We start from the raw sequence: 142,983 nt of genomic DNA on the forward strand, positions 1-142,983 counted from the left end.
GAAGGGGTCTCATTCCCTCTCTTGGCTTGTCCTCACTTAAACCAAGTCCTAGGTTGGACACCAAATGAATAAAATCAGTACTGGGTTTGAGGCTTGGAGGAAATGAGCATTTCCATCATATAGAAGATACATTTACTGTAATATCATCAAACCGGTTGCCATTGAGTCAACTCTGACTTGTGGCCATCCCATGCATGTTAAAGTAGAACTATGCTCCGTAGAGTTTTCAATGGCTGTGACCTTTTGGAAGTAGATTGCCAGGACTTTTTTTCTGAGTTGCTTCTAGAGGGATTTGAACTGCCAACCAAATGCTGGTTAGCAGCCAAGCATTTTAATCATTTGCACCACTCAGGGACTCCAGAAAAGCATTACAAAGGACATAAGATTGGGGGGATTTTCAATGCTTGTTGTTTCTCCAAATCTTCTGGTTTCCTCAAAGGCAATGTGCTGGGTGGGTAAAATCCTACCAGGCACAAGAAACCCCATCTAGGGGTTACCAAATTTCTTATACCCCAATATATCACCCTGAACCCCCAGAATAGTGGACCTAGCATAGTTGTGAATATGGTCTTAAGCAATCTTCACCATCTTGATCTGACATCCAGGTTATGGATACGTTTTCTTACCATACCATTAGCGCCATCATGCTACACAAGTTATATAAAACCAAGACTTCACACATGCACAATCCCATTGTAGCCATGTAATAATGGCCAGTACCCAGTATGATGGTATGTGGAATGGTTATTTCCTGTGCCTCAAAGCCTCGGAGGAACTGAGTCCAAGAGGCCTTGCCAAGAGATTCCTTGATGTTCCATGGAATGCTTCCCAAGAGGGTACAAAGGAGGCTCTTGATAACCAGGTAGAGAAGACAACCTAGGTGTATATGTCAGTCAGTTCTCTCCCCCCACCACCCCAGAGCTTGTTCAGTGGGCTTGTGAATAAAGCAGCCACACTGGCAGAGATAGAGATTAAGCCTGGGGCCAATAACAAGGACTCCTGGATCTGCAAGGCTGGTCTGGCTACCATTACTCTTAAGTGTGCCAACAGAGAACATGCCAGCCCTAGTGGCCAATCTGAGCCCTGATACGGTGCCATTACCTGGAGAAATGAACCAGCTACCTGGTGACAGGTACATTGGACCCCTTCCAGCATGAAGGAGGAAGTGGTTTACCCTCACTGGAATAGACTTTCTGGATTTGGATTCTCTTTCTTTGCCTGCCATGCTTCTACCAGCACTAGTATCCATGGAGCTGCAGAATTCCTCAGTCACAGTTACTATATCTCATAGAACAGTGCTTCTAGCAAAGACTTCCTTTTCATTCATTCATTTATTCCTTCATTCAAAAATGTTTATTAAATACCTACTGTATGCCAGACACTGGAAACGAACAAAACAAAGATTCCTTCCCTCAGCGAGCTTACATTCACGGCAAAGACAGTAAATACAATAAATTATATAAAATGATATAAATAATCAACTAACAACAATGACAATATAAATTTAATTATACGGAATGATAAATGGAGAAAAGTCCTATGGAAAAAAAAATAGAGTAGGGTAAGGGGAATTGGGAGTACAAGGTTGAAATTTTAACAAGGGTGGTTTGTGTAGGCCTCTGAGAAGTTACACTTCTGCAAAAACTTGAATGAGGTTGTTTTTGGCTGTTTTTGTTGGGTGCCGGGGAGTCTATTCTGACTCAAAGAAGCTCCATATGACCGAGCAGAACTGTCCTATGAGATTTCCTTGGCTGTAATCTTTACAGGAGCAGATCACCAGGTCTTTTCTCAGATGGAGCCACTGGGTGCACTCAAACCGCCAACTTTCAGGTTAGCAGCCCAGCACTTAACCAGGGCCCCTTGAGGAGAGTTAACTACGCAGATAACAGGGAAGAGTGTTACAGTGAAAGAAATAAGGCAGAGGGCTGTTATCCATGGAATTCACCAGTCAGATCATGTTCTCCATCACACCAAAGCAGCTGGACGTACAGAAAGATGGGATGACCTAATGATGTTACAGCATCAATTTGGAGATAAATCTTTGCAGAATGCCATCCATGTGGTGGAAACCCTAGTGGCATAGTGGTTAAGAGTTTGGCTGCTAACCCAAAGGTCGGCAGTTCAAATCCACCAGGCGCTCCTTGGAAACCCTATGGGGCAGTTCTACTCTGTTCTATAGAGTTGCTATGAGTCAGTGATGGCAACGGGTTTGGGTTTTTTCTTTTTAACATATATATATATATATATATATATATATATATATGCTGTAAACCAGCAACTGACATATGGTGCTTTTTCTCCCATAGGCAGAAAAGATGGACTACAGCAACCAAAGGGTATCAAAGGTTTATTGTCACTAAACATAGTGATTGTGGTAGATTGAATTCTTCCTGTTCTTGTTAGGTGCTGTTCAGTTGATTCCAACTCATGGTGACCCCATGTGACACAGTAGAACTGCCCATAGGATTATCTTGGCTGTAATCTTTATGGAAGCAGACCACCAATTCTTTTTCCCGTGGAGCCACTGGATGGGTTCAAACCTCCAATCTTTTGGCTGGCAGCCAAGCATTTCACCATTTTGCCACAGCTCCTCCCTATTCTTCGCCCCTCCCTGTATCCACACTTACGGAACTTTGCAGTTCCTTCCGCTAGAGGTAGCGTGGACTTGTCTTTCCCTTGACTTTGGGCTTGGCACCTGACTTGTTTTGCATAATGATATGTTAACAGACATGATAAAAACAGAGACTTGCAAAGTGCCTGCACTTCTGTCATCACTATAAGAACATGCTCCAGGCAGCCCGCTGGTCCAAGGAGGTCCAGCCGGGATCAGCAGAACCCCATCTGACCTGTGCATATGGGAGTGAGAACAAGTGGTGGTTGCTGTAAGCCTTTGAGCTTTGAGATGGCTTGTTACGCAGCATCACTGGGGCAACGGCTAACTGATTCCAACCCTTGCCATCAAGCCGATTCCAGCTCATGTGTCAGAGTGGAACTGCACTCCATAGAATTTTCAATGGCTGTGTTCTTTATGGAAGGAGATCACCGGGACTTTTTCCCGAGGTGCTGCTGGGTGGATTTGAACTGCCAACCTTTTGATTAGTAATCGAGTACAAACCCTTTGCACCACCCAGAAAACTGATACAATGGCTCTCTTAAATGTATATGTCTCATTCTTGTGTCTCAGAGTTCTTTAGGTTCAATGTTTTGGAAGCCAGGAAAGGAACACTTCCACCAAGGGACATAGTAAAACCAAAAACCCGTCGCCACCAAGTCAATTCCGACTCACAGTGACCCTGTAGTACAGAGTAGAACTGTCGCAGAGGATTTCCAAGGAGCAGCTGTTGGATTCAAACGTCGACCTTTTGGTTAGCAGCCAAACACTTAACCACTGCCACCAGGGCTCCAAGGGATATCATAAAGGTTAATTTAAGGAAGCTGATGCTTCCACCTGGCATTTTGGGGGCCTGATAGCACTGAGTAAAAAGACAAGAAAAGTCATCTCTCACCTGCTCTGTTGCAGTATCCTCAAACTACTCTCCTCTTAGGGTGTCCATATTGCCCTGTAGGGTCTATTCTCAGCATAGCAGCCAGAAGATCCTTTCCAAACAAGCCAGATCATGTCATCCCTCTGCTCAAACCCCTCCAATTTTTCCCAAATTCACTCGGAATGAAAGGCAAAGTCCTTACAATGAATGACCCACAAGGGCACCTGTGCCCACACCACCTCTCTGACTTATCTTCCCTCAGGCTTCTCACCACTCATTCATTCCAGCCACGTCAGACTCCTCAACCATCCAGCACACACACACACACACACACACACACACACACACCTCCCTGATGTCAAATACCCGGCACCTAGGACAGAACACATAGTAGAATCAAGTCAGTTCTGACTCATGGCAACCCCGTGTGCTACAGAGTAGAACTGCTCCATAGGGTCTTCTTGGTTGTAGTCTTTACAGAAGCAGATTGCCAGGCCTTTCTTCTGCAATATCGCTGTGTGGGTTCAAACTGTCCACCTAGTAGGTGCTCAGTAGGTATTTATTGAATGGTGATGCTATTTCTCAGGCAGGATTATCCCTTCTCTGATAGGTCTGTCTTTAGAACTCCATTTTTAAGCTCCAGTTCACTCTTCTGTAACTTTCTACTACCCCTCCAACTGCAAGCCTGCACTTCCCTGCAGAAGAGATGCTTCCACGTACTGTTACCACACACGGTCCTCTGGGCTGGGGAGAGGGGTTGGAGGCATCAGCAAAGCAGTTTGCTGTTTGAGACAGGAGGAGGAGGTATGTGCAGGAAGAACCCTGCCCTGAGCTCTAGAGGGGCAGCTGGGCTGAGCGGGTCTCAGAGGGACTGTGAGGGTGACAGTCCCATCTGGAGCCACCTGTTCGCCAAGATTCCTGAGCCCTGGGAGCCATCCTCCTAGCACAAAGCTAACTATGGCTGTCCTCTGGCTACAGAATGGGCAACCCGTCAAGACCTGGAAGAAGGGAGGAAGGAACCAGTCTAGAGGCCCCCTCCTTTCTCCCTCTTCTCCCCCCTTAACCAAGGATCTTCGTAAGTCCCAGCCTATAGCAGCCACATAGTGGCAAAAATCGATCAGAGAAATGTCCTTGGCCATGGGTTTTCTCATCCATCCCACCCACCCCTCAACTCTCTCTTTCACGGCTAATTCTTCCTATTCATTACTGGGATTCTTAGTAGCTTCTACCCCTGGTTCTCTCCACCTCATCTACCCCAGGAGGGCCCTGAGCTGAGACCCCCTGAGAGTCCCAACTTCCCTTAAGGTGCTGGTGGAGGACCTGAGGTTCCATTTCCCTCAGGCCCCTACTCAGGGTGCCCCCGTGCAGTCTTCTCACTCAAACAAAACCTCAACCACCAGGTTGCATTTCCTGAGTTAAACCAGAGATAGCAAGCTTGCCTGCCAACTCCAATCAATGGGTGGCTGCTAGCAGCTTCCCGGAGCCTACTTTAAGGATTCTGTGACCACGTATAGGCTCGTGGGAAGGAGCAAGATGACTGATAGCAATGTCTGGCACTGGTGTTGGTCGAAGGAATGAGGGCGCATTCATTTGCCATCTGGAGTTGGGTTTTGCCTTGCCCCGGCCTCTCTTTCACAATGCAAACCTAGGGCAGGAGAGGGGAGAATGGAGGGAATGGTAGTCACACATTTAGTCCCTAGCAATTCTATCCCACCCAACATCAGATGCCTTTGTTCTGCCTAAAAGTGTTGGGGAGGCCTGATACAGACAGGGATAGAAATCGGAAAGGAAAAGCTCAGAGAAAAATCATACTGCCCTCTATCACCAAGGGGCAGCCTTACACACTAAGCACTCCCACAACAACCCAAGAGACTCGTTCACCGTGTGTCCCCAGGGGGTGGGTAGAGAAGCCCTCCACTCTTACCCGGCCCCTGGCATGGGCATGGACCCCTCAAGAGGATGAGAAAGATAAGGCTGGCCAGACACTGAGCCAGGCTTTTCTATGTGTCCAGGCCCTTTCACTCAAGTTGCCCAGATCTCTACGGTCCATGATGGGTGAAGCAGGGAAGAACATAAAGGCTGTTCCTGGTGGACCAGAATCACTGCTATTACTTCCTTCCTCTTCCTCCTGTCTCCCCTGCTCCAAAGGCTAAGCCCTTGCTCCAGGGACTAGAATGAGAAATTACTGCAGTAGAACAGGTATGTTGTTGTTGTCAGTTCCAACTCATAGCGATCCTATAGGATACAGCAGAACTGCCCCACTGGGTCTTGAAGGAGCGACTGGTGGATTCAAACTGCCAAACTTTTCATTAACAGCTGAGCTCTTAACCACTACAGCAGCAGAACAGCATAGGCTTCTGGTATTGGATGACCCAGGTTCAAATCTAGGCTTTCAAAAGATTGAAAACAACCTAAATAATTGACAATACAAGTGTACCATGATTAAATGAATTGTGGTACATCTGAACAGTGGAATACTATACAGCCATAAGAAAGAATGATGAAATCTTTATAGATTAATGTGAAGTGGTAGGAGTAGTAGCATCAGAACCTGTCTAATTTCAGGGGGCATAACGCTAACCATCATCAGCACAAAGCTGATTCCCATGAGTGGAGGTCAGACATACCTCTACTCTCCAGCCTTTTTACCAATTCTGGCACGAGTTGTCTCTCTTTCTTTCTTCTCTCTTATTTCTTCCTGCGGCTTCTCTTCCTGCTTCTATCTGTCTGCAAAACTTCTGTGGGTTGCCACAAACTTTTCATCAGTTTTAAGGTATGGCCCTCCCATCAGGACTATGAACTGATTAATCCTCTCTGGGTAGGCCGCAGACACTTCATTTGCATTGTCTATTGACCAATCCCTGAAAGGTACATACCGATGCAGCCCAGCACCAGACAAGAAGTATCAAACCAAGTTGTTTGCCGCTTACCCAGAAAATGTCAATCAACCTGGACAAAAGTAACAAAACCTCTGGGGTAGAAAACTAGGGCAAAAGTAACTCCTCAGCATTTAGAGGGAAAAGCTCTCAAGCTATTTTTCCAAAGAACCAAGGCAAAAGGCCACATAAAGGAACTCATTTCACCACAATTAATATGGACCGATCTCCAAGATAAATTAAGTGAAAAAAGCAAGGTACAAAAAGTATGTATAGTATGCTACCATTCATGTAAAAAGGGGGATAGATGAGAATTTTATACCTATATCTCTCTAGATAGAAGGCTAGATGACAGAGAGGGGTAGGAAGAGGGCTAGAGGTAAGAAAAGGGGGAAGGATGCAGATATGGAGAGTGGCAGAAAAGGAGAGAGGGAGACATAGATGGGGAGAGAGTGAAGTGGAAAGAAGACGAGAGAGGAATAGAGAGGAACTACAGAGAATGCAATATAGAGAGAGAGGGACAGAGAATGCAGAGAAGGGGGATAGAAAGAGAGGTAAAGAGGGGACAGACAGAGGATAGAAAGCTAGAAATGCAGAGAGGGGAAACAGGAAGAGAGAAAGAGGTGAGGCTAGAGGGAGGAAAGGGATAGAGATGGAGCCGTATCTCTGAAAGAATGCACAGGGAACTGAGGACATAGGTTTCTTCCATGGAAAAGAACTGAGCGGGGACGGAGCGGGGTGATGGTAGAGGGTGGAGACAGGGAGTCAAGGGTGAAAGACACTTTTCATTGTATATCCTTTTTTTAACCTTTTGAATTTTGATCCATATGTATATATTATTTATACAAAATAAAAGTTGCAGTTAAAAAAAAGGACCTGGTTTTGCCCCCTTCTTTCTGTGTGGCTGCAGGCATGGGACTTAACAGAGTACCCGTGTAGTCAGAACATAGGACTATTGTCAACTAAACCACACCCAATGTTGATTCCAACTCATAGCGACCCCAAGTGTTACAGAGTAGAACTGCTTTATAGGGTTTTCTTGGCTGTAATCTTTATGGAAGCAGATCTCCAGGCCTTTCTTTCATGGAGCCGCTGGGTAAATTTGAAACCTTTAGTTTAGCAGCAGATCACAAATTGCTTGCACCACCCAGGCTCCTTCCTGAGGGCCCAGGAGACCTCATAAGCAAGTCTCCCAGGACTGTGTCTGACACATAGAACACGTTGAATCACTGGAAGCTGCTGCTATTATCAGAAAACCCAGCAATGAATCTGAGAGCCCTTGGAAGTGTTCCGTCACTTCTCTGAGCCTCTATTTTCTCATCCAATCCACTGGGAGAATGACCATACCCACAGGCTTGGTGCCAGGATTCACCTGGGAAAGTGCCCTGAATTAATGTTCCTTGATTCCGAGGTGGTTCTTCCCTGGACTGGGTGCACGGAAGATTTTGCCGGCCCCCTCCCACCCACCCACCTCAAACCAGGGCCAGCGAAGACAGGAACAGAGTGACAAGAATGGATGCCACGCCCTACCAGTGCTAGGAGTGGTCACTTTATTGGTTGGAAAAGGAAGAAGCTGTGGTCAACCCAGGGGGGGTGCAGAGGCCAGAAACTGGGGAGGCTGGAGCAGATGCTGGGCCAAGCGAAGACGTCCCGTCTCCAACTCCACAGGCTGGTAGTGGCTGGAGCTGGAGAAAGAAAATCATAATCATAACACCAACAACAATATCCATGGTAATTGACAAGAGTACATGCAGCCTAAATTGGACCTCCCCCACCCAGAACAAAGCTCACCTCCTTGAGACCCTGGGGGTCTGGTGGCATTTACCTGCAGGTGGTAGACTCACCCCTTCTATGCCAGAACATCCCCCAGAACACACCTGGGCACATTGTGTTTCCAAATGACTTCTCTCGTGGCCTTCCTGAGGAGTCACGGGCATCTATCTCCCCAAGAATCCCTCTACCCCAAGGAAGTTCCACCATCCCTCCATTCCTTAAGTGAAGCTGTAATTAGTTAATCAAATAGATCTTATTTACCTCCATTTTATAAGCAAAGCAACTCTGTATGCCTCAGAGAAGTGAAAAGGCTAGCTGAATGCCACAGCTGAAATTTGAACCCAGGTCTTCCTGACCACAAAGCCCATCCATGCTGTGCTGTTAGCAGTCATGGCGGCAAGAGTTGCATCATTGGAGAGCTCTGAGCCCCAGGGGACCATGGTCCCCTCTTAGACTGCAATCCTGAGGCCTTGGGCACATCCCTCTGTCTCTGGGCCCCAGTTGTCTCAACTGTGCAGTACTGGACTCCATCATTGAGCTCCAATTCTTCACTGAGACCTTGTCAAAGGTAACACATGAGTAGCAGTGGAGTTTCAATGAAAGGGCGCTTTCAGGTTCTGGCTCATCCTATTCCTCTGTTAAATCTTGTCTTTGTTTTCCAGATTCCCTGGAATCTGGGCTTGGACAAATTCACTCTGGGGGGCCTCACACACAAAAATTCCTGTTTCCTTTGACCTTCTTGTTATACACAAAACATTTCTGCTTACACTCAGCTTTAATCTATGTACATGCTCAAATGTTCTAAGTTGACATTCAATAGACCCTCCACTTCTTCTGATAAGCCTGAATTTTAATTGCTCCATCTACCTTGTCTTTTGCTTGACTTGGTAGTATGATAAAATAATCAGACGTAACTTCAAAGAATACGAAAAAAAGAAAAAAAGATGGTTTGCTCTTTTTTTTCCCTTATTTCTGTTCTCAGTATAAACCCCTAGCCTGCCTTTGTTTGGGGAAATACATTTCCTAGTTACAGAGATGGTGCTACCGTTTCCGTGGATCTATAAACCAATTAAACTTCAAATTGTAACATCGCTCAGATTTTCTTTTTCTACAGCCTAAAACAGCCTCCCCAGCGCACTTCACCAGACCACCTCCCTTTTACTCATCCTTGAGGAGTGGCTCAGAGTCACCCCTCTGGGAAGCCGTCCTTGCTTGCCCGTTCCCAGCCCTTACCACCCCTGCCTGGGTGGGGTTTTCCTTCTTGTTCCCACAACACCCTGCACAGCACTGACTATAGGGGCTGCGGGTGTCTGTTCACACATCTGTCCATCTGTCTGTCTCCGCAGCCAGGCTGCAAGCTCCGTGATGCGGGGCCTCGATCATCTTCCCATCCCAGTTCCGTGCAGTGCTGCCTCCCACCCCCACCATAGGCAGACTCAGCACATGCTGTGGTGTTTTCTTTCTTCTTTACTTCCTTACCCTTTCTTTATGATTTGTTGTTGTTGTTCGTTGCTATCAAGTCGAGTCCAACTCATGGCGGCCCCATGTGTGCAGAACAGAACTGCTTCATAGGGTTTTCAAGGCTGTGACCTTTCGGAACCAGATCTCCAGGCCTGTCGCCTGAGGTGCCTCTAGGTAGGTTCAAATCACCCATCTTTTGGCTAGTAGTGGAGCGCTTAACTGTCTGCACCACCCAGGGATTCCCTACTTTATGACTTAATATTGCTTTATTTTTTATCAAATATAGAGGGAAGGCGGGCTTCGAAGTCTTATCTTTTCAGGGCCCAGAGGACTAGAGTTCTGAATTTCGCCCTGGCCTGCCACGGATTAAGTGCTCACACACACACACACACACACACACACACACATACACACACACACTTCAAATATACATTTGAAAAAGGACAAGTATTTTATGATCTCACTTACTTGAAATATCTAGAATAAGAAAATGGAGAGAGACCAAGGTTTTTAGCTGTTATCAGGGGCAGCACAGAGGGGAAAAGGGGACTCACTGTTTAGAAAGCAGTGAGTTTCTGTTCATGGTGGCGGGAAATTTCACCATGATACTTGGTGATGGCTGCCACTATGATTAATGTAATTGATATCACTAAATTATACACTTGAAAACCATTGAATTGGAAAAACGGTGACGCAGTGTTGAAGAGTTATGGCTGTGAAATAAAAGGTCACCAGTTCAAATCCACCTACCGCTCCTTAGAAACTGTACGGGGCAGTTCTACTCTGACCTATAGGGTCGCTATAGTCAGAATCGACTAGACAGTAATGGATTTGGCTTTTTGGTTTGTTTCTATATTTACAACAACAACAAAATATACATTTGGTGAACTGAACTGAAGTTAACTGGCCTCTACCATGTTCACCCTGAAAATCCAAGCTTATTGGTGAAAGTAAAGATCACCTCTTTTCAGGCCTCCCCTTGGCCAGACAATGAACTCCTCCCTGCCTGACCCCTGCAGCCACTGTCCCCTCTCCTAGGACACAGCTGCTGTCCTCCAGCTCCCGACATATTTTAGTGCTTGGTGAACAAACACAGAAGTAAACTGCTTTCTCTCACAGCCAACCTCCTCAGCCAGTATCGCCCCATATATCTTCACACAGGGTTGCTATGAGTCAGAATCAGCTCCATGGCTACAGGTTTGGTTTTGGTTTTTGTTTTTTACCTTCGTGTATATTCCAAATCCAACCACCTACTTCCCTCGAGTCCATCCTGGCCCTTTATTTTCACCTGGCCTCTCACAGGAGTCTTCTAACGAGTCTCCCTGCTTTGGCCCCTGCCCTTCTACAGTCTCTCCTCCACACGGCAGCCACAGCAGTCCTTTCAAAATGCATTTGGATCATGTCTCTCTCTGAAGGCTCAATGTTGATCTTAGGGCCGAGGTCAAAGCCCGTACAATGGCCTATAGAGCCCCACATGACCTGCCCCACTCATCCCTTACCTCTCCGACCCTCTCCCCTTCCTCACTGGCTCTGGCCACCCTAGCTGCCTCAGGGCCTTTGCACCTGCTGCTCCCTCTGCCTATGATACTCTCCCCAGAGGCCCCTCCCCCCCATGGCTCCCTCCCTCACCTTCTTCAAGTCTTTGTCCAAATGCCACCTTCTTGGTGGGGTCTTCACTGACAGCCCTATTTAAAAACTACAACACTGCTCTTTATCCCCCTCCCCCTGCCCACAGTACTGCTTATCTCCTTCTATGGTGAAATGAGTTCCTTTATGTGGCCTTTTGCCTTGGTTCTTTGGAAAAACAGCTTGAGAGATTTTCTCCCTAAGCTCTGAGGTGTTACTTTTGCCCTAGTTTTCTACCTGCAGAGGGTCTGTTACTTTGCCAGGTTGATTGACATTTCCTGGGTAAGCTGTAAACAACTCAGTTTGGTAGTTTTTGTCTAGTCTTCACCTGGACTGTGCACTGTAATTGGTATACACTTTGCAGGGATTGGTCAATAGACTATGCAAGTGAGGTGACTTGTAGCCTACCGTGCAAATGAAATGTCTATGGCCTACCTAGAGGGGATTAGTCAGTTTGAAGCCCCCACTGGGAGGGGGCCATGCCTTGAAATTGACGGAGTTGTATGTATAAGCAGCCGACCCCACAGAGGTTTGAGGGGCAAACAGAAAGAAGCAGAAGAAAGAAGAGAAGCAGAGAGAAAGGAAGCAAGGAACCTCCTAAAAGAGCTGTAACACAGGTCAAGGACTATAACACTGAAGGCAGTGTGAGAGGCCCAGAAGGGGCTCGGCAGCAAAGCTGGTGGCAACAGATGGCAGGGCCAAGAGGACCTGAAAGAGCTGTCCTGCACTGAAGGGCGACTTTGCCTACGTGCTTCCTGACCTGATCCTGATTCCTGAATTGCAGCCCGATCCCGAGTTGTACCCTGTTCCTTAATAAACCACTTAACTGTAAGTACGGTCTGTGAGTTCTGTGAGGCCATTGCAACGGATTATTCAACCCAGAAGAGAAGCAGAGAGTGCCGTGGAAGGATGGCAGGTGTCAGAATTGGTAAGAAGGTTGCAGAGTAGAGGTATGTCTGACTTCCACCTCATGGGAATCAGCTTTATGGTGATGGTAATTCTCATCATTTCCCCTCACGAAGGTAGTCAGGGTCTGGCATTACTTTGGATACTGTTACTACTACTGTGGCCATCTTACACCTGCTCTGCTTTATTTTTCTCCATGGCATGTGTCTCCTGCCAACAGAACTTATTTAGGTATTTATTTTGTTTATTGTCCATTTCCTCTCACTAGAATACAAACCCCACCAGACAGAAATGTCTGATTTGCATGCATGGGGCAGCCCCAGCACCTAGTGAAGCGCCTGGCACATGACCTCTCCCTGACAGAGGCTCAGTAAATCTTTGTGGACTGAACGAAAGTAAGCAAATGGACAAATAAGCGAGCAACAATATGTTTGCCCAGGTCTCTCTTCTTAGCCTCCAGTCGCACCTCAGCAGAGATGGGCTCCTCCTCCCACCCACCTACCTCAGAAGTGGGGTGTGGCACAGTACGCATTCCCACAGCCGTTGAGGCAGCATTTCTTCTGGCCTGGGCACTGGCTGTCCACCTGGCACAGGTCGTGGCAGAAGCCAAGCGGGAGGAAGCCGGAGCTCAGCTGGGGACAGGACCCTGGCTTTTCTGATAGAAAAAGAGAGTAAAACAAAGTGGGCAATGGGGAAGCAAGGAGATGTGCCCTTCTCCTCAGCCCCTTGCCCTGGTTTCACAAACAGTAGAGCTAACTACCTGAGATGGTCTCAGGGGGCATAGGGAGACTACCTGCAAACCCCTCCTCCTGCTCCCAGACAGTTCTGGAATCCTAGAACCTCAGTTTGAGTCCTAGCTCTGCTGGTTCCTAACTTCATGACCTAGGGCAAGAAATCTCTCTGCGCCTCAGCGTCTTTAGGTTACATGGGATCAGTGCTGTCCACATCATGGGGTTGTTGCAAAAGCAATAGAGGCAGACATCCTTCTCTCTGAAAGACCAAGCTACTCTGTAATAGTAATAATAATAATGAGTGATTACAACGGCTAACACTTAATTAGCCCCTGCTAGGCCTACTACCTGTCTGTCAGTTTGTTGTACTGTGGTGGGGTGGCTTGTGTGTTGCTGTGATGCTGGAAGCTAAGCCACCAGTATTTCAAATACCAGCAGGGTCACCCACGGTAGACAGGTTTCAGCAGAGCTTCTGGACTAAGACAGACCAGGAAGAAAGTCCTGGCAATCTATGCCCAAAAATTAGCCAACAAAAACCTTATAGATCACAAAGAACATTGTCCAACTTGCTTGCTTTGGACACATCATCAGGAGGATTGATCTCTAGAAGATACGATGTTTGATGAAATAGAAGGTCAACGAGGGCATGGGTGACCCTCGGGAGGATGGATTGGCACAGTAGCTACAACAATGAACTTGTACATGCCGGTGATTTTGAGGATGACACAGGACCTGGCAACATTTCGTTCTGTTGTACATAAGGTCATCATGAGTCACAGTCGATTCAACAGCAACAAACAACAACAACCAGTTGGGCATTATTCTAAGCACCTGACATATTAATTAAGCCTTGTAATGGAGCCAAGGTGGCGAAGTGGTTAAGACTCAGTTGCTAACCAAAAGGTCAGCAGTTCGAATCCACCAGCTGCTCCTTGGAAACCCTGTGGGGCAGACCTCCTCTATCCTATAGGGTTGCTATGAGTCGGAATCAACTTGATGGCAATGGGTTTGGTTCTTTTGGGTTGGTTTAAGCCTCATAATAATCCTACAAAGGGGAGGGGAGTACCGTTCATTTTTCCTCATGTTAACAGACGAGAAAATTGAGGCACAGAGAAGTTAAATAACTTGCCAAAGGTCATACAGGTTAGAGGCAGCATTTGAAGCCCAGGAAATCTGGCTCCAGACTCAATGGGGTAACCACTATGCCCTACAATAAACTGTAAAGTGCAGCACACATGTGAGTGGTTACACACAGGCAATTCCTTTACTCACTCCCCAGCACTCATTCACAGGTACAATTGCCCAGCACCATGGTCCCCATACACACTCGTCTATGAGCAGGCACAATCATACCTTCTTTAATTAACGCACACGAACAGCTAACACTGCAGCGATGTGCCTTTGACAAAGCCCTTTGTGTAAACCCATTCTCTTCTTTAATGCTCACATCAGCTATCTCCTTTTCAGGGAAGATTTCTAACCCCCTTCACGTCACAAAAACCAAAAACCAAACCCAGTGCCATCAAATCGATTCTGACTCATAGCGACCCTATAGGACAGAGTAGAACTGCCCCATAGAGTTTCCAAGGAGCACCTGGCGGATTTGAACTGCCAACCCTTTGGTTAGCAGCCATAGCACTTAACCACTACACCATCAGGGTTTCCCTTCATGTCACAGATGAAGAAAATAAGGCACAGATAGGTGAAGAGACTACCCAACACCACACTGCAGCTCAGAAGTAAAACCAAGGCCTGAGACCCAGCCTTCTTAATGTCCATTCCAACAGGGTGATTTTTACATAGCTGATCCCATTCCACCTTCAATCATCACATGTACACACACACACACACACACACACACACACACACCACGATCTACTTCCTAGGGCAGGGAGAGGGGAGTCAGTCTCTCTTCCCAGAAGTCTCAGGGGCAGCTCCAGCTAAACATAAAACACAGGCACTAGACCGGGTGATTAGCTCTGGAGGGCAAAAGTGGCTGACTTTCCGACACAAAGAAATCCATTCCCTTGAAAAGCGCAGTAACTCCCAATACCAAGTTGCCCTGGGAGAAAACAGAATAGGGAGCCGGTTATTGACAACACAAGCCCCTGTGTATAGGATAAAAAAAAAAAAAAAAAAGTGTATAGGATATCTAGTCCTTAATAATACACTTTATATGTAATATTTCATTTAGCCCTCACGCCTGCTCTGTAAAGTTTGGGATTATCATGTCCATTTACAGATGAGAAAGCAGAAGCCCAAAGAGGTAAAGAGACTCACTCAGGATAACACAATTAGGAAACGGCAGAATTAAGATTCAAACCTCCGGGCTCCCTGCCTGGCTCAGGAGGCCATCTTGCCCTGTCCCTATTCTTGCCTCAGTCTGTCTGTCTAATTCAAGGATACAAGCTCTTCACCCACCTAACAGCAACGGCTGCATGGGCCAGTCCTCCCTCCACATAGGTGTCTGTTGTTAGCTGCTGCTGACACATGCACAAAGGAAGGCAATGCTGACAATGTTGTGGATCACATATTTCAGATTATTGGCTGATTTTCAGAACCAGATCAGGCCTTTCTCCCTAGTGCACGTTCGTCTGAAAGCTCCACTGAAAACTGTTCAGCGTCATAGCAACACACGAGCCTCCGGTGACAGACAAGGGGTGGCTGCACGTAAGGTGCATTCGCTGGGAATCAAACCCCAGTCACCCTAGGACGAGAGAACCACCCTGAACTACCACTGCCGCAGCATGAGTGTCTGGGCTCCTTGGTTACAAAGCTTCCCAGCCCTGCTGGCCTCTTTAGGGCAGTAACAGAAAACGCCATAGGGGCTATATTCGGGGTAAAGACCAGGAGTTACAGTACCTTGGTACCCCAGGTCACATCCCTGTATCTAACCCGTAGTTTTTCCCTCTGTAAAAGGAGAAGCTGGGATTCGGGCTATCTAGGGCCACTTCCTGCTCTGATGGGAGTCCCCAGGGCACTGTGGGGACTTTCGCTCGTAAGTATCTTTCATGGAGCACCCACGCTTTCAGCTACTTTACCAGTCTCGCTCATTCCTCAGCGTGGAAGGCATGGTTTTAAAGATGCGGAAGGGGACTGGACCACTCAAGAAAGAGACCTGACTTTCTTCAAACCGAACAGGCAGTTAAGTGGAAGAGGCAGAAGTTGAACCTGGTCACTAGGACTCAGGCCGAGCCACTGGTAGCGGAGTAACCTGGGGCTACACCCTTGCCCCTCGGTCGCTCACGTCCCCACCTTAAAGACGAGCTGGTCGCTCTCCTAACGCTGTAAAGTCTCCTTCCTCTTGGACAGAGGAATCTGGGGAGTCCTACCAGGCCAGGCGCTCCAAGGCCTCCACCCGGGGAGGGGGGGCCTCTGGGACTCCGCGAGGGATGAGCGCCCCAGGCCCCGGGCCAGCTCTGAGCCCGCTCAGCTTCCCTGCAGGTTCCCGCGGCCCTGTCCCTGGCGCCCGGGACAATGTCCAGCTGAGCGCGCCCGGAAGCCTGTCACGCACCAGGGACTCAAAAGCCGGTGTAGGGGCCTCCTCCCCTCCGGCTGCGCTTCAGCGACGCCTTTGTCTCGCCCCGGGTCAGGCGCGGGAGGGGACTGCGAGTCTGGCTACATCGCCTCGACTCTCCCACGGGTCCGTGGGCCGGGTGCGCCCCTCTTCCCGGAACCCGGGCGGCCCGCTCCCTCCCAGCCCCCGGCCCTCTCCGCGCTGGTCGCCGCGGGGTTACCATTGGGGAGAACGCAGACGGCGACGCAGCCCGCCCGGCAGCACTTGAGGTTGTCGGCGCAGTCTCTGTCCGAGACGCACTCCTCGGTGCAGTTCAGGTCGCCTTGGAGCTCGGGGCACACGCCCGCTTTCTGTGTTTCTGTGCAGCGGGAAAGGTCGGAGGGGGACAGCGGGACAGAGAGCTGTGAGGCCGGAGCCACAGAGGATGCCCACCTGCCCTGAGGGCCTCAAATCTCCAACTCCAAAGGATCCTCAGTCTCGGGCCCTCGGGGCTCGCCAGGAGGCCCCACTTCCAGGCCACGGGTTACTAAGAACCTTTAGCGTATCTCAGAGTGCAGGAGTTCCTTAACTCCTGACCTCAGAGCCCTCAGATCTCAGCCCCGTAGGGGACCCCACAAACCTGAGAATCCCCGAGCTTCCGATATTTAGACAGAAGACCCTCCCTTCCTGCAGTAGTCTCCCCCTTCACCAGAGCCCCGCCCCATATTTCGGCCTTCGGTGGTCTCCCACCTCCCGTCTACACTGGCTCCCACACCCCAATCTGCAAGTGTCACCACCTTTAGGTGCCAGGGACCTGCCCAAATTACAGCCTTCTTGGGTTTCTGCACTTCCGTCCCCGGGACTCCCACTTCTCCAGCCCAGGAGAGGTTACGCCGCCGCCAGCTCTGTCCTGCGCTCCTGGCTCGGCCCTCTGGGCGCCGGGCCGCTCCCCGCCCCACTCACCTGTGTCACTGCGGACTGGGGGCAGGCCAAGCAGCAGCAAGCCCAGTAGGAGGGCGGCGGCGAGTGGGCCAAGGCGGCTGGCAGGCATGGTGCTCACCGGGCGGGGTGCAGGTGCAAGCCTCCCAGCGCGGGGGGATTTAACCACTGGCTCCGATCGGCGGGGGGGGGGCGGGGGGGGCGGGGGGGGCGGGGCCGCGCCGACGGGATAAAGGGCTCAAGGGGCTGGCGGGCCAGCTGCCACCTCAGGCCATTTCACAATCCCCCGGCATTAGGTATCACTCTTGGCCCCTGTGGGAACCAGGAACCTAAGCAACTTCCAGGCGTGGCACAGCTCGGCCAGCTGCAGCCGGACACTTGTCCACCCCTCCCTGCCTTTCTCCCTCCTGGGACCTGAGGGCAGAGCAGCGGGAGGCGCGAGCACCAGCCCAGGACTCCTGGGTTTCAGTTCCAAGGCTCTGGCATCTCCTGGTAATGCCCTAGGGTGGAGGGAAGAAGAGAAAGGGCAGGGCCTCCAGGGAGGCAGTAGAGCCTTGGGATTAAGAGGTTGGATTTGGGGTCACCCAGATCAGAGAGCAAATCACCAATTAGGGATTAGTGAGGGCAGCCTGGTGGAGCACTGTAGAGCACATAGTAGGGGCTACAGAAATAGCAGTTGTTGTATTAAAATGGAAGACAGCTACCTGGCCGACCAGCTGGAAAAGAACCATATCTGTGCCCATTCCAAAGAAAAGTGACCCAACAGAATGTGGAAATTATTGAACAATATCATTAATATCACACACAAGTAAAATTTTACCGAATGTCATTCAAAAGCAGTTGCAGCAGTACAACACAGAAATCAGAAGAGGTTGTGGAACAAGGAATGTCATTGCTGATTTAAGATGGATCTTGGCTGAAAGCAGAAAGATGTTTAAAAAAACCTGTGTTTTATTGACCATGTGAAAGCATTCGACTGTGTGGATCACAACTAATTACAAATAACATTGCAAAGAATGAGAATTCCAGAACACTTAATTGAGTTCATGAAGAACCTGTACATAGACCAAAAGGCAGTTGTTCAAACAGAACAAGGGGATACTGTGTGGTTTAAAGTCAGGAAAGGTGTGCGTCAGGGTTGTATCGTTTTACCATGCTTATTCAGTCTGTATGCTGAGCAAGTAATTCGAGAAGCCGGACTATATAAAAAAGAACCTGGCATCGGGATTGAAAGTTGTCATGGATTGAATTATGTCCCCCCAAAGATGTGTGTTATCAATTTGGCTGGGCCATGACTCCCAGTATTGTGTGGTTGTCCTCCATTTTGTGATTGTAATTTTATGTTAAAGAGGATTGTAACATCCTTACTAATGTCATATCCCTGATCCAATGTAAAGGGATTTTCCCTGGGGTGTGGCCTGTATCACCTTTTGTCTTACAAGAGATAAAAGAAAAGGGAAGCAAGCAGAGAGTTGGGACCTCATACCACCAAGAAAGCAGTGCCAGGAGCAGAAGCTGAAGAGTCAAGGAACACAAGAAGCTGAGCTGCTTCAGTCTCAAAAGGTATGGCCATGACCTCAGGGGTTTCACAGGTTGGAGCTATAGCCTCTGGTGTTTCTAAGGGTGGAGTCACCACTCAGATGGTGCCTAAAGCCCAGGGAGCAGAGTGCTGTCCCAGTGGGTCTGGAATGTGGAGCTGAAGCCCGTGGCCGAGGGGCCCACACTCAGAATCTGGAGAATGAGGCCAATACCTAGAGTCTGGAGGGCAGGACCATTGTGTAAATTGTCTCAGAGAACAGAGGATTATTTTCAAAGCCTTGAGGGCTAATGTAGTGTTTTCTGCTGACTTGCTTGGTGCCTGTTATTCCTTTTTTTCCTCCAGTTTCTCCCATTTGTAATGAAAATGTCTAACTTGTGCATGCTCTACTATTGTATCTTTGGAAGCAGATAATTTATATTCTAGATTTCACAGATAAAGAGGAATTTTTGGATTTTGGACTTGGAGTTCCAAGACTTTTGCTATGATATGATAGGATGAATATGTTTTGCATGTTGCAAGAATGTGATTTTGAGGGGGGGCAAAGAGTGGAGTGTCATAGATTGAATTATGTCCCCCCAAAAATGTATGTATCAACTTGGCTGGGCCATGATCCCCAGTATTGTGTGGCTGTCCTCCATTTTGTGAGTGTAATTTTATGTTAAAGAAGATTAGGGTAGGATTGTAACACCCTTACAAAGGTCACATCCCTGATCCAATATAAAGGGAGTTTTCCTGGGGTGTGGCCAGTACTACCCTTTATTTTACAAGAGATAAAAGGAACGGGAAGCAAGCAGAGAGTTGGGGACCTCATACCACCAAGAAAAAGTGCCGGGAGCAAAGCACTTTCTTTGGACCCAGGGTCCCTGCTCAGAGAAGCTCCTAGTCCAGGGGAAGATCGATGAGGGCAGACAGAGACAGAAAGCCTTCCCCAGGAGCTGATGCCCCGAATTTGGATTTTAGCCTACTTTACTGTGAAGAAATAAATTTCTCTTTGTTAAAGCCATCCACTTGTGGTATTTCTGTTATAGCAGCATTAGATGACTAACACAAAAATCATTAGCAACCTGCAATATGCAGATGGCACAACCTTGCTTGCTGAAAGCAAAGAGGACTTGAAGCACTTGCTGATGAAGATCAAAGACTTTAGTATGGATTATACAGCCTTCAGTATGGATTATACCTCAGTATAAAGGAAACAAAAATCCTCACTCCACCAGACTGAGTCCAGTACAACTAGATGGTGCCCAGCTACCACCACTGACTGCTCTGACAGGGATCACAATAGAGGGTCCTGGACAGAGCTAGAGAGAAATGTAGAACAAAATTCTAACTTATAAAAAAAGACCAGACTTACTAGCCTGACAGAGACTGGAGAAACCCTGAGAGTATAGCCCCTGGACACCCTTTTGGCTCATTGAGGAAGTCACTCATGAGGTTCACCCTTTGGCCAAAGATTAGACAGGTCCATAAAACAAAAGGAAACTAAAGGAACCCATCAACCCGGGGACAAGGACTAGAAGGCAAGAAGGGACAGGAAAGCTGGTAATAGGGAACCCAAGGTTGAGAAGGGAGAGTGTTGACATGTTGTGGGGTTGTTAACCAATGTCATAAAACAATATGTGTACTAACTGTTTAATGAGAAGCTAGTTTATTCCAAAGTATAATTAAAAAAAAAGAAAACAAAACAAAAATCCTCACAACTGGACTGAAGTTCTGAAGGAATTCATTTTACTTGGATCCACAACCAAATGAAACTACTGGAACTAATAGAAAGATTCAGCAGAGTAGCACAATACAAGATAAATATACAAAAATCAGTTGGATTCCTACACACCAATAAAGAGAATAATGAAACGGAAATCAGGAAAACAATACCATTTATAATAGCCCCTAAAAAAATAAAATACGTAGAAATCAATCTAACCAGGCATGTAAAAGACCTATACAAAGAAAACTACAAAACACCACTGCAAGAAGCCAAAAAAGATCTACATAAATGGAAAAACATACCATGCTCATGGATAGGCAGACTCAACGTTGCGAAAATGACTATTCTACCCAAATACAATGCAATCCAATCTAAATACAAACAACATTCTTTAAAGAGATGGAAAAACTAATCATTAACTTTATATGGAAAGGGAAGAAGCCCCGGATAAGTAAAAAACAAACTAAACCAAACCCAGTGCCTTTGAGTTGATTCCAACTCATAGTGACCCTATAGGACAGAGTAGAACTGCCCCATAGAGTTTCCAAGGAGCACCTGGCAGATTCGAACTGCCACCCCTTTGGTTAGCAGCCATAGCCATAAAACACTATTGAAAAAGAAAAATAAAGTAAGAGGACGCACACTACCTGACCTCAGAACGTACTGTACAGCTACGGTAGACAAAACAGCCTGGTACTGGTACAATGACAGATACACTGACCAATGGAACAGAACTGAGAATCCATCCACCTACGGTCACCTGATCTTTGACAAAGGCCCAAAGTCCATCACATGGGGGAAAGAGAGTCTTTTTAACAAATGGTACTGGCAAAACAGGATCTGTAAAAAAATGAAACAGGACCCATACCACACATCATATACAAAAACTAATTCAAAATGGACCAAAGACCTAAATACGAAGCCAAAAACTATAAAGTTCATAGAAGAAAAAATAGGATCAACACTAGAGGCCATAATACCTGGCATTAACAGGATACAAACTATCTTAGTCATCTAGTGTTGCTATGACAGGAATACCACAAATGGATGGCTTTAACAAAGAGAAGTTTATTCTCTCACTGTCTAGTGGGCTACAAGTCCAAATTCAGGGTGTCAGCTCCAGGGGAAGGCTTTCTGTGTCAGCTCTGCAGGAAGGTCCTTGTCCATCAGTCTTCCCTTGGTCTGGGAGCCTCCCAGCACAGGAACCTCTGGTCCAAAGGACACGCTCTGCTCCTGGCACTGCTTTCTTGGTGGTATGAGATCCCCAAGTCTCTCTGCTCGCTTCTCTCTTTTATATCTCAAAAGAAATTGGCTTAAGACACTACCTAATCTTACAGACCTCATCAATATAACTGCTGCTAATCTATTTTATTACATCATAGTGATCGAATTTACAACATATAAGGAAATCACATCAGAAGATAAAATGGCAGACAATCATACAAGGGAATCATGACCTAGCCAAGTTGAAAGATATTTTGGAGGACACAATTCAATCCATGACACAAATCATAACCAACAACACACAAACTCCAGAAGATAAGCTAGATAACTGGGATCATCTAAAAATTAAACACACTCATCAAAAGATTTCACCAAAAGAGTAAAAAGAGAACCTACAGACTGGGAAAAAAATTTTGGCTATTACGAATCAGACAAAGCTCTGATCTCTAAAATCTACAAGAAAATCTAACACCTCTACAACAAAAACACAATACAGTTAAAAAATGGGCAAAGGAAATGAACAGACACTTCACCAAAGAAGACTTTCAAGCAGCCAACAGACACGTGATGAAATGCTCGTGATCACTAGCCATTAGAGAAATGCAAATTAAAACCACAACGAGATACCATCTCACCCCAGCATTACTGGAAGGAATAAAAAAAACAGGAAATAACAAATGTTGGAGAGGCTGCGGGAGATTGGAACTTTTACGCACTGTTGGTGGGAATGCAAAGTGATACAACCATTTTGAAAAATGATATGGTGCTTCCTTAGAAAGCCAGATATAGAAATACCATATGATCCAGCAATCCCGCTCCTAGAAATATAGCCTAGAGAAGTAAGAGCCATCATACGAATAGACGTATGCGCACCCATATTCATGGCAGCATTGTTCACAAGAGCAAAAAGATGGAAACAACCTAGATGCCTGTCTTAGTCATCTAGTGCTGCCATAACAGAAATACCACAAGTGGATGGCTTTAACAAAGAGAAATTTATTTTCTCACAGTCTAATAGGTTACAAGTCCAAATTCAGGGTGTCGGCTCCAGGGGAATGCTTTCTTTCTCTGTCGGCTCTGGAAGAAGGTCCTTGTCGTCAATCTTTCCCTGGTTGAGGAGCTTCTCAGGCACAGGGACCCCGTGTCCAAAGGATGCGCTCTGCTCCTGGTGCTGCTTTCTTGGTGGTATGAGGTCCCCAACTCTCTGCTAGCTTCCCTTTCCTTTTATCTCCTGAGAGATAAAAGGTGGTGCAGGCCACACCCCAGGGAAACTCCCTTTACATTGGATCAGGGAGGTGACCTGGGTAAGGGTGGTGTTACAATCCCACCCTAATCCTCCTTAACATAAAATTACAATCACAAAATGGATGACAACCACAGAATACTGGGAATCATGGCCTAACCAAGTTAACACATATTTTTGGGGGACACAATTCAATCCATGGCAATGCCCATCAACAGATGAATGGATAAACAAACTGTGGTACATACACACGTTGGAGTATTACGCAACAATAAAGAACAATGATGAATCTGAGAAGCATCTCATAACATGGATGAATCTGGAGGGCAGTATGCTGAGCGAAATAAGTCAATCACAAAAAGACAACTATTGTATGAGACCACTACTGTAAAAACTCTTGAGAAGGTTTACACACAAAAACAAACAATCTTTGATGATTACGTGGGAGGTGAGGGGTGAGGATGGAAAAGCACTAAATAGACAAGTGGTAACTTGGTGAAAGGTAAGACAGTACACAATACTGGGGAAGCCAGCACAACTTGTATATGGCAAGGTCATGGAAACTCCATAGACACATCCAAACCCCCTGAGGGACCGAATTGCTGGGTTGAGGGCTGTGGGGACCATGGTCTCAAGGACATCTAGCTCAGTTGGCATGACCCAGTTTATAAAGAAAATGTTCCACATTCTACTTTGGTGAGTAGCATGTGGGGTCTTAAAAGCCTGTGAGTGGCCACCTAAGATACTCCAATGGTCTCACCCTTTCAGAAGCAAGGGAGAATGAAGGAAACTAAAAATACAAGGGAAAGATTAGTCCAAAGGACTAAGAGACCACATCTACCACTGCCTCCACTAGACGGAGTCCAGTACAACTAGATGGTGTCTGACTACCATGACCGACTGCTGTGACAGGGATGAAAATAGAGGGTCCCAGACAGCTGGAGGAAAATGTAGAACAAAATTCTAACTCACAAAAAAAGACCAGACTTACTGGTCTGACAGAGACTGGAGAAACCCCTAGAGTATGGCCCCCAGACACCCTTTTAGCTCAGTAATGAAGTCACTCCTGAGGTTTGCCCTTAGGCAAAGATTAGACAGCCCCATAAAACAAAACTAGACTAAAGAGGCAGACCATCCCAGGGGCAAGGACTAAAAGGTAGGAGGGAACAGGAAAGCTGGTAAAAGGGAACCCAAGGTTGAGAAAAGAGAGTGTTGACATATTGTGGGGTTGTTAAACAATGTCATAAAATAATATGTATACTAAGTGTTTAATGAGAAGCTAGTTTGTTCTGTAAACCCTCATCTAAAGTACAATTAAAAAAGAAACGACATATTCCATTGGGCAAATCTGCTGCAAAAGACCTCTTCATGTGTTAAAAAGCAAAGCTGTCACCTTGAGGACTAAGGTATTTTCAATTGTCTCATATACAAGTGAAAACTGGACAATGAATAAGGAAGACGAAAGAAGAATTGATGCTTTGAATTATGGTGTTGGCAGAGAATATTGAATATACCATAGACTGCCAGAAGAACAAACCTATCTTGAAGTACAGCCAGGGTGCTCCTTAGAAACAAGGATGGCAAGACTTTGTCTCATGTACTTTTTTTTACTTTGGACATGTTATCAGGAGGGACCAGTCCCTTGAGAAGGACATCATGCTTGGCAAAGGAGAGGGTCAGGAAAAAAAAAAGAGGGAGACCCTCACTAAGGTGGATTGACACACAGCAGCTGCAACAATGGACTGAAAATAGCAATGATTATGAGGATGGCACAGGACCAGGCAGTGTTCCATTCTGTTGTACACGGGGTTGCTACGAGTCAGAACCCACTTGACGGTACCTAACAATAACAACATTTTAACACGAACCTATTTGACAGAAGAAACTGAGGCCTGTGGAGGTGAAAGAACTATTAACCAGTCTAGAGCCACTCTGGATGTGGTTCTCTCTCCCTCTCTTTTCTACACCAACTGTCTATCATGGCTGACTGCATGTCGGACAGTAGGCTCATTGTCACGTGGAATCTTCTCAGAAAACCTATGAAGAGAAAATTATTGCTGTCATCAGCTGTATATGACAGATGAACAAGATGTGCAGAGAGGTTTAGACCCTTGCCCAGGGTCCCATGCAAAACCGTGGAGACAAGGTTTTGAACCCAGGTCTTCTTCCCTCCATGTCCTTGTTTTTCCCATTCCATCACAACAAACATTTGATAGGTGTCTACTATGTGACAGTATAGGGGAAGACACTTGGTGCAGAAAAATGAATCCAAAACGAGCCTTCCTGCATGGGCCTGGGGGTGATGGGTCTGAGTTTGACTTCCCTGTTCTGATCTGTCAGTTTGTCATCAATAATAATGATAATATAAGAATTCAGTGAGAACATGAATGAAACATTCCTGCTGTTATTGAGAGCTAGGTCCTCACTGATTGACGTAGGGGGCAGATTGCCAGGTCTTTCTCCTGAGGAGCCCCTGGGTAGGTTGGTACTGCCAACCTTTTGAATTTAGCAGTGTTTTGCCACCAGGGATCCTTGATGAGTACATACCATCCACGAATGGCGTCTACTGTTACTTAGGAAACTGATGAGTATATAGAGCTTTAGAATTCAAGCCCAAACAGGGCTACTCAGGGAGTTAGACAAGAGATGCCTTCAAGAGTTCTTCCTGCTCCAATAATCTGAGGTTTTATAAGCCTCAAGAGGTCTTTGCAGCTGGAGGTAGAGGGGGTTGGGGACAGTGACCATTTGGATGGCAAAGGAGTAGGGCTCAGTGATGTGGGTTTGTCCAGGCTTTGTCCCCACAGATGGAAGCTGGTGAAAGAATGAAGAAACTGGGAAGGCCCCTCCCAACTTCCCATGCCCAGCTTGGGGCCTGGAGACATGCCATTGTTGGGAGGGGCTAGGGCTGTTTGCTCTGAGCTCAAAGAACAGTCAATAGCAATGAGGGCAGGAGCCAGGTAGGGGCACAGCCCTGGGTAGGCTCCTGAGGCCCAGTCTAGGGCACGCAGAGGACACTTAGGCAGACAGTTGGTTTTAGCCTGTGGACCCAGCTGTCTACTGCACATTCGGCCCCAAGCATTGCTGCCCACAGCTTTCTTCCGGGACTGTCTAACCACCCAACACTGTCCCCGGCAACCTGCCCAGCCTCACCCCCTCCAGCCATTCACGGGCTCCTCTGATGATTAACTTGATTTTACAGGAATGCAGATTAGCCTGAGGCTAGGGGGGAGGGGGTAGAAAAATGGAGAAGAAAAATTCATTAGTCAATGGCATCCGTGCCCTTGGCATGCAAAAGATCTTTAGCTTTTGTGTTTTTCAGGCCCTGTGCTAGGTACATTCATGTATTTTATCTACTATATAAGTAAAAAAGGCAGAGGTTTAGAACCAGGTACATCCAGGCCCATATCAGGGCTCTTCCTGTGTGACTCAGAGCAGGACTTCACTTTTTGGACCCCCATCTTCCTCCTCCATAAAATGAGTGTCACAGTGCCTTGTAAGATCGTTGTAAAGATGAAAGAGAAAAGCCTAGCCAGAGGTTGCACATCTGGCCAGAACACATATATTGTTAGCCCACGCAGTACATTTTAAAATTTTAAATGAGTTACCAAGACTTAAAAGTGGAACATTTCACATATAAATAAATTTCTAGCTTCTCTTGGAAGAAGTAAGAGATCTGGCCACAAGAGCCTGCAGTCCTCCTTTGCTGTGGTTGTGTGCTGTTGGCTTGATTCCGGCTCGCAGCGACCCCATGTGACAGAGCAGAACTGCCCCATACGATTTTCAAGGCTGTAATCTTTACAGGAGCAGGTCGCCAGCTCTTTCTCCTGCAGAGCCACTGGGTAGTTTTGAACCACAGACCTTTTGGTTAGTAGCCGAGCTCTTAATCATGGTACCACCAGGGCTCCTTGCAATCCTACACAGCAACCGTCAGCTAGAGCCAGGGGTCTCAAACTTGAGCTGCATCAGAACCACCTGGAGGGTCATGGCACGCACCCTACAAGTGTACTTCTCTACCCTCTGTTGTAGGGGAAAAAAAATCACAAAGTTTAGTAAGGCAAAAAGAAAGTTTTATTCGGCACATATTCAAAAAGACAAAAGTTGAGAAAAAGCATGCTACCAGAGCTAATGTCTGCCTAAGTCCAAGGAAGGAAATATTAGAGAGTAAGCAAGAATGGGAAAATGGACAAGCACATTTCACAGCCGTGTCTGCCCAAGTCCAAGGGACATTATAGGATAAACAAGAATGGGAAAATGGACAAACATTCTGCCACAGACATATCTGTCCAAGTCCAGAAAATATTACAGAAAAAAGAATGGGAAAACAGACAAGCTTGCTGCCACAGCCATGTCGGCCCAAGTCCGAGGAGGGTTACAGTCATCAGTATATATTAACATTAAAAAAATTACAAATAGGCAAAACCATTGAAAGCTTTACCTTTTCACAGATTGGCTAGAAAGTGTGGTCTTACATTTTGAATTGTCTCTCTTAATCATTGGTACAGGTTTCAGTAATGGCAGTAAGGAGGGCCTTCACTGGTCAACAAATTTCTATTCACTATATAAAAACCCACTGCCGTCGAGTCGATTCTGACTCATAGCGGCCCTAAAGGACAGAGTAGAACTGCCCGATAGAGTTTCCAAGGAGCACCTGGTAGATTTGAACTGCCAACATCTTGGTTAGCAGCCGTAGCACTTAACCACTACAACACCAGGGTTTCCATTCACTATATGTTAATAGAAAAAGATAAGAGTGGAAAGTATTTTGTGTTCTGGCTTATGTGAAAGATTTCCTAAAAGATATTTTCCAAGATTATTCTATCTATTATCTTTATCTCAGGGCCCAACTGATGTGTCCTTGTGAGTCCTTGTGAGCTCTTGTGAGCCTAACTCCAGCTGGGTCACGTTCTCTGTGCTCAAGGACAGGGAATAATGATTCCAATATTATTTCCTAAATCACCTCCTTGAGGTTAGGTGTGGCCATGTGAGTGGAGGTGACGTCTGTCCCAGTGGAAGAGTTAAGAGCCAGTGTGGTTCACCATGCTCCCCACCCCTAGCCACAGAGATGGGGAGGCATGGAGATCAGAACTGCCATCAGCCATGACTCCACCTTGAACAGAAACCTCCTGCTGACTATGTTGAACATGTATATAGCACAAGCAAGAAATAAACCTTGGTTGTTTAAAGCCATTGTGGGGCGGGGAGGGGGGGAGCAATCACCCGGAGGGCTTGTTCAAACACTGATTGTGGCATCTCCATCCCGAGAGTTTTTGATTCATTAGGACTGGATAAAAAAAAAAAAAAAAACCTGCTGCCATCAAGTCGATTCTAACCCTATAGAACAGAGTAGAACTGCCCCATACGGTTTCCAAGGAGCGTCTGGTGGATTTGAACTGTTGACCTTTTGGTTAGCAGCCTGAGTTTTTAACCACTGTGCCACCAGGGCTCCAGGTCTAGGTATGGCCTGAGAATTTGCATTCCTAACAAGTTCCAAGGAGCCCTGGCGATGTAGTGGTTAAGTGCTTGGCTGTTGACTGAAAGGCTGGCAGTTCAAACCCACCAGCTGCTCCACCAGAAAAAGATGTGGCAGTCTGCTTCCATAAAGATTTAAAGCCTTGGAAGCCCTATGGGGCAGCTCTACTCTGTCCTGTAGAGTTGCTATGAGTCAGAATTGACTCAACAGCAATGGTTTTGAGTTTCTTTGGAACAAGTTCCAGGTGATGATGCTGCTGGTCAAGGGACCATATTTGAAAACCATGAACTAGAGCTAAGTAGGGCTGCTGTCTTTTTTAGAGGAAGCATTTTTTTTATTCTCTCTAGTTTTCCATAATCCCCAACATTTCTCATTACTCACCTCGGGAAGGCATTTAAATTTGTGACCTCTGGGGTGGGCACATAGTAAGTGGTCAGTAAAAGGTTGCTTGTGTTTACGTAACAACCTTATGAATTAAGTATTATTATTCCCATTTTGGAGTCCCCGGGTTGTGCAAATGTTAAGCGTTCAACTAGTGACCGAAAGGTCATTGGTTTGAACCCACCCAGAGGCAGGCATCTCGGAAGAAAAGGCCTGGCGATTTGGTCCCGAAAGTTCACAGCCTTGAAAACCCTATGGAGTGCAGTTCTACTCTTCAATACACAGGATCAGCATGAGTTGGACTCGACAGCAAATGATGGTGGTGGTATTCCCATTTTACAGATGAAGAAACTGAGATTCGACTAAGCAAAGTGGCTTGCTGGAGGAAACACAGCCAGTAAATCAGAAGGAAGACACTTCCTGAAACCTTTTACTCATGATTATCCCACTTGTTTCAGTCACACACACACACACACACATACACACACGCCTATCTGAGGTTAATATATATGACGCCTCCAAAAATTTGAACATGGATCCGAAAGTGCAAAATAATATCTATTAAGGAAGAAAAGGAAGGAAGTAAAAAGGAAAGATAGAAGGAAGGACTTATAACAGTCAGCTGTAGATGTGCCCACCTTGAAAACCCCAATCAACACTCCTTCCCCCCTTTCTTTGTCTTGCTAACCACAAGCTTGCTTTGAGCAACATTTTTCAGGAAGTCACAGCAGGTAGTGGCTCCATCCACTGAACTGGCCCAAACTACACTTTGAAGCATGCGCAGATTCAAGACATCAGGTCCTTCAGCAGACCCCGGACCCAACTGTCACTGGAGAGAACGGTATTTCCCAGCCCGTGATTTCAGCTGATTCCATTTTAGAAGCAAGGGGTCCCACCATGCGGACATCTGACGGAAGATGATTTAATATCCGGACCTCCAGATATGGGCATGGAAGGGCTAAGGACAGAGAGTTCCAGGTACCAAACCCAACCCCTGATGCCACTGGAGACAAAAAGCTCCCCAGGCCCCTCAGACGGGGAGCAGGTGGCCTTACGGTCGCTAGACCCCGCATTGCTCCTTGTCTGCGCAGACAATAAATTTCCACTTTCTGTTTCCCTTGCAACTGGTGGTGTGGTGTCTGTTTTATTTCAATTGGCTGATAGGACAGGACAAGAACCCTCCTTCGGTTACAACCTGACTGGCTGTAAACAAGTTAACATTGAAGACTTAGGCAATTCCCAGGAACAAACGTGGTGTCTTTGACCATACAATGGGGCCTTATCTTCCTGGATTGTTGGACTCAGTCGAACTTCCTTCACTCCACAGAAACGTCTCTCTCTGGGCATATTGGCTATTTTGTTCATCACCTGGTATCCCTTTAGCCTTTTTCTGATAACAATATCTGGACTTTACTTTGGGAAAAGTGACTGTTCTCCACCAAGGGCAGGTGAGGCAGGGGGACTGTCAGTCAAAGTTCCTGCCCTATCTATCCCCAGGCAAAGGGTGACCAGGAATGGAGAAGCCAATAGATGCTTTCCTTGGAATTTTAATTTGAGTAAAGAATGACAAAAGGCCTGAAAATGTATGGAGCTCACCCTGTGGCAAGCCGAGAAAAAAAAAAGAGATAAGCCAAATCAGATAGAGCTGCTGGTTGCTAACAGTAGAATTCAACCCTGGTGATGTAGTTGTTAAGCGCTCAGCTGCTAACCAAAAAACATTGCAGTTCGAACTCACCAGCCACTCCACGAGAGAAAGATGTAGCAGTCTGCTTCCGTAAAGATTTACAGTCTTGTATGCACTATGACTCATAGTATCAAGGCTGTAAATCGCTATGACTCAGTGATAGCATATACAAGGCTATAAATAGGGTCGCTTTGTGTTGGATCGACTTCACGGCAATGGGTTTGGTTTTGTTTTTTTAATACGCTATGGAAACCCTGGTAGAGTAGTGGTTAAGAGCTACGGCTGCTAACCAAAAGGCTGGCAGTTCAAATCTACCAGGTGCTCCTTGGAAACTCTATGGCGCAGTTCTACTCTGTCCTATAGGGTTGCTATGAGTCAGAATCTACTTGACGGCAATGGGTTTGGCTTCTTGGGGTTTAATATGCTATGAGGAGCCCCGGTGGCACAGTGGTTAAGAGCTCAGCTGTTAACCAAAAGGTCAGCAGCTTGAATCCACCACTTGCTCCTTGGAAACACTATGTGGCAATTCCACTCTGTTCTATAGGGTAGCTATGAGTCAGAATCAACGAGATGGCAAAGAGTTTTTGGTGGATACCTTACGGGGCAGTTCCATCCTATAAGGTCACTAGGAGTTGGAATCAGTTCAATGGCAATGGGTTAGTAGGAAGGGAAGGAGTCCCTGGATGGCACAAATGGTTAAGTGCTGGACTACTAACCAAAAGATTGGTGGTTTGAAGCCACCCAGGGGCTCCTTGGAAGAAAGCCCTGATTCCCTGATTTACTTCTGAAAGGCACAGCCTTGAAAACCTCAAGGAGTTCAGTTCTATTCTGCAGTACCTGGGGTCACCATGAATCAGAATTGACTTGAAGGCAACTAACAACAACAATAGGAAAGGAGAATGAATGCCCACTATAACCCACACCATTCTCATAAATTCCTTCTCTGCTTACCATGGTCAGAGTTGGTTTCTGTTGCTAGCAACCAAAGAGACCTGCCTGCATACACCAGAATTACCACCAAGTTCATTTCCAAGGCCATTGCCTCTTCTCAGCCTTTATCCTCCTCTATCTCACAGTTAAGGCCCTCATGACATAAATGCAATAGTGTTCAAACCAAATCCATTATACAAAAATAAATAATTCACAAGGTCCTAATGCAAAAGAACCATGAAAAACAGAGCTTCTCTATTTGAAGTATTCTGAGTCTACTCTTGTAGATCTCCAGGGCCTCTCAGGGCACAGCTTTAAAGCCTCTTATTTAGAGAGAAGGCTTTGGAATCAGTCTTGAGTTCAAATCCCAGCTCCTAATGTTTTGGCTGTGTAATCTTAAAGAAGAGATTAAATTTCTGAGCTTCAGTTTGCTGGAATCTAAAATAGGAATGAATTCTCCTAGGGTCATTTGTGAGGTTTAGAGATGATGTATGTGCTTGGCACATAAAAACTAGTTTCCTGACTCGATTTTAACTCATGGTGATCCCATGTGTGTCAGAGTAGAACTGTGCTTCATAGGGCCTTTGATGGCTGATTTTTTTGAAATAGATTACCAAGTCTTTCTTCCAAGGCCCTTCTTGATAGATTTGAACCTCCAGCCTTTCAGTTAGCAGCCGAGCACATTAACTGTACTACTCATGGATCACTTGGCACATAGAACATGCTTAATAAGTGGCAATGGGTATTATTGCCCTTCTCCCAGCCTTACCTATAGTCCCATGCCCTGGGTTACTGCTCTTCCCTCAATACTCTTTCCCTTTCAGAAGTTCTTATCAACTCTGTGACTCTTACCACCACTCAGGATAGGGAATTCACTCCGCTATTTTCCCATCTGTGGTATCAAGCAATCCCCTTCCCTTCTCTGGGTTTCCTCACATGTAAAACAGGATGATGATACCCTCCCTGTGGGCACCTTCAAAAGGTTATTTGCAATCATGAATATAAAGCACCTAGCAATGTGCCTGGCACATAGTAGGTGCTCAGTAGGAGTCAATGTCTGCCTCCTAACTCTTCTCTGAGTCTATGGCACCCAGTCTCTTTTTCCATTCTTCATCCCGTTTTTCCATCCTCAATTGTTGGCTTTGTTCATTGCCTGGAATACAGTGTTCCCACCTATGTGTCCCATCTTCTCAAACTCAACACCTTCTTCAGTAAGACCAGCTGAGGCTCCTGCCTCAACTTTGAGGGCAAGAGGTTCACAACCTCAGCATCACTGTCGACTCTCCCTCTTCTTTCCTAGCCAGGGTCACTGAGTTCTTTCTTCCTTCTGAACATCTTCCTCATCTGTCCTCTCTTCATTCCTGCCGCCTTCCCTGGCCAGCAGGCTCCTAGGACCTCAAGCCTGGATGGTCACACACACCCCCATTTCCTTCTTAACTGTCTCCTAGCATATGTCTTCACTTGGATGTCTAACACGCATCCCAAACATAATTCCTGCCTGCAATTTTCTTCCACAAGAGAGCCATGAGCCTCACCTCCTCATCTACTTAATCTACATCTCCCATTTCAGTAAAAAGCAACCCTATTTTCCCAGGTGCTCAGCCCAAAAGCCTTATAGTCATCCATGACTCCTGTCTGTCTCGAAACTCCAACTATCGGCAAGCTCTGTTGGCTCTGCCTTCAAATACACAGCTATGCCCAGAATCCACTTCTTGCATCTCCATCCTTCCCGCCTGGTCCCAGTATCATCATCTTGCTCCTCTTCCATCTATTCCATCCATTCTTTTCATGCAGCCAGAGGGATCCTTTTAAAATGTCAGTTAGGCCATGGCTCTCTGCTCACACACTCCAATGCTCCCATGTCACTCAGAGTAAAGGAGAAAGCCATGTGGTGGCCTGCAAAGTCCCATCTACACTGACCTCCGCCCACCACTTCCTCACCGACCTGCTCCGTTTCCCCTCACAGCACTGTGTGGCCAAACTGGCCTCCTTGCTCTTTCTGAAACCACCGAGTAAGAGTCTCCTTAGCACTTCCGCTGTTTCCCGCCTGCTAAAGCATTTCTCCCCCTCCCTGTTCCCCACAAGAACTGCGAGGCTTACTCCTCCACTCTTTCATTCCTTCATGGCCTTGTTCACCTCTCTCTTCCCAGGGAGGCCTTCTGCCACAGACCGATTTAAAATTACAACCTCCCCAGCCCATCTATAGCTCCTTTTCCTGCTAAATTTGTCTCTATAAACTTTATTACAATCTGATGTAATGTAGGTACCTACGTACCTGTTTATTTGGCTGTATCCAGCTCTAGTATGAAAGGTCCCTAAGGGCAAGGAGTTTTTGCTTTGCCTTGCGCATGGCCATATCCCAGTTCCTAGAAAGGAGCATGGGGTAGATACTCAGTGACTCCAAAGAAGGGATAAACACCCTCATGGAGACGACCAAGATGGTCTCCTAGCCCCTCTTCCCACTCTTGCTCCCAGAATCATCTCCACCCAGCAGCAGGAGACTGCTGGTCAGATCATGTCACTTCCCAGCTAAAATCTCCCACGGCCCCGCATCACCTGTAGAAAAAAATGCCAAGTCTTAACCTCGGCCCATGAAGCCTCACCTACTGGCCCCTGGCCACCCTAGTAGACTTGTTTCCTTGTCTTCCCCCTTTTTTCACCCTCTCCAGCCACAAAGGTCTCCATTCTCTTCCTTGACATTCCAAGCATCGCCCACCACGGGGTCTTTGCACTTGCTGTCCCCTCTGCCTGTAATTCTTCTCCACCAGAAACCATGAGCCTCACCTCCTTACTTTATGCAGGCCTCTGCTCAAACAAATATCACTTCCTTCATGAAGCCTTTGCTTACCAATGTACGTAGAGTAGCAGCATATACTCTCATCACTTTGCTTTATTTCCTTCCAGAGCACTTACCGCCAGCTGCCCTTCTACAAATTTGTGCAAGCTTCAGAAGGGACCAGTTCCTAGAGAAGGACATCACACTTGGTAAAGTAGAGGGTTAGCAAAAAAGAGGAAGACCCTCCACGAGATAGATTGACACAGTGGCTGAAACAATGGGCTCTAGCGTAACAATGGTTGTGAGGATGGCACAGGACCAGGCAGTGTTTCCTTCTGTTGTACATAGGGTTGCTATGAGTCAGAACCACCTTGATGGCACCTAAGAACAACAACAATGGTCTGTTGACTCTTTCTCCCCTCTACAATCTTCACTCCATGTCAGCAGTAATGTTGTTTGGTTCCCTGCTGTATCCTCGGGGCCTAACAGTGGCTGGCACATTCCAGTAATAAGCGCTCAACAAATATTTGCTGAAAGAATGAATGGAATAACTCATTCTAATAATAACTACCATCTTACCAAGTTCCTCCTCTGACTCACCACTTTACACAGATTATCTCTTTTAATCCTCAGAACAAGTCTTCCAGGTGGCTATTATCTGTTTTGTGAAAGTGAGGAAGCCAGAGTCAGAGAGGTTGCGTTACTTGCCCAGCTAAAGTGTAGTCAGTGTTGGAGCAGAGTCAATGCAAAATGTACCTTTTCAGTTCTACTTTTTATTATCTATCTCTAAGGGTTAAGGTTAAAAAGATAAAGCAAGCTTCAGCCTACATCCGGGGAATTTTCTTTTGCAGACTTTTTTCCTCCCATTTACTCATTAAACAAATATTTACTGTCCTACAACATGTCTGACACTGTTGGGGGTGTTGGGGTTATGGTGTGGCTGATTTATTTTCTAAAAAGGACTGCAACAGTGTCTCACAAGCAGCAATATGCCCTAGCTACTCCCTCAATGAGAGATGGTGTTTGTCTCCCACTCACTCGAGTCTGGGCCTTCTGTCTGCTTTGACCAATAGAACATGGTGAACTAATGTGCCAATTCTGGGAGGTAGCCCTTAACTGGCCTGGCAGGCCTCTTGGAACACTAGTTCTTGGGGGCCTTTCCTTTCAGAATCTAGTCACCATGCTATAAGCTCCCAAACCACGTGGAGAAGTCACATGTGGGTGCTTCAGTTGACAGTCTCAACTGAGGTCCCAGCCAACCAAAACAACCAAACCCATTGTTACTGAGTCAATTTCAACTCATAGTGACCCTATAGAACAGAGTAGAACCACTCCATAGGGTTTCCAAGGCTGTAAATCTTTATGAAAGCAGAGTGCCACATCTTTCTCCAGTGGAGAGACTGGTGATTCAAACCACCGACCTCTGGGTTAGCAGCCGAACACTTAACCACTACACCACCAGGGCTCCTTTCCCAGCCAACAGTCAACATCAAATGCCAATCTTATGAGTGAGCCACCTTGGATGTTCAGTGTAATCAAGCTTTTAGATGACTGCAGTCCCAGTCACTGCCACCTGATGGCGACCTCATGAGAGAATTCAAGCAAGAGCTGCCCAACTGGTCCAAGGCAACCCAAAGACCATGACAGATAACAATAAGTTGTTGTTTTTAGCCACTGTGCTTTCGGGTGGCTTGTAATGCAGAAGTAGAGAACTGGAATAGTGGTCAATCAAATGAATAAGATATCTGCTCTCAAGTGGGGGTGTGAAGAAAATAAGCAACAAAAAAAATTAGTTGAAAATATCACTGTAGATATGGATAAGTGCTATAAAGAAAATAGAGCAAGGTCATGTAATTTTAAGTTGGGAGCATGGGAGCCAGGAAAGGGCTCTCTGAAGAGATGACAAGTGAGCTGAGACCTGAATAATGTACGAGGTTTATCCATACAATAATCTAGGGGCTGGATGTCCCAGAAAAAGGTTAAAGCTGGTGCGAAGGCCCTAAGGTAGGAACAAACCTGCCAAATGCTGGGAACATTGAGAAAACCCTGTAACTGGAGCAGGGTGAAAGTCACAGGAGATGACATCAAAGAGCTGGGCAGGGAAGAGATTATGCAGGGCCCTTGGCGACGATAAGCAATATGGAGTGTCAGGGCTGGCTGAGGCTGGGAGGTTGGGGGATGAAATAATCTGATTTCTAATTTTGGAAAATCACTTTTGTTGCTCTCGGAAGAATGGATTGTAAGAAGGCACTGTGGAAAGTGGAGCAGTGGTAAGGGGGTTTTTGCAGTTGTCTGAGCAAAGTTTCCATGTTCCTTTTTTTAGGCAAGGAGTCCTTGTGGCACAATGGTTATGCACTCAGCTGCTAACCAAAAGGTTGGTAGTATGAACCCACCAGCAGCTCTGCAGGAGAAAGGACCTGGCAACCTGCTCCTGTAAAGATTGTAATCCTATGGTGCAATTCTATTCTGTCATATAGAGTCACTATGAGAAAGAATCGATTCGACGGCACCCAACAACAACATATGAGGCAAAGGATTACCGATGTTTGAGCTTTAGACAGTTAGTGTGTTTTGACACAACAGGGATCATGACTCACCTGGTGCTGGTCCATCACACCTACAAAAGAGGCCTGATTTATTCAGCGTGTCACCTTAAGTAAGATAAAGTCACGGAGTGGGGTTTGTGGCTATTGAGTCATCTGTTCCATTAGCGGGATGACCAACCCTATTTTTCTCACCTTCCTGGGATGGGAAAGATGGGGACCCATACAATGTTCTATACCAGGAGGATCCATAAATATGATGTCCACGAAAGCCATATGCATCCCAAAGGGAAGCATATGGGGCCCATGAGATTCTCCTTCCGCAAGGGATGTGGCAGTTTTTAAACATGCCTGCAAAGTTTTTCATATTCCTCCAATGGGGAAGAGGGTCTATGTCCCCTCCCCTTGAATCTGGCAGGTTTATGACTGTTTCAACACTTGGCTGACCCATGCAGAGACCAGGAACACTGCTCTGTGTTCTCACTTGAAGTTCTTTCACCGGCTCTCCTGCAGCTCCATTCCCCAGGGCTGGCCCAGCTTCCGGTTTCCCTTCCTAGCTTCCTCCTTGAGCCTCTGATGAACTGGGGCCCTTTGCCCCAGTCTTACTGGTCACTTACTAGTTTACAGGCCAGGGTCTTTTCCAACATATGGGGTCTTTCCTCCAGCTCTCTGCCTCTTACCAAATGGTTTCTCCAACAGAGTCACTCATCACACTGTTCAGCAATTACATTTGTGTGTCTGTTTTCTCCACTGGTCTGTGGTCTCCCTGAGAGCAGGGACTGGGGTTGGTTCATAGACCTGAATAACTGAGCGCTGCTCCTGCCACAGTTCCTGTCTTAGTTACCTAGTACTGCTGGAACAGAAATACCACAAGTGGGTGGCTTTAATGAACAAAAATTTATTTTCTCACAGTTCATGAGGCTGGAAGTTCAAATATGGCTCTAGAGACTCTTTCTGTCGGCTCTGGGGGAAGGTTCTTGTCTCTTTCAGCTTCTGTAGCCCTGGCGTTCCTCAGTTCCTTGGCGGTCTTCACATGACACCTGTCTTCCTACACGTTTGTGCTTGCTCCTGTTATATCCCAGACATGATTGGGTTTAGGACACAACCTATGCTGGCATGCTCTCATTAACATAACAAAGAAACTCCTTTTCTCAAAAGGGATTATATCATAGGTGTAGGGGTCAGGATGCCAACATATATTTTGGGGAGACATAATTTAATCTGCAATAGTTCCCAATCTCCAGATGCTCAAACCAGACTCCTTCATATATTGACATTTGTCTGGACTTGACTTTGTCTTTAATACAAGCCTGCATATATCTAGCAGGCATCTGTGAGTACCTACAGTGTAAAAAAAAAAAAAAAAATTTTTTTTCTTTTACACTGTATACTCCTCCCCACATGTCTGTCAGTTTGTCATACTGTGGGGGCTTGTGTGTTGCTGTGATGCTGGAAGCTATGCCACCGGTATTCAGATACCAGCAGGGTCACCCATGAAGGACAGGTTCCAGATGAGCTTCCAGACTAAGACAGACTAGGAAGAAGGACCCGGCAGTCTACTTCTGAAAAGCATTAGCCAGTGAAAACCTTATGAATAGCAGCAGAACATTGTCTGATATAGTGCTGGAAGATGAGCCCCCCAGGTTGGAAGGCACTCAAAAGATGACTGGGCAAGAGCTGCCTCCTCAAAGTAGAGTCGACCTTAATGATGTGGATGGAGTAAAGCTTTTGGGACCTTCATCTGCTGATGTGGCACGACTCAAAATGAGAAGAAACAGCTGCAAACATCCATTAATAATCGGAACCTGGAATGTACAAAGTATGAATCTAGGAAAATTGGAAATCATCAAAAATGAAATGGAAAGCATAAACATTGATATCCTAGGTATTAGTGAGCTGAAATGGACTGGTATTGGCCATTTCGAATCGGACAATCATATGGTCTACTATGCTGGGAATGACAAGTCGAAGACAAATGGTGTTGCATTCATCATCAAAAAGAACGTTTCAAGATCTATCCTGAAGTACAACGCTGTCAGTGATAGGATAATATCCATACGCCTACAAGGAAGACCAGTTAATACGACTATTATTCAAATTTACGCACCAACCACTAGATGAAGAAATAGAAGTTTTTATCAGCTGCTGCAGTCTGAAACTGATCGAACATGCTATCAAGACGCATTGATAATTACTGGCGATTGGAATGCAAAAGTCGGAAACAAAGAAGAAAGATCAGTAGTTGGAAAAGATGGCCTTGGTGATAGAAACAATGCCAGAGACCGAATGATAGAATTATGCAAGACCAACGACTTCTTCATTGCAAATACCTTCTTTCACCAACATAAACGGCAACTATATACATGGACCTTGCCAGATGGAACACACAGAAATCAAACTGACTACATCTGTGGAAAGAGACGATGGAATAGCTCAATATCATCAGTCAGAACAAGGCCAGGGGCCAACTGTGGAACAGACCATCAATTGCTCATATGCTAGTTCAAGCTGAAACTGAAGAAAATCAGAGCAAGTCCACGAGAGCCAAAACACGACCTTGAGTATATCCCACCTGAATTTAGAGACCATCTCAAGAACAGATTTGACGCTTTGAACACTAGTGACTGAAGACCAGACGAGTTGTGGAATGACATCAAGGACATCATCCATGAAGAAAGCAAGAGGTCATTGAAAAGACAGGAAAGAAAGAAAAGACCAAGGTGGATGTCAGAGGAGACTCTGAAACTTGCTCTTGAGCATTGAGCAACTAAAGCAAAAGGAAGAATTCATGAAGTGAAAGAACTCAACAGAAGATTTCAAAGGGCCTCTCGAGAAGACAAAATAAAGTATTATAATGACATGTGCAAAGAGCTGGAGATGGAAAACCAAAGGGAAGAACACGCTCGGCCTTTCTCAAGCTGAAAGAACTGAAGAAAAAATTCAAGCCTTGAGTTGCAATAGTGAAGGATTCCATGGGGAAAATATTAAACGACACAGGAAGCATCAAAAGAAGATGGAAGGAATACACAGAGTCATTATACCAAAAAGAATTAGTTGATATTCAACCATTTCAAGAGGTGGCATATGATTAGGAACCAATGGTACTGAAGGAAGAAGTCCAAGCTGCTCTGAAGGCATTGGTGAAAAACAAGGCTCCAGGAATTGATGGAATATCAATTGAGATGTTTCAACAAACAGATGCGGCGCTGGAGGTGCTCACTCGTCTATGCCAAGAAATATGGAAGACAGCTTCCTGGCCAACTGATTGGAAGAGATCCATATTTATGCCTATTCCCAAGAAAGGTGATCCAACTGAATGTGGAAATTATAGAACAATATCATTAATATCACATGCAAGCAAAATTCTGCTGAAGATCATTCAAAAACGGATGCAGCAGTATATCGACAGGGAACTGCCAGAAATTCAGGCCAGTTTCAGAAGAGGACGTGGAACCAGGGATATCATTGCTGATGTCAGATGGATCCTGGCTGAAAGCAGAGAATACCAGAAGGATGTTTACCTGTGTTTTATTGATTATGCAAAGGCATTTGACTGTGTGGATCATAACAAACTATGAATAACATTGAGAAGAATGGGAATCCAGAACACTTAATTGTGTTCATGAGGAACCTTTACATAGATCAAGAGGCAGTTGTTGGGACAGAACAAGGGATTACTGATTGGCTTAAAGTCAGGAAAAGGTGTGCGTCAGGGTTGTATTCTTTCACCATACCTATTTAACCTGTATGCTGAACAAATAATACAAGAAGCTGGACTACATGAAGAAGAACGGGGCATCAGGATTGGAGGGAGACTCATTAACGACCTGCGTTATGCAGATGACACAACCTTTCTTGCTGAAAGTGAAGAGGACCTGAAGCACTTACTAATGAAGATCAAAGACCACAGCCTTCAGTATGGATTACACCTCAACAGAAAGAAAACAAAAATCCTCACAACTGGACCCATGAGCAACATCATGATAAACGGAGAAAAGATTGAAGTTGTAAAGGATTTCATTTTACTTGGATCCACAATCAACAGCCATGGAAGCAGCAGTCAAGAAATCAAAAGACGCATTGCATTGGGCAAATCTTCTGCAAAGGACCTCTTCAAAGTGTTGAAGAGCAAAGATGTCACCCTGAGGACTAAGGTGCACCTGACCCAAGCCATGGTATTTTCAATTGCATCATATGCATGTGAAAGCTGGACAATGAATAAGGAAGACCAAAGAAGAGTTGACACCTTTGAATTGTGGTGTTGGCGAAGAATATTGAATATACCATGGACCGCCAAAAGAACGAACAAATCTGTCTTAGAAGAAGTACAACCAGAATGCTCCTTAGAGGCAAGGATGGCGAGACTGCATCTTACATAGTTTGGACATGTTGTCAGGAGGGATCAGTCCCTGGAGAAGGACATCATGCTTGGCAGAGTACAGGGTCAGCGAAAAAGAGGAAGACCCTCAACGAGGTGGACTGACACAGTGGCTACAACGATGGGCTCAAGCATAACAACGATTGTGAGGATGGCGCACGACCGAGCAGTGTTTCGTTCTGTTGTGCGTAGGGTCGCTATGAGTCGGAACAGACTCGACAGCACCTAACAACAACAACAACAACACCGTATACTCATATACTGCCAAACATATGCATATACAGTAGGTACATGTGAGGTGCCACTCTCAAGGCGCTAGATGTGTGGTGAGGAAAAGAGAAATGTAAACCCCATGACAATGACATTCCTGTGCTTTACACGGGGGAAGGGATAGAACGCACAGAATAGGGGGCACTCAACTGGGAAAAGCTAGGGAGGGCTTTCCAGAGATGGCGGTGCTGGAGCTGAGTCCTGAGAATTATAAGAAGTTTCCTTGTCAGATGAGAAGAAGAGAGAGTACCAAATGGAAGAACAGTATAAGCAAAGGCTTAACCAAAACCAAACCCAGTGCCATCGAGTCGATTCCGACTCATAGCGAGCCTATAGGACAGAGTAGAACTGCCCCATAGAGTTTCCAAGGAGCGCTTGGCAGATTCAAACTGCCGACCTTTTGGTTAACACTTAACCACTACGCCACCAGGGTTTCCAAGCAAAAGCTTAGACGAGATTTTAAGGAAATGTCAATGGTTTTATGTGCCCAAAGAAGGAAAAATGAGGCCAGAGAAATGGGAGCAGGAGAGCAGATGATGCCGGACTGTGCTTTGGGTGGATCCCTCAAACTGCTGTTGTGGAAACGAGTCAGGAGGAGGCTGGGAGCAGGAAGAACAGCAAGGAGGCCATTACAATGATCCAGCGAGAGCTGGTGAGGAGGCCTGGGCTGCGGCAGTAGCCATGGGCTAGAGAAGGAAGGGTAGGCTGCATTTGAGAGATGTTGAAGGTAGGTGAACCTTTTCTGCCCTTCTTTGTGTTGCTTTCTGTTGGTTCTCAAAAGCTCCAACTCACAGAATGCCTGTGGCTGATGCTAATCTTAGGTGATGGTTGTACCTATGGGAGAGTCGATAAGCATCCAGAGCTGATAAAGGAGGCCTGACTGTACCGTAAGACCTGGGATCTAACCAGAGAAAGAGGAAATGCATGTATCTGATATGAGTGACTCAGGAGAGGTGGACAGTGGGTTTGGCAAGCACTCAGCAAGCACATAGTGATTCCTACAGAGTTCCAGGCCCTGGAGACACAGTGATTTTTAAGGAAAATCCTAGTCCCTGCCCTTGAGGTCTGATGACTCAGTGGATGAGAGAGTTAAGGAAACAGACAGTTGCAAAGAGAGATTGGTAAAAGCTCTCTAGGTGCCCAGCACGGAGAGTTATCTAGAGAAAGTGAGGGCAGGGGAGACTTTTGAATTTCTTGGCAGCATGTGGGGAAGGCATTCTCCAGGGAGTCTAGAAAAACAAAGGAAGAATGGGGAGTAGGGAGACTCCCTCATGAAGTAATAAGAAGGGACCAGCCCCAAGCTACACTTTTTTTTTTTTCCCCTCGACTCAGAGCAAACCTATAGGACAGAGTAGAACTGCCCCACAGGGTTTCCAAGGAGCAGCTGGTGGACTTGAACTGCCATCCTTTTGGTTAGCAGCCAAGCCCATAGTAGACAGAAAATAACACTTATAAGATATGTAGAAAGTATAAAGAAGAACAACGCAGCGAACACTTGCGAAATGAATGCGAGTAGTGGGTGCGTGGAGGTGCCTTAAGAACATTACTGTTACCTTTAAAGCTCTCCTAGCCTTCTTCATCCCATTTCTCTTTCTTTCCTTCCCCTCAGATAGAACCAATGCGGTTTTGTGCTTATCAGTTCCTTGCTTTCCTTTTTAGATCAACCACATATGAGTTTATCCCTGAACAATATATTTAAGATGTATTTAAAGACTAAATATATCTTAAATACATTCCACATTAAACACAGAAGGAGCCCTGGTGGCACCATGGTTAAGTGTTCAGCTGCTAAGTGAAAGGTCGGCGCTTCAAACCACCCAGCTGTTCCAAAGGAGAAAAGATCTGGCAATCTGCTCCCCGTAAAGGTTACAGCCTAGAAAACCCTGCGGGGCAGTTCTACACTGTCCTATAGGGTCACTGTGAGTCGGAATTGACTCAGCAGCACACAAAAGCAACATACTAAACATATATATTTATATATGATATATTATATAATTATATGCTTAATATACAATAATTATACTTTATAACGTGATAATATTTCTATAATAAACATACTGAGTTTATTATATAAATATATATAATTTAAAGATAAATTAACAATATATTTGACATGTAACCAAAACCAAACCTGTTCCCACTGAGTAGATTCTGACTCATAGCAACCCTGTAGGACAGAGTAGAACTGCCCCATAGGGTTTCCGAGAAGCGGCTGATGGATTCAAACTGCGGACCTTTTTTTTGTTTGTTTGTTTTGTTTTAATTTTTATTGTGCTTAAAGCGAAAGTTTGCAAATCAAGTCAGTCTCTCACACAAAAACTTATATATACCTTGCTACATACTCCCAATTGCTCTCCCCCTAATGAGAAAGCCCGCTCCCTCCCTCCACTCTCTCTTTTCGTGTCCATTTCACCAGCTTCTAACCCCCTCTACCCTCTCATCTCCCCTCCAGGCAGGAGATGCCAACATAGTCTCAAGTGTCCCCCTGATCCAAGAAGCTCACCCCTCACCAGCATTCCTCTCCAACCCATTGTCCAGTCCAATCCCTGTCTCAAGAGCTGGCTTTGGGAACGGTTCCTGTCCTGGGCCAACAGAAGGTCTGGGGGCCATGACCACTGGGGTCCTTCTAGTCTCAGTCAGACCATTAAAGTCTGGTCTTTTTATGAGAATTTGTGGTCTGCATCCCACTGCTCTCCTGCTCCATCAGGGGTTCTCTGTTGTGTTTCCTGTCAGGGCAGTCATCAGTTGTAGCCAGGCACCATCTAGTTCCTCTGATCTCAAGCTGATGTAGTCTCTGGTTTATGTGGCCCTTTCTGTCTCTTGGGCTCGTAATTACCTTGTGTCCTTGGTGTTCTTCATTCTCCTTTGATCCAGATGGGTTGAGACCAACTGATGCATCTCAGATGGCCTCTTGCTAGCGTTTAAGACCCCAGACGCCACTCTCCAAAGTGGGATGCAGAATGTCAAACTGCCAACCTTTTGGTTAGCAGCTGAGCTCTTAGCCACTGTGCCACTATCCCCTGACAGAAATAGGTTTATATCCAGTTCAGTCCTATTTGGACTCTGAAGCCCTTTGAAGTTCCAGCTTTTTTTGGATGGGGGAGGCAGAGGAGGGATTATATTTTATATTCTGACCCCTGAGTTCTACCAGGCAAAAGCCCTCAGGTAAAATGCAGGTTTGCTCCACATATTTCCCTTAATTACACTTTCACTACTTTTTGGATTCTAAGTGTTTCTCAATTTCTTTGTCAAGCTAACAATGCAATTTAGATATTCTTACTTTTAACTAGTTTTTAGTTATTTTCCAAAGGAAGGCTAGTTACCCACACTCCCTCCTCTGAAATCACACAGCCCGGTATATCCTTCTGTTTTTGTTCTTGATACCACAGTCTTGGGTATCTGGGATGCCAGAAATGGCTAACCCAAAGCCCTCACACAGTGGGTTACCAAGAAACAAACAAATCATCCTTTGTTGAGAAAGAGGAGTCTCCCAGGGCGGGGTATTTATCCCAGCTAGGGGCACACCTCCTCCACAAAGGCCAGCAGTCTTAAGGGAAATTCAGATTGCAGGGTTGGGGCAGGGAATTCTAGGGAGCAAGCCCCTCCCCCACTCTTCTGAGCACCCTGCTGGAGGGAGGGGGCTGGCACACTTAGTGTGCATTTCCCTAGGCCTTGGAGAGAGAGTGGTAAGAGGTGCCCAGAAGTAGCCTCCCCACCTCCCTGATGCTGAGTCTTACTCTGTGGAAGCTGTGAGAACCAGCCAGCTAGGACACTCTGGTCACCAGGCCAAGAACGGGGAGAGTTTCTGGACCATGTGGCTGTGATCTCGAGCTCCACATCCTTTGCTCTTCCCCTGACCTCGGAAGTTAGACCGACAGACACTTGGTAGGAATCCTGTCCCTGCTCTTATTGCTGTGTGACCTTAGGCAAGTCACTAAACCACTCTGAATCCATGATTTTCCTCTGTACCATGGGAATGTGGAGGAAGTGATGGAAGAAGAAATAGGCAGTGCCCTGTGCCAACTGGGTTTACCAGTTGCTGTTGAGTTGATTCTGACTCATGGCGGCCCCATGTATGTCAGAGTAGAGCTGTGCTCCAGAGGGTTTTTATTTTTTTCAGAAGTAGATCACCAGGCCTTTCTTCCACGGTACCTCTGGGTGGACTTAAACCTCCAATCTTTTGGTTAGCAGCCAAGTGCATCAACCACTTGTGCCACCCAGGAACTCCCAGTCCTATGTAGGGAAAAAATAAAATGTTGGTTGAATGTGAAATGGACCATCACTCCCTTCCTTGGTAGACTCTCAGTAAAGGGCAGATAATAACAGCTGATTTTTACTGATGACTTGTCATGAGTCAGGCACCCACCTAAGAAGTTTACAAGCAACAACTCATGCAACCTCACACCTCTTTACAGGTAAGGAAGCCATGGTTCACAGAGAGAAAGCAATACGCCAGGTCTCAGAGCCAGTGCTAGCAAAATCAGGAATCACACCCTGGTCCTTCTGATGCCAAATCATGTGCTCTTAAATATCTGTTCTACGTCAGTGGTGCAGTGGTTAAGTGCTTGGCTACTAACCGGAAGGTCGGTGGTTGGAACCCACCAGTGGTTCTGCGGGGGGAAAAACCTGATAATTTGCTCCTGTAATGATTACAGCCTAGGAAACCTGTCATGGATTGAATTGTGTCCCCCAAAAGTATCTGTCGACTTGGCTAGGCCATGGCTCCCAGTACTGCGTGATTGTCCATTGTTTTGTGATCTGATGTGATTTTCCTATGTGTTGTAAATCCTACCTCTATGATGTTAATGTGGCAGGACTCACTCTACGAGATTAGCTTGTATCTTAAATCAATCTCTTTTGAGATAGAAAACAGAGAAGCGAGCAGAGAGACAGGGGATCTCATACGACCAAGAAACGAGAGCCAGGAGAACAGTACCTCCTTTGGACTGGAGGTCCCTGTGCCAAGAAGCTCCTCGACCAGGGAAGACTGATGACGAGGACCTTCCCCCAGAGCCGACAGAGAGAGAAAGACTTCCCCTGGAGCTGGCACCCTGAATTTGACTTCTAGCCTCCTGACTGTGAGAGAATTTGTTTGTTAAAGCCATCCATTTGTGGTATTTCTGTTATAGCAGAACTAGATAACTAAAACTAAACCCTACAAGGCAGTTCTACTCTGTCACGTGGGGTCACTATGAGTCAGAATCAACTCAACGGCACCCCACAACAACTCCCTAAGAAAGAGGAGGAACACTAGAATTCCTTATCCCTGATCCCCAGATGCTCCAGTTTTTTAAGGCAGCAGCATGTGGTGCCATCTCAATAGGTACCGGGGAAACATTCAGGCAGGGAATGTTGGATTCTCTTCCTAGCTCTGAAAATAACTTCTGTGTGATCTTGGGCAAGTCCCTTTCTCTCTCTGGGCCTCGTGCTCTTCCTCTGTGAAATGAAGCTTCTAAAATATTCATAATGTATAATCATAATAATATAAACACTGAAAGTTGATGTAATTAACATTCTAACTATATCGGGAGGATGGGGAGATAGAAAGGGTGTATACGGGTGGTGGAGATCCCTGGGTGGCACAAATGGTTTGCACTCAACTACTAGCCGAAAGGTTGGTGGTTCAAACCCACCTAGCAGTGTCATGGAAGAAAGTGTTACCAAACCCCTAGAAGGTGGGTCCTTGCCCGGTGCGCTCCGACTTGCCACTTATCTGGACACCAGTCTTTGAGAAAGTCACTTTATTGCAATGCGAAGAGTAAGGAGCCCGGAGGAAGTTCCTCAGATCCGACTAAGCAGGGCTTATACGTGATTTGGGCAGCAAGATGGCAGCCACACAGGTGTACTGGGGAGGGAAAATTCTAGAAGGCAGCCAGGAAAACAAGAGCTGAGGTGGTTCTATAGGGTTCGGGTGATGATTTTCCTTCTGATTCGTTCCTCCTATTGCTGTGTCTTCTGTAGATGTCAATTAGCGGTCACAGCTGGCCCTTTTGCGCACACGGGGTGGGCCAAATCTGGCTTCGGCTAGTTTAAGGACTAATGGAAATTTACTGGCATTTGTAGGGTCAGGTTACAAAAGGCCTGGTGATTTACTTCTTTACAGACACTGAAAACCCTATGGAGCCCGGTTTTACTCTGAAACATGGGGTTGTCATGAGTCAGAAACAACTCAGTGGCAACAGGTTTGGGTTTTTATTATACAAGTGGTAGAAAAAATTTTTTTTTTTTTTTAGTAGAGGCAGATGGAAAAGAAAGCTAAACCTTCATCTTCCACAGTGGTAAGTTCTAAACCTGAAATATCAAACAGCAATTTAAGATGTGTGAATCAGAAATCAACTCAACGGCAACTAACAACAACAATTTATAGATACGGAGGAAGAATACCGAAAGCATCGGCCGGAAGAGCTGGGGGGTGGGGGATGTTTCGGGGGAAGAGGAAGTAGAAGTAGGGCCAGCACGGGGGTTGCTCTCTCTATATGAAATCTTACAGTGATTATTTGACTCTTTAAACTATGTGTATGTGTATATTTGATAAAAAATAAAAAATTCAAAAACAAACAAAAGACAGATTATTTACGTGAGAAATATTGTGACCTGAGACTATGTGCCCCTGGATGGGAGTCAATATCAAATATTTGTGTTTTAATATGAAGAAAGAACTCAATACGAAACTCTACGAAATTGTTTTGAAAGACAAATGATTCCAAATGAAATTTTATCATGAGATAAATGAGTAGCAAATACTCAACAGCAGCTCGGAAGGTTAGACAGGAAGCTTAGGGGGCATTGCGTTTCCGTTAACGGGGAGGGAACAATTCCGAAAAGGAGGGCGAGGATGTTTGCTCAGCTTGAAGAATGTCATTGATGTCACCGAAATGGACGTGTAGAAACTGTGGAATCGACCAACGTTTTGTTGTCTTTATTTTCACCGTAATGAAAATAAACAAACAAAAAAAATCCCAAGAGGATAATAATAATCGAGACGTGGGGTGAAGCGAAGGGTTTTTATTAATATTCTAACAGCAAACCTGGCCCCTGAGCAAACCTCCGACAAACTCACGGAAGCGCGGTATCTCTCGCTTTCTGCCGACAGCTGCCTCAGGCAGAACGGCAGCTCTACTCAGCTGTTCCAGGCCTTTCTGGTTAATTTTTATAATGCAGAAATAACATTATTTGACACCTGAATTTTTCTTTTCTTGGGAGGAAGGAGGTGGGTAGACAAAGTCTTTCAGAACATGACGTCTTAGGGGGCAATGGTGACCATGTGCCCTGAAGTGGGATTGAACTTTTCATATTCATCATTTGTAATCTTTCGAGAACCTGGGGGGCAGGAAGTCTCACTTCACAGGTGAGGAAGCTGAGGAAAAGTGACAAACCCAGGATATGTTATCACATGTCCCACCGATAAAGCATCTGACTCTGCAGGAGACTCTTAAAATGCAGAAGGTTGATAAGGGCCTCTGGTGGTGCTGCCCCACGTCTTTTCCCCCAGCCCCAAAAGCTCAGGGATGACTGAGGTTCAGGAGTGGGGCTGAGGTCAGGAATGGGCAAAGACCCAGAATAGAGGGTCCCAGAGATGGAGTCCAGGCCCTGGGAGAGCTGTTTGATAGGCATTTGACATTTTTTTTCTCTTAAGCTAAAAACATAACGGTTCACTTTTTTGTGTGGTAAATGTATATCATATGTAACAAAACATTCGACATTACGACAATTTCAATGACATTAATTATGTTCATCACGTTCGACCATCACCTTACCCTTTCCCAGATTAGACCATCACCCTTAACAGAAGCTCAGCGTCCCCGAAGCATTTCACTCCCCTTTCCCCCTCCCTCCCATCTGCCCCTGGCAACCACTAAAAATGGGTCTCTATACTCTCGCCTATTCTAGATATTTCATATAAGTGGGATCATACAATATTTGTTCTTTTTTGACTGACTTCCTTCACCTAGCAGAATGTTTTGAAGGTTCATCCACATTGTAGTGTATGTCAGGACTTCATTTCTTCTTCATAATGATCTACTTGTGTGCAGGGGTGCAATGGGCTTGTGAAATTGTACACCACAGATTAGTAAGTAAGCACAACTAAGCCCGTGTGTACCTTGCTTATTGGGTAATCCATCACTGCTGCCAAGTGATCAGAGCAAGTTACTTGACGTCTCTGAACCTTGGGACCCCCATCTGCTAAAGTGGATGAGAGTGTACCAGCTCCTTCCCTCAGAGGATGAAGCGAGAGGGTGAGTTTCAACGTGCTTACAGCGCACTACCCTGTGTGCATGGTTAGTGAGGACTGTCATCACGATGTCTCCCCCACCCACAGAGAGACCCTTTGGGTTTTGATGTGAGTGAATGGCCCAGAACCCACTAACAAGCTGCACATACCCTTGGGAGAAGAAAGAAACACTTTACTTCCTACCTTGTGCTGGAAAGAAGCTCTCAACTGGGAGTGCAAGACACCACTCTGGTTAGGACTGCATGCTCCAAAGTCATTTGCTGGACCTGGGCTTGGGCCAACCACTTAGTGTTTCTGGACCTCAGTTCTCTCATCTGTAAAATGGGGTTAAGATAACATTGCCAACCATTTCTTAGGGTTGTTGTGGGGGTATTAAAGATGTACGAATGTAGAGTGCTCAGCTCTGTGCCTACCTAAAACCTATTGCCCTTGAGTTGATTCTGACTCATAGTGACCTGATAGCGCTGAAGCCCTTGTGGTCAGAAGTTAAGAGCTCGTCTGCTAACTGAAAGGCCAGCAGTTCAAATCCACCAGCCGCTCCTTGGAAACCCTATGGGGCAGTTCTACTCTGTCATATAGGGTCACTATGAGTCGGAATTGACTCGACGGCAGCAGGTTTGGGTTTTGGTATTTTATTGCATTATCGTCATCACCTACTCCCTGCCTGAAAGTCTGGAGCTGAGCTCAGGCCTGGGAGAAGGCGGCTGTGGGGGAGTGCTCCTTTCTCCTGAAGGCCAGGTGTAGGAACAGGAAGAAGCCAGAGGGGTAGCCGACATCAGGCATTAAGAGCCCCCAGGCCCCACCCGTGCCTGTCTTCAGTCCCCAGAACTGCTAGGACAGAGCCTGAGAGAGAACCTCATTTCCCTATCTCTTCCTTCGGTGCTGCCAGTAAATCAGCCACGGAGGAATAGGACGGGGAAGGGTGAGGATCCTGTCAAAGATGGGGAAACTGAGGGCCCTGACAGGGAGCGGCACCTGTCCATGCCCACTTAGCCCTTGGTGGAGTCAAGACCAGGGATGGAAGCAAAGCCCCGGAAAGCTCCACGGAGAACTTCAAAAGCTGCCATTCCCATATTCAACCACGCGGGGGCGGCAAGCCGCCAGAGAGGACCGCGCGCTTAGGAGGAGCTGTCGCTTGTCCTCCCGGCCAGCTGGATGGAGCTAGAGAATCCCCTGGGTCTCCGAGGTCCCTGCGTTCTGGGAATGCCCTCGGAGCCGAAGACAAAAAGCATCCGCCCCCAGCTGGGAGTGAGCTACTGTATCAGGTGGACACTTGAGACTGTGTTGGCATCTCCTGCCTGGAGGGGAGATGGGAGGGTAGAGAGGGTTAGAAACTGGCAAAACGGTCACGAAAGGAGAGACTGGAAGGAGGGAGTGGGTTGACTCATTAGGGGGAGAGTAAGTGGGAGTATGTAGTAAGGTGTATATAAGCTTATATGTGACAGACTGACTTGATTTGTAAACTTTCACTTAAAGCACAATAAAAATTATTAAAAAAAAAAATAATACAGTCATAGAGTCAGTTCCAACTCAGGGCAACGCCGTGTGATACAGAGTGCTTCCTTGGGTTTTCATGGTTGTACCTTTTATGGGAGCAGATCTCCAGGGCCTTCTTTCATGGTTCTGTTAGGTGAGTTCTAACCGCCAGCCTTTAGGTTAGCGGTCAATGGCATATTGCTTGTGCCACTGGAAAGCTTGGGCCTTGGTGGGGTGGGGTAAGGTAGGGCGAGTTGTGGTGGAGACTGAGGGGTAGAGGGCGGAGGAGAGGGGAGGGCGAGGGCCACATGTTTGCCCGCAGGGCCTGCAGCTCCTTTTCACCTGAAAGTTCATTTCGTGCAGGGGTCGGGGGGTGGTGCTGATGATGCCTCAGACGGTTGCTCAGGGCACGTTTTAGGAACCTTCACAGCCGCTGCAAGTCCTGCCCCACTGTCTGGAGCCTCAGTTTCCTCTTCTGTAAAATGGAAATAAAATTGCTACCTCAGAAGATGTTGCAGATGCAGAGCAGAAAATGACTATGAAGGCATTTTGAAAACTGTTGTAGAGAACGCTGTAAATGTTACACGTTAGTGTTCAGCAACTTTTGTTTCTATTTTTGCCTTTGGGAAATTCTGGAAGTACAATAAAGAACAAGACACCCCAGGTGTCTGAGGAAACCTATTTCTCTGGGGTTCTTTTTAAAATTGTTCGAATTTTATTTCCATTCTTACTCATTTCCTATTTTGCTTAATTTTGAAAACCCATTCTCCATATTACAGCCAGCGTGACCTTCGCACAAAGTAAATGTGGTTCACAACTTCGTGTCACAAACGAATGAGCCTCACAAACAATGTGGAGTTAAAAAACCCGGGTAGAAAACAGTACACACTATGCTTTCATTTATATATAAAGTATAAAAACAGGCAAATAGAATCTGTGCAGTTGGGAGCCAAGGTAGCAGTTACCTGGTGAAGGGAGTGGTGGCTTTTAGGGTGCTGATAATGTAAATTTCTGTAACTTCCACTGAGTTGGGCATTTATGCACACTCTTCTGTATACACATTGTACTTCAATGAAAAGTAAGTAAAGGAGGAAGGAAGGGAAATTAGCCATGTCCTCACCCTGCCTAAAACTTTTCAGTGGTTTCTGATTGTTCTTTGTGAAATTTATATTTCTTTAACCTGGCTCACCTGGTTTTCCTCATCAGGCTCACAGTGTCTCCAATTGGGCTCACCCTGGCCACACTGGTCCTTCATGTTACCCTCTCCTATGCTGTAGGGTCGCTGTGAGTCGGAATTGACTGGACAGCAATAGGTGTGGTTTGGCTTTTCTCTTATGCTGACCAGCTCTGGCCACGTGGCTGTTTCCTCTACCTCCCCGGGCTCTTTCCCACCTCAGAGCTGGCCCGCCACCTGAAATCTCTTCCCTCCACATTCCTGCCAGCTGGTGGTGCTCAGCCTTCAAACCTCTACTTAAAGGTCACATCCTCACAAAGGCTGTCCCTGAGCCCCAATCTACATTGCGTCCCCCCCATTATTTCTGAGTATCTTTTCTTTTTGTAACACTTACCACAACTTGTACTATACACTTGCTGTTGTTAGTTGCTATCAAATCAGCTCTGACTCACGGCGACCCCATGTGTGCAGAGTAGAATTGCTCCAAAGGGTTTTCAAGGCTGTGACCTTTTGGAAGCAGATTGCCAAGCCTGTCTTCCCCGGTGCCTCTGGGTGAGTTTGTAACCTTTTGCTAGAAGTCAAGCACCTAACCGTGTTTACTCAGGGACTATAGAATATAAATAAATATATATATAGTTTAATTAAATGCATAATAAATTATTTATTATGCATCTTCAGAGCCCTGGTGGCTCAGTGATTAAGAGCAGTTCGAATCCACCAGCTGCTCCTTGGAAACCCTATCAGGCAGTTCTACTCTGTTGTATAGGGTTGCCGTGAGTTGGAATTGACTTGAAGGCAACCGACAATTGGCAATATATCTTCATTTGATAAATGTCCTTCTCCCCAGCTAGGTTTTAAGTCAAAGAGGGTGGGGACTCTATGTGTCACAGTCACCACTGTATCTCCAGCACCTGACACAGCATCTAACATTAATAACATTATTTATTGCTTGACTTAATTAACAAGAAATACTTTGGGGATAAAACAAATATCCAGTAAACAAGGAATGAAGATGGGAGGGAATGAAAGTCAGAATGGTAACAGTTATAACAGGGTAGTAAGACCATGGGAGGTTTGTTTTCTTTCTTTATTACAGCTTATTTTATCCCCTATGTTTTTGTTTTTTTTTTAACTGTCAGATGTCATTTTATTGAGGAAATTGTGCTGCTATATGTGCATTAGGGCCGTATCCTTTCACCATACCTATTCAATCTGTATGCTGAGCAAATAATCCAAGAAGCTGGACTATATGAAGAAGAATGGGGCATCAGGATTGGAGGAAGACTCATTAACAACCTGCATTATGCAGATCACACAACCTTGCTTGCTGAAAGTGAAGAGGACTTGAAGCACTTACTAATGAAAATCAAAGACCACAGCCTTCAGTATGGATTACGCCTCAACATAAAGAAAACAAAAATCCTCACAACTGGACCGATAAGCAACATCACAATAAATGGAGAAAAGATTGAAGTTGTCAAGGATTTCATTTTACTTAGATCCACAAGCAACACCCATGGAAGCAGCAGTCAAGAAATCAAAAGACGCGTTGCACTGGGCAAATCTGCTGCAAAAGACCTCTTTAAAACGTTGAAAAGCAAAGATGTCACCTTAGAGACTAAGGTGCACCTGACCTAAGCCATGGTATTCTCAATCGCATCATATGCATGTGAAAGCTGGACAGTGAATAAGGAAGACCAAAGAAGAATTGACACCTTTGAATTGTGGTGTTGGTGAAGAATAGTGAATATACTGTGGAATGCCAAAGGAATGAACAAATCTGTCTTAGAACTACAACCAGAATATTCCTTAGAAGCAAGGATGGCGAGACTGCATCTCACATACTTTGGACATGTTGTCAGGAGGGGTCAGTCCCTGGGGAAGAACATCATGCTTGGCAAAGTACAGGGTCAGCAGAAAAGAGGAAGACCCTCAACAAGGTGGATCGACACAGTGGCTGCCACAGTGGGATCAAGCATAACAATTTTAAGGATGGCATAGGACCGGGCAGCACACAGGGTCGCTATGCTTCGGAACCAACTCGACAGCACCTAACAACAAAAACGTGTTAATTCTATTCACTTGATTACTTTTCACTATGTCAAACAAGACTCCAAAGGCTGCAAGCCATGAAGTTACACAATTATTTTCCCATATTTCATTCAGGAACACAAAAATCAAAGAATTGTTCAAATAAATATGAAAATTGTGCTTTAGTTTCTTTGCTGGACATTGTTTTGTTTTGTTTTGTTGTTTTCTCTTATGTTCTTTTTATAGTGAAGAAAACAGAAAGCTTTAAGACATAATTTTGAAAAAAAGAACAGACTTACCAGCCTGACAGAGACTGGAGAAACCGGGAGAGTATGGCCCCTGGACACCCTTTTAGCTCAGTGATGAAGTCGCTCCCGAGATTCACCCTTCAGCCAAAGATTAGACAGGGCCATAAAACAAAACAAGACTAAAGGGACCCACCAGCCCAGGGGCAAGGACCAGAAGGCAGGAAGGGACAGGAAAGCTGGTAATAGGGAACCCAAGGTCAAGAAGGGAGAGTGTTGACATGTCACGGGGTTGTTAACCACTGTCATAAAACAATATGTGTACTCACTGTTTAATGAGAAGCTAGTTTGTTCTGTAAACCTTCATCTAAAGTATAATTAAAAAAATAAATTGAAAAAAAATTTTGTACTTAATAAAATTGGTTTTATTGGAAAAAAGTAAACAGATTTCTGGGTAAAGATCCAGATAGTGGGATAATATCGAAGAGTTTTCCTCCTCCAATACTTGCTGGAGTGAGAAAAACGAAAAACAACAAAAAAAGCCCCCTCCAAAAAAAAAAAATCACCAGCAGCATACACCACAGAGAAGAGTGGAACCTCATTCCATAAACTTCAAAAAGCAGTAGCAAAAGAAAAAGACTATCTGCTGTGTGGTTCAGCATAGTCCCTACTCCCAGAGGGCTTGTCCCCAGGAGAGGTGCAGGGGAAACTGGAAATAATACAAAAATCCTGAGAGTTGTCACCCAATTGTTCCAGTTAACTACTGTTGCCTAACATGAACCTGAACTCACAGACATAAAACAATTTGATTATGCTCATGGATCCTGTAGGTCTGAAATTCAGGTAGGGCATTGTCTGAGGTCACTCAGTGGTGCTCAGCTGTTGGCTGGGCTGGCTGGAGGGCCCAAGAAGGCTTCACTCACAAGTCCAGTGCCTGGGTAGGATGGCTGAAAGGCTAAACAACAGCTGGGACTGGTGACCAGAACATTGAAGGCGCGCGTGCTCTCCAACATCACGGTCTCAGGGTAATCGGACTTCTTACTTGGTAGCCAGCGTTCCCCAGAGTGAGCATCCCAAGCGAACCAGATGGCAGCTGCCTGGCTTTTTTGACCTGACCTCAGAAATCACACAGCATCTCTCTCACTGCATTCCACTATGATTGAGTCAGCAAGGCCAGCCCTGACTCAAGGCGGGGGCGGGGGGGCGGCCACAGACCCTAATCCTCAGTGGAATGACTGTCAAAGAACTTGCAGGAATATTTTCAGATTGCAATGTATTAGGAAAATTTTCCCTTTATGATCAAATTGACAATAGCAACTCAGGAGGCTTAAGGGCCAGTGAGTTTATGTCATGGGGGATGAACAACTAGGAAAAGGAGGGTGAGAATGGCTGCACAACTTAAAGAATGTAATCAATGTCACTGAATTGTACGTGTAGAAATTGTTGAACTGTTCTATGTTCTGCTGTTGAATATTATCAACAAAAATATTTTTAAAATACCAAAAAAAAATTTGTTTATACACAATACATCATCCCCTTCCAAGATTTCCCAAAAATCTCATCCTATTTTGACATCAGACTCAGGCTTCAAGTCCAGGATCTCCTCCTCTCCATCAAGTCCAGAAACAAATAGCCTCCTTGGGTTGTGTTTCACGGGCAGAGTTCCTCTCCAGCTGAAGACCTGCAGACTAAAGAAACACGGTATCTGCCTCACATACACCAAAACTGAAATGGTGGGACAGGCACAGGAGACCACCACAGACACTTCTGCTTAAAAGGGGAAACAGGGAGCTCAGAGCAATCACCAATCCATGGCCATTCTGAACTCCAATTGTGCACCTGTTGCCAGAGGTCCACACAGGCTTCAGTGAGCTTCCTGGGTTGTCAACTCTCCGCATATGTTGTCACACATCATTGCCGGAGGAACTTGAGCACATCCTCTATGATTCCATTGGAAGGAGACACTTGGAAGCTTGTGCCTGGTTTCCTTTGGACTTCATCCCATGCATCTTTTCCCTTTGTGATTTTACTCTCTACCTTTTTGCTGCTGTTGTTTGGTGCTGTCAAGTCTGTTCCAACTCATAGCGACCCTATGTACAAGAGAATGAAACACTGCCCAGTCCTGAACCACCCTCACAATCATTTCTGTTTGAACTCATTGTTGCAGCCACTGTGTCAATCCATCTCGTTGAGGGTCTTCCTCTTTTCTGCTGACCCTCTACTTTACCAAGCATGATGTCCTTCTCCAGGAACTGGTCCCTCCTGATAACATGTCCAAACTACATCAGATGAAGTCTCACCATGTTCGCTTCTAAGGAGCATTCTGGCTCTATTTCCTCTAAGACAGGCCTGTTTGTTCTTCCGGCATATTCAATATTCTTTGCCAACACCATTATTCAAAGGCATCAGTTCTTCTTCCCTCTTCCTTATGTATTGTCCAGCTTTTGCATGCATATGAGGTGACTGAAAATACCACTGCATCTTTTTGCTGTAATAAACTACAATCTTAAGTATAACAACTTCTGAGTCCTGTGAGACCTCTAGCAAACTGAGCCAGAGCATGGCCTTGGGGACCCCCAACACAGTTTCTGTTGTTATCTCCAATCTAAAGAATAGAAACTGTAGTACAGAGGTTAAATAACTTGTCACACAGAGAGTGAATGCCAAAGCTGGATTCAAACTTTGTCTCCAGCATCTGACATAAAATGCTGCTTCTCAAATAGAAAACTCAACAATTGGAATAGAAAATTTATCTAAACATACACTGAAAGAAAATTTCCTAAAAAAAAAATCTCCAGTTTGAAAAAGCACTCCATGTTCCAGTAAAGAGATGATGCAAAATGATATCAAAATGTCCTTGTTAAGTTGCTAAATCTCAAGGATAACTTATCCTGAATAAGTAAAGATGGTTTTAATCAGTCATGCAGGGGAAAAAGTCATCTACAAGGGAGAAAAACATTTAAACTGTTTCATAGCAACACTCAATGACAGAGTTCAATGGAGCCAAGTCCACAATTACTCTGGGGAAAAAGAAAGTATGACCCGGGTTTGTTTTTTCTTTTTTTAGTCCTACAAGTATAAAGGTGATATGCAAAAATTCAGGGGGAACAATACCTGTAAACCATTTTGTGGAATTATTTTTGTTTATCTAATGAAATGTTTATGAGGTTATCCTGAAGTTACTGATAGTTACTTCATGTGGTGGAACTTCACCGTCCCATATGGTAGCCACTAGCCACATGTGAAGGAGCCCTGATGGCGCAAAGGTAAAGCACCAGGTGCTAACCTAAAGGTCAGCTGTTCAAACCTACCAGCAGCTCCGCAAGTGAAAAGACTTGGCGGCCTGCTCCCATAAAGACTGCAGCCTAGAGAACTTATAGGACGGCTCTATCCTGTCATATAGGCCTGCTATGAGTCGGAATGGACTCGATCCCATACAGTAACGACAGTAACAGCTACCTGTGGCTTTTAAGCACTTGAAATGTGGCTAGTATGAATTGCAATGTATTGTAAGTATAAAATACTGCCACATTTCCACATTAATATTTTTATTGCATGTTGATTATATGAAGTGATTATTTTTTGATATATTGAATTATATAAACTATATTAAAATTAATTTTACGCATTTCTTTTTACTTTTTTTAAGTGTAGCTTATGGGGTTGCCATGAGTCAGAATCAACTCGACAGCAAACGGTGGTGGCACAGAAAGTTTCAAATTACATCTGTGGCTGGCACTGTATTCCTACTGCACATCATCGTGGTAGAATCTGGGGAGGGATTTTTGCTTCTTGTTTGTACTATTCAGTATACTTGATCTTTTAAAATAAGTATGGTTATTTATATACGACAATCAACTTACTATTCCAAAATTAAATAAATATACCAGTGAACAAAGAGCTATGTTTTCTCTCCTGGGAGGTCGAGAAAACTAGCTAGGAGACTCTGGATGGGAACCAACAATAACAGAATGGAGAACTGCTGGGCTGGGCCCTTCGGGACATTTCTGCAGCCCACTCCTTTTACAGCTAGGAAAACTGAGGCCCCGAGGGGTGACTTACCAGTCCATAATCATGTACACTCAGGTCCATTGTGGCAAAATTACTGACTTAGGGGACGTGTTCAGTACCTCCCAAGAGCCCCTCTAAGGTGAGCGTGGCTACCCCAAGTTCCTCTAACCACACCCTCTGCCCAAGGTACTTCCTCTTCCAAGTAATAAAAAGCCAAGACACTTCCCTCAGCCCAGGGGACAGTGCCCCTTCTCCTGCAGCTGCAGGTATACAGTTCCAGCTCCCAGGCCCAGCCCAGAACTCTCAGCCACTGGCCTCATGAAGCTCAGCAGCTCCCTCAGCCTCTGCCTCACCCTCTACCTGTCAGGCATGGCCAGCTTGGCAAAGTCCACACATGAGCTGAGGGGTTGGGAGAGAGGATCCCCGAGACCCATAGCCTATGAGGTGCGGAGTAGGGTGCAGCTCCAACAGGCCACCTGTTCACGTCCATCTCAGGAGGAAACTAAGGCGCAAATGAGGGAAGGGGCTTGCCTGCGGTCACCAACCAGCCTGGGGCAGACCTGGGGGCAGACCTACCTGATGTTGTTTCACTTTAACTAAATCTTCATCAAATTTTCATTTTTATTACAAAATCAACACATACTTTTTGTTTTAAAAAGGCGAACAATACATAAATGTGTCAGCTTAAAAAGTGAGTCTCCTATTTTTCACATCCTCAATAATTCTACTATCCCTAGGGCAGCTCCACCAGACAGCCCCAGCCCCAGCCATGTGGAGAGAGGACCCACTTCCCACCTGGGGGCCTGCCTGACCTGGCCCTTCTCCCCAGGCACCACGCCTAGTGCCAACCCTCCTGGAGAAGGTCATGACCAGGCCTATTCTTAGAGAATCCCTAAATGGACATGAATTGAGTGCAGGGACAAAGGAAGATGGTCCTAGTGCTGGCACAGCAAGAACTTCCAGGCTCAGAACCTAGACATTTGAGTGACCTGACGAACTTAGCAGCAAAGTTACTGTGTGATATCCATCCATTCATTCATTGTTGGAATGCAAACTACATGCTGACCACTATTTGAGACACTGCAGCTACAAAGGTAGAAGTCCTGGCCCTCGTGGAGCTTATATTTTAGTGAGAAGGAATAAATAATAAACAAGATAAACAGGACACAAAGTATGCTAGATAGTGTTATGTGTTACAGAGCAAAATGAAACAGGAAAGGAAAGAGCCTGTGGCTGGGGTTGTGACTTTAAAGTGAGTGTGGCTAGGGAAGGCCTCCTTGATAGCAGTGGCAGTGGCGAGAACGGGTTGGAGCCAACAGATGTGTTGACGGGGTGGGTCTGGCATGTGGGAGAGAAGAATCAAGGATGACACCAAGATTTTTGGCCTGGGCACCTGGAAGAAGAGAGTTGCCATTCACAGAGAGGGGTGAACCACAGCATGAGCAAATCCAGGGAGGAGGTGGGGAATGTCAGAAGCTCAGTTTTGTAGATACTAATTTGAGATGCTTTTGGGCACCAAGTGGAGGGGGCGGGTGGGCAATGACTCAGGAATCTGGGAGGAGGCATGAACTAGAGATCCATGGGTGCTGTCGGCTTACAGATTGCATACGATACAGCAGCGGAAGTTGTTTCTAGGTACCAAAGGGGATGAGGATATAAGACAGCCAGGCCACAATCCACACCCTTCTGACTTGGAAGACATCCCACCGGTTCAGGCTGCCAAGACCACTCAGCTTAAGACTTCCACCCACCACATTATCTCATTTACATCTTCTCATTTTTTGCTTTGGAGTAAACTCAATAAAAGCAACGTGTCCATGGGCAAAGCACACAGCTATTCTCGACTAGCTCACCACCTCCCTTCTGACACACATTTGCACACATATCACTTGCAAGTTCTGGGGGGCAACCAAGAGAGTCTCACCTATGTTGGCTGAGTTAACAGCTGCTGCCCTCAGACTTGTGGGGCTCCAGAAAGGCCCTCACCCCCACCCCTACCCCTGGATCCAGATCCCATGCCGGGAAAGCACATGCCCACTCATATACCATTTGCTTACTGAGCACTTATAGCCCATTGTAAGCTAGGTGAGGTCCAGGAGATGAAAGGCAGCCCCTATACCCCCAGGAACCTTATAGTCTAACAGAAGGGAAAAGACAGTGGGTACCAGGGAGCATGTCCAGGTAAGATCAGGGAGCTGTGGTAGCAGGAGGAGAGACACCTAGTGAAGTCTGGGATGTCAAGAGACTTCCTGGAGGAAGCACCATCTTATCTGGTTTTTAAGTAAGAGTGAGCCAGCCACTGAGGGATGTGTGTGGTGGTGCAGCAGGGTATTCTAAGCCAAACCACTATGATGGGAAAGTCTGGAAAACGGTGGTGGGAAGCCGCAAGTAACTTATACAGTTGATGCCAAGTGTGCCAGAGGACAAGACAGAGGTGGGGCAGGGGGAGCCAGCCACCTAAGGCTCTAAGGAATCCAGGGTGTATAACAAGGGAGAGAAAAGACAGGGAGGGGCATGACCTGATCTAATGGGCCTGCCTTCAAAGCCTGCGGGTGGTCCTAGGACCAGCCACAACATAAGCTGCTGAGGAGCCTGATGAACTCCATCTGGGCTACATCCCAGACCACTTCAGTCTAGCCCCCAGCAATCTGCATTTTTTCCACAAGAGTACCAAGTGACTCCTATACACACTAGTTTGAGACCCACCACACTGAGTTCTCTGCCTCTCCAGCTCTGGTTTGGGGTGATTGGGCAACGATTCTCAGGGTCGCTAAAGGGCAGGGGTGGCTCATTCTCATGGTCAAGGGCTATGTTTCCAGGAACACTGAGGAGGCGTTGTCCCCGCCAAACCCAAAGCATTTTGGGGATACATGCCGAGAAGGACGGGGGCAGGGGTGGTGGTGGTGGTGCAGGAGTTGAGGAAGAATTTCTGGCTGGAATGGGAGGAAGTTGGGGGGGGGGGTTCTTTTCTGAGGGGAGGTTTTCCTGTTCAAATACCCAGCAAACAAGCCCTAGTCCCCAACTCTTCTCAGGCTTCAAGGACAGGAGGCAAAGAATCAAAGCAGCAGCCACTTTTTACTCACGACCAGTGAATCCCACCTACCACACAAGGATACAAATTCCTCGGCACACCCAAGTCTGCAGGCCAGCACTACTGTCCGACAGAACTTTCTGCAATGGCAAAAACGTATTTTCTGCACTGTCCGGTACAGGAGCCACTAACCACTTGGGGCTACTGAGCATCTGAAATATGGCTAGTGCAGCTGAGGAAATGAATTTCTACTTTAAATTAATGCAAAGTCAAACAGCCACATGAGGCTAGAGGCTTCTGTACTGGACAGTGCAGTTCTAGGCCCTGGCTGACCTGGGGGTAGTTTGGCTCAAAAGCCACTGGGCTGTGACGGGAAAAGCAAGTGTCAAAGAAACCCCTGGCGTCACCACCCCCTGCCACAGACAGAAACAGCAGCTCTAGCTGCTGAAGGGGGCACACCTCAGAGCGGAGGGACACCCCGGGCACGGCGGATGACGTTGGCCAGCCGCTTGGCCCAGCCGCCCTTGTTTGGCTCTTCGATGTGGAAGGTCCGCGTGAGGAGATTGTAGAAGGAGCCATAGCACACGGCCACCACAGTGCATGTGAGGCAGATGACATTGTAGGGCATGCTGAAGTCCGGCGTGGGCAGGCTCACCAACAGCGGCTCTGTGTAGAGTCGCACGAAGTAGCTAGAGCCATCAGTGATGGGGAACCTGTGGTCAGGGAAGGAGTGGTGAGGCAAGACTGGGCTGCTGCTGCCATCGCACCCCGTCCCCACACCCAGGCTGCACTGGGCCAAAGCGCCCTGGTAAGAGTTTTCAAAGTTTTCTCAGCCTCAAAACCTTTTAATCCAAACCTGTTAACATCAGGTCCATTCCAACTCATGGCGACCCCACGTGCTTCAGGGTAGAACTGTGCTCCATAGGGTTTTTAATGGCTGTGATCTTACTGAAGTAGAACGCCAGGTCTTTCTTCCACAGTGCCACTGGGTGGATCCCAACAGCCAACCTTTTGGTTAGTAGTCAAGTGCAGACCGTGTACGCCATCCAGGGACCTCATATTTTTAACAGGAGACACGTTACGTGAAAGCTCAATACATAAACCTGATAAAAGGAGAGCAGCTGCGGTTGGGTAGAGAGACGGGCCCTGCCTTGGCTGCCTCTTTCTTGCCTTCTGCTCTCAGCCTAAATGCCACCTCTTCAAGTAACCCTTTCTGGGTAACCCACTACATTACCTCCCAACAACCTGCCCCACCCCAGTATTCTCTAGAATGGAATCTCCCCTCTAGACTGTAAGCTTCAGGGGAGGCAGGGACAAGTCTGTTTGGTTTACCGTTGTTCATCAGTGCTCTCTGAAGTACCTGACATTTAATAAGGGTTCAATTAAATATGCATTAAGAGAATTGGTGGATAAATGTAAGCTCTAAGCATTACTATTCTCACCTATTGACTGTTCTGGATGTACCTTAGAATCATTTTACAAAGTCTTTGGAAATGCCGTAGCTTACTAGAATTACTAGGATTGCGTTAAATCTACACATGACTATGGAAGAGACAAGCTACCCTGCAGGAGCTGCCTGTCTGTGTTAACGCTCCAGCCTCAAGTAGGCAGCTGAGGATATGCTGTAAGAAAAAGCCCAGTCGCCATCGAGTCAACTCCAACTCACAGTGACCTCATGTGTGTCAGAGCAGAACTAGGTTCCACAGGGTTTTCAAAGCTGATTTTTTGGAAATACATCATCAAGACTTTCTTCTGAGGTACCTCTGGCTGGTCTTGAACCTCCAACCTTTCAGTTAGCAGCTAAGTACATTAGCCATTTGCACTACCCAGGGACTCTGTAGTATGAGAAGGGTGCAGGCACACTTACAGGCTGTTGAAGAGGGGGCCCTCTTCCCAGGCCACTGGGCTGGCTGCCACCATGCTGGGCACGAGAGCACTGAGGACTGATGGGCTGCAGAAAAGAAGACAGATGGTCTGCGTTTCTCACTGGCTTCTCTACCACAGGGTAAGTGGCAGAGAGAGTGAGCCAGGAAGGAGGGGACAGCATGTCGGGGAGGGACACACCTGACATAGAAGCCGTGGTTGGGGTCTGGGGTGTACTCAGTCCACTTGAGCAGAGCCCTTTCAAACTGGATGGAGACCTTGGTGACGGAGCTGGCCGGCAGCTGAACCAGCATCTCCAGTAGGTGGGGCTGCAGCCGGTCCTGGGCAGGCTGGTAGTGGATGTAACCTGAGACACAGGCAAGGGTCACTCACACCTTCTTCCTGGGGTCAGACTACCCATACCTCTGGTCCTTCCCACTTGCCTTGGGGCTTTGAGATGGGGAACCAGAGGGTTGGTTCTGGATCTCAGGAGTCAGCAAGCCCAGGGAAGGGAGAGGAAGCTTCCAGGAGAGGCTGTCAAGAGTGCCAGAGGCCACTAATCAACATTGACATCGCCACACCTGGGCCACCAGACATCAGCTGCCTGATGGGACACAACAGCAAGTTCAAAGAACCACCTGAGAAGCTTTCTTGGGACCTGAATCTAATCAAGTTTCTAAACCTAGCCACCAACATACAAGAAGTACTGGAGATGGAGGAACATGCTAAACACCAGCATGAGGAACTCCTGAATGTAGGAGATCCTGAACAACACATGACCCAGCTTTTTCCACAAATAAATGACATTTTGAAAAAAACAAAAAGCAGGCACTGTTATATCAGTAAAAAAAGACTTAAGAGGCATATCGAGCAAATGCAGTGTGAGGACCTTGTTTAGGTCCCAATTCAAACTAATCAATTATAAAAAGTTATTTTTAAGATCACTGGGAAAGACAGGAGTGACGACAGCATGATTATATCTTTTAAAGTCCTTTTATCTGTTAAAGACCCATACTGAAGTAATTAAAGCGGAATTGATACACTCTTGATACGCTCTCTGGGATTTATTTTAATACTCCCAAATAGAAATTGTTGAATTGGTGAATGTTCTGCTGTATATATTCTTAACAACAACAAAAAAGAAATAAATTTAGAAATTAAAAAAATAATAAAACAAAACACTCCCACAGAAAAATTATCAAACCAAAAACAAATGAGGGGGGGACTAGAAGGCCAGAAAGGTGGAGACTACTAAAGCTGGGTGATGCACACAGAAAGGTTACGATCCTATTCTATTTGAGTATGTGTTTGGAATTTTCCAAAATAAAAGATTAAGGGAAAAAAAATACAGGAAAACCTACAGAAAACATAGGTAGGATGTTTGAAGTAGAGATTCTGAAGCTGGTACAAAACAGTGGTGCTGAGAATAACTAAAACTAAAGCTTGAAATTATTGAGAAACAAGAGAGGTGTTTAAAGAAGACATTTAAGTTTGGCTGTTCGGGGTATGATCTAACCTCTTGCTGAGTCTTCTTCTTTATTATTAGCCCATCTTCCGCCCATCTTCCACCCACACCCGAGAGAAAAAGTGCTTTGGTGCTGTGCACACCACCTAATGGGAACACTCAGTAAATACAAACTCCTCCTCGAAAAGAAAAAAAGCTGCGCCTCTTCACCTCTTTCAAGGAAGCAAAAGCCATCTACCCAGTGCTGTGATCTTCTTTGCTTCCAAAACCCAGTTTATCTTGTCAACCCTTTCTTTATCCTAGAGTCTGCGAATCATCACAAAACACAAGGATGTGCCCGGGGCTGGACAAACTCAGTGAGAAAAAAAAGGAAGCTACTGCCTCCCACAGTTCTAGTAAGAGTCACCAGGGCAATGTGTTCTCTCTTTTTTTTTTTCACAAATGACTTACGAATTGCACAGTGAGGTCATCTTTATGCATGTGTCTTTTTGCAGCTGTATGTCAGAGATTACCCTGAGAAATGAGGGGTTAGGGTACCCAGGGTGGGACGGGATGGAGGCCTGCCCCGGGACTTGGCTCCTCACTTGGCTTGTTCTCCTTGCCCTTGGAGGTGATGGTGAGGGTGTGCACATACAGCCGCAGGTACCAAGGCACGGTGTCCAGCAGCAGCACGGGGAAGGCCCGGTATGGGTGGGTGTTGTACAACAGCGTGCTCAGTTCCCCTTTCTGCAGCCCGTAGCCGCTGACGTAGCGCTGGGCATGCAGGAAGGGCACCGGTGGGGCCTCTGCAGGGAGGAAAATCAACCATTAATAACTCCTAAGTGAAAGGGTAGGACTCCTGGTGGTGCAATGGTTAAGTGCTCACCTGGTAACTGGTTGGCAGTTTGAATCCACCTAGTGGCTCTGTGGGAGAAAGACCTGGCGATCTGCTCCCATAAAGATGACAGCCTAGAAAACTCTATGGGGCAGTTCTACTCTGTGAGATGGGGTCGCTATGAGTCGGAACAGACTTGACAGCACCCAACAACAAAGGAAAGTGACACTCCCCACTCCCCAGACAGTGTTCAATGTCCCAAAGCCAGGGAGTAGATGCTGTAAGCTTGCCATCAGAACTGGGAACCCAGGTTCTGGAAGCATCTGGTCTTCCCCAGCCCACAAGCAAGGATGATAACAAAATTACTGTTATTTGGTAAGTACCTGTCACGTGCTGGAAGCCCTGGTGGCGCAGTGCTTAAGTGTTCGGCTGCTAAGCAAAAGGTCGGCAGGTCAAATCTACCAGCTGCTCCTTGGAAACTATATGGGGCAGTTCTACTCTGTCCTATAGGATCACTATTAGTTGGAATCAACTCGACGGCAACAGGTTTGGTTTTCTGTTTTTTGTCATGTGCTCAGGAACCACTGTGTCCCTTCCAACCTAAACCAGATGCTCTGGTGGTGTTCTGCACCCCTCCTTGGTAGTGCTGAACACAGACATAATTTATTAATGTATTGCTTGGTGGCTGCCTTGGCCAGGAGACACATCTCTTGAATGCAGGGCATTCTCTGTCTTACCTACCACGCTATGCCTGGTACACAGTATGGACTCAAAAAAGTTATGTGTTGATTAATGAATGCATGAATGAAATCTGTGTTTTACAGTAATTATCTCGTCCAACCCACCAGATATTACTGTCCCCATTTCCCAGATGAGGGGACTAAGGCCCAGAGGGCTAGGCATCTGCCAAGTCATCAAGCTCAGACAAGGTGGACTTAGAACCAGGAGTGTCTGACTCAGAGACCTGGGTCTAATCACAACCACCAGGAGAATGACCTCTGTAGCCCATTGTGGCCTGGCGGGCTGTGCACCCACTCACCATTCTCTGGGAGCCTCTTCCACTTGAGTTGAAGATTGAGGTTGCGGGAGCTGGTGATCAGGGAAGTGTCAAGCAAGTCATAGACGGCATAGGTTTTCCGGGTGCCCAGGACAGTGTCCTGGTATGTGGTGGTGGGGGACGGGTTCACCTCCAGTGTCTCATTGTCCTGGGGGCACAAGGGCAGGGCTGACAGGTGGGCAGAAGGGCAGTCTGGTCCATGGAGGAGGAGGCTGGCTGGAGACTTTTGGTACCTGGCTATAGCTGGTGATGTCCACGTAGACTCGGCTCTCTGAAGCAAGGGGACAGGGCTCCGTGAGGGTTCGGGAGAACATCCGGAAGAGGGACCAGTCTGAGGAGCAGACAGCGGAGTTGAGTAAGGACTAGGGCCAGGCCTGGACCCCAAAGGCAGGGCAGGGCTGGGGGCGGGTGGGTAGAGAGAAGTCACCAAGGCAGCTTACCCTTCTTCCCCTGCCCTGTGATGAAGGCGTCGAACACAACTGTTAGGGTCTGCCTCAGCTCCCAGGAAATGCTGGTACAATGTGCATCCTGCCCCAGGGCCGACGGGTAGTGCTGAGTGGGCATCGTGCCTCACTGTCGCACTGCCTCGAGGACAGCCAACCTGGACTCAATCCCTTGTCTGTTATGTATCGTCCCACCCGTCGACTTGCTGCTGGTGGCTCCCGAGCACTAATCCTGAGCCAAACTCTGTGCCAAAAGCTTGACGTGCATGGTTTGATGACCTATCATACAACCTTAGAAGGCTGACACTATTACTCACCTGACAGATGAGGAAACCAAGGCTCAGGGAAGTGAAATGGGTAACTGAGCTAACACTTCTGCCACACAGACATTGCTTTCCCTTCTGTGCTCTGTGACAAATGTCTACTGGGCACTCGCCAGGCAACCACTCAGTTTCCTTGGTGCAGAGCCAATGCCCTGAATAATCAGCATCACTTCTGCCACTTAGCACTCGCTCAGCCCGCACCAGACACTGGACCACGTCCTTGACCTGAACCTTCTCTCAGGGCCCCTGGGTGGTAACCACACCCAACCCCCAAGACTTACTCTGCAAACAGGACGGATATGCACTGCCTGGGAGTGGTAGCTGGTGTGGAACAAGCGGTCGGCCTTGAGCAACACAGAGAGGCCTGCCTGGAGGAGGTGGGAGGAGACAGAGGCTCAGTGTCCGGCTTGGAGCATCTGGGCCTGGGACCGAGGCTGTCTCTACAAGCACCCTGTCTGGCCAGCAGTGAGGGGGCAGCTGCAAGCTCCACGCATTCCCTGGGGATCCCACCCATATACAGACCATGCCCACCTCACCTTGGAGCTACAGGGCAGGAGCTTCTTCCATGGGGTGAGGTTCTCAGTGCAGACAACCTCCCTCGGCAGCACAGCATAACGCAGGAAGTGGTGATCAGTGCCTGTGGGAGGCGGAGGCCAGTCTGGGTTGGGCCTGGGAGTCCCACTCCTCAGACTCACACTGGAGAGATGGAGACAACCCCTCCTGCTCCCCACACAGCTTTAACAGTCTGGTAGAGGGCAGGGCCCTTCCTCGCCCTGGGAGGGGACAATGGCCTTCTAGAGCCCATACACACCAGGGGACCATGACTTGGCCCAGAATGAGGGAGGAAGCCGAGGGGCGAGGGGCAAAGGTCAGGGTAAGAGAAGTCAGGAAGGGGAAAGGGCTGCAGGGGCATGCTCACCATTGGCCAGCCCCAGGGGTTTGAAGGAGGCGGTGGGAGTGACTGTGTTGGTGGAATCGATGAAGTTGAGAGAGGCGCAGAAGATCCCTGAGAGGACGTTGCTGAGCTCCTTCCAGGATTTATCCACGCTGGAGGGAGACACAAACCCATGTGCTGTCGTGGGGCTGCCTCTGCACCCTCCCTGGCCACACTCACAGGAGAGGGAGGCTATGTCCTTAACCATCAGACAACTAATCACAGGATAGACACCATCACGGTCCCAGCCGAGCCCCTGCACACTCCTCTGGATGTCCCTGAATGCCCACGCATCTCCACTCAGGCAAGTCCTCCTGCCTGGACACCAGTTCACTCCTCTCTGCCCAAAGTCAAGGTCCAGCTCCAGGCCTGGCCCCTCCCCCAGAGGGCCTTTCCTGCCCCCCTCAACCACAGCCTCCTCTATGTTGCCGTGGTTCTGACTACCCCAGCCTCTCACCAGGCCCCTCTTGGAGATGGCTAGGTGGTAGGCATCTGGTCCTAAGCACCTTTTCTCCCCAACTAGGCCGTGAGCAACTTGAAGACAAGGAACAAGTCTGGGTCATCCATGTATCTCCCACAACACCATGCAAAGTGCCTCACGCCTCAGAGGGCTGAGCAGACAGCTCGCTGATCCACCCTGAGATTTGCTCAGCCTCGCAAAACGACACACTCTGCTCTATGAAAACCCTGGGCCTGAACATATGTTCTGTTTCTACTTATATCCACAAGGCTCACTGGACCAGAGAAAACAACCATTCTAGGACCCCACAAAAATATCAAATTAAATTAGGTTATTTTCCTAGAAAAACATTAAAACAGATTGGTTTTCTATATTAATAATATCTGTTCCCGTTGAGTCAATTACAACTCATGGTGACCCCATGTGTTACAGGGTAGAACTGAGCTCCATAGGGTTTTCTTGGCTGTAACCTGTAAGGAAGATTGCCAAGCCTTTCTTCCGTGCTGCCGTTGGGTGGGTCTGAACCAACAATCTTTCGATTGGTAGACGAGCTCAAACCCTTCTTGCCACCCAGGGAACTCATATTAACAATAACCAAAAAACCAAACCCACTGCTGTCAAGTCAATTCCAACTCATAGTGATGCTACTGGACAGAGAACTGCCATATAGAGTTTCTAAAGAGTGGCTGGTGAACTCGAATTGCTGACCTTCTGGGTAGCAGACAAATGCTTAACTACTGTGCCACCCGGGCACCCATATTAACTGAAGGTATAAAATTTAATAAATACTAAAATTCTGAACATCAGCTCTACATTATAGGCAATTACGGGCTGAGAAAAGACAGAAACAGCAAAGCAGAGAGAAAAAAAAGGCAGGAAAGCAGAGCTGAGGCAAGAGAGGAAGCCATGGCAAGCTTGAGGGTCACTGCTTGCTCCTCGTCTGGCATCCTCTTAGTGCTGTCCTGGGACTTTTTGATAATCTACTGCTCCTAGCTCTTCAATTGCTCCAATCCATAAGCCCCAAACAAAGAAAGCAAACACTAAGCCTGAAAGCTCTATCCTGCCTCATATAGCATTTCTTGAATTTCTAAATTACTTGTTGATATGTAAATCCACCAATTTTCACACAAAAATCCAGATTTCTGGTCTCTCTCGAAAAATGAGAGTATCTGATGACACTGAGCCTCTGTTCCCACATGGCAAGAATCCATGGGAACTTAACAGCAGCTGTCCTCTAGATTGGTATGAGCCCTCTAGCCTGCCACAGTCCCCACCATTCCTTATTACTGCCCTACAAGTGTTTATCATACTTGTGCTGCTGATTTCTTACACCAGAATTAAAAGAGAAATGAGACATATTTCTCATCCCTGGTCGCTATGAGTTGGAATCGACTCGATGCAGAGGGTTTGGTTTTTTGGTTTTGTGTCTCTATAAAAATGTTTACATCTTTATTCATTGATGTTACCTGCCTGTCCCCAGGAGACATGAGTTCAAAACCCTGTCTGGCTTACAGAGGGTCTATTCTAAGTAGAAGAGTCACAGCAGCCACTGGGGAATCGTTTTTGTGGTACAACAACAGTGACTAGACCCATGCTTCTCCCAAACAAAAGCCATTCCTCTAATACAGAAATCATAAACTGCCAGCCTATAGGACAATTCTAGTCCACAGCTCTGTTTTGTTTGGCTTTCATGGTATTTATTATTATTATTATTTGAGTGCCTTTTTAAAAGCTCTCTGGTTTGCCACAGTTTGTTCTCTGTCTCTGCAGGGATGTACATGTGCCATCTCAGGTCTGGGAGTTATTAGACGAAGGAAGTGTATTCAGTAAAGAATACCACTCAGTGGTAATATCATTTCTGACTTCCAACAGCAGCCTTGGAACCGCTGCCTGCTGGAATCACTGCCCCTATGGGCAGTGCAGGATGACAACATCTTCCCTGCCATGCTCAACAGGACCCAAGGTAGGCACTTACTCAATGACGGTGTCTTGGAACCAGACCCAGAGCTCTGCACCTGATGGGGCCTGCAGGAAGGGTGGTCCCCAGTATCGGGTCCTCCAGAAGCCTTGTGTGAGGGAAAGGTGGAGCTCCCGTAGAGAATACTTAGAGATCAGCTGCCCCAGGGCTTTGGGGAAGAGCCTGTAATGAGACACTGGGGGGCGGGGGAAGCAGTGGGTAAAGATCCCAAAGGCAGGGCTCTCTGTCAACCCAAAGAAGCAGCAGATCCCAGGATCTGAGTCAACGAGATCTGGATTCCAGACCAGACCGTTGCTTAACAGCGATGTGATCTTGGCCAAGTCCCTTTACCTCCCTACACCTCAATTTCTTCCTTGTAGTCGTTTACAGCACTAAGAACTGTGCCCAGCATCCAGGATAAATGAAAACCGCCAACGGCAGCAGTAGCATCATTGCTGCCAACAGATGACTAAAGACTTAGAATGGCAGCCTGGAGCTGTGTAAAGAGCACTGGACTAGGAATCAGGAGTCACTGTCCCTATCCAGGCCTCAGTTTCGCTGTCGGTACAATGGGGTTTCTTAATAACCACCCCGTCCTTCCCCAACGACCCAGCTCTTTAGTCCCCAAGCCCAGGAGCCAGAACCCCACCCTGGGGTCAGGCTCCGCACCCACATCTTGCCTCACCTCACCCCCCAGCAGGTGCCACGGAAAGCTTTCTCGGGTCAGATCCTGTCCTCTCACCTCCTTCCCGCTGCAGCTCCGAGTCCCAGCGCGTGCGGAACTGGAATGTGGCGGCTACGTCCCCGGATGGCAACGGGGTAATGACGAGCTCCTCTCGCAGGCTGTCGCGTGGGGGCTCTGCATGGCCCCAGCCGCCCGGCCAGAGAATCAACAGCACCAAGACAGCCAGCGGCACAGCCGCCGCCATGCCTGCGGCTGCCTCCACCTCCCAGCGGCGCCCGCCCCACGAAAGGCCCGCATCCAATGGGAAGAGCGGTTGATAAGCAGCTTCCGGTGCCGTCCCGGAAACCCGGATGCAATACTATACCCGTTTGACAGTTGGGAAACAAAGACTGCAAAAAGGTTAATTTTGCTAGGTCACACGCCAGGCTTCTGCCTCCCTCTACTTCCGGTATTTCCATTTGCTCAGTTCTAAGTCCATGTAAGCCCTAGTGGCACAGCGGTTGAGCGTTTGGCTGTTAACCGAGAGGTCGGTGGTTGGCACCCACCAGCCAGAGAAAGATGTGGCAGCGCGCTTCTGTAAAGATTTAAGTCTTGGAAATCCTGTGTGGTAGTTCTATTCTGTCCTGTAGAGTCGCTGTGAGTCAGAAGACTCGATAGCAGCGGATTGTTTGTTTTGGAAGCCCATCCAGCTCCTCCAGTGGCAGAGCTTTCCTGCAAAATCCCCCAAATCACTGCCCTTTTATTATGAATATTTTCAAAGTTGAAAGAACAGTGAACACCTGTTGCCCACCACGTAGATTCCACCACTAAACGTTTTACTCTGCTCGCTGTGGGAGCCCTGGTCCTGCAGTGGTTAAGCATTTGACTGCTAACCAAAAGATCGGCAGTTTGAGTCTACCAAGGTCGCTGTGAGTCCGGGAACTACTCCGCGGCAACGGGGTTGTTGTTTTTTATACTTGCTTTATCATATCCGTCTGTACATCTGTGACTCCATCTTATGTTCTGATGCATTTCAAAGTAAATTGCAGACATGAGTATTTCCCCATAAATACTTAAGCGTGCATACGATTAGCTAGAGTTCAATATTTGTTTACATTTTTTCTTTTGATGTAGAATTTACAATGAAATGCAACTTTGAAGTGTACATTCACTGAATTTTGACAAATGCACATACCTGCATAACGCATACCCTGTCAAGATACAGAACATTACTAAAACCCTAGAAAGTTCTCTAAGGACTCTTTCCAGTCAATTCCTCTCTCTGTTCCACCTTCCAGAGGCAACCATTGTCCTGATTTTTATCTACCATAGATTAATTTAGCATATTCTAGAACTTAAGATAAATGAAATTGTAACGTACACTTCTTGTGTAAGGTTTCTTTCATTTGCAGAATATTTGAGAGACCCATCCATGTTCTTGCATGTATCAACAGTTTGTTTCTTCTTACTGCTGAACAGTACTGCATTGTATGGATACCACTGTTTATCCATTCTGTTGCCTTACAGGCTAGCACTTTAAAGATTTTGGTTATTATCAACACGGCTGCTGTGCAAGTTACTTTGTAAACGTATGTTTTTCACTTCTCTTGGGTAAATATTTAGGAGTAGAACTGCTAGGCTTAAGAGTAGTTGTACGTTTAATTTTATAAGAAACTGCCAGACCTTTCTCCAAAATGTTTCTATCGTTTTATACGCTCACCGACAGTTCCTGTTACTCCACATCCTTGGATGTCAATATTTGGTGTTTTTAACTTTTTGGTCTTTTTGTCAATCGCTGGAGAAAGACATCATGCTTGGTTGAGGGTCAGTGAAAAAGAAGGAGGCCCTCAATTAAATGGATTGACACAGTTGCTGCAACAACGGGCTCAAGCATAACAATTGTGATGAGGCAGGACTGGGGAACGTTTTGTCTGTTACACAAGTCAGGTCGCTATGAGTCAGAGCCGACTCAACAGCCCTTAACAATTTTAGCCATTTGGTGTGTATGTGGTGTTTATCCTATTGTGGTTTTAATTTGCATTTCCCTGGTGCCTAGTGATGTTGAGTGTCTTTTCGTATGCTTATTCACCATTCGTATATTTTCTTTGGTGAAGTGTCTGTTCACCGCCCCCACCCCCCACCCCCAGAACCCAGCAGAGAAGTAGAGTGTGGTGGGAGGGACAGCTGGTGTCTGAATTGGTAAAAAGGCTGGAGGTATGTTTAACATTCCCCGCCCCCTACAAAAAAAACCCACTGTCAAGTCAGTTTCAATTCACTGTGACCCCACAGGGTTTCCAAGGCTGTAAGTCCCTACAGAAACAGACTGCCACATCTCTCTCCTGGGACTGGCTGATGGTTTCAAACCGCCAACCTTTTGTTAGCAGTTGAGCACCTTAACCACTGCACCACCAGGGCTCCATCTCATAGGAATCAGCCTTGGGCTAATGTTCATCTTGATTCTCTCCTCCCCCTTGAGAAGTCAGACAAAGGTCTGACGATGCCCCCACCATGCCATGCTTATAGAGGCTGAAAGCTGGGCTCCTTTCCTAGGAGTTGGCTCCAAACCATCTTTCCATCTCCAAGGACACTGTGTGGCCTCAAAAACCAGTCAGCTGAAGATGGTGGCTCTGACGGCCAGCCAAGCCCCTGTGGTTTGTCAGGGGGAAGTCATTGTCCCAACCAGGAAGTAGTCCTGGGGTCTGACCTAACGCTAGACTTCTCATGGCAGCTGAACTGAAGACTCCCCATAGGCTCACAAACAATTCTACCTCTCAAGAGGGCTGTATATCCCTATTCCCCCAAATCTTAGCACCATGTGCCTGGGGTACTAAGAGATTTATTAACATGTTGATGACAACCACCAAGCTACTCCAACTTCCTATCATTCACTCCAGAGAGAAGTGGGGTGAGCCTGAGAGCTGAGAAGCCTGCAGAGCAGAGCTATAGGGGGCTGCACCCCAAGAGAAGGTTCAGCCACACTCAGGCAGGAATGCCTTTCTTCTCCAAAGGAGGGGAGTGGAGAAGGCACAAGAGGACAGAGACCATGTCCTCTGTGTACAGCAAAGCCAAAGGAACTCAGAAAATCCCCAAACGTTAACATGAGACTGGACCCTGGCCCAGCTTGGTGGATGATCTCAACCTAGACACAGAGGATTAGGAACAAAAGGCATTCACAAACTTCCTGGATACAGGGAAAGTCTGTGAGCTCTGCCAATGGACGCATCCACCTCCCTGGAGCTCCCACAAGTTTCTCACTAGGACTAGGAAGAGCACTTAGCAGCAGTCACAACGGCCCCCTGCAGGGGTGGAAGCAGGATGGAATTATGGGAAGAATGCGGCCCTGTCACTCAGCCTGGGTAGCACCAAGAGCTTTGGGATTTAGGCTGAGGTCACTGATCCCATGGCTGGTGTTTGATGTATAAAGGGAGGTGGTTTTTTTTTCCTGATGTAAGAAATGAGTTGATGTTCATGAAAGCTGGGTCTTAGAGCCCCTTATAATTTCATTGAACCCTCTCTCCCTGGGCAAGGTCATTCACACCCATGGCATCAGTTACCACCTATATACTGATGACTCATCTGTTTTTTCTTCCAGCCCTTTCTCATCTTAGTCCCACACCCATGGATCCAAGTGCCTACTCGACATGTCCTCTTGGATGTCTCAAAGGCATCTATAACTCACCATGGCCCAAACTAAATATATTACCTCCCCAAACCTGGTTCTCTCCTAGTTCTCCATCTGGGTGAAGAGCTCTTGAATCATCTGGTTGCACCAGGCAGCAACAATGGTGGTACACTTGATCCCTTCCTCTTGCACAACCATCAAGACTTTACAAATTTGCCTCCTAAACATCTCTCTATTCTGTCTACTTTTTTCCACAAACTCTCCCCGCCACCCCAGCATCCTAGCCAGTTACCTCGTACCTAAAAAAAAAAAGACAGCTGCAATCATCTGCTGGCTGCCTGGTATCCACTGGGATCCCCTGTAATCAGTACTCCACAAGAAGTCCTTCCAGCCATTCTTCCCTTAATTTATTCCTACTCGACATTCAGATCTCAGCTCAAATGCCACTTCCTCAAGCGAAAAATCTTGTAGCCTCTCTGAGAAAGCTATTAACTCCTTCTTAGCATTCCACATAGTTGCAGTTTTACATTTGGGCCCCCACTAGGCTGTATGTGAACTCCGCAAAAGCAGGGACTGTGTCCTTTTTTTTGCTCACCACTGCACCCCTCCAAGGCCATGCTCAGTGTCTTGCACATTAGACAATGATATTTAATATTTATTGAATGAATAATGTCATTTATCTGTACCCTGCCTTGACCCAATTACCACTGTCTTCTGGGCCACCATTTCTCTTGCAAGGATTACTATCATTTGTTTGTCTGGATGGAGCCTGTCCTCCAGTATATTCTCTATACTACAGCCAGAATTGTCTTTTTAAATCCAACCACTTATAACCCTTCATTACTTGCAGTAAAGTTCAAATTCCTTAACAAAGCCTCTAACATGTAAACTGCTAGTTATCTACCCAATGACTTCTGTACTCTTGTTCTTTAGTAACAGAACCCTGATTCTACCAAGACAACAGTTTGCCCTGCTTGTTGTTTTTAATTGCTGTCGAGTTGCTTCCAACTCATAGTGACCCTATGTAAAACAGAACGAAACACTGCTCAGTCCTGCATCATTGCTGTTTGAGGCCACTGTTGCAGTCACTGTGTCAATCCATCTCACTGATGGTCTTCCTCTTTTTCGCTGACCCTCTGCTTTACCAAGCATGATGGTCTTTTCCAGGGATTGATCCCTCCTTATAACGTGTCCAAAGTTAAGTGACACAAAGTCTCGCCATCCTTGCTTCTAAGGAGCATTCTGGTTGTACTTCTTCCAATACAGGTTTACTCATTCTTCTGGTGGTTAATGGTATAATTCAATATTCTTTGCCAAAACCACAATTCAAATGCATCAATTCTTCTTTGTCTTCCTTATTCACTGCCCAGCATTCACATGTATATGAGGTGACTGAAAATACCACAGGCTGGGTCAGGTGCACCTTAGTCCTCAAGGCAACATCTTTGACTTTTAATACTTTAAAGAGATCTTTTGCAGCAGATTTGCCCAATGCAATATGTCATTTAATTTCTTGACTGCTGCTTCCATGGGTGTTGATTATGGATCCAAGTAAAATGAAATTCTTGACAACTTCAATGTTTTCTCTACTTACCATGATGTGTTTATTGGTCCGGTTGTGAAGATTTTTGTCTTTTTTTTAATGTTGAGACGTAATCTATACTGAAGGGTGTAGTCTTTGATCTTCATCAGTAAGTGCTTCAAGACCTCTTTACTTTCAGCAAGTAACACTGTGTCATCTGCATATCGCAGGTTCTTACTTACTAGTCTTCTTCCAATTCTGATGCCCGTTCTTCTTCATATAGTCCAGCTTCTCAGATTATTTGCTCAGCATACAGATTGAGTAAATATGGTGAAAGGATACAACTCTAACAAACACCTTTCCTGATTTTAAACCATGCAGTATCCCCTTGTTCTGTTCAAACAACTGCCTCTTGACCTAAGTACAGGTTCTTGATGAGCACAATTAAGTGTTCTGGAATTCCTATTCTTCACAATGTTATTATCCATAATTTGTTATGATCCACACAGTCAAATGCCTTTGCATAGTCAATACATACAGGTAAACATCTTTCTGGTAGTCTCTGCTTTCAGCCAAGATCCATCTGACATCAGCAACAATATCGCTTGTTCCACATCCTCTTCTGTATCCAATTTGAATTTCTGGCAGTTCCATATCGATGTACTGCTGCAACCGGTTTTTAATCATCTTCAGCAAAATTTTCCTTGTGTATGACACTGATTGTCTGGTAAGTTCTGCATTCCATTTTATCACCCCTCTTTGGAAAGGGCACGGATACAGATCTCTTCCACCCTGTTGGCCAGGCAGCTGTCCTCCACCACCCGTCTGTCAAGTTTGTTGTACTGTGGTAGCTTGTGTGTTGCTGTGACACTGGAAGCTATACCACTAGTATTTCAAACACCAGCAGGGTCACTCATGGTAGACAGGTTTCAGTGGATCTTCCTGACTTAGACAGACAAGGAAAAAGGACCTGGTGATCTACTTCTGAAAAAAATTGGCCAGTGAAAACCTATGGATAGCAGCAAATCGTCTGATATGGTGCCAAGGGATGAGCCCCTCAGGTTGGATGGCGCTCAAAATACGACTGGGGAAAAGAGCTGCCTTCTCAAAGTAGAGACGACCTTAATGACGTGGATGGAGTCAAACTTTCAGGACCTTCATTTGCTGATGTGGCACTACCCAAAATGAGAACAGCTGCAAACATCCATTAATAACAGAAACATGGACTGTATGATGTATGAATCTAGGCAAGTTGGAAGTCACCAAAAATGAAATGGAATGCTTGAAGATCAATATCCTAGGCATTAGTAGGCTGAAATGGACTAGTATTGGTCATTGTGAACTGGACCATCACATCGTCTGCTGTGCCGGGAATGACAAACTGAAAAGGGACAGCGTCACCTTCATTGTCAAAAAGAACACTTCGAGATCTATCCTGAGATACAATGCTGTCAGTGATAGGATAGTATCCATATGCCTACAAGGAATACCAGTTAATACGACTATTATTCAAATTTATGCACCAAGCACTAATGCCACAGATGAAGAAATTGAAGGTTTTTATCAACTTCTGCAGTGCCCTGCCAAAGGACTCTACATCCCAGCTTCCCCAGGAGCGAGCATGCTCCCAAGGTTTGACAGGTGATAAAGAAATCAGATACACTGAAAATTTTGGGACCTGAAAGGATTACTATCCTTACCAAAGGCAGAATTTTCTTTCTTCTAAATAATACTATCTCCCTGTGTCTATAAAATGTCTCCAAAAGAAACATCTGTCATGTTACTAAGTTCTGGCTAAGGATATGAAAGTGGATGCTATTGGTTAGAACTTCCAAAAAAGCCAAGTGGGAAGACAGCTGGCTGTGCCCTTTTTGCCCACCCCTCATCTCTTCTCCTGCTTTCTACCAGGTTCAGGGACATGATAGTTGGGGTTCCAAAACCCATCCTAGGCATGAGGTATCCATGAGAATGCCAGCTATGTACCCTGGGTAGCCAAGCAAAATAAGCCAAGAAGGAGCCTGTGTGTCCAGTTACTATGGAGCTGCCATACAGCCCTATATTGCCTATCTTCAGATTTTATATGAGAAAATAAATTTATACCATAAGCTACTGATTATTTCCAGTCCCTTTAACTTAGTAGTCAAATCAAAATCTGATTCAGGCTTCAAAGCATTTCATGGCTTACCCTTTGTTGATCTCACCTCTCCCTACATCTTACTAACCCATTGTAGGTGAATCCATTCTGACTCATAGTGACCCTGGAGGATAGAGTACAACTACCCCACAGGATTTCCAAGGCTGTAATCTTTACGGAAGCAGACTGCTACATCTTTCTCCCATGGAGTGGCTGGTGGGTTCGAACCGCCGACCTTCCGGTTGGCAGCTGAGGGCTTAACCACTGAGCCACCTACTCTCCTCAAATTCACATCAGCTGTTCCGAGCATCTTTCATTTCCTCAGGGTTATGTTCTCTCCATTTAAAGTCTTTTCACAAACTGCTCTTTCTGCCTGAATTACAATTCCTGCCTAACTCCTACTCATTTCTTCAGATCTCATCTTAGAAATCAGCTCTTCAGTGACCACACTGCCTAGGTTTAAGAAGCCCCTATTCTCTGGTACCAGAGTAGTTCCTTGTCATGCTACAGTTACACTGTGAATTACGGTATTTACTTGATTTTCTCCTCCATAGACTGTAACCTCCATGAAGGCAGAGGTATAGCTTGTCTTGTTCAAAACTGTATTCTAAATGCCTTGCACAGAGCAGGCATTCAGTAAATATTTCTTCAATAAATGGAGTAAACAAGTGATGGGGAAATGCTACTGGTCAGAGAGCTAAAGAAACACAGGGACTTTCCTATCTTTGCAATGTGAACAATGAAGTGAAATGCCTAGTGTATTAACTTGTTTATTACTTGTACCGTGACCTGTTTCCAAAAAGATGTCAGGAGGCAGGATGGCTGGAGTACCACCTCACTGAGGATGCTAATAAGTTCAAGTCCACTTAGAGACTAGGCTTCAGGGGAGCCTTTTAGCAGACTACGGGATTGTTTGCGGGAGGGAGCATTCGTCTCCTCACTTGCAAGCCCCACCTCAGGGATAATTGGTGGGAGGGTTACAGCAGGAAAAGGTTAGCAGTAAAGCAGGAGAGGATTAATTTCCAAAAAGGTACACCATCCCACCACCGCTCCTTCCCTTGGGTGCCTACTGCAAGTACAGAGTCTGGTCTTCTCCCCAAGGGCTCTGGCTGGGCCTAAGGCCTCAACGTGGAGGATGACCAGCTCCACCAGTCAGTCTGTAGGCAGGGGCCCACCGCTAGCTACAGGCCCGAGGCTCTGCCCCTCCACCACCCCCATCGTCCTCCTCATCGGACTGTGCCAAGGGTGTGTCTGCGCCACCGTCACTCGGATTTGGACTGTGCGGGTTGATGGAGAAGTCAGAGGATGAGGACGAGGTCCGCGATGTGTTCCTGTCGGACATGGGCACCAGCAGACTCAGCTCCTCCGGATGGTCATCCACCCCTGCCCAGAGACAAGAGCTGGTCAGGACCACAGAGAGGGCTTCAGAGAGCAGGAGAACTCAGAGGACTCTTAGAGATTATCTGGTCAGCCTCCTCATTTTGTAGATGGAGAAACTGAGGCCCAGAGAGGGGCAGGGACTTGTCCAAAGTCACTTAGCCAGTCCAGTAAAGAGGCAGAATTAAGACCTCAGTCTCCTGACACCCAGCTCCTTCCACTTCACTACACCATGGCTGGGCTCTGAAGCAATCAATTGAAGAATTCAAGTGCAACCTAAATCACTTACTTGGTGCTGAGTAGCTTTGGGAAAGTCACTTCCCCTCTCAAGGACTCTGCTCCTTTCCTAAAAAAGGGATATCTATATTTTTTTTTATATGCCCTGGTGGCACAGTAGTGAAGAGGTCGGCTGCTAACCAAAAGGTCAGCAGTTTGAATCCACCAGCTACTCCCTGGAAACCCTATGGGGCAGGGCAGTTCTACTCTGTCCTATAGGGTAGCTATGAGTCAGAACTGACTCAAAGGAAATGGTTTGGTTTTTTTTTGTTTTGCTTTTTTATATCCCAGAAGGATTTTGAGGAGGAAGTCTAAGAATGCTTATAAAATGTCTGGCACACAGTAGGCCAAAAAGAACAAGTAACTGTTTTGAATAAGAACGAACATCTATCTTACAAGTTAAGCACATGGGCTTTGGAATCAGACAGACATGATTTGGATCCCAGCTTTTCTACTTTCCAGCTATGTGGCTGAAGTTCTCAGAGCCTAATTTTCCTCTTTATAAAATGCAAATAATACCACCTACTCTGACAGGACGTTGTGAAGACTGAAACAACATATGTACTTTAGCACAGTATCACACATCTAATAAGCACTCAACAAATATTAATATAATTACTACGGCTAAAACTGCTTAAATTGCTAATGTAAAAATTACATCTTTACATTAATTATATTAATTTTACACATGCAAAATTAACAAAGGTAGAGATTGGACATTCCTAGATTTTTGGACTGGGGACCCCTCAGGGTCCACTTCCCTCAAATCTGAACAGGCAGCTGTTTTGTTGATGGAGCCACCCACTGCCAGCCCCTGCTTGTGCACTTCCCCAGCTTAGCCTCAAAGCCTCACTTCAGAGACCCCACCACCCTGCTCTGGCTAACTGGTGCCCACGTCTCCAAGGCAGACGGCATACCAGACGTCTGCGGGGTTGGTGGAGGATCTTCACAAGGCAAGAATACATCTGCTCCATCCTGATCCCCAAGGTCAATAAATTCCACCTGCTCCAGTGTGTCCACGTTCACTTCCATGGAGGAGATACTACCTATAGGAGCTGCAGATCAAGAAGGGAGCAAGTCAGGAGGCCCCAGGGCCAGAGTATGATTAAGATACTTGCCTGGTCCCACGATAGAAGTTCAGAGGGCCGAGAAAGCAAGAGGCAAGGGGGCCCCCAAGATTCAAGATCCACAAGACTTCCTCTACCCCATCCCAGGCCCCTCTCCTCAAGTCCTCCCCTCTTCTCAGGGCTTAGACTTACGTCTCTGTGACTCAAGATGCAGGTGGGACAGGGGGAAAACGAACTCTGTCTCTGGCTGTAAAATGTCCTCAAAGAACTTCTGCCGCTCCCAAAGGCGGAGCTGCTGGCGCTCCAGGGTTGGCCGAGGATTTGGGTCCATGTCAGCTCCTGGTGGTTGGAAGAGCAGGACAAACACGGCTGTGAAGTCGAGAGAGAATACAGTGGGAGCCTCGGCTTGGGGAGCCTCGGCTTGGGGAGCCCCACTGCAGCCAGCATCCCAGCAGTACTTTCTTGAATCCTCCGGTTCCTACCTGGACATTTCTGGGCTCGGGTACCTCCTTGCCCTTCCCTGAAACCAAGCCCATCCCAGGAACTTCAAGTCTCAGGCAGAGGAGGGGCTGGCCCTATTTCCACAAAGGGGATGCCAGTTCCAGGCACTGCAGAAGAGGCTCCTCTGTATTCAGGGAATGCAGTCAATGGCAGAGTCCCAGTATTATGCCCTTTTGAGAGGGGTTGGTGGGGCTAGCCCAGCCCAAATGGGGAGGCACTTTCTCCACTTAATGGACCCAGCCTCCCAGGGAAGGGAAGAGGGGATGGAGGCCTCTGGGTGGAGGTCATCTTCCTCTACTGCTGCAACTCTGGTTCCTGCTCATCCATCCAAGCTCAAACGCTAATGCAGCCCCTGGCCCTCCTCTCTCTCCCTACAGGCACTCACACCCCCTCTAACCCTTGCTCTGAAGTCACAAGACATGAGGTCCAGACTTGGCTCTGCCCCTGGGTAAGTCCTCTTTCTAGCCTCAGTCTCCCCATCTGACAATGGCAGAATCATCCTACCTGTCTTAAACACAAGGCACTGCCTGTGCAGGTGCTCTGTAAAATTCAAAGTTCTGATGCAGGGGCCATTCAGGTTCTTTATTTGCCTCTCCCGTGACACACCTTCTTTATGGAAGGATGGGGTCTTTGGTCCAAGTCAGACCAGGGCTTCTGGCCCGGTGCTGAAAGCTTTCCAAAACACCAGAGCTGGGCGCCTGCCAGGCCCTATGCATTCACCCCCATTCACTCAATCTCATTCCTGGGTTCTGCTCTGAGCCGGTCACCAGAGGTAGCAGGAGGACCAGATCGGCATCCTCAGCAGGCTGCCTCCCCCAACCCACATCTGGGCTCCGCGCAACCGAGACTCAAGCCGGCTTCACAAGCGCTGGGGCAGGAGAGGCAGGGCCAAGAAGTGCGGGGAGGCTGTGTGGCCACAAGCCGGTCGGGCCGCGAAGAAGAAGCGATGACGCCGATCCCTGGGAAAGGCTCTCAGAGCTGCCGCCCAGGTCACCACGCTAAAAATACCCAGGGCTCCAGGGGCGGTAGGCTCTTGCAGCGGGGTGGGGGAGGGACCATGGGCGAGGGGGGGACCATGGCTCCGGGAGGACCCCTCTTCCTCCCCTCCCCCTAGCCCCACGGGACTCATGAGATCTAAGGGGCTGCCCCGGGGGGCCCCGGAGTCGACTGCTGGAGGAATGAGGGGGAGCAGTTGTTTACGAGACAAAAGGTGCTAGGGAGGGGGTGCAGAGATTTGCGAGTAGGGGCCGTTCGAACAGGCCGCGAGCCAGCAGAATGGGGCTCTCCCTCGGTCTCAGCCCCACCCGCACCGGAATAAGCGCGAGTGAGAGAATTCCCTAAAAAGGACCAGCGCGTCCGCTGGGTGGGAGCCCCCGGCCGCTCCATTCCTGCCCACGTCCCCGGCCCTCCCGTGCACCTGCACCGCCGCCGACGCCGAGCTCTACCTGCAGCGCCCGCGCCCCTGCCTCGGTGTGTTCGCGCCGGCCGGACCGCGACGGGGGCGTGGGAGCGGCCCTCGCCGGCGGGTGGGGCTCCGCCGGGCTCCCCAAGGACGGCCGGCCCCTGGGAGCTGGGACGCTGAGGCGGCGGGAGGCGGAAGTGGAGGAGGGGCGGCGGCCCCCGCCCGCGGCCAGAGCGGCGCTGCCGGCGCGGCCCCGCGCACTGCCCGCCTTCCCCCGGCCGGCAGAAAGTTCCCGCACACATCCTCCTGCAAGCCGGCTCCCGCACCCCGCCCTCGCCCGGCCACCCTCGCTCGGCGATGGGATACTCTATGCACCCGCCCTCGCCGCCCGGCTGCGGGGACCCGCGGGCGCTCGGCCCACGCACACTTGCTGCGCTGGGACTCCAGGGCAGTCTTGCCTCTCGGCCCCTCGGCCACGCTGGCCCCGCTGCCCCGTGCACCTCTCAAGGAGAGGCACCCTGGGGAGGGGAGGGGCGCCTGCCTTACGGCGCGAGGGAGACTTGACTGGGTACCCCATCAGGGCAGGTGCACTGCGGCGGAGAACCCCTGGCCCTGGGACTCACCCGACAGCCCTGGTTCCTGGCTCCGGGACTGGACAGAGCCTCCGCCCAGCCTTCCAGTGCACTGGGCGGGGTGGGCGCCTGGACTGGCGGGTCAGGCCTGGAGGGGGGGCCGCTGCGCCGCGCCCCCAGACGCTGGCTAGGAGCCAACTCCTCCATGGGGCTAACGGGGCGCTGCACCTCCAGGCTGGTGGGGTGCAGGACCCAGGGGGAAGTGTTTGCCCCGTTTGCAGTGCCTCCTGGCTGAGATCAGTGCCAGAAGTGTTCAAATATAGCAGTTCCTGGGCTAAGAGTGTGCCCTCCTCCCTTCCACCCGTCCCCTTGCGCTCGGAGGAGCTCGACAATCCGGAATCCAAACTGGGGGTATGGGGCGTCGGCCTGAGACGCCTCCGCAGTGGGGTCACTCAGTAATTTAACAAACATCCACTAGCAAGACTGCCTAGGAGTCATCCTTGGCACCTCTCCCTCCTTCACCGCCCACATTAAAAGACACCTCCATTTCCTGTCGGTTCTCTTTTCTATGTATCTTTCCAATACACCATTTCTCTCCATCCCCACCGCCCTCTCTCGCTTAGGGTCCTACATTAGCCTTCTATCTGGCCTTCTGTAGTCACTCTGGCCCGGCTACACTACATTTCCACACAGCAGTCAGTCGTCATTTCAAAATGCAAGTCTGATGTTCTGATGTGTCACCCCCTGCACAAATTCCTCCATTGTCAAAATAAAATCCAGGCCGTCAGAGCTGCGCTCAGCCTTGAGGAAATGAGCTGAACAGGCGGGGGGTGCCGCACAGAGCTTGTGCAAAGGATGGAGGTGTGAATAGTCATGACACAGTCAGGTATCCCTGTCAGGGGACAGCAATCTGTGCACACAACTAAAGCACTGCCTCTATTCTAATTAGTTTATTACTGGGATCTCCAAAGAACCCTGTGAAATAAATACAGCAAGCAGCTTTCTCACTAATTTACAAGCATGGAAACTAGTTTGTGGGAGGCAATAACTGTGGTGGTTAAAAGCACAAGCATTGTAATCAGACCCTCTCGGATTTTAGACCCAGCACCGCCTCTAGCCACCTGTGTAAACATTTACTTCTCTGATCCTTGATTTCCATGTCTATTATAAAAAAAAACTATTAAATAGGAATAATTAATCCCTACCTCTTATGTGTTTTTGGTTTACCTCTTATGAGATAATTCGGATAAAGCCCCTAATACAGGACTTGGGCACCTTGAAGATGCTCTATAAACATTAGCTGTTTTGATTGTAATTGGTTCTCAGAAAGGGAAAAAACTACTCTGTTCCACTAATTTCTGAAATTATAGGAAGCCCTAATAGTTAACACTTCTACAGAGCTTATGTACCAACCACTTTATAAGTAGTTTACATATATTAACCCTTCTAACCCTCTAAACAATCCTGTGAGGTGAGCACTATTATTTCCTTTTTACGGATACAGAAACTGAGATACAGAGAGGTGAAGGAACTTTCCCATGGTTATACAGCTAATAAGTGGTAGAGCTGGATGCTTCTAGAGACTGTGCTTGTTACCACTACTCCCAGCCTGTTCTCCTTTTATCCTGTTGCAGTTTTCATCTCCCAAGAAATGCTACTGTCAGTTTAATTCCTCACTAATGGTTGGAGTAGATACTTGGATTATTTCCTAGCAGAAAGGACTGAGGCCAAATCCGCAGTGCAGGCTTATCCCTGGGAACAGGATTACTTTGGGTCACTTGGAGCTGTTCCCAAGGTGTTGACAGATGAGAAATCTCTGTCCTTTCTCAGACAGTTGTTGCAAGAAGGAGTGCAGAGGAAAAAAAAGCATCCCAAGCTGTAAAGATTTAGGGGCTATGCTGGAAGAGTGTCAGCAAAGAGAAAGATCCAGGGAGCTGGACCTCCGAAGGGACAGCCAAAGGAGTCAAAGGGAGCATTGCAAAGGTTGATGGCTTGAAACTTCTGGCTTCCATGTAGGATGTAGAAAGCTGGGAAGAGCATCATTCCCATACTAACAAATCAGGTAATCGATAAAATACTTTTTGTTGAATGCTTCAGAGAGCTGAGGTTGTAGGGCAACCAATTAACCGGAATTCCAAGGAAGGACAGGAGCCTTCAAGGAGAGATAGGATACCCGCAGGCACTGGTTCACTTGTGGAGCAGGAGGAAGATGAGGTCTCCATGCAAGTGGGTAAGAAGAATTCAGCTAAAATATGGATTGAACTGCTAAAGGCCCAGTATAACTGGGGTGAGAGTATGGAATCCCTGGGAGCTGCAAACACTGAAAGTAACCATAGAAACAACAAAGCCCAAATTTAGTGCAACTCCTGGCAAGACTGACTCAACTCCCCATACTAATGACCTAGCAAAAGAAGAGGAGCACCAATTCCAGGCATAAATAATATTGACCTCAGTCCCTACTGTTCTACTCACTGTGTCCAGAAATCAATAAAAAACTACAAGACACATCGCAATAAAGCAATTCTATTAAAAAAAAAAAAAAAAAAAAAAACTACTGTCAAGAAACAAAGGAATTAACAGGACCACACAAAAAATGACTCAGATATTGGAATTATCTGACAGGCAATTTAAAATATGTTAGAAGCTCTGGTGGAAAGGTGGACAACATGCATGAACAGAAGGGAAATTTCAGCAAAGACATGGAGGCTTTGAGAAAAGAGTCATATGGAAATACTGGAAATAAAAAAAACTTAACAGAGATACAGCTGAGAAAGAATTTGTGCATTTAAAAATAGGTGAATATAACTTATATTACCAAGCGGTAATTTGGCAAACGGTAAGACAGTATACAATTCTGGGGAAGCCAGCACAACCTGTACAAGGCAAGGCCATGGTAACTCCATAGACACAACCAAACTCCCTGAGGGACCAAATTGCTGGGCTGAGGGCTGTGGTGACCATGGTCTCAGGGAACATTTACCTCAATTGTCATAACAGAGTTTATAAAGAAAATGTTCTACATCTACTTCAGTGAGTAGCATCTGGGGTCTTAAAAGCCTGTGAGCAGCCATCTAGGACACTGCACTGGTCTCAGCCCTTCAGGGGCAAGGAATAATGAAGAAAACTAAAGACACAAGGGAAAGATTAGTCCAAAGGACTAATGCACCATATCTACCACGGCCTCCACCAGACTGCATCCAGAACAACGGGATGGTGCCCGCCTACCACCACTGACTGCTCTGACAGGGATCACAATAGAGGGTCCCAGACAGAGCTGGAGAAAAATGTAGAACAAAATTCCAACTCAAAAAGAAGACCAGACTTGCTGGTCTGACAAAGACTGAAGAAACCCTGAGAGCATGGCCCTCGTACACCCTTTCAGCTCAGTAATGAGGCCATCCCTAGGTTCACTCTTCAGCCAAAGACTGAACAGGCCCATGGGACAGAACAAGACTAAACTGGTGCACCAGTTTCTGCAGCAGGGACTGGAAGGTAGGAGGGAACAGGAAAGCTGGTAATAGGGAGCCCAGGGTTGAGAAGGGAGAGTGTTGACATGTCGTGGAGTTGTTAACCAATGTCATACAACAATATGTGTATTAACTGTTTGATGAGAAACTAGTTGGTTCTGTAAACCTTCATCTGAAGTTCAATTTAAAAAAAAATTGGAAAAAAAAAAAAAAGGTTAATATAGACTGGCCAAGCTGAAGCAGAAAGGGGAAAAATAGTGAAACAAAACAAAGCAAAAAGAAGGAAAGAACAGAACATCCAAGAGTTGGAGAGGAGATTGAGAGAATGAGGCAAATAAAATCTAGAGACTATAGCCAATAATTTTCCAAAAATAATTGCAGATATCAAACCAAAAAACTTGCAGAATCCCAAAATGATTATGTATCAATACACAAAAACACATGCATATAAACATACTAAAAAAATTTTTTTTAAGATATAAACAGAAACCAATAGTGGAGATAAAAAAAAAAAAGTGTTGGGAGGTGTCCTCACTGGTCTCTTGTGTTTCAGACATTTTACTGAGTATGGCAGGATTGTAAGGTCTTGACCTCTTTTGCTACTGGGCCCTTGCTCAGGGCTGTTAATACAGCTGGCAATTTTGAGAGATGAGGTAATGTCTTTCTCCAAACAAAGATGTGCTTACTTACAGTTTGCTATAAAAAGTGCTGGGCCTGGGTTCCCTGGCTACAATGCAACACCACTGTGTGTTATGCATCTGGGCCCAGTGCATTGCCTGTTGGACTCAGGGCCGGGGAACCAACACAACTACACTGATGCTCATGTTCTTTGTTGCGCTGTAAGTAATAAATTCTCCTGCTCTGCCTAAATAAATCTTGTCTACTTTTGATGCCTATGGAGTGGTAACAGGTTACTCCTTGCCTTTCTCTATAATATCCAATGTAAGGAATTAAAAGAGGAATAAACAAAGCACAGATGGAAAAATAGAAAACAACTGCCAAGTTGAGAGATTTTAATACAACGGTATCAATAAAAAGACAGCCAATTAAAAGAAAGTGACAGATTGGGGGTAGGAGGAAAGAAAGACAAAAAAAATATGCTGTTTATAAGAAATTCACTTTAAATATAAAGAACTATGTTAAATCGTAAAAGGATGGAATAAGATATACCATTCAAACACTAATCAAAGAACACTGGAGTGGCAATGTTAGTATCAGACAAAGTACACTGCTGAACAAGGAATATTACCAGGGATGAAGAGGGATATTACATAATGATAAAAGGTTTAATTCACCAAGAAGACATAATAATCATTAATGTGTACTCATCTAATAACAGAATTTCAAAATACATGAAGTAAAAACCAAGAGTGAGAGAGTGCGACTATGAGAATGATAAAGTAACTGTGGCGAAATGTTAACAATTGGCTGTTGTTGGGTTCCATTGGGTTGTTTTCAACTCACAGCGACCCCATGTGACAGGGCAGAACCCATAGAGTTTTCTTAGCTGTAGTCTTTACAGAAGCACCTCGTGAGGTCTGTCTCCTATGAAGCTACTAATCAAACCAAACCCATTGTCATCAAGTCAATTTTGACTCATAGTGACCCTGTAGGACAGAGTAGAACTGCCCTATGGGGCTTCTAAGGAGCAGTTGGTGGATTCGAACTTTTGACTTTTTGGTTAGCAGCCAAATGCTTAACCACCGCGCCACCAGGGCTTGTGAAGCCACTGGGTGGGTTCAAACTGCCAAACTTTTGGTTAGTAGCTGAGCACTTATTTGCATCACCAGGGCTCCTTTAAAAATTGGTAAAACTGGTTAAATTATTTGTGCACATTCTCCATACTATTTTCAACTGTTGTATAAGTCTGAAATTATTTCAAAATAAAAAGTTAAAGAAACTGATAATAATAATTATTATTAACAATAATAATTATTAATTAGAAGAACTAGAATAATCTATATTATACGTGGAGAATTCAACACTTCTCTCAGTAATCAGTAAATCAGGAAGACTGAAAAGAAAGTAAAGATACAGAAAACCGGAACAAAACTACCAAACTAACTTATCCTAAGAGACATTTCTGTAACACTCTGCCCAATAATAGCAGAATACACATTCTTTTCAACTGCACATGAAACATTCACTAAGATACACCATATCCTGGTGTATTTCAAAGATAACACAAATTTAGAAGAACTGAAATTATACAAAATGTTTTACAAAGGTAACGAAATTAAACTAGGAGTCAATAACAGAAAGATATCTTGAAAACTAAATACAACACTTGAAAAAGGAAGTCCAAAAGGAAATTAGAAAGATGAATAAAAGTGAAATGCAGCAGCTGGCCACCAAGAGGGTTCCCAATGTTCTCTTTTAGTCACCCCTTCTACATCATATCAAGGTTACTTTATGTGACCAATAGGATATGGCAGAAATGATAATATGTCACTTCCAAGATTAGGTTAAAAAATGGCTACAGCCTCCATCTTGGGTGCATACTCTCTCTTCCTCAGATTACTCACTCTGAGGAGAGCAAGCTGCCATGCTGTGAATAGCCCTACAAAGAGGCCCAAATAGAAACCAAAGCTTCCAGCCAACAGCCAGTGAGGAACTGAGGCCTGCTTAGCAACCACATGAGTAAACAAGGAAGCAGATTCAACAGTTCTAGTCAAGACTTAAGGAGCCATGGTGGTGCAGTGGTTAAGCACTCAGCTGTTAACCAAAAGGTTAGCGGTTCGAACCCACCAGCTGCTCTACAGGAAAAAGACCACAGCAGTCTTATTCCGTAAAGATTACAGCCTTGGAAACCCTATAGGGCAGTTCTACTTTGTCCTATAGGGTTGCTATGAGTTGGAATTGACTCAACAGTTACAGGTTTGGTTTGGTTTGGGTTTAGTCAAGCCTTGAAATGACGCCAACAGCTTAATTGCAACCTTGTGAGAGACTCCGAGCAAGAACCACTCAGCTAAGCCACTCCTGAATCCCTCAGGCTTAAAAACTTTGAAATGATAAATGTTTCTTGTTTTAAGCTGCCAAATTTTGTGGGAATTTGTTATGCAGCAATAGATAACATATAGATTTTAGTACTGGGGTAGAGTGCTCTACAACATGAGAGTGGTTTTAGAACTGGACGTTAGGATTTGAGAAGAGTGTGATGAAAGCCTAAAGTGCTTCAAAGTTGTTAATAGGAGCCTTACGGACTTTGGTAAGGTTGAGTGTGTGAAAGTACACAGGAAAGTGACATAAACGTTATTGGAAACTGGAGGAAGGGAGATCCTTGTTACGTTGTAGCACAAGATTTACCTGCAATAAAGTGGAAAGTAGAAAATGTGCCTAATGAATTGGGATCTAGAAGGTGCTACTTGGTTCCTTCTTACTGTTTATAGTAAAATGCAAGGGGAGATTGATAAACTAAAGCAGTGTTTCTCATGTGAGAGTGGTACTGCCTCCCAGAAGACATTTGGCAATGTCTGGAGACATTTTTGGCTGTCAAAACGAGGGAAGTTGCTACTGGCATTTAAGAAGTTGAGGCCAAGGATGCTGCTAAACATTCTTCAATTCACAAAACAGCACCCCCACCACAAAGAATTATCTGGCCCAAAATGTCAATAGTGCTGGGGTTGAGAAACCCTGACCTGAAAGGAAGGACTGTTAAATATGAAGGAGCTAGGCCTTCATGTTTAGAAAATTCTCAGCTTCTCCAAATGACAAATTATGCTAAAATGGAGAAATGGCTTCTGAGCAAATCTCAAATCCAGGGCACTGCCAGGAAAGCATGGTCCAAAAGTGAAACTCAGAATGTGACTGTGAAATCTTTTGTTACATCTCACAGAGATTTAAAGCCACGCTTCAGAGTACTATTCAGTCAGATAAAAGACCTCTAAAGAAATTATCACCATGAGTTGGAATCGACTCCATGGCAACCAACAACCACAAAGAAATTATGGGCATGCCTCACAGATCCTCTGAATCAAACAATAGAGATTCTAGAAAGCTTAAGGGTGTTGTCCCTCAGCCATCTCAGCAGAAGCCCAAGGTAAAGAAGGGCTAATTGCAAAGAAATTTATGGGTATGACTTTTGTCTAGTAAAGTGGACCTGAATACGATTCAGAGAGACCCACAAGTTTTCTAAATTGTATATCCAGAAACATCACCAGCTTGGGTTAATAGGGATAAAGAGAGTACAAAATGAAAAGAGAATTTCCAGTTCTGGACAAAATGCAGTAGATTCATTCCTCTCTATATCTCCCAGTAAGTACAGCTTAAAATGCTGGACATTATATATAAAACAAACAGAAAAAGACTGAAGGCGGACAGTACTCAAGGAATGATTCAGCAGTGAGTCCTTGGTTTTGTTTTTTTTTTTTATTTTTATGCTAGTGTGTTGGAGAAGTGTGCAACCTAAAAAGGCTAAACAGATGCAGACAAACCCCCCCCCCCATTAAAAGCCTGCTCTCTCTTGCTAAAGGACTGGAAAAGGGGCACCCTAGTCAGACAGAAACCTTTTTTTACATGAAACACCCTACTCCAGCAAAATACTAAAGAAAAAGCCACACCCTCAAGCTCCATCAGTAAAGGGAAAACCTAGACTTCAACCTTTGCCTGGAGGTAACCAGGCATCCCTTACCCATCACCATCACGGTGGTGTCACAGGAGGTTGAATGGGGGGTTGGGGCTTTCCTCACCACCCAACAGTAACAAAGTGCCCCTCCCCACCACCTCCATGGTGTCAATGGACACCAGGTGGGGAGCCTGGACTTCTACTCCCATCTAGCAGTAATGAGGCACTCTTCCACTCACCACAACGTAAAGAAGGCCAAGTGGGGAACCTACAATTTCAACCCTGCCCAGCAGAAATGAGGCAATTCCCATCTCCCCTACAAGGTGAAGTCAGAAGAGGTCAAGTGGGGAGCCTGGATTTTCACCACTGCACAGTAGAAACAAGGTATCCCTCCCATCTCACCTCTGTGGGGACAGTGGAGGCCATGTGGGGAGCCTGGGTTTTCATACCCACCCAGCAGTAAAGAGTTGGTGCCCTCCTTTCTCACTGGCCCAGTTTCAGCAGAGATCTGCTACAACAGAGGTTTTAATGAGATCCAGGGTCTCATATACCCAAGATGTCCAGGTTACAGCTTGCATACAAGAACCAGGAAAATTTCAACCTGAACAAGAAATGATAGCAACAGATGCCAACACTGAGACCACGGTGGTATCGGAATTATCTGACAAGGATTTTAAAACAGGCATTATAAAAATGCTTCAACAGGCAATTATAAGCATTCTTGAAATAAATGAAAAGAAAAGAAGAAAATGAGAAGAAATGGACAGTATAAAGAATTAAAAAATGGAAGTCTTAGAACTGAAGAATAAGTAAGCCTCTCTCTCCACCAAAAAAAAAAAAAATCACTGGATGGACTCAAGAGACGAATGGAGATAAGAGAGGAAAAAATCAGTGAACATGAAGATAAACTAGAAATTATCTACCCTGAACAATAGAGAGAAATTGGACTGATAAAGAAAAAAACACCACCTCAGGAACCTACGAACATGGACAGATTATCCAATAAGCAAGGGAATCATGTGCTTACGGCATCAACAAAACAGGGACACCAGTTGTCCAAAGCAAAGACTCATAAATGTCAAGCAGACCGGACACAAGGAAAAGTGAGCACCGTAGTAGACGGGAACTGTGAGGGAACTAAATAAAGTTGATACCAGCTCCAGTATGTGAGAACGTGCTGGCCGGAAATAAAGTTCACGAGGGTGCCCGTGCACAAAGTTGGTTAAGCTATGAGGCCCCTACCACTACAACGCCTTTGTTGACATCTGTCTCCTACGATCCCCTCCCGTGTAATTGAAACTCCTCATCTCAGCAGGTCTCTTGGGAGTATACGATTTCTTTTTAATAAACGAGGTGGGGGTGGAATGTCAAGTCTAACTCTTGCTACATTCACCCAATATGCGAGTGGATCCAACATGGGTAAGGACAGATTGTATTAATAGATATAATCCATTTTTAGAGAACCATCTTGTACATCCATGTCTGCTAATCCAGCAGCTCCAGCCAGGAGCGTCACCAATGTTCTTTGTCATTATACAAATAAAAGAGTATGCTTTTGTGCACGTCGTGGTAAACATCCAATGGGAACTCCAGGCCCAGATGATGAACAAAAGCAAGGAACTTAAATAAGTTGACCACTGCAATGAATTCAATTAAGTTACTTTTTAACTATAGCATTTACGTACAGAGTTATGTCCTAAGTTTTGTAAATAATATTTATAACTTTAACTTTAAAATATGTTTGTCATACACAGATATAATCTAGAATACATTTAATATAAAACTAACATGGGTAATAATTTAATACATAGCAAATGTCCAAAAAATACTGGAAATATTAATATTTATCTAACACAAAAAGTTTTAAATTATTTATCAAGTTTTTGTGTGTGTGTGTTGCATGGACATAGTGCTTGATATTACTCAATGCATGCTAATAAAAGAGATATTAGGCACATTACCAAAACCATAACCAGACCCACTGCCATCAAGTTGATTGTGACTCATAGTGACTCTATAGGATAGAGTAGAACTGTCCCATAGGATTTCCAAGGAGCAGCTGGTGAATTTGAACTGCTGACCTCTTGGTTAGCAGCTGAATATTTAACTACCGGGCCACCAGGGTTCTATTAAGGCAGTAAGAGGGCATAAAATTCAATATTTACTTATCGTGCAAAATATATTTCTATTTTGCAACAATGAGTGTGTTTCTAAATTCACCTTCCAAGAAAGGAACAAAGGGCATTTATCAGAACATTACATTTATATTTTATCAGAATATTTACATATCTCCATGTAAGCAAACTGAGCAATTCCTCAAGGAAATAAATTAAATGAATATTTAGGTAATAAATATTTTATGAATGTATTTTATTTTCCATTTCCCTTCAGACTGACTTTCTTTTAAGAAATTCATATTATTATGACTTGCAAAACATACTTGTTTATTAAGAAGTGGTACTATTGTTAACATCAATTTTGCATGTATCTCCAAATACAGAAGTTGAACAATTCCACAAAGAAATAAAATATACATTTTATAAATTTTGTGTATGATAACAATTATATTTTCCTTTTCATTTCAGTCCAGTTGGGTATAACATTACATTCAGTTCTCTCTAATCGACCACATAAGAACCCGCCAGCGGCACTATAAGCACATGACTCATGATCTATCCAGTCCTGCCCTGCACAAAGCGAACAAAAATGCATCTTCAGATTGAGCATACCCTTGTATTTGTATCATGCTCTTTGTGATCACTCTTGTCCCTGTCCGGTATCAGCAGTAGTCCAGTGAACTGTGAAGATGCAGCATCAAAGGACGGGAAGTGAGTGCATAAGTTTTTAACTATTACTTCAAGATGAAAAACACAGAGATCTGCGAAGGGCCCACCAACAAATTGTTTGACAAACGAATGAAATTATTTCCGACTGCAAGAACAAAATTGTATGTTCTAAATCAATTTTTTAGTTACTAATTTTCAAATATAAATTTTTACGTTAACATCCAAATTCAAATGTAAATTTTATTTTATACATTTTACTTATTTTATACATTTTATTTATTTTCAACTATTCAAATTTATTTACCATGGTAGAACCAACTTTAAAAAGTGACATAATTTTATAGCCAGGTAAAATAAAACTGCAACAACTAAGTAGAGCACAAAATCAAAAGCTCACAGAAGATAAAAAGACAAAGATTTGTGAACCCCTGAAGACAATTCCAAAATTAACTTCCTTTTTAAAAAGTAATGAATTAGAAGAGACTTCTCCCATTCAATGCTCAGGCTTAATGGTTGCAAATCATTGTATTAGTACCGCTAGTGCTGAAATTTCTAATAGCAATACAAATACAACAGAATTTGTTCCAAATTCTGCATCCATTCCTTGCTGTAGTAAAAAAAAAAAAAAAAAATGGTGTAGAAAATAAAACTATTTTAGAATCTGATATTGTTACATTTATAGACCCCATAAATAAGAGAAATACAGATCCTGTTTCTGGAATAATTTTTCTCCTAATGATATAAATTATTGAATCAAAAGAGGGCCAAGTGATTGTTAACATCACAGAGAACCATTTGAAAATTCATGTTGAAAATTTCTGGATATTTCCGTAGCCAGAATATATTGCTAGGGAGCAAATCTAATGATGAAAATTACAAGAGGGAATGGCTACTGTATTTTCCATTATTTGGCTCTGTAATTGTTTTGTTTGCAAACTATTCATTCCTAATAATTTAATTTTTGATTTGGTATAGATGGATTTAGTGATTGGTGCAAATTGAATATGACTGATAAACATGAAAACAGTTCAATTTGCATAGATTATAAGTTGTCATATTTAAACCGAAGACATGGTTTTGGCTTAACTCATGAACTGGAAACACAAATTAATGAAGAATGTCAGTATTGGAAAGCCATTTTGCAATACATTATGGTTGTCATTGTAATAAATGCTGAATGTGGACCATCTTTTCAAGGAAGAAATGAAGTGTTTGGGTCCCCATGAAATGGAAATTTTTTGTTTACTCAAACTTGACACTCGGTTTGATCCATTTTTAGCAGATCACATCTCAAAATATGGTAGCACTGGAAAGGGCAACCCATCGTACATGTCTAAACAACATGTGAAAAATTAATAAACTTGATAACTGATAAAGTTCAATTGACTATTTTCAGTGAAATAAGTATAGCTCAATATTTCAATTTGTAGATTCTACTCCTAATCTTTCTCATACAGATAAGCTAAGTATTGTCTTAAGATACTTATCTCCAACAGATGGAAAACCTGTCAAGCAATTTATCACATTTACTAGCTGAAAAAGTCATACTGGTGAAGAAATTGCAAATTGAATACTTCACCATTTACGTGAAGTTTGAAAAATTGATTTTTCTAAGTGAAGAGGCCAGTCCTATAACAATGCTGCCAATATGTCTGGGCATTATAAAGGCATGCAACAAAAAATTTTAGAATGCAATGAATGACATTTTCATACCATGTGCTGCACATTCACTTAATCTTGTAGGATGTACTGCAAGTAGATTGTTGTCTGGAAGCAGTTGATTTTTTTCCTACTGTTCAGTTACTCTGCGTATTTTTGCTGCCTCTACTCACCGATGGGCAGTTCCTAAAACATATTTAGGTAACGATCAAGAATTAAAATGTCTTTCTAATATATGTTGGGAAGCGCATGCTACAGCAATGACTGCAATCATGAAATTGTACACTCAGATTTTAGATGCCTTAAAATATTTTGCTGGTAAGAAGTTTCCTGAATAAACTGAACGCATCAAAGGCCAGCGCAGCAGGGGTGGGGGTTTGGGGACCATGGTTTCAGGGGACATCTAAGTCAATTGGCATAATAAAATCTATTAAGAAAACGTTCTGCATCCTACTTTGGAGAGTAGCATCCGGGGTCTTTAATGCTAGCAAGCAGCCATCTAAGATGCATCAATTGGTCTCAACCCACCTGGAGCAAAGGAGAATGAAGAACACCAAAGACACAAGGTAATTATGAGCCCAAGAGACAGAAAGGGCCACATAAACCAGAGACTATATCGACCTGAGACCAGAGGAACTAGACAGTGCCCGGCTACAACCAATGACTGCCCTGACAGGGAACACAACAGAGAACCCCTGAGGGAACAGGAGACCTGTGAAATGCAGACCTCAAATGTTCATAAAAAGACCAGACTTAATGGTCAGACCATTAAGTTAATTTTTTCATAGGAACCATTCCCAAAGCCAATTCTTCAGACAGGGATTAGACTGGACTACGGGATAGAAAATGATGCTGGTGAAAAGTGAGCTTCTTAGATCAGGTAGACACATGAGACTATGTGGGCAGCTCCTGTCTGGAGGAGAGAGGAGAGGGCAGAGGGGGTCAGAAGCTGGCCGGATAGACATGAAAATAGAGAGTGGAGGGAAGAAGTATGCTGTCTCATTAGAGGGAGAGCAACTATATGAGTATATAAAAAAAAAAACTATATAGCAAGGTGTATATAAATTTTTGTATGAGAGACTGACTTGATTTGTAAACTTTCACTTAAAGCACAATAAAAATTAAAAAAAAAAAAATTTTTTTTTGCTGAAGACCAGACACAAAAAGGAGATACCAAAAGAGAAGCTGAAAACCACTAACAAAATGCAAACACTAGAGTATGAATTTATGTCAGTTGCGTGGAATAATATATTGCAGCTTTTTCATCGGACGAGTCAAGGCCTCCAAGATTCAGAAGTAAATTCAAAGATGTGCACAGGTCTCAATCAGTCATTAACAGAGTATTTATATACTTGAAGATTTTTTAAATGTTGAAAACACAACAAAACAAATATTGCCAAATACTGATTATCAAGCAGCTCACTGTCACAGAAGCCTTAGAAAGAAAAAAGTAAATGCCAAAAGTTCTCCAAAAGTATTGAGTGCCAGAGATCAATTTCATGGAACCACATATTATGCCATCATTGACACACTTGAACCTTGCGTGAAAAGAAGGGCGAAAGCGTATGAAGTTCTTTCAAATAGATTTTCCCACTTAAACAATGTGTACGTACCTCACAAAGAATGCGTGAAGACATCCAAGAAATTAGTGCAGACTTATCCCGATGACTTATGTACAAACCTTTACAGAGCAGTGAGACAATTTCATTCTTACATGAGAACTAAGTTTACATATTCAGGGAAGACAAATTTTACTCATGCAGGCATGTGTGATTCCATAATAGAAAATAAAATACGTTTTTCCCTATGTTGAAATTACATTACTGATATTTCTAACTGTACAACACAAACTGTACAACAGAATATTCATTTTCATCCCGAAAAAGACTCAAAAACCCTCCGCATACTATTCAAGAAAGACTTGATTCATTATCCTTCTTAGGTGTGGAAGTAGATGTCGTTTGGCAGTTTAACTGTGATAAAATCATTGAAGAATTTGTAAGAGCAAAGAACAGAAATGTTTTTAATTGTAATATGTTAGAGATGAAAGATCTATCTAAAAATATAGTAATTCGTTATAACACTTGTTTTCTGATCATTTTCTTTAATGACATCTTTTCATTTGTTCTTTTATAATTATAGCATTTATTATGAAACAAGCATCAAAATTAAAGTATGAGCCATTTAAAGCAAAATTTGTGAAAGTTAATTTTTCATTGTGGGAGATCAAAAAAATTTTATATTGATTGTTGAAACAACTAAGTTCACTGACTCATTTTCATTGTTGCAGAATATGTAGGATTTTTTTGTAGAAAATGTACACTATAAAAATCTTAGTACCCCACTGTCATGGATTGAATTGTGTCCCCCTAGAATACCTGCTGACTTGGTTAGGCCACGATTCCCAGTATTCTGTGGTTGTCCTCCATTTTGTGATCGTAATTTATGTTAAAAAGGATAAGCATGGGATTGTAACACCACCCTTACCCAGGTCACATCCCTGATCCAATGTAAAGGGAGCTTCCCTGGGGTGTGGCCTGCACCACCTTTTATCTCACAAGAGATAAAAGGAAACAGAAGCAGGCAGAGAGTGGGGACCTCATACCACCAAGAAAACTGTGCTGAGAGCAGGGCACATCCTTCAGACCTGGGGTCCCTATGCTGAGAAGCTCCTAGTCCATAGGAGAATTGACGAAAAGGCCGGTAGAGAGAGAAAGCAGTCCCCTGGAGCTGACACCCTGAATCTGGGCTTTTAGCCTATTTTACTGTGAAGAAATAAATTTCTCTTTGTTATAGCCATCCACTTGTGGTATTTCTGTTATAGTAGCACCTGATGACTAAGACATTCACATTCTCTAAAAATGTTATAATCCAGTTCATCTCATTCTGCTAAAATGGCATGTGCCATTTTTGCATTCAATTGCTAATCTAATATCAAAAACAACCCAAGCCCATTGCCACTAACTTTATAAACCCAAAAAGACCCATTGCTGTCAAGTCGATTCTGACTCATAGGGACCCTAAAGAACAGAGCAGAACTGCCCCATAGAGTTTCCAAGGAGCACCTGGTGGATTCGAACTGCGGACGTTTTGGTTAGCAGCCGTAGCACTTAACCACTATGCCACCAGGGTTTCCAACTAACATTATAGTTGTGTTTAAAAAGAAGTTACATCTTAGATAGTGTCATGGATTGAATTATGTCTCCCAAAAAATGTGTGTATCAATTTGGCTGAGCCATGATTTCCAGCATTGTGTGTTTGTCCTCCATTTTGTGATTGTAATTTTATGTTAAAAAGGGTTAGCATGGGATTGTAACACCACCCTTACCAGGTCACATCCCTGATCCAATGTAAAGGGAGTTTCCCTGGGGTGTGGCCTGCACTACCTTTTATTTATCTCTCAAGAGATAAAAAGGAAAGGGAAGCAAGCAGAGTTGGGAACTTCATACCACCAAGAAAGCAGCACAGGGAGCGGAGTGCATCCTTTGGCCCTGAGGTTCCTGCACTGAGATGCTCCCAGACCAAGGGAGGATTGATGACAAGGACCTTTCTCCAAAGCCGACAGAGAGAGAAAACCTTCCCCTGGAGCTGATGCCCTGAATTTGGACTTGTAGCTTACTAGACAGTGAGAGAATACATTTCTCTTTGTTAAAGCCATCCACTTGTGGTATTTCTGTTACAGCAGTGCTAGATGACTAAGACAGATAGCTAAGACACACACATATTATATACATGTATATATATAACTCACATATCCCATTCCAATACATGAGTAAACAGGGGAGGGGGCACCATAGATTATCAGTGTTTAGGGCCCTCACATTCCTTAATCCAGCCCTTCCTGTGAGACAATTACAAAAGAGCTAACATTTGTGTTATCAGAGGCCCAAGTGGAGAGGAAAGAGAAGAGGGGCCGAAAAAATGTTCAAGAAATAATGGCTGAAATTTCCCTGGATTTGATGAAAGAAGTAAACCTATAGATATAAGAAGCTGATTGAACTCCACACACGATAAAAGCAAAGAAATCCATGACAAGATACATCTTAATTCAACTTTTGAAAACTAAATTCGAGGAAAGAATCTTGAAAGCAACTAGAGAAAAATGACGCCTTTCCTATAGGGGAACAACAATTTGAATTGCAGCAGATTTCTCATCTGGACATTTTTTAAGTAATAAAAGACTGTCAACCCAGAATGCTATACCCAGCAAAAAAGTCCTTCAGGAATGAATATCAAATCAAGACATTCTCAGATAAAGGAAAAACTAAGAGAATTTCTCACAAGCAGACCTACACTAAAAGAATGGCTAAAGGAAGTTTTGAAACATAAAGGAAATGAAAAAGGAAACTTGAAACATCAGGAATGTAGAAAGAACAATGGAAACGGTAAAAATATGGATAAATATAGTAAATTATCCTTTCCTTCTTGAGTCTCCTAAATTATGTTTTATGGTCAAGCAAAAATTATAACATTGATATGATTTTCAATGTATGGGTTTTGGTTTTTTTTGTTTGTTTTTTATAGAAGAAATATTCAAAGACAATTACATTATAAAAGGTGGGGGGGGGGGTAAAGGGACCTAAATAGAGGTAAGGCTTCTACACCTCAAAGTGGCAAAATGTTGATACCAACAGACTGTAGCAAACTATGTATGTATAATGTAATACATAAAACAACCACTAAAAAAACTATATAAAGGGAAAACACCACAGACGAATAAAAATGTAATTTTAAAAAATGCTGAAGTAACCCACAGGAATGCTGGAAAAATGAAACAGATTAGTGAAAAACAGAGGGAGCAAACAATAAAATGGCAGACTTAAGGCCTAATAGATCAATAATTACATTAACTATAAATGATCTAAATCCGGGTAGTCCCCGATTTACAGCATATGTGAGCTATAATGAACTGTACTTATGACTGTCTTTCTCTTTAATAACTTTTTGTTAGTAATATGAACTACACACAATATTGCAGCACATAAAAAGGCCATATAGGCAGCTCTCGATAATTTTCTGACTAGAAATCCCATTCCCATTCCCACGAATAATCCAGATGATCCAGAACCTTCCACAGGTGGAGTTATTACCGTAACTGACAAAATTCCAATGTTGTCCATTTTCTTATGGACCTGTATTTTTTTTATGTATGTATGTATGAATATATTAAAATATATCTGTAAGTTTATATGTAATGTTTCCAACTCCCAAAGACAAAGATAAGATTTATAAAGACACTGATAATAAAAGGCAATAACAATGAAAATTAAAATAAATGAGGTATTCGACTTACGTCTGAACCGACTTTTGACAGAGTTGTTGGAACAGAACCCCATCCTAAGTTGGCGATTACGTGTACATCAATTAAAAATCAGAGACTGACAGAATGGATTAAAAAAACATGCTGCTTGTAAGAAACTCACTTCAAATATAATCAAAGTAAAAGGATGGAAAAAGATACCAAAAAAAAATTAATCAAAAGAAAGCACAGTTGGCTATATTAATACCAGGTAAAACAGACTTCAGAGCAAAGAAAATCACCAGAGACAAAGGGAGACATTACATAACAGAGTCAAACCATTAAGAAGACGTAGCAATCCTAAACGTGTATGCACCAAACAACAGATCTTCCAAATACATGATGCAAAAAGAAATTGAGAAAAGGAGAAGTAGACGAATCCTAATTGAAGACATTAACACACCTGTCTCAATAGTTGATAAAAATACTAGACTGAAAAGCAGCAAACATATATAAAAGCAAAATCACCAACCAAAAGAACCTAATCAACATTTAGAGAACATTCCACTCAATGACAGCAATATACACTTTCTTTTCAAGTGCCCAAGGAATATTCCCCAAGATAAAATAAACCTCAAGACATTTTAAAAAACTGAAATCATACAGAGTGTGTTCCCTTACCATTATGGAATCAAACAAGAAATCAGTAATAGAAAGATAATAGGAAAATTTCCAACCACTTAGAAATTAAACAGCATACTTCTAAATAATCCATGGAAGTTTCAATAATCAGAGTGGAAGTCTCGAGGAAAATTTTTTAAAAATACATTTAACTGAATGAAAATAAAACATATCAAAATTTGTGGGACACAACTAAATTGGTGCTGAAAGGGAAAAATATAGCACTAAATGTTTACATTAAGATGGAACATCCCCAATCAAAAATATAAAATCCCACCTTCAGAAACTAGACTCAGAAGAGCAAAATAAACCCAAAAGAAAGTAAAATCAATGAAATTGAAAATAGAGAAAATCAATGAAGAAAAAGCTGGTTCTTTGAAAGGATCAATAAAACAGACAAACCTCTAGCAAGGTTAAGGAAAAAGAGAAGACCCAAACCATCAACCTCAGAAACAAAGGGGGCCATCGCTACTGACCCCAGGTACGTCAAAAAGACAATAAAAGATTAGGAACAACTTTACACCCACAAGTTTGCAACCTTGTTTTGTTACTGACTGGTTTTGGTATCAAGGTAACACTGGCCGCATAAATTAAGTCGGAAAGTGTTCCCTCCTGTTCCATTTTCTTAAAGAGATTGTATAGAATTGGTGTTAATTCTTCTTTAAATGTTGGTAGAATTCTCCTGTGAAACCACCTAGGCCTGGAGATTTCTCTTTCAAGATTTTTTTTTTTAATTGCAAATCCAGTCTCATTAACAGTTACAGGGCTATTCAGATGATCCGCTTCACAGTGAGGGAGTCGGGGAAGCTTGTGCTTTTTGAGGAATCGGGCACTTTCATCCGAGTTGTTGCATTTACCCGTGTAGGACTGTTCCTGTTGTTGTTGTCAGTTGCCACAGAGCTGGCTGACTCGTGGTGACCTTCCGTAAAACAGAAGGAAATGTCGCCTGGGACCGCACCATCTTCCTAGTAGATCCTTAGTATCATTTTAATGTCTGCAGAGTCTGTAGGCATACTCCCTGTTGCATTCCTCATATTAATAATTCATCTAAGAAATACTTGCCTAGTCCAAAGTCACAGAGACTTATTCCTGTGTTCTCTTCGAGGTGTTTTATAGTTTTTAAATTCAGGTGTATGTTCAATTTTGAGTTAAATTTTTAATACAGTGTAAGGTATGGATCAAGGTTCTTATCTTGCCCATGGACAGCCAATTGTTTCAATATAATCTGTTGAAAAGACTGTATTTTCTTCCCATTGAATTATCTTTGCACTTTTCTCAAAAATCAATTCACCCTATACGTGTGGATCTATTTCTGGACTCTATTCTGTTTTAGTGATCTATATGTCTAACCTTTTGCCAATACCACACTGTCTTGATTACTTTATAGTAAGTCTTGTAATCTGTCTTGATTGCTGCAGCTTTATAGTAACACTTGAAATCAGATAGTGTAAATTCTCCAACTTTACTGTTGTTCTTTTTCAAAACTGGTTTGGCTATTCTACTTTATTTACCTTTCCATATAAGATTTAAAATCAGCTTGTTGATTTCTGTAAAAATCCTTTTAGAATTTTGACTGTAAGAGAATTGACAATGGAGAAAACTAGCATCTTAAAAATACTGAGTTTTCCAATTGTTGAACACGTTATATCTTTCCATTTCTTTAGGTCTTCTTTGATTTTTTTCATCAGTGTTTTACCTAATCACAGATTTATAATAAGCTATTTACATCATTTTCCCACAAACATTTATTGAGCATCTATTATGTGTCAGGCATGGTTCTAGGCTTTAAAATAAGTAAAACATAAAAATCCCTGTCCTCGAGGAGCTGATATTTTAGTGGTACCTTTCCCTGGGCCAGTGAACTTCTCGAGGGGAGGTATGCTCTGCCTATAACGTTGCTATCTTCAGTGCCTAGCACAGGGTGGGTCCCCAGCACTCAGTAGCAGCTGTAGATAATTCTGATGCAGTCCACTAGGCAACAGGGCCTCAGAGCAGCCAGAGTCCAGGAAAGACCAGCTGTAAGAGCTGAGATTATGCTAGCAAGGAAAGAAATGCCTAAGCAGACAGAGGCCAAAGAATATTGGAGTAGACAGGAAGGAAAGGGAGTATCCTCCATGTCTTCCCTCCCAAATCACCCCTGGTTTCTTCCCTGGGCCACAGCAGCAGCTTTACTCCCCACTCCACTCTCACCCTAATAATAAAGGACATTAGCCACATTATAGACTTCCACAGTCTACGCTTGGTCTGTCACCCCTAAAAGACAGCACTAAGCACTCCCTACTCATGTACACTTCTCCCACTTAGAAGCAGTATGGTATGGCATGGTTCCCAAAGTTGACTGGGTATCAGATTGACCTACTGGGGTACTGGGGTGCTGCCCGAGAAACTGTGTTATCCACAAACTCTCCAGCTTATTCCAATGCAACCAGCCAGACACAAGGGCTCCAGAGCAGCCAGAGTCCTTACAGAGTCTCTGTGATCTGTTCCTAACCCTTCAGCATAACTCCCTCACAGCCCTCATCTCCTACCACTACCACTCTCCCTGCTCTCGCTTCCTTCCGGTCACTGCTCAAATGTCATCGTGTTGGTGAATCTTTCCCAAACCAACCCCCCATCTTTGCTCTCCCTATCCTCTTTATCCTGTTTACTTTTCTCCAAGCACTTATTTCCATCTGACGAAACAGTGGTGACAAAACAGTGGCCTGCTGAAGCTGCCTCACAATGGTTAGCAAGAGACAATCGTTATATTTCTAGGAAATCTGCAGGCTAGTTGTTAAGTACGGCCACCATTAAAAAATAAATTATATAAAGTCACAATTTAATAAATAATCTTAAAAACAAGGGTAATGATAGGGAGAAAAATGTGGAGCAGAACTTCAAATTCTCAAAGAATCCAGGCCATTGAGGCTGGAGAAGTCCCTAAGACCATGGCCCTGAGTTATTCTTGAAACCCTGAATTGAAATTATTCCCTGAAGTAGTCACCTTTAAACTAAGTAATAGTTTCATTCAAAAAGTAAATATTATCACCTTTGAGTATTGCCTGCTTTTTAAAATAGTATACAAGACCAAATGGTCAACAGCTATTTTAAAGTTGAGAAATTGGGGCGGGGGGGGGAGTTTAAATTAATGGGAGTGAAACAACTAGAATAGTAATAACGAGAAGGTTAACACAATGTGAAGAATGTAACCAATGTCACTGACCATTAGGTCTAGAAACTGAAATGGGAGAGAGTTTTGCTGCATATATTTTCACCATAAATACAATATTAAAAAAAAAAGTAAAAAATGTTCAAGCTGATCACTTCCTAATTTTTTTTTTTTTTTACTACATTTTACTACTATTTATTCTCTTGAGATGATTTATCTGTATATCTGTATGGCGGAAATATATAACGGCGTGCAACCGTGCATCTCTTTTCAGCTCCATGTTCGGTGACATCACATTGGTAGCTTGAAATTGGCTGCGGTGAAATAGGCAAACGCAACTAATCAGGTTTGATTTATTGTTTTGTTGATTGTCTAGGCCAAGTGTCAGCAAAATCTGGCAAAACCTCTGCAAAACCAGCAGGCCAAATCCAGCCCAGCACCTTTTTTGTAAATAAAGTTTTATTGAAGCACAGTCACACCTATTCATTTATATTTTGTCCATGGCTGCTTTCACACTTTAATAGTAGAGTTGAGTCGTTGCCGCCGAGACCATAAGGCCTGCAAAGCCTAACATATTTACTATCTGGCCCTTCACAGAAGAAATCTGCCAACCCTTGGCCTACACTTAAGAAAATAATGGAGAAAATGTTAATGCAGATTAAACCTACATGTGTTGTATCTGTAGCTGTTATATGGTGAATGGCACAAAAAACTGAAAGAAAATACACTTCCAGTATTCTAAAACTATGATCCAGTTCAATAAATAAATCGATGTTATTGAAAAATGAGTAAACTTGACATCTTTGTTGTTTCACTCTCTTCTTACTTGTTAATGTAAATGAAAATACCAACATTCATGTTGTAGCTGTATTCGTTTATCAGTTACACCCATACATTGGCTATGGATACAAGAGTTAGGCAAAAATCAAGTAAAGCATTCTGTAAGAATCAATTAACTACACAGAATTTACAATCAAGAGTACTGTATATTTTATTATTGTTTATAAATGTATATTAGTGAAACTTATAATAAACATATAAATGTACATACACACACATACTTTTTTCAGAAAGCTAATTATTAAACAAGTGTTTTGTTTCCCCTCCACAAAACTCTAAGTTCCTAAGGATAAGAACTTTTTTTAATCCCAGCACTTATAACAGCACCTGACAAGTGCCAGGTACCTAGTCAACATATGAAGCATGACTAAATAGGTGAGCATAGTTTGGGAACCCTGGTTTCATAGGTTGACAGTCCGACCTTGGTTAGTTTTCCAGCTCCACCATTACCCAGCTATGTGGCCTTGAGTAAATTATTTAACCTCTTTGAGCCCTAGCTTCCTCATTAAAAAAGAAGGAACAATTCTCTTACCTCATAGAGAGGTTATGACAATAGATGCTGCTGCCTGGCACCTACTGGATTTCTCCACAGATGGGAGTTTCCTCCTCACCCTCCACCCTCCACCCCTGCCACACACATACTCCTTGGAGACCCAGCCCTGCTGCTGTCACATATTTCAGTGATGTCACAGCTCCCCTCACTGGGAGCTCCAGCACCACCATCCTGATGCCCAGCCTGAGCACTGGCTGAACTGAGAGGGGCAGGGCGCAGGTAGTGCCTGGTACCAGTCTTGCTCCCTCTGTCTTTGAAGGCTCACAGCCCCAGCATGAGTCCATCAGCAAAGAAGAGGCCCAAGAATAGAGTGGCTTCCAAGGTTGGACTTTGAACTGGACCCGGGGCATGAGCCTCCTAGTGGTAGCCTTAATGAAGAGTCAAACCACACCAAGTGTTTGGCCTTTGAGCCTGGGCGGAAAGGAAGAGATGAGGGGTGAAGGGAGGTCAGGAGACTTAGAATGGTCTCCCCATTTCTGCTCCCAAACCAAGGTGAAAGAACTCTCCAGTCTAGGGTTGTTCAAACCATGCTCGGCCAAATGGATAGGCATGGTGGAGACACTTGAGGGGCTTCCTCCTACATTAGCTCTTTCTCTGTCCCTCAGGTGCAAGATGAGGAAGCATATGACATTAAACAGCATTCTGTCAGCAAAGTAATTGAGCGGAATCGACTGAAAATGGTGAGATGTCCTACTTTGGCCCCAGCTGAGGGGAGCCTGAGCACCCATGAAGTGCTGCTACTGGTTCCCAGGCCGAGTGACCCAGAAGGAGTCACCAGACCCAGCCCAGAGCTGAGCTGAGCCAGAGGCAGGGTGGGGAGTGAGAGGTTATCCCAGGAAAGTTGAAACTTCTGTTTCTCTGGTTTCTCGGCCCTGGTAGGTGGTAAAAAATTTATCCCTGTTGAAGCTACTCAAGAGCTCAAACCCCCGGATCCAAGAACTGTATAACCTGGCCAAAAGGTGTTGGAATTCACTGCTTATAGTTCCGAGGGTCCTCCACATCTCCTCTGGGTAAGCTTGGCCCATCCTTGGCTCCACCGTAGACTCAATGGTGACAATGCTATCTTCACTGGGACAGGCATTAAGCTAAAAAATTTAGAAAACAGGTCTAATTTTCACAAAGGCTCTGTGAGAAAGGTATTTATCTATTAGCCTTACTTTACCAATGGGGAAGTTTAGCCTCAGGAGGTAAACTGATTTGCCCCAGCTAATGAAACTGGTAAGTGACAGAGGTAGGATGTGAGGCCATTCCTGTGTGATATCAGAGTCATGGTCATAACCATAGTCATAATCATCTGATTATGGGACTAACCACAACCTGGGACACTGAGCAGGAAGGGTCATTCCTCCTGCCCCTCTTCCTCTCAAGTCAATACAACCCAGAGATTCACCTGTAGATCCAGTCCCTGAGGTCTGAGGATTAATTTAATCTTGTTGAAGCTGTTTCCTCAGATGTCAGATCAGGACAATAAGCTAACATTTATTAGGTACTCCTAGCTTTTTTAAAGCAGCAAATATTTGTCCCCAAAACCCAGTTGTGGTTTTTGGGGAGAAGGTATCCTGTTTTCATCCTGTGCCCACCCCACAGAGGGACATTGGAGGCCCATCCTCAGAACTCTTAAGGCTTCTTGGAAGACAACTTGGAAAAAAAACAACAACAACAACACTGGACTAGCTTGCTCTCACTGGAAGTCCAGAGAGGCAGAACCCTGACCTAGTAGCAGATGCGGACAATATAAATGCCTAGGTGTTCTAACTACTAGGTGCTGCCTTTTACCTTCCCAACCTCTCGACCCTTCTGCCAATACTTATCACATTCCCTACCACCAGGTACAAGGCTCTGGGTAGTAGAGAACATTCTCTTCAGGTCCTCTCTAGCTGTAACAGACTCCCCCGAGCTGGCTCCATAGCAACTGTCTCAGGACTGGACTAGGAGACCAGGGCTCTAGTCCTGCTCTGCTGACTGCCTCCCCTTTCCCTCCCAGAAACAACAACATCTGCTATAAAGCGAAACAAAATAAGAAAGAGCTCCAGGAGGCTGGGTGCCCCAAGGAGAGGCTGGAGTCCAAGAAATTAGAGTCCACAGAAGAGCCTAAGGAGATGAAGCCCAAGAAATCAAAGCTCAAGGTGGGGTCAGGTGTAAGGGACAAAGCAAAGCGGTCACCTGAAGCAGTGTCCCAGAAAGAAGAGCAGGTGAAGCTGGAGGTTCCAAGGACATCAAGGGGTCATGGCCTGACCATTTTCCCTGGGGCCCAGGGGAGCCAAGTGACCACTGGAGAGCCCCAGGTAGTCTTCCTGAAGACCTACCACCTCAAAGCTTCCACGGGTGACGTGAAGCAGCGGGATGGAGCTGACCAGTGGATCTGGTTTGAGGGGCTGCCCAGACGCATCCACCTCCCAGGGCCCCGGGTGATGTGCAGGTCCTCCACCCTGCGCTTGGTCAAGCGCTGCTGCACCCGCTACTGTTCTGCAACGCTGGAGCTGCCTATGTGCCATCCATACAGGGCATGACGATGGACACTGCCGGGTCAGGGTGAGATGCAGGCGCCAGGCTCGGAGGGCTCAGGGTCCTAGGGTCTCGGGGGCTGTGGCTGGCAGGGCTAGGAGGTCTCACCTTCATGCCAAGAGGGCAGCCCAAAGAGGGGGGAAGCCATTGGTCAAGGCCACACAGCAGGGCACTGGCTTGCCTGGGGCCTCTCAAGATCCATCTGGGGCTCTGGGAAGGGAAGGGCAATGGAAGTGTGGGTTCCCAGGTGGATCATCCCTTGTCTGGAGGTCTCAGAAGGGGTGGCAACTGCAATGGCTCACAATCTCACAGTCAGAGGTCTAAGTAAGCAGGTTTGTTGTTCTTAGTTGTCACTGAGTGGATTCCTACTCATGACAACCCCATGTGTGTAGAGTAACAGAATTAGTGATTTCTAAATGTGTGTAGGTGTGGGGGAGAGGTCAGATGTGCTGGGGGTCAAGTGCATGTGGGGGGCATCAAGTGGGTGTGGATTCAAGTGTATGTGTGGGGGGTCAAGCAGGGCTCTGCCACATCCCATGCCTTCTCAGACCAAATCAGCTCTCCATTTATGTTTTATTTATGCATGCTTCAAACAAGATTTACTCAAAACAAAAAGTTCCTTAGCAAAAAAGGAAAAAGAATATTCCAGCCCCCTCCATGGGAGAACTGAGGTCCCAGAAAAGGAAAGGGGCGATGCCTAGGATCCAGCTGAAATGCTTCCCAGTTAGCAAAGCCAGCATCTCCAACATACCAGGCACCTTGGGCCCTTGTTCTTGCGCCCCGATCCCGAACGGCAGCGCCCCCTGGAGGCAGTCTTCGCGCCTAACCCTGAGGTCTCTGCTCGCAGGTGGTGTGACCCTGGAAGGGAGCCAGAGGGGCGAGCAGAGGGCGGAAATCACGCAATCAGCTGAATGGGAGGGATGGGCGGGAAAATTCGCAAGTCTACAAATAAAATCTCCCATATGGCACTGAACACTACTCCTGCTAGTGCTGCCTGTTTGTCTGGGGCTGGGAAGGATGGAGGAAAGAGCCCCTCGGCGGAGGTGGGGAGGGCCCATGTGCGTTCACCACTTCGACCTTCACTCACCCCCCACTCCCAGGCCCCAGGGTCGGCCTAGAATTCCGGACCAAGAGGCCAGCGAACTGCATCCCTCCTCCCTCGCGAGCTGGCCTCCTGAATGGCTCACTCTTCTCTATGAAGTCAGAGAAAACGTACATTTGTAGTGTGCTTCCTGGGTGCCAGCCGCCTCACAATGGCCCTAAGAGCCAAGGAGACGAGGAAACGACTCACCCAGCTCCTCGAAAGTGGCGGAGCCGGACTCTAACCTAGGTCTCCTGTCTGCGAACCCGCTGCCCCCCACCCCATTGTCCAAAGGAAAAAGGCGCAACGAGAGCCTGCCTAAAAGCCGCCAGGTCAGGCGGCCTGAGTGTCCAGCCTGTCCTGCGTGCAGAAAAAAAACTGCGTGCGGAAAGGCCCTGCTTATTGCAGCGAAGCCTGTCAATGAAGGAGCTGGCTGGGCCTCCACCAGCGCCCGCCTGGGTTGCGGACCAGGGAAAACACGGAGTCAGGAGGGGACTCTGTACAGCATCCTTACCACTCCGGTGTGACATGGCACATCCACCCTCCAACCCCAAGCCCCGGTCGACCCCATTTTGCCCTCCAGGGGCACGCGGGGGCGTCTCTTCCTGGGAGGGCCCAGGTCACCCCCGGTAGGTAGCAGCTCACGTCACATGCATCTTCATCTTGCATCTGAGGGAAAGCGGGGAAAAGGAAAGCAGGGGATGCCCGGGTTTTCTCCTAACGAAGACTGATTCTCCGCACTCCCCTAGAGGCAGCTGCGTGAAGTGGGTGCCCTTGGCAAAGCAGCCGAGCCTCGAGGGGCGCAGAGTCCCCCCACTCCCCCCAGAGAATCCGGGCGGAGATGAAAGAAGGACCCCAGATTGGGAGGAAGGAGGAAAATGGACGGGGTCCCCTTAGCCCGCCCATTCGCACTGCTCTTTCTCCTGGGACTCCGCACAGTAACCCGGCAGCCGCAGGCTGCACGGGCAGAAAGAATACAGACCGTGCACCAGACCCGCCGGCGCAGAGCCCAGTGGGGACTGCTCAGGGCGGCCCTATAGCCAGCCGCTAGGCCCCCGCGGTATGCTCCTCGCTCCTTCCACCGCCTCCGCGTCCCAGGCCACCTCCACATTCTCTGCTAACCTCCAGCCCTGGTGCAGCAGTGGTTAAGAACTCGGCTGCTAACCAAGAGGTCGGCAGTTTGAATCTACCAACTGCTCCTTGTAAACCCTATGGGACACTTCTACTCTGCCCTACAGGGTCGCTAGGAGTTGGAATCCACTGACCCCAACAGGTTTGGTTTGGTAACCTCCGTTAAAGCTGTCCTCCTGCTCATTTTGCACTCCAGCCCATTTCTCAGTCTCCATATTGGTTCCCTGCCTGAGCATCATCAATCTCAACAACCTGCCTAACCAACCTCTTCCTGATCTTCCTTTCCGAGCACCTTCCTCTCCATCAACCTTGGTGTGGATTTAAGTCCTGCGCGCTATCAGCAGGCAGTCAGGGCGGAGCGCTCCCAACCAAAACTCCAAACCCTTTCTGGGGGACCCTTCTTCTTCATCATGGGCAACTGCCTAGGAGCCCCAAGTGGGGGGCTGAGAAGCATGGGCCTGGAAGAGACTGGCAACGCTCCCTCAGCTCTGCCACCCACGAAGAAGCCCATCAAGCACACCGGGCCTCTCAGCCTTTGTGCTGAGACTGGGATCCTGGTGCCACCAGAGAGCAAGGGCTGCAGGCAAGATCACTCCAGCGGTGCATGCCTCCCAGCCTCATCCCACCTGCACTTGTGCTGGGAGATCCTGCACCCACAATCACCCCCACCATCCTTGCTGTGTTTAACACTTCAATCTGATACTCCTCTTCTGGGCTCTGTAAGATCCTGCACTTTGAGAAGGCTGCTGCCGACCTCAGAGGTAAGAGGAGACCACCCCCAGAAAGAGCTTCCTAACAGTTACCTGGGAGGAAACTTAACTTTGAAGTGTTTGAGCTTGTATCTAAGTGACTTTAACAAATGTCTAAGCCCACTTCATCTGTTTATAAAATGGGGTAATATCCACTCCAGGGGGCTTTGAGCCAATCAGGCTCAAATTAGGCTTGATGCAGGCGAAGCCAGTTTGTGGGATGCTGAACAAATGTTTGGCCTTTTTCCACGCCTCCTCCCTGGCTGGCCCTGTGCCATGACAAAGCCCCCAGCCTGGTGCTGGCCCCATTCCTCACTAATGAGCAGCTGTCTAACTGTCCATCATTAGGAAAGTAGCTACTTGTTAACAAGCTGAGCTTACATTCACAAACACAACCTTTCGCTGAAATGGCATCTGGATTACAAGACTGGTCCCTCTCCAATTGTTTGGATCATGTACCACTCACACATGACCATAGTGGAAACAGTATGAGGCTTGAAGGCTGACAGGCTTAGCTATTCAAATGTGTGATGCTGGGAAAGTTGTTCACTTCTTAGTCCTTAATTTCTTCGCCTGCAAAATGGGGAAGATAACAGTACCTATTTATCTCATTGGTGGCGAAGGGCTTGGCTACTAACCAGGGGTGCCTTGGAAGAAAGGCAAAAAGTCGGACATTGAAAACCCTCTGGAGCACAGTTCTACTCTGAAACACACTGGGTCATCATGAGTTGGAACTCTTTTTTGTTTTGTGAATCTCACTGGGTAAAGTGAGAATATTCATATATCACTTTGTAGCGCCTGGCACAAAGGAGCTCAACACTTGGTAGCTGTAACTCCATCACAGGCAAGCATATCCCCCTAACAACCAAAAATGCTGAGACGCAGAGGGAAGGTCCCCTCTTCCCTGTAAAATGGGGAAGTGGCCTAATAATGGTACTGCTTAGATTTATGGAACACTTCCTACATGCCAGGCACTGTGCTAAGTGCTTTACCCATGACATCTCACTGAATCCTCACAAGAACCCAGAAAAATAAGTACTATTATTACCCTCATTTTATAAATGAGGACACAAGGGTATGGGGAGGTTAAGTAGCTTACCCAAAGGCTCGCAGCTATTAATGGGGGCTGTATGACTTAGCTGCAATCCACAGCAACTCTCTAAAGCCTTCCAGCACTGGACCCCTATAATTCTCACTGACTTGCCTAGGTAGCAGCAGGACAGGTATTAAAACTCTCAGCGTCATCTACTCCTCATGGCTCAATGCTACTTTCACCACTCTGCTACAGAAAACCTCAAGCAAGACAGTGGTTTTTAAATCCCTCTTCACAGATGGCCTCTCCTGTGCCCTGCCTCTACCACAGCCCCCCTGCCCCAAGGTTCCCAGGGGCCACACCCCTGAGGCTCTGTGGTCACCAGGCTGCAAGTAATTGGGAAATCCAAGCCTGCCCACTGAGCAACCTCTGGGGTGGCCAAAAGTCGCTGAGGGAATCCAGGAAACTCAGCTTCCAGGGGAGCCCATTTGAGCTGTGCACCTCCCAGGGAGACCTGGAGCTTCCCATTTCACCCGCTGGTGCCTGCTGCCTGGCCTTCATCCGGCTGCCTAGAACGAGGGGTTAAAGATGCCCTCAGTCAGACATCGCTTTCTCCTTTCCTCCTTCGGAATTATGAGCGCTCCTGAGCACCAGCTATGCAAACTAGCCTCCACTTGTCTCCCCAAACGGTCCGAGTTCAGGGGGTGGGTGGAATGAAGAGAAGTGCAGACTTCAGATCCCAAGAAAATTCAGAGATATGCCAACTCAGAAGTGTACTAGAGATAGCTTCCTAACCTAGGTACCATCCTTTACCCTTTAGAAAGGAAAACATTTCCTACAGTCCTACCTTCACTTGGAAACTTGTGGCCAAATTTAACGAAATGCTTTATCAGCTTTTTTCAAAAGCCTGTAATGTGTATAAATTGCCATATATCCTCAGTATTTTTTTTTTTTAAATACCCTGGGTATTCCAAATGGTTGCGCACATGAACCTACTAGCTGAAAGACTGGTGGTTTGAACCCACCCAGAGGCACTGAGGAGACAGACCAGACAATCTGCTTCCAAAGGATCAGTCCTGAAAACCCTATGGAGCAGCTCCATTCTGACACACACGCGGTCACCACGAGTTGGAATCGACTCAACAGCAACCAGCGACACAGTAAGGTAAGAAAGTATAAGGTGATTCTGGGCTCCTTAACCAATCAGGTCTCACACATTCCTAAAACACTGACCTCTTCAGGATGAACTTACAATGTCACTAAAAAAAAAAAACAAAAAACAGGTGCTGTTGATTCTGACTCATAGCAACCCTGTAGGACAGAGCAGAACTGCCCCCATAGGGTTTCCGAGGAGCAGCTGGTGGATTCGAACTGCCAGTCTTTTGCTTAGCAGCCAAACCCTTAACCACTGAGCCACCAGGGCTCTTGTAATGACTACTGGAGCCCAAATCCTGACTGCCAGCTCCTAACATGTAACCCTGGGCCAGTTCCTTAGTTTCCTCATTTGTAACACACAGACGATGGTACTTCCTACTTCAGAGGATTGTTGTGAGGATTGAATGAAAAAAGAGACGTAAAGCACTTAGGCCAGTGCTAGACGCCTATTAAGCACTCAATAGATGTTACTAAAATGGCAAACATACATTTATGTCACTGTCATTGCCCAGTCCTCACTGGAACTCTCCTCTAGAAACTGCTTTCATTGTTAAAAGTCATATAAATCTCATTAATGTCACATAATTTTGACCCACAAGTGTTACTCAGCTCAGTCACTACATTACTGGGGAAAAAAAAAAAAGTGCTCCCCTGACTTTGGGCATCTCAAAAAAATCAAATTAACACTCAAGGGAGAGAGATTTATCATCACAAAAGATACGCAAAAGAATAGGCACCAGCCCTTCAAGTGAAAAGAGGTGAAGAAAGAAACTCAAAAACAGCCATCACAGCTGGTCAAGAGACAGCATCCATCTGACGGTGTGCTGATGCCTTCAGGGTATGTGGTGTCCGGGAGAAATCCACTGACCCAGGGGACTTCAACCCAGCTGTGCTTCTTGGGCCCTGCAGCCAACCCTGGGGTCTCATTAATAACTTGCTTCTTCCCAGCTTGGCCGGAACACTGTGCATTACTTAGGTGCCTCACCCTAGCACATGGCATGTTCACGCAAACCTTCATCTGTCAGCCTCAACTCCCTTCTCTGCAGTGCTGAAAATCATGAGGCTAAAAAAAGCTTCCTGGGGAGGCAGCAAAACTCTTCTGTGCAGCCATCACACTGAAAGCTGAAAAAGGACAGCTCTCTCGGGCAGGTTCTGGAGGAACCAAAGAGGAACTCTGATGGTTTCAATGCAGAAGTGGGTCTAGACCAGTGCACTCCATTGGAACATGTTCAGAAACCACAGGCAAGTGCAAAAGGAACCCAGAGGGTCATGCTGGTCTACCCAAGGGGCAGGATAGGAGGCTGCAGGTGCAGGGGTTGGACACAAGAGTCCCCGCACTTAGTATTTATTTTAAACAAACAGAGGAATAACTCTGGGGTCCAGGAAAGGAGAAGGTGGCCCACTCTTTACAGCTCCCTTGCCTGGCTCAGCTGATCTCTCACGGTCCCAACTGTGGCATTACAAAATGAGTACAGGCAGACCATGGAAAATACTGTATTTATGCAGGTAAGAAGGACAGCTCCAAGTCCCTTATAGAGAAAACACCACCCCACAGAAAAACCTTAGCAGCAAATTCCTGTCTCCCTTGGCACTACCAGAGCGGCCCGAGCTGGAGGGTGGGACTTCTTGTCTCTGGCCACCCATCAGACCCCTTCCCACTAGAAAAAGGAACTGCTGCCAGAACTGGGGTCTAGCAGGAGTTGCGGTGCCTGGGAACGGGCCTTGATTCTATTATGAGGGTTAAACTGGGAGTGATGCTCGGATTCTTCTCTGGGTTCTGTGACCTGCTTTACTGAGAGCCGGCAGCAGGGTGGGGACTCAGTAGAGGCAACTAAAGAAAGTTAGTCAAGAGTTCATGGATGTGCACATGCGTGTGGCGGGGCGCAGGCTGAGCATTTTCCTTGTGCTTGACGCCTCCATCTGCTGTCCTCTCCCTGACAGCAGCCTACTACCTGCATCTACATCTCTTTCTGTGGATCCAGAAATCAAGTGTTTCACCAAACAGAATAGCTGTGGTTCAGCAAGATGGTGAAGGTAACAGCTCTCCCAGAGAGGTAAGACAGATAACTAAGAGAGTGATCTGCTCCAATCACGTATCCTTGATTTTTTTTCTTTTTTAAAACAACAGGCTGGTGACAGGTATGGCGGCTCAAAAGTGACATGGTTCCAATTCTGTTATTACCCTCAAAGAGGTCCCCTTCCTGGCCTCTCAGACACGAAAGCTTCAGCAAACAGAAACCATTCTTGCAGCTGTGATCCTGACTGCTCCCTGCCTTCTTCATGGGGCCTCACTAGTTCTCCCACACCAACAGAGACTTCACATTGCCAGGGTTCCTCTCAGACCTGGGCTGGCCCTCATCTGGAAAAGTCTGAGTAACCCAAGGTGTTGGGGGGCCAAGTGCCCAGCAGGGTATCCAAAGGGCCCCATCCTAGACATTGGATTTAGGGGCTGAGTTGAGGGGGATCTCCTTGAGCTCCGTCCGCATGCACAGGTACTCCCCGATGACAGCCATGAGGGCAATGCACACGGCTTGGACCAGCCACCAGGTCAGCGCCGAGGGGAAACGGGAGCTGTAGAACCAGCAGCCCAGGAGGTGAAAGAAATGGACAGTGACAGTGAAATCCAGGCACTGCTTCCCTCGCCGAATGAAGTACAGCAAGCCCAGGGCACTGTGGGGAGAGGACAGCAGCGAGTTGTCACTGAGTTGTCCTGGTCTAAGATTAGCTTATTTGGGGGGTGGAGACAATTACGATGACAGCACAGTGATCAGAAATGAGCAAGGTTTAAGTGTAAAGCAATGGTTACAATGTTAGATGGCTGGAGAACCTAGCAGATGCCAAGAATTGATCCAGCCAGATAGAAGTAAAAAGTACAAGCAACTGTCACTCAGGGGGTCCTAGGGCCTGGTGGAGATTGTGGCAACCTGAAGTATACACGTTACTTCTAAAGTGAGAGACTGCAGCTACTTGCCTCTAGGCAAATATTATCAAGCTGGAAGGCTGGCCTGCAATCAACAGATCTTTCCATTTTTCAAGAGAAGCCAGAGATGTAGATTTTTGTATGAAATATGCCGATTTTCAACTAAGTAAAAAAATGTTCTAAATATCACGTGTGGGCTGACATCTGTGTAAGCCAAATGGAACATATCTAGGATCCAAATTTAGGTCCAAGTCAGAGCACCAGCTTTCAACCCCTTGTGTAAGGTCAAGAATAGTAATAATGTGCAAAGCATTGCTTTAAGTACCTCCTATGAATTAACTCATTTAATTCTTACAACTAAGAGGTGAGTAAAATTATTAGCCCCGATTTACTGATGAGGAAACTGGGACTTAGACGGATTAAGTAACTCATCCTAAGTCACTAAACTAGTACTAAGGCTGGGATTCAAAGCCAAGTAAGTCTGTTTCCAGAGCCTGAGACCTTAATCACCGTGCTAAACTGCTTCTCAAGAGACAGGCAATGGTCATAAGTGACCTGAGAGGTGACCCATCAACACTCCCCCCCCACCCCCCCCCAGTGTACAGATGAGGAGCCTGACACCCAAAAAGGAGGGAAGTAACTTGGCCAATGACACACAGATCAAGAATAGAACCCAGTTGTCCTGACTCCCAGTCCAATCCTTTCCTCGTCGCACTCCACATCATGCAAGTGATCCAAGACAGAAGCTGTGCCACCAGCAGCACACACATAGTGACGTAAGACCTTTCCAGCTAAGCCAAGACAGCTATGAAGGGAGCCCAATAATAGAGCCAGCCCTAGAACTGGCCTCTCCCACCCACTATAGTCCACCACTCCCCAGGAAGAAGTGCCCAGGCTGTCTCATTTCCCCATTTAGGAAGTGAGTCACAGTGCTAAGATCCCAAAAGCCAAACAGCAAAACTGGTGATACTCACCAGGTGAGGGCGTTGAGGATGAAAGACATCATGGAGAGCCGGCCTGGAGGGGTGGAGAAGCCCAGGATCTGAGGGGGAATCACAAACGGAAATATGCTAGAGAAGTGACTTGGTAGAGTCCCCAGCTGTAGGATCCCAGCACGGCTCCTAAGGAATAAGCATTCTTCCGAGAGCACAAAACACAATACCCTCTTCATCTGAATGGCAGCTTACTGTCAGCTTTCATAGGCATCATTATGGTATCTCATTTGACCCTCACAGCAGGACAAAAAACATTATCATCATTTCATAGAAGAAGAAATAAAAACTCAGAAAAGTGAAATAACTTGTCCAAAATGATATAGTAAGTAGGCAACAATAGTAAAGTCTAGAATAGGGTTCAACAAACTATGGCCCTGAGGGCCAAGAACATGTTTTTGTAAATAATGTCTTATTGAAAGAACTACATCTATTTGTTTATAAATTGTCTGCAGCTACTTTTGTGCTACAACAGGAGAGTTGAGCAGTTATGACCTAAAATCTTTTCTACCTCACTCTTCAAGAAAAGGTTTGCAGACTCTTGTTCTAGGATTCAGGTTGCAAGCATCAGATGGCTCTTAACAAAGCCAGGGATTTTCATATGCCCTTCCCAGAAGAAAAAAGACTCCTAAAAGGCACCTGTTAAGTATACAACTTTATACCACCCTTCACACAATACTACTGAATGCTAAACATTTGCACAGTATTTTCTCCTTACAAAGACCTTAGACATTTATTATCTCTTATTATCTTCACAACAACCTCCCAAACTCATTATTGTTATCTCTCTTTGGATAATAACACACAAGGGCTACACAAAGAATAAGCAGCAGGAGCAAAGACTCCATCCCATCTCCTGACTCCAGGAACTGTGCTCATTACCACACACTACAGCTGCCTCTCACTACACTTTATAAAGTACTTTCACATTTCTAGATCTCTCCGAGTCTCGTAACATTTTGCTGATGACAGCAAGGTAGGATTACTCTGTTTCCAGACAGACCTACAAGCTACTATGTCCCACAGCTATGTGTGGGCCTAGCCTGGACCCTCTGCCTTCTGAATGCAAAGTGCAGGCTCTCCATATTGCACCCAACAACTTCTCTGCTTCTGGTCTCAGGATCTTGCAGATGCGGAAACTGGGGTTGAGAGGGTGACAGCAGGTCACACAGACAGTAAGTTAAACTTCAACTGACTGCAAAGTCCAGGTTATTTCCACTGTACCCCCATGAATGCTCTTTTATTTAACCCTGCCCTCTAGTGGCACCGTGGTTAAAGCACTCACCTGCTAACCAAAAGGTCAGTGGTTTGAACCTAGCTGCTCTGGAGCAGCCCCGTGGGGCAGTTCTACTCTTCTATAAATCGCTATAAACTCTGCTATAAATCAGAACTGACTCGATGGCAACGAGTCCCCAATTTGGCACGCGAGAATCTGAGGCTCGGAGAAGTGAAGTCACTTTCCCAGAGTCTCAGGAAGATGCATCAGAGATGCTTGGAATGCAGGCCTGTTTTACTATAACCTCCAGGCCCTTTCCTTTGTTCCAATCTGCCTTTCTGTTATCAGTCATCCAACTTTGTGGGTGGAGGAAATGAAGTTCGAAAAGCTAAAATCATTTTCTCAGAGCCACAAAGCGAGGTGGCCCAGCTGAGGCTAAAGCTCACCAGTGTCGGACAACAAAGCCCACTTGGTGAGGCCGAGACCCGCTCGCGCCGGCCCGGGGTTCCTACCTCGGCGTCGAACATCTGGTCCAGCGAAGGGCTGCTGCGCACCAACCCGTCTACCAGCGCCAGCCACAGGCCCAACGAGCCATAATAGACGGTCTGCATGAGGACGATCTGCGACAGGATCAGCAACGGGTCCCACACGTAGCTGCGGAACTGGCCTGCCATGCCGGCCCACGGGGCACGGCCGCCACCCGGGCCTCCGTCAGAGCTGCCGCGCCATGGGCCCCGGGCCGCCCCGGGACCTGCGGGGACAAGCGCCCGGCCTCAGCCAGCCCGTCGTCACCATGGCAACGCCGCCCCGCCCGGGAGGAGGGACAGGGACGGAGGGGCGAGCCCATTTCGGGGGGGGGCAGGGCGGACAGACCCATTCCCAGGGTGAGCGGATGGCCTGCCCGTCCCAGCCGCTGGGCCCCCGCCCGTACTCAAGCTCCTCTGAAGTTCACTTACGGGCGACGGACTCGAAGATTGACGCCTCCGAGCGCGGCCCGGCCTCACCGATAGACCCCCAAAACAGCGCTGACAGACAGGACCATGGAGGAGAAGCCCTACCGGCCTAGAGAGGCAAAGCTCCAGCGACGGCGGCGGCAGTAGCGGCTGCGTAGGAAGGAAGCGTTTCCGGGGACGGCGGTGGAGGGGCGGGGCTGAGGGTGCGCAGGCGTAGTGGGTGCAAGCCTGCTAAACGAAGGTACGGGCAGCAGGGAAGCGAAGTTTGCACGTGCGCAGAATGAAGCGTGAAGGCGAACAAAAATGAGGCGCGAAAGAGATAGAGCTTGCGTGCCCTCTAGAGGAGAAGTTTGAATAAAGGAAGAGAGTCTAGGGGAGAGAGGAGTTGGCCGGAGTCTAAGGAACGATGTTTGGAGTTTAACGAGGGGATTAACGTTGACTGTTTTCAACCTAGGTTTACAATGTTTTCTTCTAGGACAACTTGAACCAACAAGCTCTCTCATGATTTCTTTCATACGTGATTTCACTACTGTTCCTCTTTTACGACTATTAAACTAAAGGCTAGAGAAAGAAAGCAACAAATTTATCTCAAAGACGTAGAGTTAGTGGCAAAGTAAAAATTCGAATTCAGGTGTTTCCAACACCATAGTGGTTTTCCCAGCAATGATATTGCGCTTACTGGGTGCCAGGAGGGATAGGACACATACGAATGGGACAGCCCCTCCCTTCAGACACTGTTCACAATCTAGATATATTAGAAGTCAGAGTGGTAGAAAAAGCTCAGGTTCTGAAGTAATAAAACTGGGTGCAAATCCTGACTGCCTGTGTGTGGCCGTGACTGTCTTATCTCTGCCTTCTCCTCTGGGTCCAAATTGTGTGGACAGTCAGTAAATATTTGCTGTATGAGTCAGAACAGAGAGACAGCAAGTTGATGAGTCATTTTCATTCCTGACCCAGTGGACCAAAACTGCTCAGCTTCGTTGATCCTAGATTTCCCTTCTCTGGAGTGGAAAGAGAGGAAGTAACTGGTTCCACAAAAAGAGCTTGAGTTTAGAGCCAGCTCTATCACTTACTAGCTGTGTGACTGAGCAAGCCACTTCCTTCTTTAAACCTCAGCTTCCCTGTTTATTAAATAAGGAGTTGGACAAGATTAACGTTTTCCAACATTTAAACCATCTCCACTAATTATTTTCCCATTAAAAATAAAACTTATCAGACACCTCTAACTGCCAATCAAACTCCTGAACGGCACGTGATAACTTTGTTAGCACCTTGAGTTGCTACAATTCCAGATAAAAGTAAAGAAACTTGAAATTTTATCAAGAGTATATGATTTCCCTCATCATTTGAAAATACCGTAAACAGTTCACTCCAGCTCCAGTTTGGGAGTCATTAGGGCCCAAGATTTCTGAGGTGCTTTCCAGCTCCACCATTCTTGTAACCACCTCAATTCAGGTCAGCAAACCGAGATATATTCAGACCCCTCAGTGTTTCTGAGAAAACATCTGTTTATTAAGTGCCTTCATGATCTTATATAGTCCTCACAATTCGAGAAGGTAGATATTAATCCTTTTTATAGGCGCAGAGGTCCCTGGGTGGTGCGACTGTTTGCACTCAACTACTAACCTAAAGGAGCCTTGGTGGCACAGTGGTTAAGAGCTCACCTGCTAACCGAGCTTGCCCAGTGGCACCACAGAAGAAAGACGTGGTGATCTGCTTCCGTAAAGACTACCAAGAAGTCTATATGGAGCAGTTCTGTTCTGACACACGTAGGTCAGAGTATGTGTGAATCCCTAAGAGTCAGAATCCAAGCAAGTTTTTTTTTTTTTTTTTTTTGTAAACAGGAGAGGCAATGAAGGCTCAGACAGGGGGCGTGACTCTACCTAGCTCAGTATGCTTACAGAAAGCTGAGCTGAGATTCACACCCAGGAATCTGGCTCTAAATACCAAAATGCCACTGCAGGAAAAAAAGAAAACAAAGGAAGGAAAAGGACAGTGACACAGGTGGTGGGCCGGTGGTGGGGAAGTGGAAAAGGAGCAGTGAATCCCTCACCCAGGGTAGCCCCGGGGGTGAAGGATTAAGACGACGACGTAGGCGGAGAAGCTCAGGAAACATGCTTGAGAGGTCGACTTAAGTCCCAGAGCAGCTCACTCTTCCGGCCAGGTGCTGGAATGCGAGGCTCTTCCTGGTGTCCGCCCCCTCACGTCACGGCTGTCCCCCCCGCCCCACCCCAGTCTTCTCCGCAAAGGGGAGGCCCTCCCTACCTTTCCTGAAACGGAAAACCGCAGGTAGCCTGGAACCTGCGGGGCGGCTTTAGGGTGGACTGGGTAGCTGGTGTCTGCTGTCATCCCCGGAGTAGAGATCTCGCCTCTGGGAAAACCCCATGGTCCAGCAGGCCAGCGTCCTGCCGTTTCCTTTTCCCTTTCGGGTTTCAGCTCTTGAATTTCCACCATTCCGAGACCCGGAAATGGGCAACATCGTGTGTCTTGAGTCCAGTCAGGAAACCAGGAGTTGGGGAAAGCCATGACAGCTTGGCCAGCCTCCTTGACCCACTTTGAGAATTGACCTCGGACAGCCTCCAGAATGAGAATGAGCTGTGAGTTCAGACCACAGAGTTCAGACCACAGTCGGAGATAAAGGCCCACAGACTTGCTGTGGAACCTTGGGCAGGTCCGTGGCTGGGTTTTGTTGTTTGTTGTTGTGTGCTGTCCAGTGGATTCCAACTCCTAACGAACCTGTAAGACAGAGTAGATCTGCCCCGTAGGGTATTCTAGGCTGTAAATCTTTATGGGAACACATTGGCAGGTGGTTTCTTCTGCAAAGCTGCTGGGTGGATTTGAACCGCAGACATTTCAGTTAGCAGCCCAGAACTTAACTATTGCACCACCAGGGCTCCTCTGGCTGAGTCTTAGTATCCCTAATTATAAAATGAAAGCGGGGCATCGGACTCCAACTTCCAAATGTTGTTGGTGACCCTGGGCCATCTGAATCACCTGAGGAGTGTACTGCATACTCAGATTCCCAGGCCTTGTTGCAAATCTTGTTCTAAATATCCAGAAGCAGAGTGCAGAAATCTGCATATTTGTACAGCTCCCCAAGTGATTCACATTTGGCAACTACAGAAGGAGGTGATCTGTAATTGACCCCAAGCTGACCCTTCTGTCTAACAGAAAATTGCTGTGTGACCTTGGAGTGTCTGTGGCTCTCTTTGGGCCCCAGGGTTTTTTTCCATCTGTAATATTTTTTTAATATGAGGGTGTTGGACTAGAATAAATGGTCTCCAAGGGCCTTTCCCACGCTGCCAAGTCTGTGGTTCCAAACTTATGAATGAAATTTTAAACTTTAGGTCAGTGGCAGAGTGAGGAACAGCCACAAACCAGGACAAACTGTCCTCTGGGTGAAAGGAAGGGCAGTGCTCTGGTCACTTGCGTCACACTTACACTGGGCTACTGTGGGCATGTAAAGACAACCCTTATTGGGGTCACTTTCCGGATCCACCCCCATAAGTCCCTTGGGAAATGTCTCACGGGCTTTGGGTAACCTTGGGCAAGTCACCTCATTCCTCTCAGCCTTGGGTGGTTTCCTTTTCTATAAAATGGGAATCAGAATAGTACCCAAGTCATGGGCTGTCCTGAGGATCAAACGTATACTTACCCCACTGCCTGATACGCAGTGCTGTAGAAACATTGTTGTGCGCCATCAAGCAATATTAAGTATTTTTACTACGTCCTCTCTCGGACTGGGCGGGGGGAGGGGGGGCAATACCCGATCTCCCTGATTTTTGGCAAGGATCTAACTAGATAGCAGACGAGTGAGCTCAGCTGGGTGCCTGGTACATAGTAGGAACTCCATAAGTGTGGTAGCATCCTTTTCTAATCCCATGCCCATGTCTAAATTCTCCCAGCTCCCTCCCTTTTCCTCTGCTTCCTCCTCCAGGCTGCCCCACCACCCTGCTCACTTTCCTTTCAGGGAATGTTTGATGAAAACACTTAAGCAAACTCACGTCTTAGGGGCAGGTTGTGCAACTCTGTGCTTACACTTTTTGGAAACTCCCCGTGGGAGGCTAGCATTTGGCTGCCTGCCCTCCATACGTACTGGTGACCATCCTGGACTCTGGCCACTGAGTTCCTTACTTAGAAGGGAAACCAGAGAGAGGGCCCATTGGCTACCTTTTTCTCCTTGAGACTAAAAACTGTGTCAGCCATGGCTCTAAAGGCTATGTGTGTGTCTGTGTTTCAGGAAGAATGTTTACTGAACATTTACTCTGTATCAGACACTTACATTACCTCTTTTAATTCTTATTCAATTTCTACAGCAAGCCTATGAGTTGTTGTTGCTTATTGTGTGCCGTTGAGTCGGTTCTGACTCATAGTGACACTGTAGGACAGAGTAGAACTGCCCCAAAAGATTTCCCAGGCTATAATCTTTATAGGACCAGGTTGCCAGATCTTTTCTCCCATGGAGCCCCTGGTAGATTCGAACTGCCAATCTCTCTATCTGCCACCCACCACCAGGGCTCCTTCTATGAGTTGTGGTGTTAATAGTGTTAATAATATATACACTTAACAGATGAGCCTGAGGCTCGGAGAAGGTACATGATTGACCCAAAGTCACATTACCAGTGAGTGATAGAGCTGGAACTCCAACCCAGGTCAGTCTGACTCCACACAGGACCTCCTCCCAATGCACAGGAAAAAGTGCACAGGGCATTACATTTTACACAGAGCTTTCACCTACGTGACCTCATTTTCTCCTCCCAAGAGCCCTGTAAAATGGTGGAAGTAGTAGTAACGTCAGGACCTGTCTAACTTCACAGGGGATAATGACCAGGATCAGCCCAAAGCTGATTTCCATGAGGTGGAGAGCAGACATACCTCCACCCTCCAACCTTTTGGTGTAGTGGTTAAGAGCTACAGCTGCTAACCAAAAAGGTCAGCAGTTCGAATCTACCAGGCACTCCTCGGAAACCTTATGGGGCAGTTCTACTCTGTCCTATAGGGTCGCTGTGAGTCAGAATTGACTGGCCAGCAGTGGGTTTGCTTTTTTTTTCCCAACCTTTTTACCAACTCTGACACCAGCCATCCCTCCCGCAGCACTTTCTACTTCTTTTCCAGGTTCGTTAATCCATTGCAATGGCCACTGACCATGCTTATAATTAAGTGATTTATTAAGTAAGTAATGGTACAACTTGGGATCAGGATCAACAGGCTACAACTCAGGATCAGGAAGCATGTAGGAAAATCTCCCTTCTTCCGTGCAGGACAGCTCTCTCAGATCCTCTTGGCTGTGCAAGGCTCCTCTTGGCCCCCTGAGGACAGGCTCCTCTGGGTCCTGGCATTTATCAATATCAGCTCTGTAGCTGGGCCCTTCTGGGCCTGTTACTGTCTTCAGTGTTACAGCCCATGAACTGTTACAACTTTTTTAGGAGATTCTTTGCCTTCTCTCTTTCTCTGCTTCTTCCTTCTTTCTACCCTGTCTCAAGAACCTCTGTGGGGTTGGCTGGTTATATACACAACTCATTGTTAATTTCAAGGCATGGCCCTTGGAGGGCACAAGTTGACCAATCCCTTCTCAGTAGGTCACAGACCCTTCATTTGCATAGTAGGCTGTAGTTATCTCATTTGCATAGTCTATCAATCAATAACCTGCAACGATACAAATCACAGGGCAGACTGCAGCCTAGGACCAGACAAAAAGTATCAAATCAGGTTGTTTACAGTTTATGCAGGAAGTGTCACTCAACCTGGACAAAAGTAACAGATCCTCTGGAGTAGAAAACTAGGGCAAAGGTAACTCCTGGAGGCTTAGGGGGAAAAAAATCTCTCAAGCTGTTTTTCCAAAAAACCAAAGCAAAAGACCACATAAAGGAACTCATTACAGCGCAATCCTCTAGAGGTAGGTACGGACGTTTTCCCCATTTTACAGATGAGAAAACTGAGGCTCAGAGAAAGAAGTGACTCACACTCAGTACACAGCTGGGGCATGGTGGGTCTTGTCAGCTGGAATAATCAAAGTTAAGAAACCTCTCGAATTTTTCTCTTTCTGCTCCAACCTCCTTGCTCTTTCCCTTACACCAGAGGGGGCCAGGGAACTGGTTTTCTGTGGTCTGTGCCCATCAGTCAGTGGTTTTCTGCAAACCAGTTCTCTGTGGAGGGTGAATGATGCCAGGTGTGCCAGTGAGTGGCTGGCCTCTGAGCAGAGGGTGTTCTTTCTCTCGAATAAAAGCCTCTTTTTCAGGTTTTGGTGTCTCTGGCCTAAGACTCCCTGAAGAGGAAGGAGAGAGATGAAGTTTTCTAAAATAGTTGCCTCACCCCCTTTCAGGTTTTCTTATCTTGATTCCTAATCCCATCATGTACTACTTTTTCCTCTCCCTGGAAATTATGCCTTGCTCTTGAGGATTCAGTGCTTTATTTTAAGAAAAAAAACTGTTCCTTCTCTTCCCCTCCTTTTTCTCATCCTTCAGTCATTCATTTACTTGTTTCATAAACATTCATTGATTGTGTACTGTGTGCCATGAGTTCAGCTGGGTGGTACTGATATAAATGAGCAGAGCAAATAAAGACAAGAACTCTGACCTCACAGAGCTTATATTCTTGAGAAGGAGACAGACAGTAAACAAATCATCAACAATGTAAAATTTAACTTCAAGTAGTGAGACATTGGAGCCCTGGTGTCGCAATGGTGATCAAGAGCTTGGCTGCTAAGCAAAAGTTCAGCAGTTCGAACCCATCAGCTGCTCCTTGGAAACCCTACAGGGCAGTTCTACTCTGTCCTGTAGGGTCACTATGAGTTGGAATCGACTCAACGGCGACGGGTACAGTATGGTAGTGAGACGTGCTGTGAAGAAAAATAGAACAGAGGAAGGGATGGAAAAGGGTGGAGGGTGAGAGAGAATCACTTCCGAAATGATGTTCAGCAAAGATCTCCCTGCAGAGGCAGCATCTGAACAGAGATCTGAGTGAAGTGCAGGATTGCGCCAACTGGATATCTGGGAAGACCATTCCAGGAAGAGAAAGCAAGTGCACAGGCCCTGAGGCAGAATCATGAAATAGCAAGGAGGCCAGTGTGGCAAATGTGGCAGTTGAATGGCAAAGGGAGGAGTGGAGGCTATGGCCATCAACCCTGGCTCAACAATTTCTAGCTTCACCTTACAACACCATGTCCAAAGTATGTAAGACATACTCTCACCATCCTTGCTTGTAAGGAGCATTCTGGCTGTACTTCTTCCAAGACAGATTTGTTTGTTCTTTTGGCAGTCCACGGTATATTCAATATTCTTCTTCAACACCACAATTCAAAGGCATCAGTTCTATTTCTGCCTTCCTTATTCATTGCCCTTGGGCGACGAGCAGGGCCAGATTTATTCATTCATTCACTTGCCCAGCAAATATTTATTAAGTGCTTACTTACTCTGTAGCAGGCACTGTGCTAGGCTCTGGGTATACAGTGATGAAAACACAGACATGTTCTCTACTCTAGGGAGCTTAGGGTCCAGTACGGGAAATACACAATAGGCATGAAAAGAAAGAAAGAATTGTATAAATCTTGGGGAAGTCTGTGAAGGAAGCTATGGAAAAGGATTTTGGCAGAAACACAGTTTGGGCTCAGAAGAAGGCCTCTCTAAGGACATAGCATTCAAGCTGAAACTTTAAAGATGAGTGGAGTTTGTGGAAGGGGAGGGCTCAGGCTAAAGAGACAGGGAGTGTAACATCCTTTCTGTCATCGCGTGGTGATTCTCATTTAGAAAACAGATTGGGGACATGAAAATGAAAGGCCCACAGATGCACGTAAATCAAATGGCAGAGCCAGGCTGCAACCTAGGTGGTTCACGTCACCACCCTGTTGCTTTTCTGCTGTACCAATAGCATTTGCTGTTTGCAAATAGCTGATACTGTGGCATCTGGAAAACAGCTGCATGATCTCCACCTTGACCAGAGATGTTGGACTGAGGCTGGGGAAAGATCAGATGGTGAACTAGTAAAGTGTGGCAGTGGACAGAGGTTCAAAGTGTCCTGCTTGCTATACTCGGGCCCCAGGAGCTGTGGCGTGTAAATCACATGGTGCTGTGCCTACCACATACTGAGTGCTCAGATGGTGGCTTCGATCAAGGAATCAAGGGAAATTGAGTGTTGTGGAAAGAGCCTAGGACTAGAAACCAAGGGATCTGGGTTTAGTTAAAGCTCTGTAACCCTGGACAAGTCACTTCATCTCTCTGAGCTTTAGTTTCTTCAACTATAAGATGGTTGTAATAGCACCAGTCCTGACTACCCTCTGGGACGATTTGGGGTGTACAAATGCAATAACATAGATGAAATCTCGTTGGAGAACTGTATAGCACTCTGTGAATGGTTGGAATTATTATTATCTGTGCCTTTCTCCAGCTGCCAATGTAGGGGACTGACGGGGAATGTGAGAATTGTTCAGGAGGCTCTCATGGACACATCCCTCATCCTTTTCTCCAGAACCTTCTTCTCTGCTCCTTTGGGGACAGGACACTTGAAAAATGTTTGTGTGGAGAGCTGGAATCAGGGCTGTAAGGTCCATGGGTCAGCATGGCAAGGTAGATGGAATCAAAGAAACCCGAGTTTGAATCCTGTATCAGTCAGCTTTGGCTGTGTAACAACCAACCTCGAGTCTCAGTGGCAAACAACAATAGCACATTCTCAGTCATGAGTTTGCAGGTCAGCTAGTCCGTGTTTTTACAGTTTTGCTGTCATTAGTTCTCTTTGAGCCTTAGCTTTATCATATGTAAAATAGGGATAATACTACTGACTTCACAGGGTCAGAGTGAAGATGAGGTTCAAGATTCACTCCTAACAAAACATACCCTCTGCTCAGTGTATTACAGAAACTACAAGATGCTCACCCTCAAGGCCAACTACTGGTCCAAGAAGTGGTTTGGTCTGAAGGCTCGCACTCCAGGAGAAATGAAGGTCGTTGGCCAAGCCAGTCAGTCTTCTTCTTTTTGTTAGTTGCCGGCAAGTCGATTCCAACTCATGGTGATCCCATGTGTGCAGAGTAGAACTGCTCCCTGGGGTTTTCAAGGCTGTGATCTTTTGGAAGCAGATTGCCAGGCCTGTCTTCTGAAGTGCCTTTGGGTGGGTTCAAACCCCCATCCTTTCAATAAGTCATCGAGCACTTAGCCATTTGTGCCACCCAGGGGCTCCTCAATCAGTCTGCTGCTGTTGTTGTTAGGTGCCGTCGAGTTGGTTCCGACTGATAGCGACCCCATGTACAGCAAAGCAAGACACTGCCTGGTCCTGCACCATGCCCACAATCGTTCTTAGGCTTGAGCCAATTGTTGTAGCCACTATGTCAATCCATCTTGCTGAGGGTCTGCCTCTTTTTCACTGACCCTCTACTTTAGCAAGCGCAATGTCCTTCTCCAGGGACTGATCTCTCCTGACAACATGTCCAAAGTATGTAAGACATACTCTCACCATCCTTGCTTCTAAGGAGCATTCTGGCTGTACTTCTTCCAAGACAGATTTGTTTGTTCTTTTGGCAGTCCATGGTATATTCAATATTCATCTTCAACACCACAACTCAAAGGCATCAGTTCTATTTCTGCCTTCCTTATTCATTGCCCAGCTTTCTCATGCATACAATGCAATGGAAAATACCATGGCTTGAGTCAGGAGCACCTTAGTCTTCAAGGTGACACCTTTGCTTTTCAACACTTCAAAAGGTCTTTTGCAGCCAATTTGCCCCATGTGTTGCGTCTTTTGATTTCTTGACTGCTGCTTCTATGGGTGTTGATGGTGGATCCAAGTAAAAGAAAATTCTTGACAACTTCAGTCTTTTCTCCATTTATCGTGATGTTGCTTATTGGACCAGTTGTGAGGATTTTTGTTTTCTTTATGTTGAGGTGCAATCCATACTGAAGGCTGTGGTCTTTGATCTTCATTAATAAGTGCTTCAAGTCCTCTTCACTTTCATCAAGCAAGGTTGTGCCATCTGCATAACGCAGGTTGTAAATGAGTCTTCCACCAATCCTGATGCTTCGTTCTTCTTCACATAGTCCAGCTTCTTGGATTTTTTGGTCAGCATACAGATTGAATAAGTATGGTGAAAGGATACAACCCTAATGCATACCTTTTCTGGCTTTAAACCACACAGTATCCCCATGTTCTGTCTGAACAACTGCCTCTTGATCTATGTAAAGGTTCCTCGTGAGCACAATTAAGTGTTCTGGATTCCCATTCTTCGCAATGTCATACATAATTTGTTATGATCCACACAGTCAAATGCCTTTGCGTAGTCAATAAAACTCAGGTAAACCTGTTTCTGGTATTCTCTGCTTTCAGCCAGGATCCATCTGACATCAGCAATGATATCCCTGGTTCCACTTCCTCTTCCGAATTGGCCTGAATTTCTGGCAGTTGCCTGCAGCCGCTTTTGAATGATCTTCAGCAAAATTTTACTTGCATGGGATATTAATGATATTGTTTGATAATTTCTGCATTTGGTTAGATCACCGTTGTCATAGACGAGTGAGCACCTCCAGTGCTGCATCCATTTGTTGAAACATCTCAATTGATATTCTGCCAGTTCCTGGAGCCTTGTTTTTTGCCATTGCCTTCAGTGCAGCTTGGACTTTTGCCTTCGTTACCATCGGTTCCTGATCATACGCCGCCTCTTGAAAAGGTTGAATGTTGACCACTTCTTTTTGGTATAATGATTCTGTGTTTTGTTTCCATCTTCTTTTGATGCTTCCTGGGTTGTTTAACATTTTCCCCATAGAATCCTTCACTATTGCAACTCGAGGCTTGAATTTTTTCTTCAGTTCTTTCAGCTGGAGAAACACCGAGCATGTTCTTCCCTTTTGGTTTTCTATCTGTGCATGTCATTTTAATGCTTTACTTTGTTTTCTTGAGCCACCTTTTGAAATCTTCCGTTCAGTTCTTTTACTTCATCATTTCTTCCTTTTGTTTTAGCTACTCGATGTTCCAGAGCAAGTTTCAGAGTCTCTTCTGACATCATTTTGGTCTTTTCTTTCTTTCCTGTCCTTTTTAATGACCTCTTGCTTGGTTTGTGTCAGATGTCCTTGATGTCATCCCACAGCTCGTCTGGTCTTTGGTCACTAGTGTTCAACACGTCAAATTTATTCTTGAGATGGACTCTAAACTTAGGTGGGATATACACAATGTCCTACTGTGGTTCTCATGGATTTATTCTAATTTTCTTCAGTTTCAACTTGAACTTGCATGAGAGCAACTGATGCTCTGTTCCGCAGTCAACCCTTGGCCTCGTTCTGACTGATGATATTGAGCTTTTCCATCATCTCTTTCCACAGATGTAGTGGATTTGATTCCCGTGCATTCCATCTGGCGAGGTCCATGTGTATAGTCGCCATTTATGTTGGTGAAAAAGATATTTGCATGAAGAAGTCGTTGATCTTGCAGAATTCTATCATGTGATCTCCAGCATCGTTTCTATCATCAAGGCCATATTTTCCAACTATTTATCCTTCTTTTTGGTTTCCAACTTTCGCATTCCAATCACCAGTAATTATCAATGCATCCTGACTGCGTGTTCAGTCAATTTCGGGCTGCAGAAGTTAGTAAAAATCTTCAATTTCTTCATCTTTGGGTTTAGTGGTTAGTGCATAAATTTGAATAATAGTCGTATTGACTGGTTTTCCTTGCAGGCATATGGATATTATCCTATCAGTGACAGCATTGTATTTCAGGATAGATCTTGAAATGTTCTTTTTGACAATGAATGCAATGCCATTTCTCTTCAAGTTGTCATTCCCAGCATATCAGACTATATGATTATCCAATTCAAAATGGCCAATACTAGTCCATTTCAGTTCACTAATGCCTAGGATATCGATGTTTATGTGTTCCATTTCATTTCTGACGGTTTTTAATTTTCCTAGATTTACACTTCATATGTTCCAGGCTCCAGTGATTAATGGATGTTTGCAAATGTTTCTTCTCATTTTGAGTCATGCCACATCAGCAAATGTAGGTCCCGAAAGCTTGACTCCATCCACGTCATTAAGGTCGACTCTATTCTGAGGAGGCAGCTCTTTCCCAGTCATCTTTTGAGTGCCTTCCAACCTGGGGGGCTCATCTTCCGGCACTATATTAGACAATGTTCCACTGCTATTCATAAGATTTTCACTAGCTAGTTCTTTTCAGAAGTAGACTGCTGGGTCCTTCTTCCTAGTCTGTCTTAGTCTGGAAGTTCAACTGAAACCTGTCCACCATGGGTGACCCTATTAGTATCTGAATACCAGTGGCATAGCTTCCAGCATCACAGCAACATGCAGGTCCCCACAATGACAAACTAACAGACACGTGGGGGACTAACAGACATGTGGGGAACTGACAGACACATCAGTCTAGCTGCACCCAAAATTCAGACTAGAACATACAGTCAGTAAGTCAGTAAAAAAGAGAGAGGCACACATCTAGGAAGAAGTTGAGACGTCTTCAAATAAAGATCATGTAGGCCAAGAGCTGGAATTAAGTACTGCAGTCCCTGAAATCATCTCAGTTCTTCATGGCTTCCTTTCAGTTTTAGTCTTTAGCCCTCCTGTGTCCTTCTAATAACCTGTTACGGATTGAACTGTGTCCCCCAAGAATGTGTGTCAACTTGGCTGCTAATTCAAAGGTTGGCAGTTCGAATCCATCAGCTGCCTCTTGGAAACCCTATGGGGCAGTTCTACTCAATATGAGTTGGAATAGATTGGAAGGCAAAGAGTTTGATTTTTTTGGTATGATGGTTAATAAGGCAGGACTAGAGGCAGTTATGTTAATGATGCAGGAGGACACAATCTACAGGATTAGGTTATATACTGAGTCAATCTCTTTTGAGATATAAAAGAGATAAGTGAGCAGAGAGGAGAGGGGACCTCATAACCACAAAGCAAGAAAAACCAGGAGCTGACCGGGTCCTTTGGACCTGGGGTCCCTGCACTGAGAAACTCCTAGACCAGGGGGAGACTGATGACAAGGACCTTCCCCCAGAGGCGACAGAGAGAGAAAGTCTTCCCCTGAAGCTGGTGCCCTGAATTCAGACTTTTAGCCTCCTAAACCACGAGAGAATAAAATTTTGTTTGTTAAAGCCATCCACTTGTGGTATTTCTGTTATAGCAGCACTAGATGACTAAGAGACACCCCTAAATCCTTTTTTTCTAAGAGTTCTGAGTGAAGCACGGCTCCTTGAAACTGCAAGAGCTGCTGTAACAAGAGAAGATGCATGTAAAGTTGCCCGCCCAGAGTTCGGCATTCAGTAGATCTTTAACCACTGGTGGGTAGTGTCCTTTTCCCCACTAATCAAGGAGCTGCTTGAGAGCCAGGACAGCATCTTGTTCACCGGCATTTATCAAGAGGCCTTGGATAGATTGAATTGTGTTTCCCCAAAATATGTGTTGTAAATCCTAACCCTTGTATTTTTGTATATAATCCTTTCGGGCATAGGGTTTTCTTTGTTATGTTAATGAACCCATACCAGTGTAGGGTATGTCTTAAGCCAATCACCTTTGAGATTTAAAACGAGTAGATTAGGCACAGAGAGGCAAGCAGAGATGGGGAAGACAGATGCCATTCCACAGGAAGATCTCCAAGGACTTAAGGAACAGAAGCTGAAAAGAAACAAGGACCTTCCACCAGAGCCGACAGAGAGAAAAAACCCCCTAGAGCCGGCACCCTGAATTTAGACTTCTAGCCTTCTAAACTGTAAGGAAATAAATTTCTGTTCGTTAAGGTCGCCCACTTGTGCTATTTCTGTTACAGCAGCATTAAATAACTAAGACAAACCTCTCACATCAAAGATAGTTCATCAAATGTTTGTTGTATGAATGACCAAATGAGTGAATTGCTAAGTCGAGCCCTAAGGAAAACCAGCCAAATGGCATTCATCCATGTATCCATGCAGCAAATATTTACTGAACATCTACCTGTGCCAGACCTTGGGCGAGGTGCCAGGGATGCATCCATGAGGAAGACAATGTCCCAGCCCTCCTGGAACTTACATCTGGTGGGGAAATGCAGAGCCAGAATGGCTAAAAAGTTTGCATGGAGAAGGCATGCCTGACCTCAGCTTCAAAAGAATCAGCCTCAGGCTTTAGCTGCTGCTAATAATTCTCTCCCCACTTGGTGAAGTTAGAGGTCAGACGCCTTCTCCGCCATTTTACAGAGAAGCAGATGAGAAACAAGAAATAAGTACATGATGTCAGATAAGGAAAGTGTTAAGACAAACAATAGAGCAAAGCAAGGGGAAAGAGTAGAGGACAGGGTGGATCGTCCAATAGGAAGGTGAGCACGGCACTGTACCTTGCTTACCAGATCATCCAAAGTCAACCACTTCACAGTTTTTCATCACATCAAAGATTCTGCTTCTAGGTACGGCTGGCATCTGACTCTCTGTCCCAAAGCCACAGCACCTTCCTACAGAATCAGAGCCTCTTTTCAAATTTACAGCCCCTGATGGGCAGATGACCCAGTAAGCAACCAAGGTAAGCAAGCACGGGCTTACTTGTGCTTACTTACTAATCTGTAGTGGAATTGTTCACTACAGATGATCTGATAAGCAAGGTAAGTACTGTGCTTATCTTGCCTATTGGATAATCCTCCCCCGCTGGAGGAGGCGGGGGCTATTTTTAGAATTCTTCAGCATCCCTCTAGTAGATACTAACTCACCGTGTGGGCCTTGGTTTGCCTATCCTACAATATAGTGCTGTTGGAGCGAGTGGTCTGGGAGGGCTCTTCTGAGACCAGTGTTCCCAGCTTCTGTGGTTATGCAAGGCAGTGGCTAGACATTCCACAGCCTCTGGAAACTCCAGTCTGTCATTATCTAGAACAGGAGAGAGATTTGCATGGAGCAAGGAGGATCAGAGAGGGTTGGTGCCATTCTGGGAGACGGAGATCCATGGCCCAATTCCTCATCTTCTGGAAATAATGATGTGTTTTCCTGGCGTGTACTGTGTGTGAGGAGCTGTTGGGGAGGGAAAAAATTCAAGACTCATACAGGGGAGATGGCTGTGATTATAATAATGGATAACATGTACGTGCTAGGTATTGTGCAAAGCACCATACTCTCAACACCCTCACAATATAAGAGTTGTAATGACCCCGAAGTTACAAATGAGGAAACTGAGACACACAGAGGAAAAGTGTCTTGCTTCAGGATGCACAGCCAGGATGACAGCTCAGACCTCTCTGACACCAGAGCCTATACTCTTTAACAGAAGAGAGAGACAGATGGAGTATTAAGGGCCTCCAGGGAGGGAGAGATGAGAGGTAGAATGAGAAGGCAAGAGGTTCGAGAAGGCTTCCACGAGGAGGTATTATTTGAACTGGGCCTTTAAAGACAGGTTTCGCCGTAGCACCTTGGGCTTGGTGTTTCTGGATGGCCAGGTGTGCACCCAGCCTTGGTTACCTCTGGCCTAGGAGAGCTGAGAAAGGGAGAAGGGGCAGTGCCACCTTCGTAGGCTGGGTCTCAGCTCCTTTTTGTTGTTGATTTTGTTTTTGGTATTGATTTGTGACTTATGAGATCCCATCCAACCCTGATGGTACAGTGGTTAAAGCACTTAACTGCTAATGGAAAAGTCAGCAGTTTGAGCCCACCAGCCACTCGGAGGGAGAAAGTTGTGGCAGTCTGCTTCGATAAAGATTACAGCCTTGGAAACCCTGTGGGGCAGTTCTACCCTGTCCTATAGGGTGGGTATGAGTTGGAATTGACTCGATGGCAAAGGATTTGGTTTTGGCGTGCATGTATATATCTGTGTATATGTGTGTGTTAATTTCAGTCCCATGCAGAGAATTGAAGACTTCAATCCTACAAACCTTTGATTACTGCGTTTTGCTTTCTGGGAGCCAAAGATGAACCTATTAGGACTCCTCCAAGAACCTTAGGGTCTGGACCAATTGTTTTTTAACCTTTTGGGGGTCAGGACTTCTCTGAAGATCTGAGGAGAGTATCTGAAGTTCCTTGACCAAGAAAAATTTACAAAGAGACACGCGCCTTACATAAGCTTCCTCCGTTTGGCATATAATATCCTGTGGTTCATACATTCCCCTCCCTGCCCTCAGTCTAAGAAGCCTGGGGTTAAAAACCCACAAATCCACGAACAACCTTACTCAAACGCTGTTAAATAACTTTGGAGAGATCCTCAGAATTTGAGGTAGAAATTAATTCCTTAATTCTAGAAGGTTGGGATAGTTTTATAGAAGAACTTCTACTAACAGTCTTCACTCTTTTTTTTCCTAGTATACTCTCAAAATGATTACTGAAACACTACGTACTCCCTGGCACATTTTTTAGTTGACATTTAACACTTTTCATCAAAAGTTTAGAAAGTTGCAAAAGTTGTGATTTCCTGTATATTGTAAGTTCATCTACTTAAAAATAAAACGGTTACATCATTCTTTTAAACGTATCCAGTTGAGTTAAATACCCTAGCAATTTGATACCTACAACCATCCATTTAAAAAATACATGAACAGGCCTCCTCTCTAACAGTAAGAAATTTTACATCATTGCTTTTCCTCCTTGAACTCAAGTTTCCATGCCATGTTCCATAGTGTATTATATTTTATGCTTAAAGGCTTATCGGTGACCCTATCATACTTCTCTGCCTAAAAATACATATGTAAATCGAATTATTATTTTACTTTTTATGACCATAAGCCTGGGTGTTAAAATTGTTATCATTACAATTATTATTAAATAATACATTTAAACAGTGCACAAAAACATTATAGCTTTTACAACATCTACCAACATTTTAAACAACTAAAAACCCAAACCCATTGCTGTCAATTCTGACCCATAGCGACCCTCTAGGACGGAGAAGAACTGCCCCATAGGGTTTTCAAGAAGCGGCTGGTGGATTTGAACTGCCCGCCTTTTAGTTAGCAGCCGTAGCTCTTAACCACTATGCCACCAGGGCTCCAACTGAAATATAATTGACCTAAAATAAACTACACATGTTTAAAGTATACGATTTGCTAATTATGACATATATATATATATATATATATACACACTGCCAGAGGAAACCCTGGTGGCATAGTGGTTAAGTGCTACAGCTGCTAACCAAAGGGTTGGCAGTTCAAATCCACCAGGCACTCCTTGGAAACTCTATGGGGCAGTTCTACTCTGTCCTGTAGGGTTGCTATGAGTCGGAATCGACTCAGTGGCACTGGGTTTGGTTTTTTTGGGTTTTTATACTGCCAGAAGAACAAACAAGTCTGTTTTGGAAGAAGTACAGCCAGAATGCTCCTTAGAAGGGAGGACGGTGAGACTTTGTCTCATCTACTTTGGACATGTTATCAGGAGGGACCAGTTCCTAGAGAAGGACATCACGTTTGGTAGAGGGTCAGCAAAAAAGAGGAAGGACCTCAATGAGATGGATTGACGCAGCAGCTGCAACAATGGGCTCAGGCATGGAAATGATTGTAAGGATGGTGCAGGACTGAGAGTTGTTGTGTTCTATTGTAAACAGGGTGGCTACGAGTTGGAGCTGACTCGATGGCACCTAACAACAACAACACACACCCATGAAATCAGTTGTACAAACTTTGATAAACAGAAAAAGTAAAATGTTGTTGGAAATGCCTGCCTTAATGAGGTGGATGGGGTAATTTCTTCTCCCAGTTAGTTCACATACCTCTGGATGAACATCGCTTGTGCTAGAATGAGATAGGTTGTAGTGATAATTTTTCATTTTTTATAGCTGTTCCTATTTTCCATTTTTTATAGCTGTCAAGCACTGGTGTGCTGATGTCAGCAGATACAGGTTCATGATAGCCAATTTTTAGCAATTTTGTGAGCTGACTGTTAAACATAACTATCACTAAAAATTAAGTTATATATATTCACATTTAAATTGTATTAAAAACATAGAAAATAAAAATACTCAAAGCTCATCACTTCCTAATCATTTCACTACATTTTATTGTTATCTATGCTCTTGAGGTTATTTATGCCCACTCTTTTTTTTTATCTGTGTGGTAGAAGTACTGCTCATTTCTTTCCAACTCCACGTTCAATGACATCGCACTGGTAGCTTGAAATCAGCCATGGAGGGAGTTTTTACACCATAGAAATTGGCAATGCTACAAATTAGTACTCTCCACACCCTCCAGTCAGTTGTTAAAACATTTACCAGCACACCACTCGCTTTAAGTGTTGAGAAATCTTCTTCCCTTAAGGAAGTTGGTGGGAAGGGAAGGACTTTGTTATAGCAACGTGATGATAGGTAGTTGCTTTTCATGATCTATCTACTGACAATTAATAGGCCCTCCTTCGACTTTGTAGAAAGCAAAGATCCAAACCATCTGACTTGCAAAAGGATTTGTTATCCTGACAAGAGATCAATTCATTTTCTCAATTTCTGTTTTTGTTTTTCCTTTCCAAGTCCTAGGGAGTAGTTGGAATACCTGAAAATAACTGTTTGCCTTTACATGTATGGGAAAAACGTGAGCTGGCATTTGAAGCATGCTTTACTGTCCAGGCTCTTGCATTCTGTGATGATAATCAGAGGCTAGAAGAGGGAAGTCACTCCCACCTGTCCACTCTACAAAGTATATAAATTCATAATATCCCAGCCAATGCCAAAATACCCTGGTTCTAAAGTCATGCTTCATCCCCTGGAAATATATGTAAGTCAGGGAGAGGCAAGAATGGGCAGCTTTAGTACATGAATTATCACAGGACTAATTATTCCAACCATTGATTATCATCCGACTAGTAATTCCAACCATACCTGTACTTCGGACCCCAGAGCCTTTTCCCACCTCTCCATCCCACCCCCCTTTAACACCGTGGGCCATGGGAAGATTCACCCAGACCTTTCTTTTATAAAGGGTGTAAGTGGACTTGCCAATGGAGATAAACTTACAGGCCATTTCTCAGAGAGATTAAACTTTTTAGGAAGTTAAAAATCTAGAAAACGAATCCCTTTAAAATAGGGATCAGCCACCCTGTGACCGAAGTCTGCCCGGCACCTATTTTTGTATGGGTCACTTGACAAGTAAGAATAGTCTTTACATTTTTAAATGGTTGAAAAAATCAAAAGAACATTTTGTGACACGTGAAAATGGTATGAAATTCAAATTTCAGTGTCCATAAATAATGCTTTACCGAACACAGCCGCACTCATTCCTTTAAGCATTGTCTATGGCCGATTTTGAGCTACAACAACAGAGTTTGAGTAGTTTGGGAGACCGCATGACCCCCCAAACCTAAATTATTTAGCCCTTCACAAAAGAAGTTCGCTGACCCCCTCTGTGTAACTACCCATGTCCCTGTCCCTTTTGGAAAGTCTTCAGTACCCCCAGAAGGTAATGCACCCAGTTTAAAAAGCGCTGGTCTAAACGGAAGACGCTGGGCAAGTCCTTCGCGTCCCTGGGCCTCAGTCTCCTCAGCTATAAAATGGGCTGAGACGCAAGCGCTCTGGGGGCTGGAGCTGCCGGTGGGGGTTGACTGGGAACCGGCCCGGGTGCGCGGCGGGTCCCTCGGGGTTTCCACCTCGATGGCGGGTCGCAGCGCCCCGGAGGCCCAGCTTTCGCGGGGAATTCCGGGCCAGGCGCGGGCGGCGGCGGCGGGGGCGGGCCGGGGCGGAGCCGCGCCGCCTATAAGACCGGCCTCTCGGCCGCCTGGGGCCACTCGCCGCCGCCCGCGCCCTCTGCCCCGGAACTATGGTCCCCTCCTGCCAGCTCGCGCTGCTGCTCCTCGTGAGCGTCGCCGCCGCCGCTGCGGAGTCGGTAGGTGCTTGGAGGTACCCGGGGGGCGACCGCCGCGGCGGCGCCTCCTTTGTTCCTGGGAGCCGGGGATGGGGGCGTTCGGGGGACTGCGCGCCCCGCCTCCAACTAGGTGCAGAGGCCGGGGAAACTTGGTTAGAAACTTGGCTCTGGGACCCGGGGCTCCGAGGCTGGCTCCTCCGTGCGCTGTGCGCCCCCAGCCTGTTGCTCCTCCCGCCTGCCCTGGCCTCAGCCCCGCCGCGGGCTCCAGGCTCGGACGTGACCAAGCCGGTGTCATCTCTTCTCCCCCCACACGCGCCCCTTGCCTCGTTACGATCCTGGGGTAGGCTCGAAGCCTCGAGCCGCCTCTTCACATCCTGCGGGCGCTCAGCGTGGGTAGCCTCGGAGCTCGACCTGGCCTGGGGAGAGGGGAAGGGAAGGGTTCGATGGGGCGCTGCTTCACACACGGGGGAGTGGAAGACGGAGCCGTGACCTTAGCCCTCGCCCTAGTCCTGCCACTGACTGACTTGTGACTTAGGAAAGGGCTCTGCCCTTTCTGCGTCTCAGTTTCCCCATCTGCACAAAAGAGAGGAGGTGATTAGGGCTTACTTAGATCCTGGTTGCCTAGTGGTTAGGAGCTACCGCTGCTAACCACAAGGTTGGCAGTTCGAATCCACCAAGAACTCTTTGGAAACCGTATGGGACAGTTCTACCCTGTTCTGTAGGATCACTATGAGTCAAAATCGACAGCACCGCAGTGGACTTGGGTTTTTTTTTTTTTTTTTTTAACTAAGTTGGGACTCTGATCCTTAGAGTGTTCATGGAAGGTCTGGTTTAGGATTCCCCAAGAGTTGAGCCTTTGCATTTTGCACGAAGAGTTTGTTTTTGCTGAACTGCAGAGGGAGAGACTGAAGCGCCCGCCTTGAGTGGAGTGAAGCAGGCTGGGGAGAGAAGGCCTTGTCACTGCCCACTCGTTCCCTCCTAGTTTACAAAGCTCTGTACCCGGAGAAGCTCCATTTACCCCAGCAGCCAGCCGGCTGGGGACGAGGGAAGCAATCTCATTTAGGAAGTTGGGGGCATGGGAATTGCTGAGAGAGGCGACCTGCCTCCCAGGAACCTGGTCCTTGTGTCCCCTTCCTGTCCTTTAGTTTTGGCTTCTAGGGGGAGTGAGTCCCCGGAGTTTAATCATTAATGTTAATTCCTTTGAAAGCCCTGAGGCTCCTACTTCCCTGAGCTCACTTAGGGGAAAGTCCTTTCTGCCTGAAAGGCTACTGTTGGGGAATGAATGAGACCCTGAGCAATAGCCCTCAGGGCTGTTCCAGGCACAGTTCCAGGCAGGTAGCGGTGATAACAAACATATAGTGCTAACTCTGTGCCTGGCCCTGTTCTAAGGGCCTTACATAGATCAGCTTGCTTAATTTCCATGACAACCCTATTTACTAGTCTAAACTCCTGCAGCAAGAGAAGTTAAGTAACTTGCCCACGGTGATGCAGCTAATAGGGGCAGAAACCAAACCAAACCCTTTGCTGTTGAGTCAATTCCAACTCCTTAACGACCCTATAAGACAGGGTGGAACTGCCTCATAGGGTTTCCGAGGAGCGGTTGGTGGATTTGAACTGCTAACCTTCTGGTTAGCTAGTTAGCAGCAGCTGTCTTAACCACTGTGCCACCAGGGCTCCAATAGTGGCAGAGCAGGATTCAAATTTAGGCAGCCAAGCTTCCAAGTCCTTGCTCCAACTCTTAGTCCTCTTGGCTTCTCTGTGTATGGCTGCTGTGGGGTCCCATTTCGGGCACCTTGGAATCTGTTGAGATTTGGGCCTGGAAGGCCTCAAAGAATTCTGAGGTGGAGGGGAGCAGAGGCCCAGCGTAGGGTGATGATGTCCCCAAGCCAAGGGCAGCCATGCCAAAAGGTTAGCTGCTGAGCCTGGACTAGATAGAACCCAAGTCTTCCCCCGACCCCCACCCCCTCCGTGGAGTACTCAAGGAGGGGGCCTTGGTGATATAGTGGTTAAGCTAACCAAAAGGTTGGTGGTTCAAACCCACCAGCTACTCAGCTGGAGAGAAATGTGGTAGTCTGCTTCCTAAAGATTTACAGCCTTGGAAACCCTATGGAGCAGTTCTACTCTTTCCTATAGGGTCGGTATGTGTCGAGTCAATAGCAGAGGGTTTGGTGGAGTGCCCTAAACTAGGCCTGAAGGATGCATTGAATTTGAGTGGTTGGGGAGCCATCCATTGGATATTGGACTGTCGATCCAGGCGGTGTGGGGAAAAAAAGGAAAAGACCCAGGAGGCTGCTGAGGTCACCGTGATGGACAGTCACATGCCAGTCTAGCTCCCAGACTGCTGAGCCTGCAGGTGCTTTGGGGTGAGGAGCAGATAACCATGGCCCAGGGCTGTCAGAAGGTTGTGGTTTGGAGAATGGGGTTGTGTCATTGCTGTGTATGGTTACTGAACAGCTGGGGGAGAAGTCAGCCCTGGGCAGCTGCTTCCTGAGAGGTGTCCCTCTGTCTTATCT

The 142,983-nt window shown here is 45.8% G+C and overlaps 6 protein-coding genes across 9 annotated transcripts in view; 2 read left to right on the forward strand and 4 right to left on the reverse strand.

Annotated features, from left to right (window-relative positions):
• Positions 1-7,870: 7,870 nt before the first annotated feature.
• Positions 7,871-17,467, reverse strand: WFDC2 (WAP four-disulfide core domain 2). The gene is made up of 4 exons (XM_049869876.1): positions 17,318-17,467; positions 16,596-16,733; positions 12,630-12,782; positions 7,871-8,046 (listed from the first exon to the last, which is right to left on the reverse strand). The coding sequence occupies exons 1-3, from the start codon at positions 17,403-17,405 to the stop codon at positions 12,631-12,633; spliced, it is 378 nt and encodes a 125-aa protein (XP_049725833.1). The 5' UTR covers positions 17,406-17,467; the 3' UTR covers positions 7,871-8,046; position 12,630.
• Positions 17,468-61,666: 44,199 nt separating this feature from the next.
• Positions 61,667-71,928, reverse strand: PIGT (phosphatidylinositol glycan anchor biosynthesis class T). Of its 2 annotated transcripts, none has more exons than XM_049868952.1 (12): positions 71,700-71,928; positions 70,976-71,153; positions 68,526-68,653; positions 68,143-68,243; positions 67,888-67,974; positions 67,281-67,368; positions 67,074-67,171; positions 66,823-66,988; positions 65,554-65,754; positions 63,706-63,871; positions 63,509-63,592; positions 61,667-62,354 (listed from the first exon to the last, which is right to left on the reverse strand). In XM_049868952.1, the coding sequence occupies exons 1-12, from the start codon at positions 71,884-71,886 to the stop codon at positions 62,102-62,104; spliced, it is 1,737 nt and encodes a 578-aa protein (XP_049724909.1). In that variant the 5' UTR covers positions 71,887-71,928; the 3' UTR covers positions 61,667-62,101. The 2 variants fall into 2 exon arrangements, with proteins under 2 accessions (XP_049724909.1, XP_049724908.1); XM_049868951.1 differs by having other exon boundaries at positions 67,281-67,392.
• Positions 71,929-74,959: 3,031 nt separating this feature from the next.
• Positions 74,960-81,950, reverse strand: DBNDD2 (dysbindin domain containing 2). The gene is made up of 3 exons (XM_049868953.1): positions 81,812-81,950; positions 81,470-81,607; positions 74,960-80,282 (listed from the first exon to the last, which is right to left on the reverse strand). Exons 1-3 carry the CDS (start codon positions 81,948-81,950, stop codon positions 80,077-80,079), a joined length of 483 nt encoding a protein of 160 aa, XP_049724910.1. The 3' UTR covers positions 74,960-80,076.
• SYS1 (SYS1 golgi trafficking protein) lies at positions 81,873-120,951 on the reverse strand. 3 transcript variants are annotated; one of them, XR_007515369.1, is made up of 5 exons: positions 120,770-120,951; positions 120,326-120,564; positions 118,580-118,647; positions 96,625-96,756; positions 94,572-94,923 (listed from the first exon to the last, which is right to left on the reverse strand). XR_007515369.1 is itself a non-coding variant. In XM_049868955.1 (4 exons), the coding sequence occupies exons 2-4, from the start codon at positions 120,485-120,487 to the stop codon at positions 81,952-81,954; spliced, it is 237 nt and encodes a 78-aa protein (XP_049724912.1). In that variant the 5' UTR covers positions 120,488-120,564; positions 120,770-120,949; the 3' UTR covers positions 81,873-81,951. The 3 variants fall into 3 exon arrangements, 2 of the variants coding, with proteins under 2 accessions (XP_049724912.1, XP_049724911.1); XM_049868955.1 differs by lacking the exons at positions 94,572-94,923; positions 96,625-96,756 and adding an exon at positions 81,873-81,958 and having other exon boundaries at positions 120,770-120,949; XM_049868954.1 differs by lacking the exons at positions 94,572-94,923; positions 96,625-96,756 and adding an exon at positions 110,419-117,355 and having other exon boundaries at positions 120,770-120,949.
• On the forward strand, positions 103,265-110,488 carry TP53TG5 (TP53 target 5). The gene is given in 5 exon segments (XM_049870049.1): positions 103,265-103,351; positions 107,637-107,711; positions 107,911-108,041; positions 109,016-109,535; positions 110,384-110,488. Coding segments are annotated over 5 exon segments (918 nt in total).
• A 19,428-nt stretch (positions 120,952-140,379) lies between the features above and the next one.
• The window catches only part of SDC4 (syndecan 4), a 23,698-nt gene continuing 21,094 nt past the window's right edge, over positions 140,380-142,983 (forward strand). The window contains exon 1 of the mRNA XM_049869351.1: positions 140,380-140,491. Coding sequence (XP_049725308.1) covers positions 140,426-140,491 — 66 coding nt within the window. The 5' untranslated portion in view covers positions 140,380-140,425. The remainder of the gene's footprint in view (positions 140,492-142,983) is intronic.

This window comes from Elephas maximus, chromosome 25 (assembly GCF_024166365.1).
Source record: "Elephas maximus indicus isolate mEleMax1 chromosome 25, mEleMax1 primary haplotype, whole genome shotgun sequence".
Classification (NCBI taxonomy): domain Eukaryota; kingdom Metazoa; phylum Chordata; class Mammalia; order Proboscidea; family Elephantidae; genus Elephas; species Elephas maximus.

Coding starts and splice junctions, on each gene's coding strand:
- WFDC2 (XM_049869876.1), bottom strand. CDS start 17,405: ATGCCTGCCAGCCGCCTTGGCCCACTCGCCGCCGCCCTCCTACTGGGC. Junction 16,734..17,317: donor CCCAGTCCGCAGTGACACAG/GTGAGTGGGGCG, acceptor CCCGCTGCACAG/AAACACAGAAAGCGGGCGTG. Junction 12,783..16,595: donor CGTCTGCGTTCTCCCCAATG/GTAACCCCGCGG, acceptor TTTTTCTATCAG/AAAAGCCAGGGTCCTGTCCC.
- SYS1 (XM_049868954.1), bottom strand. CDS start 120,487: ATGGCAGGCCAGTTCCGCAGCTACGTGTGGGACCCGTTGCTGATCCTG. Junction 118,648..120,325: donor ACCAGATGTTCGACGCCGAG/GTAGGAACCCCG, acceptor ATTCCCCCTCAG/ATCCTGGGCTTCTCCACCCC. Junction 117,356..118,579: donor ATCCTCAACGCCCTCACCTG/GTGAGTATCACC, acceptor CTCTCCCCACAG/TGCCCTGGGCTTGCTGTACT.
- DBNDD2 (XM_049868953.1), bottom strand. CDS start 81,950: ATGGACCCAAATCCTCGGCCAACCCTGGAGCGCCAGCAGCTCCGCCTT. Junction 81,608..81,811: donor GCATCTTGAGTCACAGAGAC/GTAAGTCTAAGC, acceptor CTTGATCTGCAG/CTCCTATAGGTAGTATCTCC. Junction 80,283..81,469: donor ACCAACCCCGCAGACGTCTG/GTATGCCGTCTG, acceptor GTCTCTGGGCAG/GGGTGGATGACCATCCGGAG.
- PIGT (XM_049868951.1), bottom strand. CDS start 71,886: ATGGCGGCGGCTGTGCCGCTGGCTGTCTTGGTGCTGTTGATTCTCTGG. Junction 68,654..70,975: donor TTCCAAGACACCGTCATTGA/GTAAGTGCCTAC, acceptor GTCTCCCTCCAG/CGTGGATAAATCCTGGAAGG. Junction 68,244..68,525: donor ACCCCTGGGGCTGGCCAATG/GTGAGCATGCCC, acceptor CGCCTCCCACAG/GCACTGATCACCACTTCCTG.